Below are 144,179 nucleotides of genomic sequence, written 5' to 3'. Positions count from 1 at the left end.
TGTGTCTCTGACTGTTCGTTTGGTTGCAGGGGACATATTCAGTTTTTATGGCCAAAATGTGCTTTTCAGGGGCTGAAAAGCATGTTTTGGCCGCGTTTGATAATTTTCATTAAAACTTGATTTCTATCACTTCGATATAATGCCAAATGAATAATTTACTTGAATTGGACCATTTTACACTATGTCCATTGTAGATTTGTGTCTCTGACAGTTCGTTTGGTTGCAGGGGACACATTCAGTTATTATGGCCAAAATGTGCTTTTCAGTGGCTGAAAAGCATGTTTTGGCCGAGTATGATAATTTTCATTAAAACTTGATTTCTATCACTTCGATTGATGCCAAATGAATAACTTACTTGAATTGGACCATTTTACACGATGTCCATTGTAAATTTGTGTCTCCGACAGTTCGTTTGGTAGCAGGGGACATATTCAGTTTTTATGGCCAAAATGTGCTTTTCAGGGGCTGAAAAGCACGTTTTGGCAGAATATGATAATTTTCATTAAAACTTGATTTCTATCCATTCGAATGATGCCAAATGAATAACTTACTTGAATTGGACCATTTTACAATATGTCCATTGTAGATTTGTGTCTCTGACAGTTCGTTTGGTAGCAGGGGACATATTCAGTTTTTATGGTCAAAATGTGCTTTTCAGGGGCTGAAAAGCATGTTTTGGCCGAGTATGATAATTTTCATTTAAACTTGATTTCTATCACTTCGAATGATGCCAAATGAATAACTTACTTGAATTGGACCATTTTACACTATGTCCATTGTAGATTTGTGTCTCTGACAGCTCCTTTGATTGCAGGGGACATATTCAGTTTTTATGGCCAAAATGTGCTTTTCAGGGGCTGAAAAGCACGTTTTGGCAGAGTATGATAATTTTCATTAAAACTTGATTTCTATCCATTCAAATGATGCCAAATGAATAACTTACTTGAATTGGACCATTTTACACTATGTCCATTGTAGATTTGTGTCTCTGACAGTTCGTTTGGGTGCAGGGGATATATTCAGTTTTTATGGCCAAAATGTGCTTTTCAGGGGCTGAAAAGCACGTTTTGGCAGAGTATGATAATTTTCATTAAAACTTGATTTCTATCCATTCGAATGATGCCAAATGAATAACTTACTTGAAATGGACCATTTTACACTATGTCCATTGTAGATTTGTGTCTCTGACAGTTCGTTTGGTTGCAGGGGACATATTCAGTTTTTGTGGCCAAAATGTGCTTTTCAGGGGCTGAAAAGCATGTTTTGGCCGAGTTTGATAATTTTCATTAAAACTTGATTTCTATCAATTCGAATGATGCCAAATGAATAACTTACTTGAATTGGACCATTTTACACTATGTCCATTGTAGATTTGTGTCTCTGACTGTTCGTTTGGTTGCAGGGGACATATTCAGTTTTTAAGGCCAAAATGTGCTTTTCAGGGGCTGAAAAGCATGTTTTGGCCGAGTATGATAATTTTCATTAAAACTTGATTTCTATCACTTCGAATGATGCCAAATGAATAACTTACTTGAATTGGACCATTTTACACTATGTCCATTGTAGATTTGTGTCTCTGACAGTTCGTTTGGTTGCAGGGGACATATTCAGTTTTTATGGCCAAAATGTGCTTTTCAGGGGCTGAAAAGCATGTTTTGGCCGCGTTTGATAATTTTCATTAAAACTTGATTTCTATCACTTCGATTGATGCCAAATGAATAACTTACTTGAATTGGACCATTTTACACTATGTCCATTGTAGATTTGTTTCTCCGACAGTTCGTTTGGTTGCAGGGGACATTTTCAGTTTTTATGGCCAAAATGTGCTTTTCAGGGGCTGAAAAGCATGTTTTGGCCGAGTATGATAATTTTCATTAAAACTTGATTTCTATCCATTCGAATGATGCCAAATGAATAACTTACTTGAAATGGACCATTTTACACTATGTCCATTGTAGATTTGTGTCTCTGACAGTTCGTTTGGTTGCAGGGGACATATTCAGTTTTTGTGGCCAAAATGTGCTTTTCAGGGGCTGAAAAGCATGTTTTGGCCGAGTTTGATAATTTTCATTAAAACTTGATTTCTATCACTTCGATTGATGCCAAATGAATAACTTACTTGAATTGGACCATTTTACACTATGTCCATTGTAGATTTGTGTCTCCAACAGTTCGTTTGGTTGCAGGGGACATTTTCAGTTTTTATGGCCAAAATGTGCTTTTCAGGGGCTGAAAAGCATGTTTTGGCCGAGTATGATAATTTTCCTTAAAACTTGATTTCTATCCATTCGAATGATGCCAAATGAATAACTTACTTGAATTGGACCATTTTACACTATGTCCATTGTAGATTTGTGTCTCTGACAGTTCGTTTGGTTGCAGGGGACATATTCAGTTTTTATGGCCAAAATGTGCTTTTCAGGGGCTGAAAAGCATGTTTTGGCCGCGTTTGATAATTTTCATTAAAACTTGATTTCTATCACTTCGATTGATGCCAAATGAATAACTTACTTGAATTGGACCATTTTACACTATGTCCATTGTAGATTTGTTTCTCCGACAGTTCGTTTGGTTGCAGGGGACATTTTCAGTTTTTATGGCCAAAATGTGCTTTTCAGGGGCTGAAAAGCATGTTTTGGCCGAGTATGATAATTTTCATTGAAACTTGATTTCTATCAATTCGAATGATGCCAAATGAATAACTTACTTGAATTGGATCATTTTACACTATGTCCATTGTAGATTTGTGTCTCTGACTGTTCGTTTGGTTGCAGGGGACATAGTCAGTTTTTATGGCCAAAATGTGCTTTTCAGGGGCTGAAAAGCATGTTTTGGCCGCGTTTGATAATTTTCATTAAAACTTGATTTCTATCACTTCGATATAATGCCAAATGAATAATTTACTTGAATTGGACCATTTTACACTATGTCCATTGTAGATTTGTGTCTCTGACAGTTCGTTTGGTTGCAGGGGACACATTCAGTTATTATGGCCAAAATGTGCTTTTCAGTGGCTGAAAAGCATGTTTTGGCCGAGTATGATAATTTTCATTAAAACTTGATTTCTATCACTTCGATTGATGCCAAATGAATAACTTACTTGAATTGGACCATTTTACACGATGTCCATTGTAAATTTGTGTCTCCGACAGTTCGTTTGGTAGCAGGGGACATATTCAGTTTTTATGGCCAAAATGTGCTTTTCAGGGGCTGAAAAGCACGTTTTGGCAGAATATGATAATTTTCATTAAAACTTGATTTCTATCCATTCGAATGATGCCAAATGAATAACTTACTTGAATTGGACCATTTTACAATATGTCCATTGTAGATTTGTGTCTCTGACAGTTCGTTTGGTAGCAGGGGACATATTCAGTTTTTATGGCCAAAATGTGCTTTTCAGGGGCTGAAAAGCATGTTTTGGCCGAGTATGATAATTTTCATTTAAACTTGATTTCTATCACTTCGAATGATGCCAAATGAATAACTTACTTGAATTGGACCATTTTACACTATGTCCATTGTAGATTTGTGTCTCTGACAGCTCCTTTGATTGCAGGGGACATATTCAGTTTTTATGGCCAAAATGTGCTTTTCAGGGGCTGAAAAGCACGTTTTGGCAGAGTATGATAATTTTCATTAAAACTTGATTTCTATCCATTCGAATGATGCCAAATGAATAACTTACTTGAATTGGACCATTTTACACTATGTCCATTGTAGATTTGTGTCTCTGACAGTTCGTTTGGGTGCAGGGGATATATTCAGTTTTTATGGCCAAAATGTGCTTTTCAGGGGCTGAAAAGCACGTTTTGGCAGAGTATGATAATTTTCATTAAAACTTGATTTCTATCCATTCGAATGATGCCAAATGAATAACTTACTTGAAATGGACCATTTTACACTATGTCCATTGTAGATTTGTGTCTCTGACAGTTCGTTTGGTTGCAGGGGACATATTCAGTTTTTGTGGCCAAAATGTGCTTTTCAGGGGCTGAAAAGCATGTTTTGGCCGAGTTTGATAATTTTCATTAAAACTTGATTTCTATCACTTCGATTGATGCCAAATGATTAACTTACTTGAATTGGACCATTTTACACTATGTCCATTGTAGATTTGTGTCTCCAACAGTTCGTTTGGTTGCAGGGGACATTTTCAGTTTTTATGGCCAAAATGTGCTTTTCAGGGGCTGAAAAGCATGTTTTGGCCGAGTATGATAATTTTCCTTAAAACTTGATTTCTATCCATTCGAATGATGCCAAATGAATAACTTACTTGAATTGGACCATTTTACACCATGTCCATTGTAGATTTGTGTCTCTGACAGTTCGTTTGGTTGCAGGGGACATATTCAGTTTTTATGGCCAAAATGTGCTTTTCAGGGGCTGAAAAGCATGTTTTGGCCGCGTTTGATAATTTTCATTAAAACTTGATTTCTATCACTTCGATTGATGCCAAATGAATAACTTACTTGAATTGGACCATTTTACACTATGTCCATTGTAGATTTGTGTCTCTGACAGCTCCTTTGATTGCAGGGGACATATTCAGTTTTTATGGCCAAAATGTGCTTTTCAGGGGCTGAAAAGCACGTTTTGGCAGAGTATGATAATTTTCATTAAAACTTGATTTCTATCCATTCGAATGATGCCAAATGAATAACTTACTTGAAATGGACCATTTTACACTATGTCCATTGTAGATTTGTGTCTCTGACAGTTCGTTTGGTTGCAGGGGACATATTCAGTTTTTGTGGCCAAAATGTGCTTTTCAGGGGCTGAAAAGCATGTTTTGGCCGAGTTTGATAATTTTCATTAAAACTTGATTTCTATCACTTCGATTGATGCCAAATGATTAACTTACTTGAATTGGACCATTTTACACTATGTCCATTGTAGATTTGTGTCTCCAACAGTTCGTTTGGTTGCAGGGGACATTTTCAGTTTTTATGGCCAAAATGTGCTTTTCAGGGGCTGAAAAGCATGTTTTGGCCGAGTATGATAATTTTCCTTAAAACTTGATTTCTATCCAATCGAATGATGCCAAATGAATAACTTACTTGAATTGGACCATTTTACACTATGTCCATTGTAGATTTGTGTCTCTGACAGTTCGTTTGGTTGCAGGGGACATATTCAGTTTTTATGGCCAAAATGTGCTTTTCAGGGGCTGAAAAGCACGTTTTGGCAGAGTATGATAATTTTCATTAAAACTTGATTTCTATCCAATCGAATGATGCCAAATGAATAACTTACTTGAATTGGACCATTTTACACTATGTCCATTGTAGATTTGTGTCTCTGACAGTTCGTTTGGTTGCAGGGGACATATTCAGTTTTTATGGCCAAAATGTGCTTTTCAGGGGCTGAAAAGCATGTTTTGGCCGAGTTTGATAATTTTCATTAAAACTTGATTTCTATCACTTCGATTGATGCCAAATGAATAACTTACTTGAATTGGACCATTTTACACTGTGTCCATTGTAGATTTGTGTCTCTGACTGTTCGTTTGGTTGCAGGGGACATATTCAGTTTTTAAGGCCAAAATGTGCTTTTCAGGGGCTGAAAAGCATGTTTTGGCCGAGTATGATAATTTTCATTAAAACTTGATTTATATCCATTCGAATGATGCCAAATGAATAACTTACTTGAAATGGACCATTTTACACTATGTCCATTGTAGATTTGTGTCTCTGACAGTTCGTTTGGTTGCAGGGGACATTTTCAGTTTTTATGGCCAAAATGTGCTTTTCAGGGGCTGAAAAGCATGTTTTGGCCGAGTATGATGATTTTCATTAAAACTTGATTTCTATCAATTCGAATGATGCCAAATGAATAACTTACTTGAATTGGACCATTTTACACTATGTCCATTGTAGATTTGTGTCTCTGACTGTTCGTTTGGTTGCAGGGGACATATTCAGTTTTTAAGGCCAAAATGTGCTTTTCAGGGGCTGAAAAGCATGTTTTGGCCGAGTATGATAATTTTCATTAAAACTTGATTTCTATCACTTCGAATGATGCCAAATGAATAACTTACTTGAATTGGACCATTTTACACTATGTCCATTGTAGATTTGTGTCTCTGACAGTTCGTTTGGTTGCAGGGGACATATTCAGTTTTTATGGCCAAAATGTGCTTTTCAGGGGCTGAAAAGCATGTTTTGGCCGCGTTTGATAATTTTCATTAAAACTTGATTTCTATCACTTCGATTGATGCCAAATGAATAACTTACTTGAATTGGACCATTTTACACTATGTCCATTGTAGATTTGTTTCTCCGACAGTTCGTTTGGTTGCAGGGGACATTTTCAGTTTTTATGGCCAAAATGTGCTTTTCAGGGGCTGAAAAGCATGTTTTGGCCGAGTATGATAATTTTCATTAAAACTTGATTTCTATCCATTCGAATGATGCCAAATGAATAACTTACTTGAAATGGACCATTTTACACTATGTCCATTGTAGATTTGTGTCTCTGACAGTTCGTTTGGTTGCAGGGGACATATTCAGTTTTTGTGGCCAAAATTTGCTTTTCAGGGGCTGAAAAGCATGTTTTGGCCGAGTTTGATAATTTTCATTAAAACTTGATTTCTATCACTTCGATTGATGCCAAATGAATAACTTACTTGAATTGGACCATTTTACACTATGTCCATTGTAGATTTGTGTCTCCAACAGTTCGTTTGGTTGCAGGGGACATTTTCAGTTTTTATGGCCAAAATGTGCTTTTCAGGGGCTGAAAAGCATGTTTTGGCCGAGTATGATAATTTTCCTTAAAACTTGATTTCTATCCATTCGAATGATGCCAAATGAATAACTTACTTGAATTGGACCATTTTACACTATGTCCATTGTAGATTTGTGTCTCTGACAGTTCGTTTGGTTGCAGGGGACATATTCAGTTTTTATGGCCAAAATGTGCTTTTCAGGGGCTGAAAAGCATGTTTTGGCCGCGTTTGATAATTTTCATTAAAACTTGATTTCTATCACTTCGATTGATGCCAAATGAATAACTTACTTGAATTGGACCATTTTACACTATGTCCATTGTAGATTTGTTTCTCCGACAGTTCGTTTGGTTGCAGGGGACATTTTCAGTTTTTATGGCCAAAATGTGCTTTTCAGGGGCTGAAAAGCATGTTTTGGCCGAGTATGATAATTTTCATTGAAACTTGATTTCTATCAATTCGAATGATGCCAAATGAATAACTTACTTGAATTGGATCATTTTACACTATGTCCATTGTAGATTTGTGTCTCTGACTGTTCGTTTGGTTGCAGGGGACATATTCAGTTTTTATGGCCAAAATGTGCTTTTCAGGGGCTGAAAAGCATGTTTTGGCCGCGTTTGATAATTTTCATTAAAACTTGATTTCTATCACTTCGATATAATGCCAAATGAATAATTTACTTGAATTGGACCATTTTACACTATGTCCATTGTAGATTTGTGTCTCTGACAGTTCGTTTGGTTGCAGGGGACACATTCAGTTATTATGGCCAAAATGTGCTTTTCAGTGGCTGAAAAGCATGTTTTGGCCGAGTATGATAATTTTCATTAAAACTTGATTTCTATCACTTCGATTGATGCCAAATGAATAACTTACTTGAATTGGACCATTTTACACGATGTCCATTGTAAATTTGTGTCTCCGACAGTTCGTTTGGTAGCAGGGGACATATTCAGTTTTTATGGCCAAAATGTGCTTTTCAGGGGCTGAAAAGCACGTTTTGGCAGAATATGATAATTTTCATTAAAACTTGATTTCTATCCATTCGAATGATGCCAAATGAATAACTTACTTGAATTGGACCATTTTACAATATGTCCATTGTAGATTTGTGTCTCTGACAGTTCGTTTGGTAGCAGGGGACATATTCAGTTTTTATGGCCAAAATGTGCTTTTCAGGGGCTGAAAAGCATGTTTTGGCCGAGTATGATAATTTTAATTTAAACTTGATTTCTATCACTTCGAATGATGCCAAATGAATAACTTACTTGAATTGGACCATTTTACACTATGTCCATTGTAGATTTGTGTCTCTGACAGCTCCTTTGATTGCAGGGGACATATTCAGTTTTTATGGCCAAAATGTGCTTTTCAGGGGCTGAAAAGCACGTTTTGGCAGAGTATGATAATTTTCATTAAAACTTGATTTCTATCCATTCAAATGATGCCAAATGAATAACTTACTTGAATTGGACCATTTTACACTATGTCCATTGTAGATTTGTGTCTCTGACAGTTCGTTTGGGTGCAGGGGATATATTCAGTTTTTATGGCCAAAATGTGCTTTTCAGGGGCTGAAAAGCACGTTTTGGCAGAGTATGATAATTTTCATTAAAACTTGATTTCTATCCATTCGAATGATGCCAAATGAATAACTTACTTGAAATGGACCATTTTACACTATGTCCATTGTAGATTTGTGTCTCTGACAGTTCGTTTGGTTGCAGGGGACATATTCAGTTTTTGTGGCCAAAATGTGCTTTTCAGGGGCTGAAAAGCATGTTTTGGCCGAGTTTGATAATTTTCATTAAAACTTGATTTCTATCACTTCGATTGATGCCAAATGATTAACTTACTTGAATTGGACCATTTTACACTATGTCCATTGTAGATTTGTGTCTCCAACAGTTCGTTTGGTTGCAGGGGAAATTTTCAGTTTTTATGGCCAAAATGTGCTTTTCAGGGGCTGAAAAGCATGTTTTGGCCGAGTATGATAATTTTCCTTAAAACTTGATTTCTATCCATTCGAATGATGCCAAATGAATAACTTACTTGAAATGGACCATTTTACACTATGTCCATTGTAGATTTGTGTCTCTGACAGTTCGTTTGGTTGCAGGGGACATATTCAGTTTTTGTGGCCAAAATGTGCTTTTCAGGGGCTTAAAAGCATGTTTTGGCCGAGTTTGATAATTTTCATTAAAACTTGATTTCTATCACTTCGATTGATGCCAAATGATTAACTTACTTGAATTGGACCATTTTACACTATGTCCATTGTAGATTTGTGTCTCCAACAGTTCGTTTGGTTGCAGGGGACATTTTCAGTTTTTATGGCCAAAATGTGCTTTTCAGGGGCTGAAAAGCATGTTTTGGCCGAGTATGATAATTTTCCTTAAAACTTGATTTCTATCCATTCGAATGATGCCAAATGAATAACTTACTTGAATTGGACCATTTTACACCATGTCCATTGTAGATTTGTGTCTCTGACAGTTCGTTTGGTTGCAGGGGACATATTCAGTTTTTATGGCCAAAATGTGCTTTTCAGGGGCTGAAAAGCATGTTTTGGCCGCGTTTGATAATTTTCATTAAAACTTGATTTCTATCACTTCGATTGATGCCAAATGAATAACTTACTTGAATTGGACCATTTTACACTATGTCCATTGTAGATTTGTGTCTCTGACAGCTCCTTTGATTGCAGGGGACATATTCAGTTTTTATGGCCAAAATGTGCTTTTCAGGGGCTGAAAAGCACGTTTTGGCAGAGTATGATAATTTTCATTAAAACTTGATTTCTATCCATTCGAATGATGCCAAATGAATAACTTACTTGAAATGGACCATTTTACACTATGTCCATTGTAGATTTGTGTCTCTGACAGTTCGTTTGGTTGCAGGGGACATATTCAGTTTTTGTGGCCAAAATGTGCTTTTCAGGGGCTGAAAAGCATGTTTTGGCCGAGTTTGATAATTTTCATTAAAACTTGATTTCTATCACTTCGATTGATGCCAAATGATTAACTTACTTGAATTGGACCATTTTACACTATGTCCATTGTAGATTTGTGTCTCCAACAGTTCGTTTGGTTGCAGGGGACATTTTCAGTTTTTATGGCCAAAATGTGCTTTTCAGGGGCTGAAAAGCATGTTTTGGCCGAGTATGATAATTTTCCTTAAAACTTGATTTCTATCCAATCGAATGATGCCAAATGAATAACTTACTTGAATTGGACCATTTTACACTATGTCCATTGTAGATTTGTGTCTCTGACAGTTCGTTTGGTTGCAGGGGACATATTCAGTTTTTATGGCCAAAATGTGCTTTTCAGGGGCTGAAAAGCACGTTTTGGCAGAGTATGATAATTTTCATTAAAACTTGATTTCTATCCAATCGAATGATGCCAAATGAATAACTTACTTGAATTGGACCATTTTACACTATGTCCATTGTAGATTTGTGTCTCTGACAGTTCGTTTGGTTGCAGGGGACATATTCAGTTTTTATGGCCAAAATGTGCTTTTCAGGGGCTGAAAAGCATGTTTTGGCCGAGTTTGATAATTTTCATTAAAACTTGATTTCTATCACTTCGATTGATGCCAAATGAATAACTTACTTGAATTGGACCATTTTACACTGTGTCCATTGTAGATTTGTGTCTCTGACTGTTCGTTTGGTTGCAGGGGACATATTCAGTTTTTAAGGCCAAAATGTGCTTTTCAGGGGCTGAAAAGCATGTTTTGGCCGAGTATGATAATTTTCATTAAAACTTGATTTATATCCATTCGAATGATGCCAAATGAATAACTTACTTGAAATGGACCATTTTACACTATGTCCATTGTAGATTTGTGTCTCTGACAGTTCGTTTGGTTGCAGGGGACATTTTCAGTTTTTATGGCCAAAATGTGCTTTTCAGGGGCTGAAAAGCATGTTTTGGCCGAGTATGATGATTTTCATTAAAACTTGATTTCTATCAATTCGAATGATGCCAAATGAATAACTTACTTGAATTGGACCATTTTACACTATGTCCATTGTAGATTTGTGTCTCTGACTGTTCGTTTGGTTGCAGGGGACATATTCAGTTTTTAAGGCCAAAATGTGCTTTTCAGGGGCTGAAAAGCATGTTTTGGCCGAGTATGATAATTTTCATTAAAACTTGATTTCTATCACTTCGAATGATGCCAAATGAATAACTTACTTGAATTGGACCATTTTACACTATGTCCATTGTAGATTTGTGTCTCTGACAGTTCGTTTGGTTGCAGGGGACATATTCAGTTTTTATGGCCAAAATGTGCTTTTCAGGGGCTGAAAAGCATGTTTTGGCCGCGTTTGATAATTTTCATTAAAACTTGATTTCTATCACTTCGATTGATGCCAAATGAATAACTTACTTGAATTGGACCATTTTACACTATGTCCATTGTAGATTTGTTTCTCCGACAGTTCGTTTGGTTGCAGGGGACATTTTCAGTTTTTATGGCCAAAATGTGCTTTTCAGGGGCTGAAAAGCATGTTTTGGCCGAGTATGATAATTTTCATTAAAACTTGATTTCTATCCATTCGAATGATGCCAAATGAATAACTTACTTGAAATGGACCATTTTACACTATGTCCATTGTAGATTTGTGTCTCTGACAGTTCGTTTGGTTGCAGGGGACATATTCAGTTTTTGTGGCCAAAATGTGCTTTTCAGGGGCTGAAAAGCATGTTTTGGCCGAGTTTGATAATTTTCATTAAAACTTGATTTCTATCACTTCGATTGATGCCAAATGAATAACTTACTTGAATTGGACCATTTTACACTATGTCCATTGTAGATTTGTGTCTCCAACAGTTCGTTTGGTTGCAGGGGACATTTTCAGTTTTTATGGCCAAAATGTGCTTTTCAGGGGCTGAAAAGCATGTTTTGGCCGAGTATGATAATTTTCCTTAAAACTTGATTTCTATCCATTCGAATGATGCCAAATGAATAACTTACTTGAATTGGACCATTTTACACTATGTCCATTGTAGATTTGTGTCTCTGACAGTTCGTTTGGTTGCAGGGGACATATTCAGTTTTTATGGCCAAAATGTGCTTTTCAGGGGCTGAAAAGCATGTTTTGGCCGCGTTTGATAATTTTCATTAAAACTTGATTTCTATCACTTCGATTGATGCCAAATGAATAACTTACTTGAATTGGACCATTTTACACTATGTCCATTGTAGATTTGTTTCTCCGACAGTTCGTTTGGTTGCAGGGGACATTTTCAGTTTTTATGGCCAAAATGTGCTTTTCAGGGGCTGAAAAGCATGTTTTGGCCGAGTATGATAATTTTCATTGAAACTTGATTTCTATCAATTCGAATGATGCCAAATGAATAACTTACTTGAATTGGATCATTTTACACTATGTCCATTGTAGATTTGTGTCTCTGACTGTTCGTTTGGTTGCAGGGGACATATTCAGTTTTTATGGCCAAAATGTGCTTTTCAGAGGCTGAAAAGCATGTTTTGGCCGCGTTTGATAATTTTCATTAAAACTTGATTTCTATCACTTCGATATAATGCCAAATGAATAATTTACTTGAATTGGACCATTTTACACTATGTCCATTGTAGATTTGTGTCTCTGACAGTTTGTTTGGTTGCAGGGGACACATTCAGTTATTATGGCCAAAATGTGCTTTTCAGTGGCTGAAAAGCATGTTTTGGCCGAGTATGATAATTTTCATTAAAACTTGATTTCTATCACTTCGATTGATGCCAAATGAATAACTTACTTGAATTGGACCATTTTACACGATGTCCATTGTAAATTTGTGTCTCCGACAGTTCGTTTGGTAGCAGGGGACATATTCAGTTTTTATGGCCAAAATGTGCTTTTCAGGGGCTGAAAAGCACGTTTTGGCAGAATATGATAATTTTCATTAAAACTTGATTTCTATCCATTCGAATGATGCCAAATGAATAACTTACTTGAATTGGACCATTTTACAATATGTCCATTGTAGATTTGTGTCTCTGACAGTTCGTTTGGTAGCAGGGGACATATTCAGTTTTTATGGCCAAAATGTGCTTTTCAGGGGCTGAAAAGCATGTTTTGGCCGAGTATGATAATTTTCATTTAAACTTGATTTCTATCACTTCGAATGATGCCAAATGAATAACTTACTTGAATTGGACCATTTTACACTATGTCCATTGTAGATTTGTGTCTCTGACAGCTCCTTTGATTGCAGGGGACATATTCAGTTTTTATGGCCAAAATGTGCTTTTCAGGGGCTGAAAAGCACGTTTTGGCAGAGTATGATAATTTTCATTAAACCTTGATTTCTATCCATTCAAATGATGCCAAATGAATAACTTACTTGAATTGGACCATTTTACACTATGTCCATTGTAGATTTGTGTCTCTGACAGTTCGTTTGGGTGCAGGGGATATATTCAGTTTTTATGGCCAAAATGTGCTTTTCAGGGGCTGAAAAGCACGTTTTGGCAGAGTATGATAATTTTCATTAAAACTTGATTTCTATCCATTCGAATGATGCCAAATGAATAACTTACTTGAAATGGACCATTTTACACTATGTCCATTGTAGATTTGTGTCTCTGACAGTTCGTTTGGTTGCAGGGGACATATTCAGTTTTTGTGGCCAAAATGTGCTTTTCAGGGGCTGAAAAGCATGTTTTGGCCGAGTTTGATAATTTTCATTAAAACTTGATTTCTATCACTTCGATTGATGCCAAATGATTAACTTACTTGAATTGGACCATTTTACACTATGTCCATTGTAGATTTGTGTCTCCAACAGTTCGTTTGGTTGCAGGGGACATTTTCAGTTTTTATGGCCAAAATGTGCTTTTCAGGGGCTGAAAAGCATGTTTTGGCCGAGTATGATAATTTTCCTTAAAACTTGATTTCTATCCATTCGAATGATGCCAAATGAATAACTTACTTGAATTGGACCATTTTACACCATGTCCATTGTAGATTTGTGTCTCTGACAGTTTGTTTGGTTGCAGGGGACATATTCAGTTTTTATGGCCAAAATGTGCTTTTCAGGGGCTGAAAAGCATGTTTTGGCCGCGTTTGATAATTTTCATTAAAACTTGATTTCTATCACTTCGATTGATGCCAAATGAATAACTTACTTGAATTGGACCATTTTACACTATGTCCATTGTAGATTTGTGTCTCTGACAGCTCCTTTGATTGCAGGGGACATATTCAGTTTTTATGGCCAAAATGTGCTTTTCAGGGGCTGAAAAGCACGTTTTGGCAGAGTATGATAATTTTCATTAAAACTTGATTTCTATCCATTCGAATGATGCCAAATGAATAACTTACTTGAAATGGACCATTTTACACTATGTCCATTGTAGATTTGTGTCTCTGACAGTTCGTTTGGTTGCAGGGGACATATTCAGTTTTTGTGGCCAAAATGTGCTTTTCAGGGGCTGAAAAGCATGTTTTGGCCGAGTTTGATAATTTTCATTAAAACTTGATTTCTATCACTTCGATTGATGCCAAATGATTAACTTACTTGAATTGGACCATTTTACACTATGTCCATTGTAGATTTGTGTCTCCAACAGTTCGTTTGGTTGCAGGGGACATTTTCAGTTTTTATGGCCAAAATGTGCTTTTCAGGGGCTGAAAAGCATGTTTTGGCCGAGTATGATAATTTTCCTTAAAACTTGATTTCTATCCATTCGAATGATGCCAAATGAATAACTTACTTGAATTGGACCATTTTACACCATGTCCATTGTAGATTTGTGTCTCTGACAGTTCGTTTGGTTGCAGGGGACATATTCAGTTTTTATGGCCAAAATGTGCTTTTCAGGGGCTGAAAAGCATGTTTTGGCCGCGTTTGATAATTTTCATTAAAACTTGATTTCTATCACTTCGATTGATGCCAAATGAATAACTTACTTGAATTGGACCATTTTACACTATGTCCATTGTAGATTTGTTTCTCCGACAGTTCGTTTGATTGCAGGGGACATATTCAGTTTTTATGGCCAAAATGTGCTTTTCAGGGGCTGAAAAGCACGTTTTGGCAGAGTATGATAATTTTCATTAAAACTTGATTTCTATCCATTCGAATGATGCCAAATGAATAACTTACTTGAATTGGACCATTTTACACTATGTCCATTGTAGATTTGTGTCTCTGACAGTTTGTTTGGGTGCAGGGGATATATTCAGTTTTTATGGCCAAAATGTGCTTTTCAGGGGCTGAAAAGCACGTTTTGGCAGAGTATGATAATTTTCATTAAAACTTGATTTCTATCACTTCGATTGATGCCAAATGAATAACTTACTTGAAATGGACCATTTTACACTATGTCCATTGTAGATTTGTGTCTCTGACAGTTCGTTTGGTTGCAGGGGACATATTCAGTTTTTGTGGCCAAAATGTGCTTTTCAGGGGCTGAAAAGCATGTTTTGGCCGAGTTTGATAATTTTCATTAAAACTTGATTTCTATCACTTCGATTGATGCCAAATGATTAACTTACTTGAATTGGACCATTTTACACTATGTCCATTGTAGATTTGTGTCTCCAACAGTTCGTTTGGTTGCAGGGGACATTTTCAGTTTTTATGGCCAAAATGTGCTTTTCAGGGGCTGAAAAGCATGTTTTGGCCGAGTATGATAATTTTCCTTAAAACTTGATTTCTATCCATTCGAATGATGCCAAATGAATAACTTACTTGAATTGGACCATTTTACACCATGTCCATTGTAGATTTGTGTCTCTGACAGTTCGTTTGGTTGCAGGGGACATATTCAGTTTTTATGGCCAAAATGTGCTTTTCAGGGGCTGAAAAGCATGTTTTGGCCGCGTTTGATAATTTTCATTAAAACTTGATTTCTATCACTTCGATTGATGCCAAATGAATAACTTACTTGAATTGGACCATTTTACACTATGTCCATTGTAGATTTGTGTCTCTGACAGTTCGTTCGGTTGCAGGGGACATATTCAGTTTTTATGGCCAAAATGTGCTTTTCAGGGGCTGAAAAGCACGTTTTGGCAGAATATGATAATTTTCATTAAAACTTGATTTCTATCCATTCGAATGATGCCAAATGAATAACTTACTTGAATTGGACCATTTTACAATATGTCCATTGTAGATTTGTGTCTCTGACAGTTCGTTTGGTTGCAGGGGACATATTCAGTTTTTATGGCCAAAATGTGCTTTTCAGGGGCTGAAAAGCATGTTTTGGCCGAGTATGATAATTTTCATTGAAACTTGATTTCTATCACTTCGAATGATGCCAAATGAATAACTTACTTGAATTGGACCATTTTACACTATGTCCATTGTAGATTTGTGTCTCTGACAGTTCCTTTGATTGCAGGGGACATATTCAGTTTTTATGGCCAAAATGTGCTTTTCAGGGGCTGAAAAGCACGTTTTGGCAGAGTATGATAATTTTCATTAAAACTTGATTTCTATCCATTCGAATGATGCCAAATGAATAACTTACTTGAATTGGACCATTTTACACTATGTCCATTGTAGATTTGTGTCTCTGACAGTTCGTTGAGTTGCAGGGGACATATTCAGTTTTTATGGCCAAAATGTGCTTTTCAGGGGCTGAAAAGCATGTTTTGGCCGAATATGATAATTTTCATTAAAACTTGATTTCTATCACTTCGAATGATGCCAAATGAATAACTTACTTGAATTGGAACATTTTACACTATGTCCATTGTAGATTTCTGTCTCTGACAGTTCGTTTGGTTGCAGGGGACATATTAAGTTTTTATGGCCAAAATGTGCTTTTCAGGGGCTGAAAAGCATGTTTTGGCCGAGTATGATAATTTTCATTAAAACTTGATTTCTAACACTTCGAATGATGCCAAATGAATAACTTACTTGAATTGGACCATTTTACACTATGTCCATTGTAGATTTGTGTCTCCGACAGTTCGTTTGGTTGCAGGGGACATTTTCAGTTTTTATGGCCAAAATGTGCTTTTCAGGGGCTGAAAAGCATGTTTTGGCCGAATATGATAATTTTAATTAAAACTTGATTTCTATCACTTCGAATGATGCCAAATGAATAACTTACTTGAATTGGACCATTTTACACTATGTCCATTGTAGATTTGTGTCTCTGACAGTTCGTTTGGTTGCAGGGGACATATTAAGTTTTTATGGCCAAAATGTGCTTTTCAGGGGCCGAAAAGCATGTTTTGGCCGAGTATGATAATTTTCATTAAAACTTGATTTCTATCACTTCGAATGATGCCAAATGAATAACTTACTTGAATTGGACCATTTTACACTATGTCCATTGTAGATTTGTGTCTCTGACAGTTCGTTTGGTTGCAGGGGACATTTTCAGTTTTTATGGCCAAAATGTGCTTTTCAGGGGCTGAAAAGCATGTTTTGGCCGAATATGATAATTTTCATTAAAACTTGATTTCTATCACTTCGAATGATGCCAAATGAATAACTTACTTGAATTGGACCATTTTTCACTATGTCTATTGTAGATTTGTGTCTCCGACAGATTGTTTGGTTGCAGGGGACATTTTCAGTTTTTATGGCCAAAATGTGCTTTTCAGGGGCTGAAAAGCATGTTTTGGCCGAGTATGATAATTTTCATTAAAACTTGATTTCTATCCATTTGAATGATGCCAAATGAATAACTTACTTGAATTGGACCATTTTACACTATGTCCATTGTAGATTTGTGTCTCTGACAGTTCGTTGAGTTGCAGGGGACATATTCAGTTTTTATGGCCAAAATGTGCTTTTCAGGGGCTGAAAAGCATGTTTTGGCCGAATATGATAATTTTCATTAAAACTTGATTTCTATCACTTCGAATGATGCCAAATGAATAACTTACTTGAATTGGAACATTTTACACTATGTCCATTGTAGATTTGTGTCTCTGACAGTTCGTTTGGTTGCAGGGGACATATTAAGTTTTTATGGCCAAAATGTGCTTTTCAGGGGCTGAAAAGCATGTTTTGGCCGAGTATGATAATTTTCATTAAAACTTGATTTCTATCACTTCGAATGATGCCAAATGAATAACTTACTTGAATTGGACCATTTTACACTATGTCCATTGTAGATTTGTGTCTCCGACAGTTCGTTTGGTTGCAGGGGACATTTTCAGTTTTTATGGCCAAAATGTGCTTTTCAGGGGCTGAAAAGCATGTTTTGGCCGAATATGATAATTTTAATTAAAACTTGATTTCTATCACTTCGAATGATGCCAAATGAATAACTTACTTGAATTGGACCATTTTACACTATGTCCATTAGATTTGTGTCTCCGACAGTTTGTTTGGTTGCAGGGGACATTTTCAGTTTTTATGGCCAAAATGTCCTTTCTAGGGGCTGAAAAGCATATTTTGGCCAAGTATGATAATTTTCATTAAAACTTGATTTCTATCACTTCGAATGATGCCAAATGAATAACTTACTTGAATTGGACCATTTTACACTATGTCCATTGTAGATTTGTGTCTCTGACAGTTCGTTTGGTTGCAGGGGACATATTCAGTTTTTATGGCCAAAATTTGCTTTTCAGGGGCTGAAAAGCATGTTTTGGCCGAATATGATAATTTTCATTAAAACTTGATTTCTATCACTTCGAATGATGCCAAATGAATAACTTACTTGAATTGGACCATTTTACACTATGTCCATTGTAGATTTGTGTCTCCGACAGTTCGTTTGGTTGCAGGGGACATTTTCAGTTTTTATGGCCAAAATGTGCTTTTCAGAGGCTGAAAAGCATGTTTTGGCAGAGTATGATAATTGTCATTAAAACTTAATTTCTATCACTTCGAATGATGCCAAATGAATAACTTACTTGAATTGGACCATTTTACACTATGTCCATTGTAGATTTGTGTCTCTGACAGTTCGTTTGGTTGCAGGGGACATATTCAGTTTTTATGGCCAAAATGTGCTTTTCAGGGGCTGAAAAGCATGTTTTGGCCGAGTTTGATAATTTTCATTAAAACTTGATTTCTATCACTTCGATTGATGCCAAATGAATAACTACTTGAATTGGACCATTTTACACTATGTCCATTGTAGATTTGTGTCTCTGACAGTTCGTTTGGTTGCAGGGGACATATTCAGTTTTTATGGCCAAAATGTGCTTTTCAGGGGCTGAAAAGCATGTTTTGGCCGAATATGATAATTTTCATTAAAACTTGATTTCTATCACTTCGAATGATGCCAAATGAATAACTTACTTGAATTGGAACATTTTACACTATGTCCATTGTAGATTTGTGTCTCTGACAGTTCGTTTGGTTGCAGGGGACATATTAAGTTTTTATGGCCAAAATGTGCTTTTCAGGGGCTGAAAAGCATGTTTTGGCCGAGTATGATAATTTTCATTAAAACTTGATTTCTATCACTTCGAATGATGCCAAATGAATAACTTACTTGAATTGGACCATTTTACACTATGTCCATTGTAGATTTGTGTCTCCGACAGTTCGTTTGGTTGCAGGGGACATTTTCAGTTTTTATGGCCAAAATGTGCTTTTCAGGGGCTGAAAAGCATGTTTTGGCCGAATATGATAATTTTAATTAAAACTTGATTTCTATCACTTCGAATGATGCCAAATGAATAACTTACTTGAATTGGACCATTTTACACTATGTCCATTAGATTTGTGTCTCCGACAGTTTGTTTGGTTGCAGGGGACATTTTCAGTTTTTATGGCCAAAATGTGCTTTTCAGGGGCTGAAAAGCATGTTTTGGCCGAGTATGATAATTTTCATTAAAACTTGATTTCTGTCACTTCGAATGATGCCAAATGAATAACTTACTTGAATTGGACCATTTTACACTATGTCCATTGTAGATTTGTGTCTCTGACAGTTCGTTTGGTTGCAGGGGACATATTCAGTTTTTATGGTCAAAATGTGCTTTTCAGGGGCTGAAAAGCATGTTTTGGCCGAGTTTGATAATTTTCATTAAAACTTGATTTCTATCACTTCGATTGATGCCAAATGAATAACTTACTTGAATTGGACCATTTTACACTATGTCCATTGTAGATTTGTGTCTCTGACAGTTCGTTTGGTTGCAGGGGACATATTAAGTTTTTATGGCCAAAATGTGCTTTTCATGGGAGGAAAAGCATGTTTTGGCCGAGTTTGATAATTTTCATTAAAACTTGATTTCTATCCCTTCGAATGATGCCAAATGAATAATTTACTTGAATTGGACCATTTTACACTATGTCCATTGTAGATTTCTGTCTCTGACAGTTCGTTTGGTTGCAGGGGACATATTCAGTTTTTATGGCCAAAATGTGCTTTTCAGAGGCTGAAAAGCATGTTTTGGAGGAGTATGATAATTTTCATTAAAACTTGATTTCTATCCATTTGAATGATGCCAAATAAATAACTTACTTGAATTGGACCATTTTACACTATGTCCATTGTAGATTTGTGTCTCTGACAGTTCGTTGAGTTGCAGGGGACATATTCAGTTTTTATGGCCAAAATGTGCTTTTCAGGGGCTGAAAAGCATGTTTTGGCCGAATATGATAATTTTCATTAAAACTTGATTTCTATCACTTCGAATGATGCCAAATGAATAACTTACTTGAATTGGAACATTTTACACTATGTCCATTGTAGATTTGTGTCTCTGACAGTTCGTTTGGTTGCAGGGGACATATTAAGTTTTTATGGCCAAAATGTGCTTTTCATGGGAGGAAAAGCATGTTTTGGCCGAGTTTGATAATTTTCATTAAAACTTGATTTCTATCCCTTCGAATGATGCCAAATGAATAATTTACTTGAATTGGACCATTTTACACTATGTCCATTGTAGATTTCTGTCTCTGACAGTTCGTTTGGTTGCAGGGGACATATTCAGTTTTTATGGCCAAAATGTGCTTTTCAGAGGCTGAAAAGCATGTTTTGGAGGAGTATGATAATTTTCATTAAAACTTGATTTCTATCCATTTGAATGATGCCAAATGAATAACTTACTTGAATTGGACCATTTTACACTATGTCCATTGTAGATTTGTGTCTCTGACAGTTCGTTGAGTTGCAGGGGACATATTCAGTTTTTATGGCCAAAATGTGCTTTTCAGGGGCTGAAAAGCATGTTTTGGCCGAATATGATAATTTTCATTAAAACTTGATTTCTATCACTTCGAATGATGCCAAATGAATAACTTACTTGAATTGGAACATTTTACACTATGTCCATTGTAGATTTGTGTCTCTGACAGTTCGTTTGGTTGCAGGGGACATATTAAGTTTTTATGGCCAAAATGTGCTTTTCAGGGGCTGAAAAGCATGTTTTGGCCGAGTATGATAATTTTCATTAAAACTTGATTTCTAACACTTCGAATGATGCCAAATGAATAACTTACTTGAATTGGACCATTTTACACTATGTCCATTGTAGATTTGTGTCTCCGACAGTTCGTTTGGTTGCAGGGGACATTTTCAGTTTTTATGGCCAAAATGTGCTTTTCAGGGGCTGAAAAGCATGTTTTGGCCGAATATGATAATTTTAATTAAAACTTGATTTCTATCACTTCGAATGATGCCAAATGAATAACTTACTTGAATTGGACCATTTTACACTATGTCCATTAGATTTGTGTCTCCGACAGTTTGTTTGGTTGCAGGGGACATTTTCAGTTTTTATGGCTAAAATGTGCTTTTCAGGGGCTGAAAAGCATGTTTTGGCCGAGTATGATAATTTTCATTAAAACTTGATTTCTATCACTTCGAATGATGCCAAATGAATAACTTACTTGAATTGGACCATTTTACACTATGTCCATTGTAGATTTGTGTCTCTGACAGTTCGTTTGGTTGCAGGGGACATATTCAGTTTTTATGGCTAAAATGTGCTTTTCAGGGGCTGAAAAGCATGTTTTGGCCGAATATGATAATTTTCATTAAAACTTGATTTCTATCACTTCGAATGATGCCAAATGAATAACTTACTTGAATTGGACCATTTTACACTATGTCCATTGTAGATTTGTGTCTCCGACAGTTCGTTTGGTTGCAGGGGACATTTTCAGTTTTTATGGCCAAAATGTGCTTTTCAGAGGCTGAAAAGCATGTTTTGGCAGAGTATGATAATTTTCATTAAAACTTAATTTCTATCACTTCGAATGATGCCAAATGAATAACTTACTTGAATTGGACCATTTTACACTATGTCCATTGTAGATTTGTGTCTCTGACAGTTCGTTTGGTTGCAGGGGACATTTTCAGTTTTTATGGCCAAAATGTGCTTTTCAGGGGCTGAAAAGCATATTTTGGCCGAGTTTGATAATTTTCATTAAAACTTGATTTCTATCACTTCGATTGATGCCAAATGATTAACTTACTTGAATTGGACCATTTTACACTATGTCCATTGTAGATTTGTGTCTCTGACAGTTCGTTTGGTTGCAGGGGACATTTTCAGTTTTTATGGCCAAAATGTGCTTTTCAGGGGCTGAAAAGCATGTTTTGGCCGAGAATGATGATTTTCATTAAAACTTAATTTCTATCACTTCGAATGATGCCAAATGAATAACTTACTTGAATTGGACCATTTTACACTATGTCCATTGTAGATTTGTGTCTCCGACAGTTCGTTTGGTTGCAGGGGACATTTTCAGTTTTTATGGCCAAAATGTGCTTTTCAGAGGCTGAAAAGCATGTTTTGGCCGAGTGATAATTTTCATTAAAACTTGATTTCTATCCATTTGAATGATGCCAAATGAATAACTTACTTGAATTGGACCATTTTACACTATGTCCATTGTAGATTTGTGTCTCTGACAGTTCGTTTGGTTGCAGGGGACATATTCAGTTTTTATGGCCAAAATGTGCTTTTCAGGGGCTGAAAAGCATGTTTTGGCCGAATATGATAATTTTCATTAAAACTTGATTTCTATCACTTCGAATGATGCCAAATGAATAACTTACTTGAATTGGAACATTTTACACTATGTCCATTGTAGATTTGTGTCTCTGACAGTTCGTTTGGTTGCAGGGGACATATTAAGTTTTTATGGCCAAAATGTGCTTTTCAGGGGCTGAAAAGCATGTTTTGGCCGAGTATGATAATTTTCATTAAAACTTGATTTCTATCTTTTCGAATGATGCCAAATGAATAACTTACTTGAATTGGACCATTTTACACTATGTCCATTGTAGATTTGTGTCTCCGACAGTTCGTTTGGTTGCAGGGGACATTTTCAGTTTTTATGGCCAAAATGTGCTTTTCAGGGGCTGAAAAGCATGTTTTGGCCGAGTATGATAATTTTCATTAAAACTTAATTTCTATCACTTCGAATGATGCCAAATGAATAACTTACTTGAATTGGACCATTTTACACTATGTCCATTGTAGATTTGTGTCTCCGACAGTTCGTTTGGTTGCAGGGGACATTTTCAGTTTTTATGGCCAAAATGTGCTTTTCAGAGGCTGAAAAGCATGTTTTGGCCGAGTATGATAATTTACATTAAAACTTAATTTCTATCACTTCGAATGATGCCAAATGAATAACTTACTTGAATTGGACCATTTTACACTATGTCCATTGTAGATTTGTGTCTCTGACAGTTCGTTTGGTTGCAGGGGACATATTAAGTTTTTATGGCCAAAATGTGCTTTTCAGGGGCTGAAAAGCATGTTTTGGCCGAGTATGATAATTTTCATTAAAACTTGATTCCTATCACTTCGAATGATGCCAAATGAATAACTTACTTGAATTGGACCATTTTACACTGTGTCCATTGTAGATTTGTGTCTCCGACAGTTCGTTTGGTTGCAGGGGACATATTAAGTTTTTATGGCCAAAATGTGCTTTTCAGGGGCTGAAAAGCATGTTTTGGCCGAGTATGATAATTTTCATTAAAACTTGATTTCTATCCATTTGAATGATGCCAAATGAATAACTTACTTGAATTGGACCATTTTACACTATGTCCATTGTAGATTTGTGTCTCTGACAGTTCGTTTGGTTTCAGGGGACATATTCAGTTTTTATGGCCAAAATGTGCTTTTCAGGGGCTGAAAAGCATGTTTTGGCCGAATATGATAATTTTCATTAAAACTTGATTTCTATCACTTCGAATGATGCCAAATGAATAACTTACTTGAATTGGAACATTTTACACTATGTCCATTGTAGATTTGTGTCTCTGACAGTTCGTTTGGTTGCAGGGGACATATTAAGTTTTTATGGCCAAAATGTGCTTTTCAGGGGCTGAAAAGCATGTTTTGGCCGAGTATGATAATTTTCATTAAAACTTGATTTCTGTCACTTCGAATGATGCCAAATGAATAACTTACTTGAATTGGACCATTTTACACTATGTCCATTGTAGATTTGTGTCTCTGACAGTTCGTTTGGTTGCAGGGGACATATTCAGTTTTTATGGTCAAAATGTGCTTTTCAGGGGCTGAAAAGCATGTTTTGGCCGAGTTTGATAATTTTCATTAAAACTTGATTTCTATCACTTCGATTGATGCCAAATGAATAACTTACTTGAATTGGACCATTTTACACTATGTCCATTGTAGATTTGTGTCTCTGACAGTTCGTTTGGTTGCAGGGGACATATTAAGTTTTTATGGCCAAAATGTGCTTTTCATGGGAGGAAAAGCATGTTTTGGCCGAGTTTGATAATTTTCATTAAAACTTGATTTCTATCCCTTCGAATGATGCCAAATGAATAATTTACTTGAATTGGACCATTTTACACTATGTCCATTGTAGATTTCTGTCTCTGACAGTTCGTTTGGTTGCAGGGGACATATTCAGTTTTTATGGCCAAAATGTGCTTTTCAGAGGCTGAAAAGCATGTTTTGGAGGAGTATGATAATTTTCATTAAAACTTGATTTCTATCCATTTGAATGATGCCAAATGAATAACTTACTTGAATTGGACCATTTTACACTATGTCCATTGTAGATTTGTGTCTCTGACAGTTCGTTGAGTTGCAGGGGACATATTCAGTTTTTATGGCCAAAATGTGCTTTTCAGGGGCTGAAAAGCATGTTTTGGCCGAATATGATAATTTTCATTAAAACTTGATTTCTATCACTTCGAATGATGCCAAATGAATAACTTACTTGAATTGGAACATTTTACACTATGTCCATTGTAGATTTGTGTCTCTGACAGTTCGTTTGGTTGCAGGGGACATATTAAGTTTTTATGGCCAAAATGTGCTTTTCATGGGAGGAAAAGCATGTTTTGGCCGAGTTTGATAATTTTCATTAAAACTTGATTTCTATCCCTTCGAATGATGCCAAATGAATAGTTTACTTGAATTGGACCATTTTACACTATGTCCATTGTAGATTTCTGTCTCTGACAGTTCGTTTGGTTGCAGGGGACATATTCAGTTTTTATGGCCAAAATGTGCTTTTCAGAGGCTGAAAAGCATGTTTTGGAGGAGTATGATAATTTTCATTAAAACTTGATTTCTATCCATTTGAATGATGCCAAATGAATAACTTACTTGAATTGGACCATTTTACACTATGTCCATTGTAGATTTGTGTCTCTGACAGTTCGTTGAGTTGCAGGGGACATATTCAGTTTTTATGGCCAAAATGTGCTTTTCAGGGGCTGAAAAGCATGTTTTGGCCGAATATGATAATTTTCATTAAAACTTGATTTCTATCACTTCGAATGATGCCAAATGAATAACTTACTTGAATTGGAACATTTTACACTATGTCCATTGTAGATTTGTGTCTCTGACAGTTCGTTTGGTTGCAGGGGACATATTAAGTTTTTATGGCCAAAATGTGCTTTTCAGGGGCTGAAAAGCATGTTTTGGCCGAGTATGATAATTTTCATTAAAACTTGATTTCTAACACTTCGAATGATGCCAAATGAATAACTTACTTGAATTGGACCATTTTACACTATGTCCATTGTAGATTTGTGTCTCCGACAGTTCGTTTGGTTGCAGGGGACATTTTCAGTTTTTATGGCCAAAATGTGCTTTTCAGGGGCTGAAAAGCATGTTTTGGCCGAATATGATAATTTTAATTAAAACTTGATTTCTATCACTTCGAATGATGCCAAATGAATAACTTACTTGAATTGGACCATTTTACACTATGTCCATTAGATTTGTGTCTCCGACAGTTTGTTTGGTTGCAGGGGACATTTTCAGTTTTTATGGCTAAAATGTGCTTTTCAGGGGCTGAAAAGCATGTTTTGGCCGAGTATGATAATTTTCATTAAAACTTGATTTCTATCACTTCGAATGATGCCAAATGAATAACTTACTTGAATTGGACCATTTTACACTATGTCCATTGTAGATTTGTGTCTCTGACAGTTCGTTTGGTTGCAGGGGACATATTCAGTTTTTATGGCTAAAATGTGCTTTTCAGGGGCTGAAAAGCATGTTTTGGCCGAATATGATAATTTTCATTAAAACTTGATTTCTATCACTTCGAATGATGCCAAATGAATAACTTACTTGAATTGGACCATTTTACACTATGTCCATTGTAGATTTGTGTCTCCGACAGTTCGTTTGGTTGCAGGGGACATTTTCAGTTTTTATGGCCAAAATGTGCTTTTCAGAGGCTGAAAAGCATGTTTTGGCAGAGTATGATAATTTTCATTAAAACTTAATTTCTATCACTTCGAATGATGCCAAATGAATAACTTACTTGAATTGGACCATTTTACACTATGTCCATTGTAGATTTGTGTCTCTGACAGTTCGTTTGGTTGCAGGGGACATTTTCAGTTTTTATGGCCAAAATGTGCTTTTCAGGGGCTGAAAAGCATATTTTGGCCGAGTTTGATAATTTTCATTAAAACTTGATTTCTATCACTTCGATTGATGCCAAATGATTAACTTACTTGAATTGGACCATTTTACACTATGTCCATTGTAGATTTGTGTCTCTGACAGTTCGTTTGGTTGCAGGGGACATTTTCAGTTTTTATGGCCAAAATGTGCTTTTCAGGGGCTGAAAAGCATGTTTTGGCCGAGAATGATGATTTTCATTAAAACTTAATTTCTATCACTTCGAATGATGCCAAATGAATAACTTACTTGAATTGGACCATTTTACACTATGTCCATTGTAGATTTGTGTCTCCGACAGTTCGTTTGGTTGCAGGGGACATTTTCAGTTTTTATGGCCAAAATGTGCTTTTCAGAGGCTGAAAAGCATGTTTTGGCCGAGTGATAATTTTCATTAAAACTTGATTTCTATCCATTTGAATGATGCCAAATGAATAACTTACTTGAATTGGACCATTTTACACTATGTCCATTGTAGATTTGTGTCTCTGACAGTTCGTTTGGTTGCAGGGGACATATTCAGTTTTTATGGCCAAAATGTGCTTTTCAGGGGCTGAAAAGCATGTTTTGGCCGAATATGATAATTTTCATTAAAACTTGATTTCTATCACTTCGAATGATGCCAAATGAATAACTTACTTGAATTGGAACATTTTACACTATGTCCATTGTAGATTTGTGTCTCTGACAGTTCGTTTGGTTGCAGGGGACATATTAAGTTTTTATGGCCAAAATGTGCTTTTCAGGGGCTGAAAAGCATGTTTTGGCCGAGTATGATAATTTTCATTAAAACTTGATTTCTATCTTTTCGAATGATGCCAAATGAATAACTTACTTGAATTGGACCATTTTACACTATGTCCATTGTAGATTTGTGTCTCCGACAGTTCGTTTGGTTGCAGGGGACATTTTCAGTTTTTATGGCCAAAATGTGCTTTTCAGGGGCTGAAAAGCATGTTTTGGCCGAGTATGATGATTTTCATTAAAACTTAATTTCTATCACTTCGAATGATGCCAAATGAATAACTTACTTGAATTGGACCATTTTACACTATGTCCATTGTAGATTTGTGTCTCCGACAGTTCGTTTGGTTGCAGGGGACATTTTCAGTTTTTATGGCCAAAATGTGCTTTTCAGAGGCTGAAAAGCATGTTTTGGCAGAGTATGATAATTTTCATTAAAACTTAATTTCTATCACTTCGAATGATGCCAAATGAATAACTTACTTGAATTGGACCATTTTACACTATGTCCATTGTAGATTTGTGTCTCCGACAGTTCGTTTGGTTGCAGGGGACATTTTCAGTTTTTATGGCCAAAATGTGCTTTTCAGAGGCTGAAAAGCATGTTTTGGCCGAGTATGATAATTTACATTAAAACTTAATTTCTATCACTTCGAATGATGCCAAATGAATAACTTACTTGAATTGGACCATTTTACACTATGTCCATTGTAGATTTGTGTCTCTGACAGTTCGTTTGGTTGCAGGGGACATATTAAGTTTTTATGGCCAAAATGTGCTTTTCAGGGGCTGAAAAGCATGTTTTGGCCGAGTATGATAATTTTCATTAAAACTTGATTTCTATCACTTCGAATGATGCCAAATGAATAACTTACTTGAATTGGACCATTTTACACTGTGTCCATTGTAGATTTGTGTCTCCGACAGTTCGTTTGGTTGCAGGGGACATATTAAGTTTTTATGGCCAAAATGTGCTTTTCAGGGGCTGAAAAGCATGTTTTGGCCGAGTATGATAATTTTCAATAAAACTTGATTTCTATCCATTTGAATGATGCCAAATGAATAACTTACTTGAATTGGACCATTTTACACTATGTCCATTGTAGATTTGTGTCTCTGACAGTTCGTTTGGTTTCAGGGGACATATTCAGTTTTTATGGCCAAAATGTGCTTTTCAGGGGCTGAAAAGCATGTTTTGGCCGAATATGATAATTTTCATTAAAACTTGATTTCTATCACTTCGAATGATGCCAAATGAATAACTTACTTGAATTGGAACATTTTACACTATGTCCATTGTAGATTTGTGTCTCTGACAGTTCGTTTGGTTGCAGGGGACATATTAAGTTTTTATGGCCAAAATGTGCTTTTCAGGGGCTGAAAAGCATGTTTTGGCCGAGTATGATAATTTTCATTAAAACTTGATTTCTATCACTTCGAATGATGCCAAATGAATAACTTACTTGAATTGGACCATTTTACACTATGTCCAATGTAGATTTGTGTCTCCGACAGTTCGTTTGGTTGCAGGGGACATTTTCAGTTTTTATGGCCAAAATGTGCTTTTCAGGGGCTGAAAAGCATGTTTTGGCCGAATATGATAATTTTAATTAAAACTTGATTTCTATCACTTCGAATGATGCCAAATGAATAACTTACTTGAATTGGACCATTTTACACTATGTCCATTGTAGATTTGTGTCTCCGACAGTTTGTTTGGTTGCAGGGGACATTTTCCGTTTTTATGGCCAAAATGTGCTTTTCAGGGGCTGAAAAGCATGTTTTGGCCGAGTATGATAATTTTCATTAAAACTTGATTTCTATCACTTCGAATGATGCCAAATGAATAACTTACTTGAATTGGACCATTTTACACTATGTCCATTGTAGATTTGTGTCTCCGACAGTTTGTTTGGTTGCAGGGGACATATTCAGTTTTTATGGCCAAAATGTGCTTTTCAGGGGCTGAAAAGCATGTTTTGGCCGAGTATGATAATTTTCATTAAAAATTGATTTCTATCCATTTGAATGATGCCAAATGAATAACTTACTTGAATTGGACCATTTTACACTATGTCCATTGTAGATTTGTGTCTCTGACAGTTCGTTTGGTTGCAGGGGACATATTCAGTTTTTATGGCCAAAATGTGCTTTTCAGGGGCTGAAAAGCATGTTTTGGCCGAGTTTGATAATTTTCATTAAAACTTAATTTCTATCACTTCGAATGATGCCAAATGAATAACTTACTTGAATTGGACCATTTTACACTATGTCCATTGTAGATTTGTGTCTCCGACAGTTCGTTTGGTTGCAGGGGACATATTAAGTTTTTATGGCCAAAATGTGCTTTTCAGGGGCTGAAAAGCATGTTTTGGCCGAGTATGATAATTTTAATTAAAACTTGATTTCTTTCACTTCGAATGATGCCAAATGAATAACTTACTTGAATTGGACCATTTTACACTATGTCCATTGTAGATTTGTGTCTCCGACAGTTCGTTTGGTTGTAGGGGACATTTTCAGTTTTTATGGCCAAAATGTGCTTTTCAGGGGCTGAAAAGCATGTTTTGGCCGAGTTTGATAATTTTCATTAAAACTTGATTTCTATCCATTTGAATGATGCCAAATGAATAACTTACTTGAATTGGACCATTTTACACTATGTCCATTGTAGATTTGTGTCTCTGACAGTTCGTTGAGTTGCAGGGGACATATTCAGTTTTTATGGCCAAAATGTGCTTTTCAGGGGCTGAAAAGCATGTTTTGGCCGAATATGATAATTTTCATTAAAACTTGATTTCTATCACTTCGAATGATGCCAAATGAATAACTTACTTGAATTGGAACATTTTACACTATGTCCATTGTAGATTTGTGTCTCTGACAGTTCGTTTGGTTGCAGGGGACATATTAAGTTTTTATGGCCAAAATGTGCTTTTCAGGGGCTGAAAAGCATGTTTTGGCCGAGTATGATAATTTTCATTAAAACTTGATTTCTAACACTTCGAATGATGCCAAATGAATAACTTACTTGAATTGGACCATTTTACACTATGTTCATTGTAGATTTGTGTCTCCGACAGTTCGTTTGGTTGCAGGGGACATTTTCAGTTTTTATGGCCAAAATGTGCTTTTCAGGGGCTGAAAAGCATGTTTTGGCCGAATATGATAATTTTAATTAAAACTTGATTTCTATCACTTCGAATGATGCCAAATGAATAACTTACTTGAATTGGACCATTTTACACTATGTCCATTAGATTTGTGTCTCCGACAGTTCGTTTGGTTGCAGGGGACATATTAAGTTTTTATGGCCAAAATGTGCTTTTCAGGGGCTGAAAAGCATGTTTTGGCCGAGTATGATAATTTTCATTAAAACTTGATTTCTAACACTTCGAATGATGCCAAATGAATAACTTACTTGAATTGGACCATTTTACACTATATCCATTGTAGATTTGTGTCTCTGACAGTTCGTTTGGTTGCAGGGGACATATTCAGTTTTTATGGCCAAAATGTGCTTTTCAGAGGCTGAAAAGCATGTTTTGGCCGAGTATGATAATTTTCATTAAAACTTGATTTCTATCCCTTCGAATGATGCCAAATGAATAATTTACTTGAATTGGACCATTTTACACTATGTCCATTGTAGATTTGTGTCTCCGACAGTTCGTTTGGTTGCAGGGGACATTTTCAGTTTTTATGGCCAAAATGTGCTTTTCAGAGGCTGAAAAGCATGTTTTGGCAGAGTATGATAATTTTCATTAAAACTTAATTTCTATCCCTTCGAATGATGCCAAATGAATAATTTACTTGAATTGGACCATTTTACACTATGTCCATTGTAGATTTCTGTCTCCGACAGTTCGTTTGGTTGCAGGGGACATATTCAGTTTTTATGGCCAAAATGTGCTTTTCAGGGGCTGAAAAGCATGTTTTGGCCGAGTTTGATAATTTTCATTAAAACTTAATTTCTATCACTTCGAATGATGCCAAATGAATAACTTACTTGAATTGGACCATTTTACACTATGTCCATTGTAGATTTGTGTCTCCGACAGTTCGTTTGGTTGCAGGGGACATATTAAGTTTTTATGGCCAAAATGTGCTTTTCAGGGGCTGAAAAGCATGTTTTGGCCGAGTATGATAATTTTAATTAAAACTTGATTTCTATCACTTCGAATGATGCCAAATGAATAACTTACTTGAATTGGACCATTTTACACTATGTCCATTGTAGATTTGTGTCTCCGACAGTTCGTTTGGTTGTAGGGGACATTTTCAGTTTTTATGGCCAAAATGTGCTTTTCAGGGGCTGAAAAGCATGTTTTGGCCGAGTTTGATAATTTTCATTAAAACTTGATTTCTATCCATTTGAATGATGCCAAATGAATAACTTACTTGAATTGGACCATTTTACACTATGTCCATTGTAGATTTGTGTCTCTGACAGTTCGTTGAGTTGCAGGGGACATATTCAGTTTTTATGGCCAAAATGTGCTTTTCAGGGGCTGAAAAGCATGTTTTGGCCGAATATGATAATTTTCATTAAAACTTGATTTCTATCACTTCGAATGATGCCAAATGAATAACTTACTTGAATTGGAACATTTTACACTATGTCCATTGTAGATTTGTGTCTCTGACAGTTCGTTTGGTTGCAGGGGACATATTAAGTTTTTATGGCCAAAATGTGCTTTTCAGGGGCTGAAAAGCATGTTTTGGCCGAGTATGATAATTTTCATTAAAACTTGATTTCTAACACTTCGAATGATGCCAAATGAATAACTTACTTGAATTGGACCATTTTACACTATGTTCATTGTAGATTTGTGTCTCCGACAGTTCGTTTGGTTGCAGGGGACATTTTCAGTTTTTATGGCCAAAATGTGCTTTTCAGGGGCTGAAAAGCATGTTTTGGCCGAATATGATAATTTTAATTAAAACTTGATTTCTATCACTTCGAATGATGCCAAATGAATAACTTACTTGAATTGGACCATTTTACACTATGTCCATTAGATTTGTGTCTCCGACAGTTCGTTTGGTTGCAGGGGACATATTAAGTTTTTATGGCCAAAATGTGCTTTTCAGGGGCTGAAAAGCATGTTTTGGCCGAGTATGATAATTTTCATTAAAACTTGATTTCTAACACTTCGAATGATGCCAAATGAATAACTTACTTGAATTGGACCATTTTACACTATATCCATTGTAGATTTGTGTCTCTGACAGTTCGTTTGGTTGCAGGGGACATATTCAGTTTTTATGGCCAAAATGTGCTTTTCAGAGGCTGAAAAGCATGTTTTGGCCGAGTATGATAATTTTCATTAAAACTTGATTTCTATCCCTTCGAATGATGCCAAATGAATAATTTACTTGAATTGGACCATTTTACACTATGTCCATTGTAGATTTGTGTCTCCGACAGTTCGTTTGGTTGCAGGGGACATTTTCAGTTTTTATGGCCAAAATGTGCTTTTCAGAGGCTGAAAAGCATGTTTTGGCAGAGTATGATAATTTTCATTAAAACTTAATTTCTATCCCTTCGAATGATGCCAAATGAATAATTTACTTGAATTGGACCATTTTACACTATGTCCATTGTAGATTTCTGTCTCTGACAGTTCGTTTGGTTGCAGGGGACATATTCAGTTTTTATGGCCAAAATGTGCTTTTCAGGGGCTGAAAAGCATGTTTTGGCCGAATATGATAATTTTCATTAAAACTTGATTTCTATCACTTCGAATGATGCCAAATGAATAACTTACTTGAATTGGAACATTTTACACTATGTCCATTGTAGATTTGTGTCTCTGACAGTTCGTTTGGTTGCAGGGGACATATTAAGTTTTTATGGCCAAAATGTGCTTTTCAGGGGCTGAAAAGCATGTTTTGGCCGAGTATGATAATTTTCATTAAAACTTGATTTCTATCACTTCGAATGATGCCAAATGAATAACTTACTTGAATTGGACCATTTTACACTATGTCCATTGTAGATTTGTGTCTCCGACAGTTTGTTTGGTTGCAGGGGACATTTTCAGTTTTTATGGCCAAAATGTGCTTTTCAGGGGCTGAAAAGCATGTTTTGGCCGAGTATGATAATTTACATTAAAACTTAATTTCTATCACTTCGAATGATGCCAAATGAATAACTTACTTGAATTGGACCATTTTACACTATGTCCATTGTAGATTTGTGTCTCCGACAGTTCGTTTGGTTGCAGGGGACATTTTCAGTTTTTATGGCCAAAATGTGCTTTTCAGAGGCTGAAAAGCATGTTTTGGCAGAGTATGATAATTTTCATTAAAACTTAATTTCTATCACTTCGAATGATGCCAAATGAATAACTTACTTGAATTGGACCATTTTACACTATGTCCATTGTAGATTTGTGTCTCCGACAGTTCGTTTGGTTGCAGGGGACATTTTCAGTTTTTATGGCCAAAATGTGCTTTTCAGAGGCTGAAAAGCATGTTTTGGCCGAGTATGATAATTTACATTAAAACTTAATTTCTATCACTTCGAATGATGCCAAATGAATAACTTACTTGAATTGGACCATTTTACACTATGTCCATTGTAGATTTGTGTCTCTGACAGTTCGTTTGGTTGCAGGGGACATATTAAGTTTTTATGGCCAAAATGTGCTTTTCAGGGGCTGAAAAGCATGTTTTGGCCGAGTATGATAATTTTCATTAAAACTTGATTTCTATCACTTCGAATGATGCCAAATGAATAACTTACTTGAATTGGACCATTTTACACTATGTCCATTGTAGATTTGTGTCTCCGACAGTTCGTTTGGTTGCAGGGGACATTTTCAGTTTTTATGGCCAAAATGTGCTTTTCAGGGGCTGAAAAGCATGTTTTAGCCGAATATGATAATTTTCATTAAAACTTGATTTCTATCACTTCGAATGATGCCAAATGAATAACTTACTTGAATTGGACCATTTTACACTATGTCCATTGTAGATTTGTGTCTCCGACAGTTTGTTTGGTTGCAGGGGACATTTTCAGTTTTTATGGCCAAAATGTGCTTTTCAGGGGCTGAAAAGCATGTTTTGGCCGAATATGATAATTTTCATTAAAACTTGATTTCTATCACTTCTAATGATGCCAAATGAATAACTTACTTGAATTGGAACATTTTACACTATGTCCATTGTAGATTTGTGTCTCTGACAGTTCGTTTGGTTGCAGGGGACATATTAAGTTTTTATGGCCAAAATGTGCTTTTCAGGGGCTGAAAAGCATGTTTTGGCCGAGTATGATAATTTTCATTAAAACTTGATTTCTATCACTTCGAATGATGCCAAATGAATAACTTACTTGAATTGGACCATTTTACACTATGTCCATTGTAGATTTGTGTCTCCGACAGTTCGTTTGGTTGCAGGGGACATTTTCAGTTTTTATGGCCAAAATGTGCTTTTCAGGGGCTGAAAAGCATGTTTTGGCCGAATATGATAATTTTAATTAAAACTTGATTTCTATCACTTCGAATGATGCCAAATGAATAACTTACTTGAATTGGACCATTTTACACTATGTCCATTGTAGATTTGTGTCTCTGACAGTTCGTTTGGTTGCAGGGGACATATTCAGTTTTTATGGCCAAAATGTGCTTTTCAGGGGCTGAAAAGCATGTTTTGGCCGAATATGATAATTTTCATTAAAACTTGATTTCTATCACTTCGAATGATGCCAAATGAATAACTTACTTGAATTGGACCATTTTACACTATGTCCATTGTAGATTTGTGTCTCCGACAGTTTGTTTGGTTGCAGGGGACATTTTCAGTTTTTATGGCCAAAATGTGCTTTTCAGGGGCTGAAAAGCATGTTTTGGCCGAGTATGATAATTTTCATTAAAACTTGATTTCTATCCATTTGAATGATGCCAAATGAATAACTTACTTGAATTGGACCATTTTACACTATGTCCATTGTAGATTTGTGTCTCTGACAGTTCGTTTGGTTGCAGGGGACATATTCAGTTTTTATGGCCAAAATGTGCTTTTCAGGGGCTGAAAAGCATGTTTTGGCCGAGTTTGATAATTTTCATTAAAACTTAATTTCTATCACTTCGAATGATGCCAAATGAATAACTTACTTGAATTGGACCATTTTACACTATGTCCATTGTAGATTTGTGTCTCCGACAGTTCGTTTGGTTGCAGGGGACATATTAAGTTTTTATGGCCAAAATGTGCTTTTCAGGGGCTGAAAAGCATGTTTTGGCCGAGTATGATAATTTTAATTAAAACTTGATTTCTATCACTTCGAATGATGCCAAATGAATAACTTACTTGAATTGGACCATTTTACACTATGTCCATTGTAGATTTGTGTCTCTGACAGTTCGTTTGGTTGTAGGGGACATTTTCAGTTTTTATGGCCAAAATGTGCTTTTCAGGGGCTGAAAAGCATGTTTTGGCTGAGTTTGATAATTTTCATTAAAACTTGATTTCTATCACTTCGATTGATGCCACATGAATAACTTACTTGAATTAGACCATTTTACACTATGTCCATTGTAGATTTGTGTCTCCGACAGTTCGTTTGGTTGCAGGGGACATTTTCAGTTTTTATGGCCAAAATGTGCTTTTCAGAGGCTGAAAAGCATGTTTTGGCCGAATATGATAATTTTCATTAAAACTTGATTTCTATCACTTCGAATGATGCCAAATGAATAACTTACTTGAATTGGACCATTTTTCACTATGTCCATTGTAGATTTGTGTCTCCGACAGATTGTTTGGTTGCAGGGGACATTTTCAGTTTTTATGGCCAAAATGTGCTTTTCAGGGGCTGAAAAGCATGTTTTGGCCGAGTATGATAATTTTCATTAAAACTTGATTTCTATCCATTTGAATGATGCCAAATGAATAACTTACTTGAATTGGACCATTTTACACTATGTCCATTGTAGATTTGTGTCTCTGACAGTTCGTTGAGTTGCAGGGGACATATTCAGTTTTTATGGCCAAAATTTGCTTTTCAGGGGCTGAAAAGCATGTTTTGGCCGAATATGATAATTTTCATTAAAACTTTATTTTTATCACTTCGAATGATGCCAAATGAATAACTTACTTGAATTGGACCATTTTACACTATGTCCATTGTAGATTTGTGTCTCCGACAGTTCGTTTGGTTGCAGGGGACATTTTCAGTTGTTATGGCCAAAATGTGCTTTTCAGAGGCTGAAAAGCATGTTTTGGCCGAGTATGATAATTTACATTAAAACTTAATTTCTATCACTTCGAATGATGCCAAATGAATAACTTACTTGAATTGGACCATTTTACACTATGTCCATTGTAGATTTGTGTCTCTGACAGTTCGTTTGGTTGCAGGGGACATATTAAGTTTTTATGGCCAAAATGTGCTTTTCAGGGGCTGAAAAGCATGTTTTGGCCGAGTATGATAATTTTCATTAAAACTTGATTTCTATCACTTCGAATGATGCCAAATGAATAACTTACTTGAATTGGACCATTTTACACTATGTCCATTGTAGATTTGTGTCTCCGACAGTTCGTTTGGTTGCAGGGGACATTTTCAGTTTTTATGGCCAAAATGTGCTTTTCAGGGGCTGAAAAGCATGTTTTAGCCGAATATGATAATTTTCATTAAAACTTGATTTCTATCACTTCGAATGATGCCAAATGAATAACTTACTTGAATTGGACCATTTTACACTATGTCCATTGTAGATTTGTGTCTCCGACAGTTTGTTTGGTTGCAGGGGACATTTTCAGTTTTTATGGCCAAAATGTGCTTTTCAGGGGCTGAAAAGCATGTTTTGGCCGAATATGATAATTTTCATTAAAACTTGATTTCTATCACTTCTAATGATGCCAAATGAATAACTTACTTGAATTGGAACATTTTACACTATGTCCATTGTAGATTTGTGTCTCTGACAGTTCGTTTGGTTGCAGGGGACATATTAAGTTTTTATGGCCAAAATGTGCTTTTCAGGGGCTGAAAAGCATGTTTTGGCCGAGTATGATAATTTTCATTAAAACTTGATTTCAATCACTTCGAATGATGCAAAATGAATAACTTACTTGAATTGGACCATTTTACACTATGTCCATTGTAGATTTGTGTCTCCGACAGTTCGTTTGGTTGCAGGGGACATTTTCAGTTTTTATGGCCAAAATGTGCTTTTCAGGGGCTGAAAAGCATGTTTTGGCCGAATATGATAATTTTAATTAAAACTTGATTTCTATCACTTCGAATGATGCCAAATGAATAACTTACTTGAATTGGACCATTTTACACTATGTCCATTGTAGATTTGTGTCTCCGACAGTTTGTTTGGTTGCAGGGGACATTTTCAGTTTTTATGGCCAAAATGTGCTTTTCAGGGGCTGAAAAGCATGTTTTGGCCGAGTATGATAATTTTCATTAAAACTTGATTTCTATCACTTCGAATGATGCCAAATGAATAACTTACTTGAATTGGACCATTTTACACTATGTCCATTGTAGATTTGTGTCTCTGACAGTTCGTTTGGTTGCAGGGGACATATTCAGTTTTTATGGCCAAAATGTGCTTTTCAGGGGCTGAAAAGCATGTTTTGGCCGAATATGATAATTTTCATTAAAACTTGATTTCTATCACTTCGAATGATGCCAAATGAATAACTTACTTGAATTGGACCATTTTACACTATGTCCATTGTAGATTTGTGTCTCCGACAGTTTGTTTGGTTGCAGGGGACATTTTCAGTTTTTATGGCCAAAATGTGCTTTTCAGGGGCTGAAAAGCATGTTTTGGCCGAGTATGATAATTTTCATTAAAACTTGATTTCTATCCATTTGAATGATGCCAAATGAATAACTTACTTGAATTGGACCATTTTACACTATGTCCATTGTAGATTTGTGTCTCTGACAGTTCGTTTGGTTGCAGGGGACATATTCAGTTTTTATGGCCAAAATGTGCTTTTCAGGGGCTGAAAAGCATGTTTTGGCCGAGTTTGATAATTTTCATTAAAACTTAATTTCTATCACTTCGAATGATGCCAAATGAATAACTTACTTGAATTGGACCATTTTACACTATGTCCATTGTAGATTTGTGTCTCCGACAGTTCGTTTGGTTGCAGGGGACATATTAAGTTTTTATGGCCAAAATGTGCTTTTCAGGGGCTGAAAAGCATGTTTTGGCCGAGTATGATAATTTTAATTAAAACTTGATTTCTATCACTTCGAATGATGCCAAATGAATAACTTACTTGAATTGGACCATTTTACACTATGTCCATTGTAGATTTGTGTCTCCGACAGTTCGTTTGGTTGTAGGGGACATTTTCAGTTTTTATGGCCAAAATGTGCTTTTCAGGGGCTGAAAAGCATGTTTTGGCTGAGTTTGATAATTTTCATTAAAACTTGATTTCTATCACTTCGATTGATGCCACATGAATAACTTACTTGAATTAGACCATTTTACACTATGTCCATTGTAGATTTGTGTCTCCGACAGTTCGTTTGGTTGCAGGGGACATTTTCAGTTTTTATGGCCAAAATGTGCTTTTCAGAGGCTGAAAAGCATGTTTTGGCCGAATATGATAATTTTCATTAAAACTTGATTTCTATCACTTCGAATGATGCCAAATGAATAACTTACTTGAATTGGACCATTTTTCACTATGTCCATTGTAGATTTGTGTCTCCGACAGATTGTTTGGTTGCAGGGGACATTTTCAGTTTTTATGGCCAAAATGTGCTTTTCAGGGGCTGAAAAGCATGTTTTGGCCGAGTATGATAATTTTCATTAAAACTTGATTTCTATCCATTTGAATGATGCCAAATGAATAACTTACTTGAATTGGACCATTTTACACTATGTCCATTGTAGATTTGTGTCTCTGACAGTTCGTTGAGTTGCAGGGGACATATTCAGTTTTTATGGCCAAAATTTGCTTTTCAGGGGCTGAAAAGCATGTTTTGGCCGAATATGATAATTTTCATTAAAACTTTATTTTTATCACTTCGAATGATGCCAAATGAATAACTTACTTGAATTGGAACATTTTACACTATGTCCATTGTAGATTTGTGTCTCTGACAGTTCGTTTGGTTGCAGGGGACATATTAAGTTTTTATGGCCAAAATGTGCTTTTCAGGGGCTGAAAAGCATGTTTTGGCCGAGTTTGATAATTTTCATTAAAACTTGATTTCTATCACTTCGAATGATGCCAAATGAATAACTTACTTGAATTGGACCATTTTACACTATGTCCATTGTAGATTTGTGTCTCCGACAGTTCATTTGGTTGCAGGGGACATTTTCAGTTTTTATGGCCAAAATGTGCTTTTCAGGGGCTGAAAAGCATGTTTTGGCCGAATATGATAATTTTAATTAAAACTTGATTTCTATCACTTCGAATGATGCCAAATGAATAACTTACTTGAATTGGACCATTTTACACTATGTCCATTAGATTTGTGTCTCCGACAGTTTGTTTGGTTGCAGGGGACATTTTCAGTTTTTATGGCCAAAATGTGCTTTTCAGGGGCTGAAAAGCATGTTTTGGCCGAATATGATAATTTTCATTAAAACTTGATTTCTATCACTTCGAATGATGCCAAATGAATAACTTACTTGAATTGGACCATTTTACACTATGTCCATTGTAGATTTGTGTCTCCGACAGTTCGTTTGGTTGCAGGGGACATTTTCAGTTTTTATGGCCAAAATGTGCTTTTCAGAGGCTGAAAAGCATGTTTTGGCAGAGTATGATAATTTTCATTAAAACTTAATTTCTATCACTTCGAATGATGCCAAATGAATAACTTACTTGAATTGGACCATTTTACACTATGTCCATTGTAGATTTGTGTCTCTGACAGTTCGTTTGGTTGCAGGGGACATATTCAGTTTTTATGGCCAAAATGTGCTTTTCAGGGGCTGAAAAGCATGTTTTGGCCGAGTTTGATAATTTTCATTCAAACTTGATTTCTATCACTTCGATTGATGCCAAATGAATAACTTACTTGAATTGGACCATTTTACACTATGTCCATTAGATTTGTGTCTCCGACAGTTTGTTTGGTTGCAGGGGACATTTTCAGTTTTTATGGCCAAAATGTGCTTTTCAGGGGCTGAAAAGCATGTTTTGGCCGAGTATGATAATTTTCATTAAAACTTGATTTCTATCCCTTCGAATGATGCCAAATGAATAATTTACTTGAATTGGACCATTTTACACTTTGTCCATTGTAGATTTCTGTCTCTGACAGTTCGTTTGGTTGCAGGGGACATATTCAGTTTTTATGGCCAAAATGTGCTTTTCAGGGGCTGAAAAGCATGTTTTGGCCGAATATGATAATTTTAATTAAAACTTGATTTCTATCACTTCGAATGATGCCAAATGAATAACTTACTTGAATTGGACCATTTTACACTATGTCCATTAGATTTGTGTCTCCGACAGTTTGTTTGGTTGCAGGGGACATTTTCAGTTTTTATGGCCAAAATGTGCTTTTCAGGGGCTGAAAAGCATGTTTTGGCCGAGTATGATAATTTTCATTAAAACTTGATTTCTATCACTTCGAATGATGCCAAATGAATAACTTACTTGAATTGGACTATTTTACACTATGTCCATTGTAGATTTGTGTCTCTGACAGTTCGTTTGGTTGCAGGGGACATATTCAGTTTTTATGGCCAAAATGTGCTTTTCAGGGGCTGAAAAGCATGTTTTGGCCGAGTATGATAATTTTCATTAAAACTTGATTTCTATCCATTTGAATGATGCCAAATGAATAACTTACTTGAATTGGACCATTTTACACTATGTCCATTGTAGATTTGTGTCTCTGACAGTTCGTTTGGTTGCAGGGGACATATTCAGTTTTTATGGCCAAAATGTGCTTTTCAGGGGCTGAAAAGCACGTTTTGGCAGAGTATGATAATTTTCATTAAAACTTAATTTCTATCACTTCGAATGATGCCAAATGAATAACTTACTTGAATTGGACCATTTTACACTATGTCCATTGTAGATTTGTGTCTCCGACAGTTCGTTTGGTTGCAGGGGACATATTAAGTTTTTATGGCCAAAATGTGCTTTTCAGGGGCTGAAAAGCATGTTTTGGCCGAGTATGATAATTTTAATTAAAACTTGATTTCTATCACTTCGAATGATGCCAAATGAATAACTTACTTGAATTGGACCATTTTACACTATGTCCATTGTAGATTTGTGTCTCCGACAGTTCGTTTGGTTGTAGGGGACATTTTCAGTTTTTATGGCCAAAATGTGCTTTTCAGGGGCTGAAAAGCATGTTTTGGCTGAGTTTGATAATTTTCATTAAAACTTGATTTCTATCACTTCGATTGATGCCACATGAATAACTTACTTGAATTAGACCATTTTACACTATGTCCATTGTAGATTTGTGTCTCCGACAGTTCGTTTGGTTGCAGGGGACATTTTCAGTTTTTATGGCCAAAATGTGCTTTTCAGAGGCTGAAAAGCATGTTTTGGCCGAATATGATAATTTTCATTAAAACTTGATTTCTATCACTTCGAATGATGCCAAATGAATAACTTACTTGAATTGGACCATTTTTCACTATGTCCATTGTAGATTTGTGTCTCCGACAGATTGTTTGGTTGCAGGGGACATTTTCAGTTTTTATGGCCAAAATGTGCTTTTCAGGGGCTGAAAAGCATGTTTTGGCCGAGTATGATAATTTTCATTAAAACTTGATTTCTATCCATTTGAATGATGCCAAATGAATAACTTACTTGAATTGGACCATTTTACACTATGTCCATTGTAGATTTGTGTCTCTGACAGTTCGTTGAGTTGCAGGGGACATATTCAGTTTTTATGGCCAAAATTTGCTTTTCAGGGGCTGAAAAGCATGTTTTGGCCGAATATGATAATTTTCATTAAAACTTTATTTTTATCACTTCGAATGATGCCAAATGAATAACTTACTTGAATTGGAACATTTTACACTATGTCCATTGTAGATTTGTGTCTCTGACAGTTCGTTTGGTTGCAGGGGACATATTAAGTTTTTATGGCCAAAATGTGCTTTTCAGGGGCTGAAAAGCATGTTTTGGCCGAGTATGATAATTTTCATTAAAACTTGATTTCTATCACTTCGAATGATGCCAAATGAATAACTTACTTGAATTGGACCATTTTACACTATGTCCATTGTAGATTTGTGTCTCCGACAGTTCGTTTGGTTGCAGGGGACATTTTCAGTTTTTATGGCCAAAATGTGCTTTTCAGGGGCTGAAAAGCATGTTTTGGCCGAATATGATAATTTTAATTAAAACTTGATTTCTATCACTTCGAATGATGCCAAATGAATAACTTACTTGAATTGGACCATTTTACACTATGTCCATTAGATTTGTGTCTCCGACAGTTTGTTTGGTTGCAGGGGACATTTTCAGTTTTTATGGCCAAAATGTGCTTTTCAGGGGCTGAAAAGCATGTTTTGGCCGAGTATGATAATTTTCATTAAAACTTGATTTCTATCACTTCGAATGATGCCAAATGAATAACTTACTTGAATTGGACCATTTTACACTATGTCCATTGTAGATTTGTGTCTCTGACAGTTCGTTTGGTTGCAGGGGACATATTCAGTTTTTATGGCCAAAATGTGCTTTTCAGGGGCTGAAAAGCATGTTTTGGCCGAATATGATAATTTTCATTAAAACTTGATTTCTATCACTTCGAATGAGTCCAAATGAATAACTTACTTGAATTGGACCATTTTACAATATGTCCATTGTAGATTTGTGTCTCCGACAGTTCGTTTGGTTGCAGGGGACATTTTCAGTTTTTATGGCCAAAATGTGCTTTTCAGAGGCTGAAAAGCATGTTTTGGCAGAGTATGATAATTTTCATTAAAACTTAATTTCTATCACTTCGAATGATGCCAAATGAATAACTTACTTGAATTGGACCATTTTACACTATGTCCATTGTAGATTTGTGTCTCTGACAGTTCGTTTGGTTGCAGGGGACATATTCAGATTTTATGGCCAAAATGTGCTTTTCAGGGGCTGAAAAGCATGTTTTGGCCGAATATGATAATTTTCATTAAAACTTGATTTCTATCACTTCGAATGATGCCAAATGAATAACTTACTTGAATTGGACCATTTTACACTATGTCCATTGTAGATTTGTGTCTCCGACAGTTTTTTTGGTTGCAGGGGACATTTTCAGTTTTTATGGCCAAAATGTGCTTTTCAGGGGCTGAAAAGCATGTTTTGGCCGAGTATGATAATTTTCATTAAAACTTGATTTCTATCCATTTGAATGATGCCGAATGAATAACTTACTTGAATTGGACCATTTTACACTATGTCCATTGTAGATTTGTGTCTCTGACAGTTCGTTTGGTTGCAGGGGACATATTCAGTTTTTATGGCCAAAATGTGCTTTTCAGGGGCTGAAAAGCATGTTTTGGCCGAGTTTGATAATTTTCATTAAAACTTGATTTCTATCACTTCGATTGATGCCAAATGAATAACTTACTTGAATTGGACCATTTTACACTATGTCCATTGTAGATTTGTGTCTCTGACAGTTCGTTTGGTTGCAGGGGACATATTAAGTTTTTATGGCCAAAATGTGCTTTTCATGGGAGGAAAAGCATGTTTTGGCCGAGTTTGATAATTTTCATTAAAACTTGATTTCTATCCCTTCGAATGATGCCAAATGAATAATTTACTTGAATTGGACCATTTTACACTATGTCCATTGTAGATTTCTGTCTCTGACAGTTCGTTTGGTTGCAGGGGACATATTCAGTTTTTATGGCCAAAATGTGCTTTTCAGAGGCTGAAAAGCATGTTTTGGAGGAGTATGATAATTTTCATTAAAACTTGATTTCTATCCATTTGAATGATGCCAAATGAATAACTTACTTGAATTGGACCATTTTACACTATGTCCATTGTAGATTTGTGTCTCTGACAGTTCGTTGAGTTGCAGGGGACATATTCAGTTTTTATGGCCAAAATGTGCTTTTCAGGGGCTGAAAAGCATGTTTTGGCCGAATATGATAATTTTCATTAAAACTTGATTTCTATCACTTCGAATGATGCCAAATGAATAACTTACTTGAATTGGAACATTTTACACTATGTCCATTGTAGATTTGTGTCTCTGACAGTTCGTTTGGTTGCAGGGGACATATTAAGTTTTTATGGCCAAAATGTGCTTTTCATGGGAGGAAAAGCATGTTTTGGCCGAGTTTGATAATTTTCATTAAAACTTGATTTCTATCCCTTCGAATGATGCCAAATGAATAGTTTACTTGAATTGGACCATTTTACACTATGTCCATTGTAGATTTCTGTCTCTGACAGTTCGTTTGGTTGCAGGGGACATATTCAGTTTTTATGGCCAAAATGTGCTTTTCAGAGGCTGAAAAGCATGTTTTGGAGGAGTATGATAATTTTCATTAAAACTTGATTTCTATCCATTTGAATGATGCCAAATGAATAACTTACTTGAATTGGACCATTTTACACTATGTCCATTGTAGATTTGTGTCTCCGACAGTTCGTTTGGTTGCAGGGGACATTTTCAGTTTTTATGGCCAAAATGTGCTTTTCAGAGGCTGAAAAGCATGTTTTGGCAGAGTATGATAATTTTCATTAAAACTTAATTTCTATCACTTCGAATGATGCCAAATGAATAACTTACTTGAATTGGACCATTTTACACTATGTCCATTGTAGATTTGTGTCTCTGACAGTTCGTTTGGTTGCAGGGGACATATTCAGTTTTTATGGCCAAAATGTGCTTTTCAGGGGCTGAAAAGCATGTTTTGGCCGAGTTTGATAATTTTCATTCAAACTTGATTTCTATCACTTCGATTGATGCCAAATGAATAACTTACTTGAATTGGACCATTTTACACTATGTCCATTAGATTTGTGTCTCCGACAGTTTGTTTGGTTGCAGGGGACATTTTCAGTTTTTATGGCCAAAATGTGCTTTTCAGGGGCTGAAAAGCATGTTTTGGCCGAGTATGATAATTTTCATTAAAACTTGATTTCTATCCCTTCGAATGATGCCAAATGAATAATTTACTTGAATTGGACCATTTTACACTTTGTCCATTGTAGATTTCTGTCTCTGACAGTTCGTTTGGTTGCAGGGGACATATTCAGTTTTTATGGCCAAAATGTGCTTTTCAGGGGCTGAAAAGCATGTTTTGGCCGAATATGATAATTTTAATTAAAACTTGATTTCTATCACTTCGAATGATGCCAAATGAATAACTTACTTGAATTGGACCATTTTACACTATGTCCATTAGATTTGTGTCTCCGACAGTTTGTTTGGTTGCAGGGGACATTTTCAGTTTTTATGGCCAAAATGTGCTTTTCAGGGGCTGAAAAGCATGTTTTGGCCGAGTATGATAATTTTCATTAAAACTTGATTTCTATCACTTCGAATGATGCCAAATGAATAACTTACTTGAATTGGACTATTTTACACTATGTCCATTGTAGATTTGTGTCTCTGACAGTTCGTTTGGTTGCAGGGGACATATTCAGTTTTTATGGCCAAAATGTGCTTTTCAGGGGCTGAAAAGCATGTTTTGGCCGAGTATGATAATTTTCATTAAAACTTGATTTCTATCCATTTGAATGATGCCAAATGAATAACTTACTTGAATTGGACCATTTTACACTATGTCCATTGTAGATTTGTGTCTCTGACAGTTCGTTTGGTTGCAGGGGACATATTCAGTTTTTATGGCCAAAATGTGCTTTTCAGGGGCTGAAAAGCACGTTTTGGCAGAGTATGATAATTTTCATTAAAACTTAATTTCTATCACTTCGAATGATGCCAAATGAATAACTTACTTGAATTGGACCATTTTACACTATGTCCATTGTAGATTTGTGTCTCCGACAGTTCGTTTGGTTGCAGGGGACATATTAAGTTTTTATGGCCAAAATGTGCTTTTCAGGGGCTGAAAAGCATGTTTTGGCCGAGTATGATAATTTTAATTAAAACTTGATTTCTATCACTTCGAATGATGCCAAATGAATAACTTACTTGAATTGGACCATTTTACACTATGTCCATTGTAGATTTGTGTCTCCGACAGTTCGTTTGGTTGTAGGGGACATTTTCAGTTTTTATGGCCAAAATGTGCTTTTCAGGGGCTGAAAAGCATGTTTTGGCTGAGTTTGATAATTTTCATTAAAACTTGATTTCTATCACTTCGATTGATGCCACATGAATAACTTACTTGAATTAGACCATTTTACACTATGTCCATTGTAGATTTGTGTCTCCGACAGTTCGTTTGGTTGCAGGGGACATTTTCAGTTTTTATGGCCAAAATGTGCTTTTCAGAGGCTGAAAAGCATGTTTTGGCCGAATATGATAATTTTCATTAAAACTTGATTTCTATCACTTCGAATGATGCCAAATGAATAACTTACTTGAATTGGACCATTTTTCACTATGTCCATTGTAGATTTGTGTCTCCGACAGATTGTTTGGTTGCAGGGGACATTTTCAGTTTTTATGGCCAAAATGTGCTTTTCAGGGGCTGAAAAGCATGTTTTGGCCGAGTATGATAATTTTCATTAAAACTTGATTTCTATCCATTTGAATGATGCCAAATGAATAACTTACTTGAATTGGACCATTTTACACTATGTCCATTGTAGATTTGTGTCTCTGACAGTTCGTTGAGTTGCAGGGGACATATTCAGTTTTTATGGCCAAAATTTGCTTTTCAGGGGCTGAAAAGCATGTTTTGGCCGAATATGATAATTTTCATTAAAACTTTATTTTTATCACTTCGAATGATGCCAAATGAATAACTTACTTGAATTGGAACATTTTACACTATGTCCATTGTAGATTTGTGTCTCTGACAGTTCGTTTGGTTGCAGGGGACATATTAAGTTTTTATGGCCAAAATGTGCTTTTCAGGGGCTGAAAAGCATGTTTTGGCCGAGTATGATAATTTTCATTAAAACTTGATTTCTATCACTTCGAATGATGCCAAATGAATAACTTACTTGAATTGGACCATTTTACACTATGTCCATTGTAGATTTGTGTCTCCGACAGTTCGTTTGGTTGCAGGGGACATTTTCAGTTTTTATGGCCAAAATGTGCTTTTCAGGGGCTGAAAAGCATGTTTTGGCCGAATATGATAATTTTAATTAAAACTTGATTTCTATCACTTCGAATGATGCCAAATGAATAACTTACTTGAATTGGACCATTTTACACTATGTCCATTAGATTTGTGTCTCCGACAGTTTGTTTGGTTGCAGGGGACATTTTCAGTTTTTATGGCCAAAATGTGCTTTTCAGGGGCTGAAAAGCATGTTTTGGCCGAGTATGATAATTTTCATTAAAACTTGATTTCTATCACTTCGAATGATGCCAAATGAATAACTTACTTGAATTGGACCATTTTACACTATGTCCATTGTAGATTTGTGTCTCTGACAGTTCGTTTGGTTGCAGGGGACATATTCAGTTTTTATGGCCAAAATGTGCTTTTCAGGGGCTGAAAAGCATGTTTTGGCCGAATATGATAATTTTCATTAAAACTTGATTTCTATCACTTCGAATGAGTCCAAATGAATAACTTACTTGAATTGGACCATTTTACAATATGTCCATTGTAGATTTGTGTCTCCGACAGTTCGTTTGGTTGCAGGGGACATTTTCAGTTTTTATGGCCAAAATGTGCTTTTCAGAGGCTGAAAAGCATGTTTTGGCAGAGTATGATAATTTTCATTAAAACTTAATTTCTATCACTTCGAATGATGCCAAATGAATAACTTACTTGAATTGGACCATTTTACACTATGTCCATTGTAGATTTGTGTCTCTGACAGTTCGTTTGGTTGCAGGGGACATATTCAGATTTTATGGCCAAAATGTGCTTTTCAGGGGCTGAAAAGCATGTTTTGGCCGAATATGATAATTTTCATTAAAACTTGATTTCTATCACTTCGAATGATGCCAAATGAATAACTTACTTGAATTGGACCATTTTACACTATGTCCATTGTAGATTTGTGTCTCCGACAGTTTTTTTGGTTGCAGGGGACATTTTCAGTTTTTATGGCCAAAATGTGCTTTTCAGGGGCTGAAAAGCATGTTTTGGCCGAGTATGATAATTTTCATTAAAACTTGATTTCTATCCATTTGAATGATGCCGAATGAATAACTTACTTGAATTGGACCATTTTACACTATGTCCATTGTAGATTTGTGTCTCTGACAGTTCGTTTGGTTGCAGGGGACATATTCAGTTTTTATGGCCAAAATGTGCTTTTCAGGGGCTGAAAAGCATGTTTTGGCCGAGTTTGATAATTTTCATTAAAACTTGATTTCTATCACTTCGATTGATGCCAAATGAATAACTTACTTGAATTGGACCATTTTACACTATGTCCATTGTAGATTTGTGTCTCTGACAGTTCGTTTGGTTGCAGGGGACATATTAAGTTTTTATGGCCAAAATGTGCTTTTCATGGGAGGAAAAGCATGTTTTGGCCGAGTTTGATAATTTTCATTAAAACTTGATTTCTATCCCTTCGAATGATGCCAAATGAATAATTTACTTGAATTGGACCATTTTACACTATGTCCATTGTAGATTTCTGTCTCTGACAGTTCGTTTGGTTGCAGGGGACATATTCAGTTTTTATGGCCAAAATGTGCTTTTCAGAGGCTGAAAAGCATGTTTTGGAGGAGTATGATAATTTTCATTAAAACTTGATTTCTATCCATTTGAATGATGCCAAATGAATAACTTACTTGAATTGGACCATTTTACACTATGTCCATTGTAGATTTGTGTCTCTGACAGTTCGTTGAGTTGCAGGGGACATATTCAGTTTTTATGGCCAAAATGTGCTTTTCAGGGGCTGAAAAGCATGTTTTGGCCGAATATGATAATTTTCATTAAAACTTGATTTCTATCACTTCGAATGATGCCAAATGAATAACTTACTTGAATTGGAACATTTTACACTATGTCCATTGTAGATTTGTGTCTCTGACAGTTCGTTTGGTTGCAGGGGACATATTAAGTTTTTATGGCCAAAATGTGCTTTTCATGGGAGGAAAAGCATGTTTTGGCCGAGTTTGATAATTTTCATTAAAACTTGATTTCTATCCCTTCGAATGATGCCAAATGAATAGTTTACTTGAATTGGACCATTTTACACTATGTCCATTGTAGATTTCTGTCTCTGACAGTTCGTTTGGTTGCAGGGGACATATTCAGTTTTTATGGCCAAAATGTGCTTTTCAGAGGCTGAAAAGCATGTTTTGGAGGAGTATGATAATTTTCATTAAAACTTGATTTCTATCCATTTGAATGATGCCAAATGAATAACTTACTTGAATTGGACCATTTTACACTATGTCCATTGTAGATTTGTGTCTCTGACAGTTCGTTGAGTTGCAGGGGACATATTCAGTTTTTATGGCCAAAATGTGCTTTTCAGGGGCTGAAAAGCATGTTTTGGCCGAATATGATAATTTTCATTAAAACTTGATTTCTATCACTTCGAATGATGCCAAATGAATAACTTACTTGAATTGGAACATTTTACACTATGTCCATTGTAGATTTGTGTCTCTGACAGTTCGTTTGGTTGCAGGGGACATATTAAGTTTTTATGGCCAAAATGTGCTTTTCAGGGGCTGAAAAGCATGTTTTGGCCGAGTATGATAATTTTCATTAAAACTTGATTTCTAACACTTCGAATGATGCCAAATGAATAACTTACTTGAATTGGACCATTTTACACTATGTCCATTGTAGATTTGTGTCTCCGACAGTTCGTTTGGTTGCAGGGGACATTTTCAGTTTTTATGGCCAAAATGTGCTTTTCAGGGGCTGAAAAGCATGTTTTGGCCGAATATGATAATTTTAATTAAAACTTGATTTCTATCACTTCGAATGATGCCAAATGAATAACTTACTTGAATTGGACCATTTTACACTATGTCCATTAGATTTGTGTCTCCGACAGTTTGTTTGGTTGCAGGGGACATTTTCAGTTTTTATGGCTAAAATGTGCTTTTCAGGGGCTGAAAAGCATGTTTTGGCCGAGTATGATAATTTTCATTAAAACTTGATTTCTATCACTTCGAATGATGCCAAATGAATAACTTACTTGAATTGGACCATTTTACACTATGTCCATTGTAGATTTGTGTCTCTGACAGTTCGTTTGGTTGCAGGGGACATATTCAGTTTTTATGGCTAAAATGTGCTTTTCAGGGGCTGAAAAGCATGTTTTGGCCGAATATGATAATTTTCATTAAAACTTGATTTCTATCACTTCGAATGATGCCAAATGAATAACTTACTTGAATTGGACCATTTTACACTATGTCCATTGTAGATTTGTGTCTCCGACAGTTCGTTTGGTTGCAGGGGACATTTTCAGTTTTTATGGCCAAAATGTGCTTTTCAGAGGCTGAAAAGCATGTTTTGGCAGAGTATGATAATTTTCATTAAAACTTAATTTCTATCACTTCGAATGATGCCAAATGAATAACTTACTTGAATTGGACCATTTTACACTATGTCCATTGTAGATTTGTGTCTCTGACAGTTCGTTTGGTTGCAGGGGACATTTTCAGTTTTTATGGCCAAAATGTGCTTTTCAGGGGCTGAAAAGCATATTTTGGCCGAGTTTGATAATTTTCATTAAAACTTGATTTCTATCACTTCGATTGATGCCAAATGATTAACTTACTTGAATTGGACCATTTTACACTATGTCCATTGTAGATTTGTGTCTCTGACAGTTCGTTTGGTTGCAGGGGACATTTTCAGTTTTTATGGCCAAAATGTGCTTTTCAGGGGCTGAAAAGCATGTTTTGGCCGAGAATGATGATTTTCATTAAAACTTAATTTCTATCACTTCGAATGATGCCAAATGAATAACTTACTTGAATTGGACCATTTTACACTATGTCCATTGTAGATTTGTGTCTCCGACAGTTCGTTTGGTTGCAGGGGACATTTTCAGTTTTTATGGCCAAAATGTGCTTTTCAGAGGCTGAAAAGCATGTTTTGGCCGAGTGATAATTTTCATTAAAACTTGATTTCTATCCATTTGAATGATGCCAAATGAATAACTTACTTGAATTGGACCATTTTACACTATGTCCATTGTAGATTTGTGTCTCTGACAGTTCGTTTGGTTGCAGGGGACATATTCAGTTTTTATGGCCAAAATGTGCTTTTCAGGGGCTGAAAAGCATGTTTTGGCCGAATATGATAATTTTCATTAAAACTTGATTTCTATCACTTCGAATGATGCCAAATGAATAACTTACTTGAATTGGAACATTTTACACTATGTCCATTGTAGATTTGTGTCTCTGACAGTTCGTTTGGTTGCAGGGGACATATTAAGTTTTTATGGCCAAAATGTGCTTTTCAGGGGCTGAAAAGCATGTTTTGGCCGAGTATGATAATTTTCATTAAAACTTGATTTCTATCTTTTCGAATGATGCCAAATGAATAACTTACTTGAATTGGACCATTTTACACTATGTCCATTGTAGATTTGTGTCTCCGACAGTTCGTTTGGTTGCAGGGGACATTTTCAGTTTTTATGGCCAAAATGTGCTTTTCAGGGGCTGAAAAGCATGTTTTGGCCGAGTATGATGATTTTCATTAAAACTTAATTTCTATCACTTCGAATGATGCCAAATGAATAACTTACTTGAATTGGACCATTTTACACTATGTCCATTGTAGATTTGTGTCTCCGACAGTTCGTTTGGTTGCAGGGGACATTTTCAGTTTTTATGGCCAAAATGTGCTTTTCAGAGGCTGAAAAGCATGTTTTGGCAGAGTATGATAATTTTCATTAAAACTTAATTTCTATCACTTCGAATGATGCCAAATGAATAACTTACTTGAATTGGACCATTTTACACTATGTCCATTGTAGATTTGTGTCTCCGACAGTTCGTTTGGTTGCAGGGGACATTTTCAGTTTTTATGGCCAAAATGTGCTTTTCAGAGGCTGAAAAGCATGTTTTGGCCGAGTATGATAATTTACATTAAAACTTAATTTCTATCACTTCGAATGATGCCAAATGAATAACTTACTTGAATTGGACCATTTTACACTATGTCCATTGTAGATTTGTGTCTCTGACAGTTCGTTTGGTTGCAGGGGACATATTAAGTTTTTATGGCCAAAATGTGCTTTTCAGGGGCTGAAAAGCATGTTTTGGCCGAGTATGATAATTTTCATTAAAACTTGATTTCTATCACTTCGAATGATGCCAAATGAATAACTTACTTGAATTGGACCATTTTACACTGTGTCCATTGTAGATTTGTGTCTCCGACAGTTCGTTTGGTTGCAGGGGACATATTAAGTTTTTATGGCCAAAATGTGCTTTTCAGGGGCTGAAAAGCATGTTTTGGCCGAGTATGATAATTTTCAATAAAACTTGATTTCTATCCATTTGAATGATGCCAAATGAATAACTTACTTGAATTGGACCATTTTACACTATGTCCATTGTAGATTTGTGTCTCTGACAGTTCGTTTGGTTTCAGGGGACATATTCAGTTTTTATGGCCAAAATGTGCTTTTCAGGGGCTGAAAAGCATGTTTTGGCCGAATATGATAATTTTCATTAAAACTTGATTTCTATCACTTCGAATGATGCCAAATGAATAACTTACTTGAATTGGAACATTTTACACTATGTCCATTGTAGATTTGTGTCTCTGACAGTTCGTTTGGTTGCAGGGGACATATTAAGTTTTTATGGCCAAAATGTGCTTTTCAGGGGCTGAAAAGCATGTTTTGGCCGAGTATGATAATTTTCATTAAAACTTGATTTCTATCACTTCGAATGATGCCAAATGAATAACTTACTTGAATTGGACCATTTTACACTATGTCCAATGTAGATTTGTGTCTCCGACAGTTCGTTTGGTTGCAGGGGACATTTTCAGTTTTTATGGCCAAAATGTGCTTTTCAGGGGCTGAAAAGCATGTTTTGGCCGAATATGATAATTTTAATTAAAACTTGATTTCTATCACTTCGAATGATGCCAAATGAATAACTTACTTGAATTGGACCATTTTACACTATGTCCATTGTAGATTTGTGTCTCCGACAGTTTGTTTGGTTGCAGGGGACATTTTCCGTTTTTATGGCCAAAATGTGCTTTTCAGGGGCTGAAAAGCATGTTTTGGCCGAGTATGATAATTTTCATTAAAACTTGATTTCTATCACTTCGAATGATGCCAAATGAATAACTTACTTGAATTGGACCATTTTACACTATGTCCATTGTAGATTTGTGTCTCCGACAGTTTGTTTGGTTGCAGGGGACATATTCAGTTTTTATGGCCAAAATGTGCTTTTCAGGGGCTGAAAAGCATGTTTTGGCCGAGTATGATAATTTTCATTAAAAATTGATTTCTATCCATTTGAATGATGCCAAATGAATAACTTACTTGAATTGGACCATTTTACACTATGTCCATTGTAGATTTGTGTCTCTGACAGTTCGTTTGGTTGCAGGGGACATATTCAGTTTTTATGGCCAAAATGTGCTTTTCAGGGGCTGAAAAGCATGTTTTGGCCGAGTTTGATAATTTTCATTAAAACTTAATTTCTATCACTTCGAATGATGCCAAATGAATAACTTACTTGAATTGGACCATTTTACACTATGTCCATTGTAGATTTGTGTCTCCGACAGTTCGTTTGGTTGCAGGGGACATATTAAGTTTTTATGGCCAAAATGTGCTTTTCAGGGGCTGAAAAGCATGTTTTGGCCGAGTATGATAATTTTAATTAAAACTTGATTTCTTTCACTTCGAATGATGCCAAATGAATAACTTACTTGAATTGGACCATTTTACACTATGTCCATTGTAGATTTGTGTCTCCGACAGTTCGTTTGGTTGTAGGGGACATTTTCAGTTTTTATGGCCAAAATGTGCTTTTCAGGGGCTGAAAAGCATGTTTTGGCCGAGTTTGATAATTTTCATTAAAACTTGATTTCTATCCATTTGAATGATGCCAAATGAATAACTTACTTGAATTGGACCATTTTACACTATGTCCATTGTAGATTTGTGTCTCTGACAGTTCGTTGAGTTGCAGGGGACATATTCAGTTTTTATGGCCAAAATGTGCTTTTCAGGGGCTGAAAAGCATGTTTTGGCCGAATATGATAATTTTCATTAAAACTTGATTTCTATCACTTCGAATGATGCCAAATGAATAACTTACTTGAATTGGAACATTTTACACTATGTCCATTGTAGATTTGTGTCTCTGACAGTTCGTTTGGTTGCAGGGGACATATTAAGTTTTTATGGCCAAAATGTGCTTTTCAGGGGCTGAAAAGCATGTTTTGGCCGAGTATGATAATTTTCATTAAAACTTGATTTCTAACACTTCGAATGATGCCAAATGAATAACTTACTTGAATTGGACCATTTTACACTATGTTCATTGTAGATTTGTGTCTCCGACAGTTCGTTTGGTTGCAGGGGACATTTTCAGTTTTTATGGCCAAAATGTGCTTTTCAGGGGCTGAAAAGCATGTTTTGGCCGAATATGATAATTTTAATTAAAACTTGATTTCTATCACTTCGAATGATGCCAAATGAATAACTTACTTGAATTGGACCATTTTACACTATGTCCATTAGATTTGTGTCTCCGACAGTTCGTTTGGTTGCAGGGGACATATTAAGTTTTTATGGCCAAAATGTGCTTTTCAGGGGCTGAAAAGCATGTTTTGGCCGAGTATGATAATTTTCATTAAAACTTGATTTCTAACACTTCGAATGATGCCAAATGAATAACTTACTTGAATTGGACCATTTTACACTATATCCATTGTAGATTTGTGTCTCTGACAGTTCGTTTGGTTGCAGGGGACATATTCAGTTTTTATGGCCAAAATGTGCTTTTCAGAGGCTGAAAAGCATGTTTTGGCCGAGTATGATAATTTTCATTAAAACTTGATTTCTATCCCTTCGAATGATGCCAAATGAATAATTTACTTGAATTGGACCATTTTACACTATGTCCATTGTAGATTTGTGTCTCCGACAGTTCGTTTGGTTGCAGGGGACATTTTCAGTTTTTATGGCCAAAATGTGCTTTTCAGAGGCTGAAAAGCATGTTTTGGCAGAGTATGATAATTTTCATTAAAACTTAATTTCTATCCCTTCGAATGATGCCAAATGAATAATTTACTTGAATTGGACCATTTTACACTATGTCCATTGTAGATTTCTGTCTCCGACAGTTCGTTTGGTTGCAGGGGACATATTCAGTTTTTATGGCCAAAATGTGCTTTTCAGGGGCTGAAAAGCATGTTTTGGCCGAGTTTGATAATTTTCATTAAAACTTAATTTCTATCACTTCGAATGATGCCAAATGAATAACTTACTTGAATTGGACCATTTTACACTATGTCCATTGTAGATTTGTGTCTCCGACAGTTCGTTTGGTTGCAGGGGACATATTAAGTTTTTATGGCCAAAATGTGCTTTTCAGGGGCTGAAAAGCATGTTTTGGCCGAGTATGATAATTTTAATTAAAACTTGATTTCTATCACTTCGAATGATGCCAAATGAATAACTTACTTGAATTGGACCATTTTACACTATGTCCATTGTAGATTTGTGTCTCCGACAGTTCGTTTGGTTGTAGGGGACATTTTCAGTTTTTATGGCCAAAATGTGCTTTTCAGGGGCTGAAAAGCATGTTTTGGCCGAGTTTGATAATTTTCATTAAAACTTGATTTCTATCCATTTGAATGATGCCAAATGAATAACTTACTTGAATTGGACCATTTTACACTATGTCCATTGTAGATTTGTGTCTCTGACAGTTCGTTGAGTTGCAGGGGACATATTCAGTTTTTATGGCCAAAATGTGCTTTTCAGGGGCTGAAAAGCATGTTTTGGCCGAATATGATAATTTTCATTAAAACTTGATTTCTATCACTTCGAATGATGCCAAATGAATAACTTACTTGAATTGGAACATTTTACACTATGTCCATTGTAGATTTGTGTCTCTGACAGTTCGTTTGGTTGCAGGGGACATATTAAGTTTTTATGGCCAAAATGTGCTTTTCAGGGGCTGAAAAGCATGTTTTGGCCGAGTATGATAATTTTCATTAAAACTTGATTTCTAACACTTCGAATGATGCCAAATGAATAACTTACTTGAATTGGACCATTTTACACTATGTTCATTGTAGATTTGTGTCTCCGACAGTTCGTTTGGTTGCAGGGGACATTTTCAGTTTTTATGGCCAAAATGTGCTTTTCAGGGGCTGAAAAGCATGTTTTGGCCGAATATGATAATTTTAATTAAAACTTGATTTCTATCACTTCGAATGATGCCAAATGAATAACTTACTTGAATTGGACCATTTTACACTATGTCCATTAGATTTGTGTCTCCGACAGTTCGTTTGGTTGCAGGGGACATATTAAGTTTTTATGGCCAAAATGTGCTTTTCAGGGGCTGAAAAGCATGTTTTGGCCGAGTATGATAATTTTCATTAAAACTTGATTTCTAACACTTCGAATGATGCCAAATGAATAACTTACTTGAATTGGACCATTTTACACTATATCCATTGTAGATTTGTGTCTCTGACAGTTCGTTTGGTTGCAGGGGACATATTCAGTTTTTATGGCCAAAATGTGCTTTTCAGAGGCTGAAAAGCATGTTTTGGCCGAGTATGATAATTTTCATTAAAACTTGATTTCTATCCCTTCGAATGATGCCAAATGAATAATTTACTTGAATTGGACCATTTTACACTATGTCCATTGTAGATTTGTGTCTCCGACAGTTCGTTTGGTTGCAGGGGACATTTTCAGTTTTTATGGCCAAAATGTGCTTTTCAGAGGCTGAAAAGCATGTTTTGGCAGAGTATGATAATTTTCATTAAAACTTAATTTCTATCCCTTCGAATGATGCCAAATGAATAATTTACTTGAATTGGACCATTTTACACTATGTCCATTGTAGATTTCTGTCTCTGACAGTTCGTTTGGTTGCAGGGGACATATTCAGTTTTTATGGCCAAAATGTGCTTTTCAGGGGCTGAAAAGCATGTTTTGGCCGAATATGATAATTTTCATTAAAACTTGATTTCTATCACTTCGAATGATGCCAAATGAATAACTTACTTGAATTGGAACATTTTACACTATGTCCATTGTAGATTTGTGTCTCTGACAGTTCGTTTGGTTGCAGGGGACATATTAAGTTTTTATGGCCAAAATGTGCTTTTCAGGGGCTGAAAAGCATGTTTTGGCCGAGTATGATAATTTTCATTAAAACTTGATTTCTATCACTTCGAATGATGCCAAATGAATAACTTACTTGAATTGGACCATTTTACACTATGTCCATTGTAGATTTGTGTCTCCGACAGTTTGTTTGGTTGCAGGGGACATTTTCAGTTTTTATGGCCAAAATGTGCTTTTCAGGGGCTGAAAAGCATGTTTTGGCCGAGTATGATAATTTACATTAAAACTTAATTTCTATCACTTCGAATGATGCCAAATGAATAACTTACTTGAATTGGACCATTTTACACTATGTCCATTGTAGATTTGTGTCTCCGACAGTTCGTTTGGTTGCAGGGGACATTTTCAGTTTTTATGGCCAAAATGTGCTTTTCAGAGGCTGAAAAGCATGTTTTGGCAGAGTATGATAATTTTCATTAAAACTTAATTTCTATCACTTCGAATGATGCCAAATGAATAACTTACTTGAATTGGACCATTTTACACTATGTCCATTGTAGATTTGTGTCTCCGACAGTTCGTTTGGTTGCAGGGGACATTTTCAGTTTTTATGGCCAAAATGTGCTTTTCAGAGGCTGAAAAGCATGTTTTGGCCGAGTATGATAATTTACATTAAAACTTAATTTCTATCACTTCGAATGATGCCAAATGAATAACTTACTTGAATTGGACCATTTTACACTATGTCCATTGTAGATTTGTGTCTCTGACAGTTCGTTTGGTTGCAGGGGACATATTAAGTTTTTATGGCCAAAATGTGCTTTTCAGGGGCTGAAAAGCATGTTTTGGCCGAGTATGATAATTTTCATTAAAACTTGATTTCTATCACTTCGAATGATGCCAAATGAATAACTTACTTGAATTGGACCATTTTACACTATGTCCATTGTAGATTTGTGTCTCCGACAGTTCGTTTGGTTGCAGGGGACATTTTCAGTTTTTATGGCCAAAATGTGCTTTTCAGGGGCTGAAAAGCATGTTTTAGCCGAATATGATAATTTTCATTAAAACTTGATTTCTATCACTTCGAATGATGCCAAATGAATAACTTACTTGAATTGGACCATTTTACACTATGTCCATTGTAGATTTGTGTCTCCGACAGTTTGTTTGGTTGCAGGGGACATTTTCAGTTTTTATGGCCAAAATGTGCTTTTCAGGGGCTGAAAAGCATGTTTTGGCCGAATATGATAATTTTCATTAAAACTTGATTTCTATCACTTCTAATGATGCCAAATGAATAACTTACTTGAATTGGAACATTTTACACTATGTCCATTGTAGATTTGTGTCTCTGACAGTTCGTTTGGTTGCAGGGGACATATTAAGTTTTTATGGCCAAAATGTGCTTTTCAGGGGCTGAAAAGCATGTTTTGGCCGAGTATGATAATTTTCATTAAAACTTGATTTCTATCACTTCGAATGATGCCAAATGAATAACTTACTTGAATTGGACCATTTTACACTATGTCCATTGTAGATTTGTGTCTCCGACAGTTCGTTTGGTTGCAGGGGACATTTTCAGTTTTTATGGCCAAAATGTGCTTTTCAGGGGCTGAAAAGCATGTTTTGGCCGAATATGATAATTTTAATTAAAACTTGATTTCTATCACTTCGAATGATGCCAAATGAATAACTTACTTGAATTGGACCATTTTACACTATGTCCATTGTAGATTTGTGTCTCTGACAGTTCGTTTGGTTGCAGGGGACATATTCAGTTTTTATGGCCAAAATGTGCTTTTCAGGGGCTGAAAAGCATGTTTTGGCCGAATATGATAATTTTCATTAAAACTTGATTTCTATCACTTCGAATGATGCCAAATGAATAACTTACTTGAATTGGACCATTTTACACTATGTCCATTGTAGATTTGTGTCTCCGACAGTTTGTTTGGTTGCAGGGGACATTTTCAGTTTTTATGGCCAAAATGTGCTTTTCAGGGGCTGAAAAGCATGTTTTGGCCGAGTATGATAATTTTCATTAAAACTTGATTTCTATCCATTTGAATGATGCCAAATGAATAACTTACTTGAATTGGACCATTTTACACTATGTCCATTGTAGATTTGTGTCTCTGACAGTTCGTTTGGTTGCAGGGGACATATTCAGTTTTTATGGCCAAAATGTGCTTTTCAGGGGCTGAAAAGCATGTTTTGGCCGAGTTTGATAATTTTCATTAAAACTTAATTTCTATCACTTCGAATGATGCCAAATGAATAACTTACTTGAATTGGACCATTTTACACTATGTCCATTGTAGATTTGTGTCTCCGACAGTTCGTTTGGTTGCAGGGGACATATTAAGTTTTTATGGCCAAAATGTGCTTTTCAGGGGCTGAAAAGCATGTTTTGGCCGAGTATGATAATTTTAATTAAAACTTGATTTCTATCACTTCGAATGATGCCAAATGAATAACTTACTTGAATTGGACCATTTTACACTATGTCCATTGTAGATTTGTGTCTCTGACAGTTCGTTTGGTTGTAGGGGACATTTTCAGTTTTTATGGCCAAAATGTGCTTTTCAGGGGCTGAAAAGCATGTTTTGGCTGAGTTTGATAATTTTCATTAAAACTTGATTTCTATCACTTCGATTGATGCCACATGAATAACTTACTTGAATTAGACCATTTTACACTATGTCCATTGTAGATTTGTGTCTCCGACAGTTCGTTTGGTTGCAGGGGACATTTTCAGTTTTTATGGCCAAAATGTGCTTTTCAGAGGCTGAAAAGCATGTTTTGGCCGAATATGATAATTTTCATTAAAACTTGATTTCTATCACTTCGAATGATGCCAAATGAATAACTTACTTGAATTGGACCATTTTTCACTATGTCCATTGTAGATTTGTGTCTCCGACAGATTGTTTGGTTGCAGGGGACATTTTCAGTTTTTATGGCCAAAATGTGCTTTTCAGGGGCTGAAAAGCATGTTTTGGCCGAGTATGATAATTTTCATTAAAACTTGATTTCTATCCATTTGAATGATGCCAAATGAATAACTTACTTGAATTGGACCATTTTACACTATGTCCATTGTAGATTTGTGTCTCTGACAGTTCGTTGAGTTGCAGGGGACATATTCAGTTTTTATGGCCAAAATTTGCTTTTCAGGGGCTGAAAAGCATGTTTTGGCCGAATATGATAATTTTCATTAAAACTTTATTTTTATCACTTCGAATGATGCCAAATGAATAACTTACTTGAATTGGACCATTTTACACTATGTCCATTGTAGATTTGTGTCTCCGACAGTTCGTTTGGTTGCAGGGGACATTTTCAGTTTTTATGGCCAAAATGTGCTTTTCAGAGGCTGAAAAGCATGTTTTGGCCGAGTATGATAATTTACATTAAAACTTAATTTCTATCACTTCGAATGATGCCAAATGAATAACTTACTTGAATTGGACCATTTTACACTATGTCCATTGTAGATTTGTGTCTCTGACAGTTCGTTTGGTTGCAGGGGACATATTAAGTTTTTATGGCCAAAATGTGCTTTTCAGGGGCTGAAAAGCATGTTTTGGCCGAGTATGATAATTTTCATTAAAACTTGATTTCTATCACTTCGAATGATGCCAAATGAATAACTTACTTGAATTGGACCATTTTACACTATGTCCATTGTAGATTTGTGTCTCCGACAGTTCGTTTGGTTGCAGGGGACATTTTCAGTTTTTATGGCCAAAATGTGCTTTTCAGGGGCTGAAAAGCATGTTTTAGCCGAATATGATAATTTTCATTAAAACTTGATTTCTATCACTTCGAATGATGCCAAATGAATAACTTACTTGAATTGGACCATTTTACACTATGTCCATTGTAGATTTGTGTCTCCGACAGTTTGTTTGGTTGCAGGGGACATTTTCAGTTTTTATGGCCAAAATGTGCTTTTCAGGGGCTGAAAAGCATGTTTTGGCCGAATATGATAATTTTCATTAAAACTTGATTTCTATCACTTCTAATGATGCCAAATGAATAACTTACTTGAATTGGAACATTTTACACTATGTCCATTGTAGATTTGTGTCTCTGACAGTTCGTTTGGTTGCAGGGGACATATTAAGTTTTTATGGCCAAAATGTGCTTTTCAGGGGCTGAAAAGCATGTTTTGGCCGAGTATGATAATTTTCATTAAAACTTGATTTCAATCACTTCGAATGATGCAAAATGAATAACTTACTTGAATTGGACCATTTTACACTATGTCCATTGTAGATTTGTGTCTCCGACAGTTCGTTTGGTTGCAGGGGACATTTTCAGTTTTTATGGCCAAAATGTGCTTTTCAGGGGCTGAAAAGCATGTTTTGGCCGAATATGATAATTTTAATTAAAACTTGATTTCTATCACTTCGAATGATGCCAAATGAATAACTTACTTGAATTGGACCATTTTACACTATGTCCATTGTAGATTTGTGTCTCCGACAGTTTGTTTGGTTGCAGGGGACATTTTCAGTTTTTATGGCCAAAATGTGCTTTTCAGGGGCTGAAAAGCATGTTTTGGCCGAGTATGATAATTTTCATTAAAACTTGATTTCTATCACTTCGAATGATGCCAAATGAATAACTTACTTGAATTGGACCATTTTACACTATGTCCATTGTAGATTTGTGTCTCTGACAGTTCGTTTGGTTGCAGGGGACATATTCAGTTTTTATGGCCAAAATGTGCTTTTCAGGGGCTGAAAAGCATGTTTTGGCCGAATATGATAATTTTCATTAAAACTTGATTTCTATCACTTCGAATGATGCCAAATGAATAACTTACTTGAATTGGACCATTTTACACTATGTCCATTGTAGATTTGTGTCTCCGACAGTTTGTTTGGTTGCAGGGGACATTTTCAGTTTTTATGGCCAAAATGTGCTTTTCAGGGGCTGAAAAGCATGTTTTGGCCGAGTATGATAATTTTCATTAAAACTTGATTTCTATCCATTTGAATGATGCCAAATGAATAACTTACTTGAATTGGACCATTTTACACTATGTCCATTGTAGATTTGTGTCTCTGACAGTTCGTTTGGTTGCAGGGGACATATTCAGTTTTTATGGCCAAAATGTGCTTTTCAGGGGCTGAAAAGCATGTTTTGGCCGAGTTTGATAATTTTCATTAAAACTTAATTTCTATCACTTCGAATGATGCCAAATGAATAACTTACTTGAATTGGACCATTTTACACTATGTCCATTGTAGATTTGTGTCTCCGACAGTTCGTTTGGTTGCAGGGGACATATTAAGTTTTTATGGCCAAAATGTGCTTTTCAGGGGCTGAAAAGCATGTTTTGGCCGAGTATGATAATTTTAATTAAAACTTGATTTCTATCACTTCGAATGATGCCAAATGAATAACTTACTTGAATTGGACCATTTTACACTATGTCCATTGTAGATTTGTGTCTCCGACAGTTCGTTTGGTTGTAGGGGACATTTTCAGTTTTTATGGCCAAAATGTGCTTTTCAGGGGCTGAAAAGCATGTTTTGGCTGAGTTTGATAATTTTCATTAAAACTTGATTTCTATCACTTCGATTGATGCCACATGAATAACTTACTTGAATTAGACCATTTTACACTATGTCCATTGTAGATTTGTGTCTCCGACAGTTCGTTTGGTTGCAGGGGACATTTTCAGTTTTTATGGCCAAAATGTGCTTTTCAGAGGCTGAAAAGCATGTTTTGGCCGAATATGATAATTTTCATTAAAACTTGATTTCTATCACTTCGAATGATGCCAAATGAATAACTTACTTGAATTGGACCATTTTTCACTATGTCCATTGTAGATTTGTGTCTCCGACAGATTGTTTGGTTGCAGGGGACATTTTCAGTTTTTATGGCCAAAATGTGCTTTTCAGGGGCTGAAAAGCATGTTTTGGCCGAGTATGATAATTTTCATTAAAACTTGATTTCTATCCATTTGAATGATGCCAAATGAATAACTTACTTGAATTGGACCATTTTACACTATGTCCATTGTAGATTTGTGTCTCTGACAGTTCGTTGAGTTGCAGGGGACATATTCAGTTTTTATGGCCAAAATTTGCTTTTCAGGGGCTGAAAAGCATGTTTTGGCCGAATATGATAATTTTCATTAAAACTTTATTTTTATCACTTCGAATGATGCCAAATGAATAACTTACTTGAATTGGAACATTTTACACTATGTCCATTGTAGATTTGTGTCTCTGACAGTTCGTTTGGTTGCAGGGGACATATTAAGTTTTTATGGCCAAAATGTGCTTTTCAGGGGCTGAAAAGCATGTTTTGGCCGAGTTTGATAATTTTCATTAAAACTTGATTTCTATCACTTCGAATGATGCCAAATGAATAACTTACTTGAATTGGACCATTTTACACTATGTCCATTGTAGATTTGTGTCTCCGACAGTTCATTTGGTTGCAGGGGACATTTTCAGTTTTTATGGCCAAAATGTGCTTTTCAGGGGCTGAAAAGCATGTTTTGGCCGAATATGATAATTTTAATTAAAACTTGATTTCTATCACTTCGAATGATGCCAAATGAATAACTTACTTGAATTGGACCATTTTACACTATGTCCATTGTAGATTTGTGTCTCTGACAGTTCGTTTGGTTGCAGGGGACATATTCAGTTTTTATGGCCAAAATGTGCTTTTCAGGGGCTGAAAAGCATGTTTTGGCCGAATATGATAATTTTCATTAAAACTTGATTTCTATCACTTCGAATGAGTCCAAATGAATAACTTACTTGAATTGGACCATTTTACAATATGTCCATTGTAGATTTGTGTCTCCGACAGTTCGTTTGGTTGCAGGGGACATTTTCAGTTTTTATGGCCAAAATGTGCTTTTCAGAGGCTGAAAAGCATGTTTTGGCAGAGTATGATAATTTTCATTAAAACTTAATTTCTATCACTTCGAATGATGCCAAATGAATAACTTACTTGAATTGGACCATTTTACACTATGTCCATTGTAGATTTGTGTCTCTGACAGTTCGTTTGGTTGCAGGGGACATATTCAGTTTTTATGGCCAAAATGTGCTTTTCAGGGGCTGAAAAGCATGTTTTGGCCGAGTTTGATAATTTTCATTAAAACTTGATTTCTATCACTTCGATTGATGCCAAATGAATAACTTACTTGAAATGGACCATTTTACACTATGTCCATTAGATTTGTGTCTCCGACAGTTTGTTTGGTTGCAGGGGACATTTTCAGTTTTTATGGCCAAAATGTGCTTTTCAGGGGCTGAAAAGCATGTTTTGGCCGAGTATGATAATTTTCATTAAAACTTGATTTCTATCACTTCGAATGATGCCAAATGAATAACTTACTTGAATTGGACCATTTTACACTATGTCCATTGTAGATTTGTGTCTCTGACAGTTCGTTTGGTTGCAGGGGACATATTCAGTTTTTATGGCCAAAATGTGCTTTTCAGGGGCTGAAAAGCATGTTTTGGCCGAATATGATAATTTTCATTAAAACTTGATTTCTATCACTTCGAATGATGCCAAATGAATAACTTACTTGAATTGGACCATTTTACACTATGTCCATTGTAGATTTGTGTCTCCGACAGTTCGTTTGGTTGCAGGGGACATTTTCAGTTTTTATGGCCAAAATGTGCTTTTCAGAGGCTGAAAAGCATGTTTTGGCAGAGTATGATAATTTTCATTAAAACTTAATTTCTATCACTTCGAATGATGCCAAATGAATAACTTACTTGAATTGGACCATTTTACACTATGTCCATTGTAGATTTGTGTCTCTGACAGTTCGTTTGGTTGCAGGGGACATATTCAGTTTTTATGGCCAAAATGTGCTTTTCAGGGGCTGAAAAGCATGTTTTGGCCGAGTTTGATAATTTTCATTAAAACTTGATTTCTATCACTTCGATTGATGCCAAATGAATAACTTACTTGAATTGGACCATTTTACACTATGTCCATTGTAGATTTGTGTCTCTGACAGTTCGTTTGGTTGCAGGGGACATATTCAGTTTTTATGGCCAAAATGTGCTTTTCAGGGGCTGAAAAGCATGTTTTGGCCGAGTTTGATAATTTTCATTCAAACTTGATTTCTATCACTTCGATTGATGCCAAATGAATAACTTACTTGAATTGGACCATTTTACACTATGTCCATTAGATTTGTGTCTCCGACAGTTTGTTTGGTTGCAGGGGACATTTTCAGTTTTTATGGCCAAAATGTGCTTTTCAGGGGCTGAAAAGCATGTTTTGGCCGAGTATGATAATTTTCATTAAAACTTGATTTCTATCCCTTCGAATGATGCCAAATGAATAATTTACTTGAATTGGACCATTTTACACTTTGTCCATTGTAGATTTCTGTCTCTGACAGTTCGTTTGGTTGCAGGGGACATATTCAGTTTTTATGGCCAAAATGTGCTTTTCAGGGGCTGAAAAGCATGTTTTGGCCGAATATGATAATTTTAATTAAAACTTGATTTCTATCACTTCGAATGATGCCAAATGAATAACTTACTTGAATTGGACCATTTTACACTATGTCCATTAGATTTGTGTCTCCGACAGTTTGTTTGGTTGCAGGGGACATTTTCAGTTTTTATGGCCAAAATGTGCTTTTCAGGGGCTGAAAAGCATGTTTTGGCCGAGTATGATAATTTTCATTAAAACTTGATTTCTATCACTTCGAATGATGCCAAATGAATAACTTACTTGAATTGGACTATTTTACACTATGTCCATTGTAGATTTGTGTCTCTGACAGTTCGTTTGGTTGCAGGGGACATATTCAGTTTTTATGGCCAAAATGTGCTTTTCAGGGGCTGAAAAGCATGTTTTGGCCGAGTATGATAATTTTCATTAAAACTTGATTTCTATCCATTTGAATGATGCCAAATGAATAACTTACTTGAATTGGACCATTTTACACTATGTCCATTGTAGATTTGTGTCTCTGACAGTTCGTTTGGTTGCAGGGGACATATTCAGTTTTTATGGCCAAAATGTGCTTTTCAGGGGCTGAAAAGCACGTTTTGGCAGAGTATGATAATTTTCATTAAAACTTAATTTCTATCACTTCGAATGATGCCAAATGAATAACTTACTTGAATTGGACCATTTTACACTATGTCCATTGTAGATTTGTGTCTCCGACAGTTCGTTTGGTTGCAGGGGACATATTAAGTTTTTATGGCCAAAATGTGCTTTTCAGGGGCTGAAAAGCATGTTTTGGCCGAGTATGATAATTTTAATTAAAACTTGATTTCTATCACTTCGAATGATGCCAAATGAATAACTTACTTGAATTGGACCATTTTACACTATGTCCATTGTAGATTTGTGTCTCCGACAGTTCGTTTGGTTGTAGGGGACATTTTCAGTTTTTATGGCCAAAATGTGCTTTTCAGGGGCTGAAAAGCATGTTTTGGCTGAGTTTGATAATTTTCATTAAAACTTGATTTCTATCACTTCGATTGATGCCACATGAATAACTTACTTGAATTAGACCATTTTACACTATGTCCATTGTAGATTTGTGTCTCCGACAGTTCGTTTGGTTGCAGGGGACATTTTCAGTTTTTATGGCCAAAATGTGCTTTTCAGAGGCTGAAAAGCATGTTTTGGCCGAATATGATAATTTTCATTAAAACTTGATTTCTATCACTTCGAATGATGCCAAATGAATAACTTACTTGAATTGGACCATTTTTCACTATGTCCATTGTAGATTTGTGTCTCCGACAGATTGTTTGGTTGCAGGGGACATTTTCAGTTTTTATGGCCAAAATGTGCTTTTCAGGGGCTGAAAAGCATGTTTTGGCCGAGTATGATAATTTTCATTAAAACTTGATTTCTATCCATTTGAATGATGCCAAATGAATAACTTACTTGAATTGGACCATTTTACACTATGTCCATTGTAGATTTGTGTCTCTGACAGTTCGTTGAGTTGCAGGGGACATATTCAGTTTTTATGGCCAAAATTTGCTTTTCAGGGGCTGAAAAGCATGTTTTGGCCGAATATGATAATTTTCATTAAAACTTTATTTTTATCACTTCGAATGATGCCAAATGAATAACTTACTTGAATTGGAACATTTTACACTATGTCCATTGTAGATTTGTGTCTCTGACAGTTCGTTTGGTTGCAGGGGACATATTAAGTTTTTATGGCCAAAATGTGCTTTTCAGGGGCTGAAAAGCATGTTTTGGCCGAGTATGATAATTTTCATTAAAACTTGATTTCTATCACTTCGAATGATGCCAAATGAATAACTTACTTGAATTGGACCATTTTACACTATGTCCATTGTAGATTTGTGTCTCCGACAGTTCGTTTGGTTGCAGGGGACATTTTCAGTTTTTATGGCCAAAATGTGCTTTTCAGGGGCTGAAAAGCATGTTTTGGCCGAATATGATAATTTTAATTAAAACTTGATTTCTATCACTTCGAATGATGCCAAATGAATAACTTACTTGAATTGGACCATTTTACACTATGTCCATTAGATTTGTGTCTCCGACAGTTTGTTTGGTTGCAGGGGACATTTTCAGTTTTTATGGCCAAAATGTGCTTTTCAGGGGCTGAAAAGCATGTTTTGGCCGAGTATGATAATTTTCATTAAAACTTGATTTCTATCACTTCGAATGATGCCAAATGAATAACTTACTTGAATTGGACCATTTTACACTATGTCCATTGTAGATTTGTGTCTCTGACAGTTCGTTTGGTTGCAGGGGACATATTCAGTTTTTATGGCCAAAATGTGCTTTTCAGGGGCTGAAAAGCATGTTTTGGCCGAATATGATAATTTTCATTAAAACTTGATTTCTATCACTTCGAATGAGTCCAAATGAATAACTTACTTGAATTGGACCATTTTACAATATGTCCATTGTAGATTTGTGTCTCCGACAGTTCGTTTGGTTGCAGGGGACATTTTCAGTTTTTATGGCCAAAATGTGCTTTTCAGAGGCTGAAAAGCATGTTTTGGCAGAGTATGATAATTTTCATTAAAACTTAATTTCTATCACTTCGAATGATGCCAAATGAATAACTTACTTGAATTGGACCATTTTACACTATGTCCATTGTAGATTTGTGTCTCTGACAGTTCGTTTGGTTGCAGGGGACATATTCAGTTTTTATGGCCAAAATGTGCTTTTCAGGGGCTGAAAAGCATGTTTTGGCCGAGTTTGATAATTTTCATTAAAACTTGATTTCTATCACTTCGATTGATGCCAAATGAATAACTTACTTGAAATGGACCATTTTACACTATGTCCATTAGATTTGTGTCTCCGACAGTTTGTTTGGTTGCAGGGGACATTTTCAGTTTTTATGGCCAAAATGTGCTTTTCAGGGGCTGAAAAGCATGTTTTGGCCGAGTATGATAATTTTCATTAAAACTTGATTTCTATCACTTCGAATGATGCCAAATGAATAACTTACTTGAATTGGACCATTTTACACTATGTCCATTGTAGATTTGTGTCTCTGACAGTTCGTTTGGTTGCAGGGGACATATTCAGTTTTTATGGCCAAAATGTGCTTTTCAGGGGCTGAAAAGCATGTTTTGGCCGAATATGATAATTTTCATTAAAACTTGATTTCTATCACTTCGAATGATGCCAAATGAATAACTTACTTGAATTGGACCATTTTACACTATGTCCATTGTAGATTTGTGTCTCCGACAGTTCGTTTGGTTGCAGGGGACATTTTCAGTTTTTATGGCCAAAATGTGCTTTTCAGAGGCTGAAAAGCATGTTTTGGCAGAGTATGATAATTTTCATTAAAACTTAATTTCTATCACTTCGAATGATGCCAAATGAATAACTTACTTGAATTGGACCATTTTACACTATGTCCATTGTAGATTTGTGTCTCTGACAGTTCGTTTGGTTGCAGGGGACATATTCAGTTTTTATGGCCAAAATGTGCTTTTCAGGGGCTGAAAAGCATGTTTTGGCCGAGTTTGATAATTTTCATTAAAACTTGATTTCTATCACTTCGATTGATGCCAAATGAATAACTTACTTGAATTGGACCATTTTACACTATGTCCATTGTAGATTTGTGTCTCTGACAGTTCGTTTGGTTGCAGGGGACATATTAAGTTTTTATGGCCAAAATGTGCTTTTCAGGGGCTGAAAAGCATGTTTTGGCCGAGTATGATAATTTTCATTAAAACTTGATTTCTATCCCTTCGAATGATGCCAAATGAATAATTTACTTGAATTGGACCATTTTACACTATGTCCATTGTAGATTTCTGTCTCTGACAGTTCGTTTGGTTGCAGGGGACATATTCAGTTTTTATGGCCAAAATGTGCTTTTCAGAGGCTGAAAAGCATGTTTTGGCCGAGTATGATAATTTTCATTAAAACTTGATTTCTATCCCTTCGAATGATGCCAAATGAATAATTTACTTGAATTGGACCATTTTACACTTTGTCCATTGTAGATTTCTGTCTCTGACAGTTCGTTTGGTTGCAGGGGACATATTCAGTTTTTATGGCCAAAATGTGCTTTTCAGGGGCTGAAAAGCATGTTTTGGCCGAATATGATAATTTTAATTAAAACTTGATTTCTATCACTTCGAATGATGCCAAATGAATAACTTACTTGAATTGGACCATTTTACACTATGTCCATTAGATTTGTGTCTCCGACAGTTTGTTTGGTTGCAGGGGACATTTTCAGTTTTTATGGCCAAAATGTGCTTTTCAGGGGCTGAAAAGCATGTTTTGGCCGAGTATGATAATTTTCATTAAAACTTGATTTCTATCACTTCGAATGATGCCAAATGAATAACTTACTTGAATTGGACTATTTTACACTATGTCCATTGTAGATTTGTGTCTCTGACAGTTCGTTTGGTTGCAGGGGACATATTCAGTTTTTATGGCCAAAATGTGCTTTTCAGGGGCTGAAAAGCATGTTTTGGCCGAATATGATAATTTTCATTAAAACTTGATTTCTATCACTTCGAATGATGCCAAATGAATAACTTACTTGAATTGGACCATTTTACACTATGTCAATTGTAGATTTGTGTCTCCGACAGTTCGTTTGGTTGCAGGGGACATTTTCAGTTTTTATGGCCAAAATGTGCTTTTCAGAGGCTGAAAAGCATGTTTTGGCAGAGTATGATAATTTTCATTAAAACTTAATTTCTATCACTTCGAATGATGCCAAATGAATAACTTACTTGAATTGGACCATTTTACACTATGTCCATTGTAGATTTTTGTCTCTGACAGTTCGTTTGGTTGCAGGGGACATATTCCGTTTTTATGGCCAAAATGTGCTTTTCAGGGGCTGAAAAGCATGTTTTGGCCGAGTTTGATAATTTTCATTAAAACTTGATTTCTATCACTTCGATTGATGCCAAATGAATAACTTACTTGAATTGGACCATTTTACACAATGTCCATTGTAGATTTGTGTCTCCGACAGTTCGTTTGGTTGCAGGGGACATTTTCAGTTTTTATGGCCAAAATGTGCTTTTCAGGGGCTGAAAAGCATGTTTTGGCCGAATATGATAATTTTCATTAAAACTTGATTTCTATCACTTCGAATGATGCCAAATGAATAACTTACTTGAATTGGACCATTTTACACTATGTCCATTGTAGATTTGTGTCTCCGACAGTTTGTTTGGTTGCAGGGGACATTTTCAGTTTTTATGGCCAAAATGTGCTTTTCAGGGGCTGAAAAGCATGTTTTGGCCGAGTATGATAATTTTCATTAAAACTTGATTTCTATCACTTCGAATGATGCCAAATGAATAACTTACTTGAATTGGACCATTTTACACTATGTCCATTGTAGATTTGTGTCTCCGACAGTTTGTTTGGTTGCAGGGGACATTTTCAGTTTTTATGGCCAAAATGTGCTTTTCAGGGGCTGAATAGCATGTTTTGGCCGAGTATGATAATTTTCATTAAAACTTGATTTCTATCCATTTGAATGATGCCAAATGAATAACTTACTTGAATTGGACCATTTTACACTATGTCCATTGTAGATTTGTGTCTCTGACAGTTCGTTTGGTTGCAGGGGACATATTCAGTTTTTATGGCCAAAATGTGCTTTTCAGGGGCTGAAAAGCATGTTTTGGCCGAATATGATAATTTTCATTAAAACTTGATTTCTATCCCTTTCTATCCCACATTTTGGCCATAAAAACTGAAAATGTCCCCTGCAACCAAACGAACTGTCGGAGACACAAATCTACAATGGACATAGTGTAAAATGGTCCAATTCAAGTAAGTTATTCATTTGGCATCATTCGAAGTGATAGAAATCAAGTTTTAATGAAAATTATCATATTCGGCCAAAACATGCTTTTCAGCCCCTGAAAAGCACATTTTGGCCATAAAAACTGAATATGTCCCCTGCAACCAAACGAACTGTCAGAGACACAAATCTACAATGGACATAGTGTAAAATGGTCCAATTCAAGTAAGTTATTCATTTGGCATCATTCGAAGTGATAGAAATCAAGTTTTAATGAAAATTATCATACTCGGCCAAAACATGCTTTTCAGCCCCTGAAAAGCACATTTTGGCCATAAAAACTGAAAATGTCCCCTGCAACCAAACAAACTGTCGGAGACACAAATCTAATGGACATAGTGTAAAATGGTCCATTTCAAGTAAGTTATTCATTTGGCATCAATCGAAGTGATAGAAATCAAGTTTTAATGAAAATTATCAAACTCGGCCAAAACATGCTTTTCAGCCCCTGAAAAGCACATTTTGGCCATAAAAACTGAATATGTCCCCTGCAACCAAACGAACTGTCAGAGACACAAATCTACAATGGACATAGTGTAAAATGGTCCAATTCAAGTAAGTTATTCATTTGGCATCATTCGAAGTGATAGAAATTAAGTTTTAATGAAAATTATCATACTCTGCCAAAACATGCTTTTCAGCCTCTGAAAAGCACATTTTGGCCATAAAAACTGAAAATGTCCCCTGCAACCAAACGAACTGTCGGAGACACAAATCTACAATGGACATATTGTAAAATGGTCCAATTCAAGTAAGTTATTCATTTGGACTCATTCGAAGTGATAGAAATCAAGTTTTAATGAAAATTTTACACTATGTCCATTGTAGATTTGTGTCTCCGACAGTTTGTTTGGTTGCAGGGGACATTTTCAGTTTTTATGGCCAAAATGTGCTTTTCAGGGGCTGAAAAGCATGTTTTGGCCGAGTTTGATAATTTTCATTAAAACTTGATTTCTATCACTTCGATTGATGCCAAATGAATAACTTACTTGAATTGGACCATTTTACACTATGTCCATTGTAGATTTGTGTCTCCGACAGTTCGTTTGGTTGCAGGGGACATTTTCAGTTTTTATGGCCAAAATGTGCTTTTCAGAGGCTGAAAAGCATGTTTTGTCTGAGTATGATAATTTACATTCAAACTTAATTTCTATCACTTCGAATGATGCCAAATGAATAACTTACTTGAATTGGACCATTTTACACTATGTCCATTGTAGATTTGTGTCTCTGACAGTTCGTTTGGTTGCAGGGGACATATTAAGTTTTTATGGCCAAAATGTGCTTTTCAGGGGCTGAAAAGCATGTTTTGGCCGAGTATGATAATCTTCATTAAAACTTGATTTCTATCACTTCGAATGATGCCAAATGAATAACTTACTTGAATTGGACCATTTTACACTATGTCCATTGTAGATTTGTGTCTCCGACAGTTTGTTTGGTTGCAGGGGACATTTTCAGTTTTTATGGCCAAAATGTGCTTTTCAGGGGCTGAAAAGCATGTTTTGGCCGAGTATGATAATTTTCATTAAAACTTGATTTCTATCCATTTGAATGATGCCAAATGAATAACTTACTTGAATTGGACCATTTTACACTATGTCCATTGTAGATTTGTGTCTCTGACAGTTCGTTGAGTAGCAGGGGACATATTCAGTTTTTATGGCCAAAATGTGCTTTTCAGGGGCTGAAAAGCATGTTTTGGCCGAATATGATAATTTTCATTAAAACTTGATTTCTATCACTTCGAATGATGCCAAATGAATAACTTACTTGAATTGGAACATTTTACACTATGTCCATTGTAGATTTGTGTCTCTGACAGTTCGTTTGGTTGCAGGGGACATATTAAGTTTTTATGGCCAAAATGTGCTTTTCAGGGGCTGAAAAGCATGTTTTGGCGGAGTATGATAATTTTCATTAAAACTTGATTTCTATCACTTCGAATGATGCCAAATGAATAACTTACTTGAATTGGACCATTTTACACTATGTCCATTGTAGATTTGTGTCTCCGACAGTTCGTTTGGTTGCAGGGGACATTTTCAGTTTTTATGGCCAAAATGTGCTTTTCAGGGGCTGAAAAGCATGTTTTGGCCGAATATGATAATTTTAATTAAAACTTGATTTCTATCACTTCGAATGATGCCAAATGAATAACTTACTTGAATTGGACCATTTTACACTATGTCCATTGTAGATTTGTGTCTCCGACAGTTTGTTTGGTTGCAGGGGACATTTTCAGTTTTTATGGCCAAAATGTGCTTTTCAGGGGCTGAAAAGCATGTTTTGGCCGAGTATGATAATTTTCATTAAAACTTGATTTCTATCACTTCGAATGATGCCAAATGAATAACTTACTTGAATTGGACCATTTTACACTATGTCCATTGTAGATTTGTGTCTCTGACAGTTCGTTTGGTTGCAGGGGACATATTCAGTTTTTATGGCCAAAATGTGCTTTTCAGGGGCTGAAAAGCATGTTTTGGCCGAATATGATAATTTTCATTAAAACTTGATTTCTATCACTTCGAATGATGCCAAATGAATAACTTACTTGAATTGGACCATTTTACACTATGTCCATTGTAGATTTGTGTCTCCGACAGTTTGTTTGGTTGCAGGGGACATTTTCAGTTTTTATGGCCAAAATGTGCTTTTCAGAGGCTGAAAAGCATGTTTTGGCCGAGTATGATAATTTTCATTAAAACTTGATTTCTATCCATTTGAATGATGCCAAATGAATAACTTACTTGAATTGGACCATTTTACACTATGTCCATTGTAGATTTGTGTCTCTGACAGTTCGTTTGGTTGCAGGGGACATATTCAGTTTTTATGGCCAAAATGTGCTTTTCAGGGGCTGAAAAGCATGTTTTGGCCGAGTTTGATAATTTTCATTAAAACTTGATTTCTATCACTTCGATTGATACCAAATGAATAACTTAATTGAATTGGACCATTTTACACTATGTCCATTGTAGATTTGTGTCTCCGACAGTTCGTTTGGTTGCAGGGGACATTTTCAGTTTTTATGGCCAAAATGTGCTTTTCAGAGGCTGAAAAGCATGTTTTGGCAGAGTATGATAATTTTCATTAAAACTTAATTTCTATCACTTCGATTGATGCCAAATGAATAACTTACTTGAATTGGACCATTTTACACTATGTCCATTGTAGATTTGTGTCTCCGACAGTTCGTTTGGTTGCAGGGGACATTTTCAGTTTTTATGGCCAAAATGTGCTTTTCAGAGGCTGAAAAGCATGTTTTGGCCGAGTATGATAATTTACATTAAAACTTAATTTCTATCACTTCGAATGATGCCAAATGAATAACTTACTTGAATTGGACCATTTTACACTATGTCCATTGTAGATTTGTGTCTCTGACAGTTCGTTTGGTTGCAGGGGACATATTAAGTTTTTATGGCCAAAATGTGCTTTTCAGGGGCTGAAAAGCATGTTTTGGCCGAGTATGATAATTTTCATTAAAACTTGATTTCTATCACTTCAAATGATGCCAAATGAATAACTTACTTGAATTGGACCATTTTACACTATGTCCATTGTAGATTTGTGTCTCCGACAGTTCGTTTGGTTGCAGGGGACATTTTCAGTTTTTATGGCCAAAATGTGCTTTTCAGGGGCTGAAAAGCATGTTTTGGCCGAATATGATAATTTTCATTAAAACTTGATTTCTATCACTTCGAATGATGCCAAATGAATAACTTACTTGAATTGGACCATTTTTCACTATGTCCATTGTAGATTTGTGTCTCCGACAGATTGTTTGGTTGCAGGGGACATTTTCAGTTTTTATGGCCAAAATGTGCTTTTGAAGGGGCTGAAAAGCATGTTTTGGCCGAGTATGATAATTTTCATTAAAACTTGATTTCTATCCATTTGAATGATGCCAAATGAATAACTTACTTGAATTGGACCATTTTACACTATGTCCATTGTAGATTTGTGTCTCTGACAGTTCGTTGAGTTGCAGGGGACATATTCCGTTTTTATGGCCAAAATGTGCTTTTCAGGGGCTGAAAAGCATGTTTTGGCCGAGTTTGATAATTTTCATTAAAACTTGATTTCTATCACTTCGATTGATACCAAATGAATAACTTAATTGAATTGGACCATTTTACACTATGTCCATTGTAGATTTGTGTCTCCGACAGTTCGTTTGGTTGCAGGGGACATTTTCAGTTTTTATGGCCAAAATGTGCTTTTCAGAGGCTGAAAAGCATGTTTTGGCAGAGTATGATAATTTTCATTAAAACTTAATTTCTATCACTTCGATTGATGCCAAATGAATAACTTACTTGAATTGGACCATTTTACACTATGTCCATTGTAGATTTGTGTCTCCGACAGTTCGTTTGGTTGCAGGGGACATTTTCAGTTTTTATGGCCAAAATGTGCTTTTCAGAGGCTGAAAAGCATGTTTTGGCCGAGTATGATAATTTACATTAAAACTTAATTTCTATCACTTCGAATGATGCCAAATGAATAACTTACTTGAATTGGACCATTTTACACTATGTCCATTGTAGATTTGTGTCTCTGACAGTTCGTTTGGTTGCAGGGCACATATTAAGTTTTTATGGCCAAAATGTGCTTTTCAGGGGCTGAAAAGCATGTTTTGGCCGAGTATGATAATTTTCATTAAAACTTGATTTCTATCACTTCGAATGATGCCAAATGAATAACTTACTTGAATTGGACCATTTTACACTATGTCCATTGTAGATTTGTGTCTCCGACAGTTCGTTTGGTTGCAGGGGACATTTTCAGTTTTTATGGCCAAAATGTGCTTTTCAGGGGCTGAAAAGCATGTTTTGGCCGAGTATGATAATTTTCATTAAAACTTGATTTCTATCCATTTGAATGATGCCAAATGAATAACTTACTTGAATTGGACCATTTTACACTATGTCCATTGTAGATTTGTGTCTCTGACAGTTCGTTGAGTTGCAGGGGACATATTCCGTTTTTATGGCCAAAATGTGCTTTTCAGGGGCTGAAAAGCATGTTTTGGCCGAATATGATAATTTTCATTAAAACTTGATTTCTATCACTTCGAATGATGCCAAATGAATAACTTACTTGAATTGGAACATTTTACACTATGTCCATTGTAGATTTGTGTCTCTGACAGTTCGTTTGGTTGCAGGGGACATATTAAGTTTTTATGGCCAAAATGTGCTTTTCAGGGGCTGAAAAGCATGTTTTGGCCGAGTATGATAATTTTCATTAAAACTTGATTTCTATCACTTCGAATGATGCCAAATGAATAACTTACTTGAATTGGACCATTTTACACTATGTCCATTGTAGATTTGTGTCTCCGACAGTTCGTTTGGTTGCAGGGGACATTTTCAGTTTTTATGGCCAAAATGTGCTTTTCAGGGGCTGAAAAGCATGTTTTGGCCGAATATGATAATTTTAATTAAAACTTGATTTCTATCACTTCGAATGATGCCAAATGAATAACTTACTTGAATTGGACCATTTTAAACTATATCCATTAGATTTGTGTCTCCGACAGTTTGTTTGGTTGCAGGGGACATTTTCAGTTTTTATGGCCAAAATGTGCTTTTAAGGGGCTGAAAAGCATGTTTTGGCCGAGTATGATAATTTTCATTAAAACTTGATTTCTATCACTTCGAATGATGCCAAATGAATAACTTACTTGAATTGGACCATTTTACACTATGTCCATTGTAGATTTGTGTCTCTGACAGTTCGTTTGGTTGCAGGGGACATATTCAGTTTTTATGGCCAAAATGTGCTTTTCAGGGGCTGAAAAGCATGTTTTGGCCGAATATGATAATTTTCATTAAAACTTGATTTCTATCACTTCGAATGATGCCAAATGAATAACTTACTTGAATTGGACCATTTTACACTATGTCCATTGTAGATTTGTGTCTCCGACAGTTTGTTTGGTTGCAGGGGACATTTTCAGTTTTTATGGCCAAAATGTGCTTTTCAGGGGCTGAAAAGCATGTTTTGGCCGAGTATGATAATTTTCATTAAAACTTGATTTCTATCCATTTGAATGATAACAAATGAATAACTTACTTGAATTGGACCATTTTACACTATGTCCATTGTAGATTTGTGTCTCTGACAGTTCGTTTGGTTGCAGGGGACATATTCAGTTTTTATGGCCAAAATGTGCTTTTCAGGGGCTGAAAAGCATGTTTTGGCCGAGTTTGATAATTTTCATTAAAACTTAATTTCTATCACTTCGAATGATGCCAAATGAATAACTTACTTGAATTGGACCATTTTACACTATGTCCATTGTAGATTTGTGTCTCTGACAGTTCGTTTGGTTGCAGGGGACATATTCAGTTTTTATGGCCAAAATGTGCTTTTCAGGGGCTGAAAAGCATGTTTTGGCCGAATATGATAATTTTCATTAAAACTTGATTTCTATCACTTCGAATGATGCCAAATGAATAACTTACTTGAATTGGACCATTTTACACTATGTCCATTGTAGATTTGTGTCTCCGACAGTTTGTTTGGTTGCAGGGGACATTTTCAGTTTTTATGGCCAAAATGTGCTTTTCAGGGGCTGAAAAGCATGTTTTGGCCGAGTATGATAATTTTCATTAAAACTTGATTTCTATCCATTTGAATGATGCCAAATGAATAACTTACTTGAATTGGACCATTTTACACTATGTCCATTGTAGATTTGTGTCTCTGACAGTTCGTTTGGTTTCAGGGGACATATTCAGTTTTTATGGCCAAAATGTGCTTTTCAGGGGCTGAAAAGCATGTTTATGCCGAGTTTGATAATTTTCATTAAAACTTAATTTCTATCACTTCGAATGATGCCAAATGAATAACTTACTTGAATTGGACCATTTTACACTATGTCCATTGTAGATTTGTGTCTCCGACAGTTCGTTTGGTTGCAGGGGACATATTAAGTTTTTATGGCCAAAATGTGCTTTTCAGGGGCTGAAAAGCATGTTTTGGCCGAGTATGATAATTTTCATTAAAACTTGATTTCTATCACTTCGAATGATGCCAAATGAATAACTTACTTGAATTGGACCATTTTACACTATGTCCATTGTAGATTTGTGTCTCCGACAGTTCGTTTGGTTGCAGGGGACATTTTCAGTTTTTATGGCCAAAATGTGCTTTTCAGGGGCTGAAAAGCATGTTTTGGCCGAGTTTGATAATTTTCATTAAAACTTGATTTCTATCACTTCGATTGATGCCAAATGAATAACTTACTTGAATTGGACCATTTTACACTATGTCCATTGTAGATTTGTGTCTCCGACAGTTCGTTTGGTTGCAGGGGACATTTTCAGTTTTTATGGCCAAAATGTGCTTTTCAGAGGCTGAAAAGCATGTTTTGTCTGAGTATGATAATTTACATTCAAACTTAATTTCTATCACTTCGAATGATGCCAAATGAATAACTTACTTGAATTGGACCATTTTACACTATGTCCATTGTAGATTTGTGTCTCCGACAGTTTGTTTGGTTGCAGGGGACATTTTCGGTTTTTATGGCCAAAATGTGCTTTTCAGGGGCTGAAAAGCATGTTTTGGCCGAGTATGATAATTTTCATTAAAACTTGATTTCTATCACTTCGAATGATGCCAAATGAATAACTTACTTGAATTGGACCATTTTACACTATGTCCATTGTAGATTTGTGTCTCCGACAGTTTGTTTGGTTGCAGGGGACATTTTCAGTTTTTATGGCCAAAATGTGCTTTTCAGGGGCTGAAAAGCATGTTTTGGCCGAGTATGATAATTTTCATTAAAACTTGATTTCTATCCATTTGAATGATGCCAAATGAATAACTTACTTGAATTGGACCATTTTACACTATGTCCATTGTAGATTTGTGTCTCCGACAGTTTGTTTGGTTGCAGGGGACATTTTCAGTTTTTATGGCCAAAATGTGCTTTTCAGGGGCTGAAAAGCATGTTTTGGCCGAGTATGATAATTTTCATTAAAACTTGATTTCTATCCATTTGAATGATGCCAAATGAATAACTTACTTGAATTGGACCATTTTACACTATGTCCATTGTAGATTTGTGTCTATGACAGTTCGTTTGGTTGCAGGGGACATATTCAGTTTTTATGGCCAAAATGTGCTTTTCAGGGGCTGAAAAGCATGTTTTGGCCGAGTTTGATAATTTTCATTAAAACTTAATTTCTATCACTTCGAATGATGCCAAATGAATAATTTACTTGAATTGGACCATTTTACACTATGTCCATTGTAGATTTGTATCTCTGACAGTTCGTTTGGTTGCAGGGGACATTTTCAGTTTTTATGGCCAAAATGTGCTTTTCAGGGGCTGAAAAGCATGTTTTGGCCGAGTATGATAATTTTCATTAAAACTTGATTTCTATCCATTTGAATGATGCCAAATGAATAACTTACTTGAATTGGACCATTTTACACTATGTCCATTGTAGATTTGTGTCTCCGACAGTTTGTTTGGTTGCAGGGGACATTTTCAGTTTTTATGGCCAAAATGTGCTTTTCAGGGGCTGAAAAGCATGTTTTGGCCGAGTATGATAATTTTCATTAAAACTTGATTTCTATCCATTTGAATGATGCCAAATGAATAACTTACTTGAATGGGACCATTTTACACTATGTCCATTGTAGATTTGTGTCTCTGACAGTTCGTTTGGTTGCAGGGGACATATTCAGTTTTTATGGCCAAAATGTGCTTTTCAGGGGCTGAAAAGCATGTTTTGGCCGAGTTTGATAATTTTCATTAAAACTTAATTTCTATCACTTCGAATGATGCCAAATGAATAATTTACTTGAATTGGACCATTTTACACTATGTCCATTGTAGATTTGTATCTCTGACAGTTCGTTTGGTTGCAGGGGACATTTTCAGTTTTTATGGCCAAAATGCGCTTTTCAGGGGCTGAAAAGCATGTTTTGGCCGAGTATGATAATTTTCATTAAAACTTGATTTCTATCCATTTGAATGATGCCAAATGAATAACTTACTTGAATTGGACCATTTTACACTATGTCCATTGTAGATTTGTGTCTCCGACAGTTTGTTTGGTTGCAGGGGACATTTTCAGTTTTTATGGCCAAAATGTGCTTTTCAGGGGCTGAAAAGCATGTTTTGGCCGAGTATGATAATTTTCATTAAAACTTGATTTCTATCCATTTGAATGATGCCAAATGAATAACTTACTTGAATTGGACCATTTTACACTATGTCCATTGTAGATTTGTGTCTCCGACAGTTCGTTTGGTTGCAGGGGACATTTTCAGTTTTTATGGCCAAAATGTGCTTTTCAGAGGCTGAAAAGCATGTTTTGGCAGAGTATGATAATTTTCATTAAAACTTAATCTCTATCACTTCGAATGATGCCAAATGAATAACTTACTTGAATTGGACCATTTTACACTATGTCCATTGTAGATTTGTGTCTCCGACAGTTTGTTTGGTTGCAGGGGACATTTTCAGTTTTTATGGCCAAAATGTGCTTTTCAGGGGCTGAAAAGCATGTTTTGGCCGAGTATGATAATTTTCATTAAAACTTGATTTCTATCACTTCGAATGATGCCAAATGAATAACTTACTTGAATTGGACCATTTTACACTATGTCCATTGTAGATTTGTGTCTCCGACAGTTTGTTTGGTTGCAGGGGACATTTTCAGTTTTTATGGCCAAAATGTGCTTTTCAGGGGCTGAAAAGCATGTTTTGGCCGAGTATGATAATTTTCATTAAAACTTGATTTCTATCACTTCGAATGATGCCAAATGAATAACTTACTTGAATTGGACCATTTTACACTATGTCCATTGTAGATTTGTGTCTCTGATAGTTCGTTTGGTTGCAGGGGACATATTCAGTTTTTATGGCCAAAATGTGCTTTTCAGGGGCTGAAAAGCATGTTTTGGCCGAATATGATAATTTTCATTAAAACTTGATTTCTATCACTTCGAATGATGCCAAATGAATAACTTACTTGAATTGGACCATTTTACACTATGTCCATTGTAGATTTGTGTCTCCGACAGTTTGTTTGGTTGCAGGGGACATTTTCGGTTTTTATGGCCAAAATGTGCTTTTCAGGGGCTGAAAAGCATGTTTTGGCCGAGTATGATAATTTTCATTAAAACTTGATTTCTATCCATTTGAATGATGCCAAATGAATAACTTACTTGAATGGGACCATTTTACACTATGTCCATTGTAGATTTGTGTCTCTGACAGTTCGTTTGGTTGCAGGGGACATATTCAGTTTTTATGGCCAAAATGTGCTTTTCAGGGGCTGAAAAGCATGTTTTGGCCGAGTATGATAATTTTCATTAAAACTTGATTTCTATCACTTCGAATGATGCCAAATGAATAACTTACTTGAATTGGACCATTTTACACTATGTCCATTGTAGATTTGTGTCTCTGACAGTTCGTTTGGTTGCAGGGGACATATTCAGTTTTTATGGCCAAAATGTGATTTTCAGGGGCTGAAAAGCATGTTTTGGCCGAATATGATAATATTCATTAAAACTTAATTTCTATCGCTTCGAATGATGCCAAATGAATAACTTACTTGAATTGGACCATTTTACACTATGTCCATTGTAGATTTGTGTCTCCGACAGTTTGTTTGGTTGCAGGGGACATTTTCAGTTTTTATGGCCAAAATGTGCTTTTCAGAGGCTGAAAAGCATGTTTTGGCAGAGTATGATAATTTTCATTAAAACTTAATTTCTATCACTTCGAATGATGCCAAATGAATAACTTACTTGAATTGGACCATTTTACACTATGTCCATTGTAGATTTGTGTCTCCGACAGTTTGTTTGGTTGCAGTGGACATTTTCAGTTTTTATGGCCAAAATGTGCTTTTCAGGGGCTGAAAAGCATGTTTTGGCCGAGTATGATAATTTTCATTAAAACTTGATTTCTATCACTTCGAATGATGCCAAATGAATAACTTACTTGAATTGGACCATTTTACACTATGTCCATTGTAGATTTGTGTCTCTGATAGTTCGTTTGGTTGCAGGGGACATATTCAGTTTTTATGGCCAAAATGTGCTTTTCAGGGGCTGAAAAGCATGTTTTCGCCGAGTATGATAATTTTCATTAAAACTTGATTTCTATCCATTTGAATGATGCCAAATGAATAACTTACTTGAATTGGACCATTTTACACTATGTCCATTGTAGATTTGTGTCTCCGACAGTTTGTTTGGTTGCAGGGGACATTTTCAGTTTTTATGGCCAAAATGTGCTTTTCAGGGGCTGAAAAGCATGTTTTGGCCGAGTATGATAATTTTCATTAAAACTTGATTTCTATCACTTCGAATGATGCCAAATGAATAACTTACTTGAATTGGACCATTTTACACTATGTCCATTGTAGATTTGTGTCTCCGACAGTTTGTTTGGTTGCAGGGGACATTTTCGGTTTTTATGGCCAAAATGTGCTTTTCAGGGGCTGAAAAGCATGTTTTGGCCGAGTATGATAATTTTCATTAAAACTTGATTTCTATCCATTTGAATGATGCCAAATGAATAACTTACTTGAATGGGACCATTTTACACTATGTCCATTGTAGATTTGTGTCTCTGACAGTTCGTTTGGTTGCAGGGGACATATTCAGTTTTTATGGCCAAAATGTGCTTTTCAGGGGCTGAAAAGCATGTTTTGGCCGAGTTTGATAATTTTCATTAAAACTTAATTTCTATCACTTCGAATGATGCCAAATGAATAATTTACTTGAATTGGACCATTTTACACTATGTCCATTGTAGATTTGTGTCTCTGACAGTTCGTTTGGTTGCAGGGGACATATTCAGTTTTTATGGCCAAAATGTGCTTTTCAGGGGCTGAAAAGCATGTTTTGGCCGAGTTTGATAATTTTCATTAAAACTTAATTTCTATCACTTCGAATGATGCCAAATGAATAATTTACTTGAATTGGACCATTTTACACTATGTCCATTGTAGATTTGTATCTCTGACAGTTCGTTTGGTTGCAGGGGACATTTTCAGTTTTTATGGCCAAAATGTGCTTTTCAGGGGCTGAAAAGCATGTTTTGGCCGAGTATGATAATTTTCATTAAAACTTGATTTCTATCACTTCGAATGATGCCAAATGAATAACTTACTTGAATTGGACCATTTTACACTATGTCCATTGTAGATTTGTGTCTCTGACAGTTCGTTTGGTTGCAGGGGACATATTCAGTTTTTATGGCCAAAATGTGCTTTTCAGGGGCTGAAAAGCATGTTTTGGCCGAATATGATAATTTTCATTAAAACTTGATTTCTATCACTTCGAATGATGCCAAATGAATAACTTACTTGAATTGGACCATTTTACACTATGTCCATTGTAGATTTGTGTCTCCGACAGTTCGTTTGGTTGCAGGGGACATTTTCAGTTTTTATGGCCAAAATGTGCTTTTCAGGGGCTGAAAAGCATGTTTTGGCCGAGTTTGATAATTTTCATTAAAACTTAATTTCTATCACTTCGAATGATGCCAAATGAATAATTTACTTGAATTGGACCATTTTACACTATGTCCATTGTAGATTTGTATCTCTGACAGTTCGTTTGGTTGCAGGGGACATTTTCAGTTTTTATGGCCAAAATGTGCTTTTCAGGGGCTGAAAAGCATGTTTTGGCCGAGTATGATAATTTTCATTAAAACTTGATTTCTATCCATTTGAATGATGCCAAATGAATAACTTACTTGAATTGGACCATTTTACACTATGTCCATTGTAGATTTGTGTCTCTGACAGTTCGTTTGGTTGCAGGGGACATATTCAGTTTTTATGGCCAAAATGTGCTTTTCAGGGGCTGAAAAGCATGTTTTGGCCGAGTATGATAATTTTCATTAAAACTTGATTTCTATCACTTCGAATGATGCCAAATGAATAACTTACTTGAATTGGACCATTTTACACTATGTCCATTGTAGATTTGTGTCTCCGACAGTTTGTTTGGTTGCAGGGGACATTTTCGGTTTTTATGGCCAAAATGTGCTTTTCAGGGGCTGAAAAGCATGTTTTGGCCGAGTATGATAATTTTCATTAAAACTTGATTTCTATCACTTCGAATGATGCCAAATGAATAACTTACTTGAATTGGACCATTTTACACTATGTCCATTGTAGATTTGTGTCTCCGACAGTTTGTTTGGTTGCAGGGGACATTTTCAGTTTTTATGGCCAAAATGTGCTTTTCAGGGGCTGAAAAGCATGTTTTGGCCGAGTATGATAATTTTCATTAAAACTTGATTTCTATCCATTTGAATGATGCCAAATGAATAACTTACTTGAATTGGACCATTTTACACTATGTCCATTGTAGATTTGTGTCTCCGACAGTTTGTTTGGTTGCAGGGGACATTTTCAGTTTTTATGGCCAAAATGTGCTTTTCAGGGGCTGAAAAGCATGTTTTGGCCGAGTATGATAATTTTCATTAAAACTTGATTTCTATCCATTTGAATGATGCCAAATGAATAACTTACTTGAATTGGACCATTTTACACTATGTCCATTGTAGATTTGTGTCTATGACAGTTCGTTTGGTTGCAGGGGACATATTCAGTTTTTATGGCCAAAATGTGCTTTTCAGGGGCTGAAAAGCATGTTTTGGCCGAGTTTGATAATTTTCATTAAAACTTAATTTCTATCACTTCGAATGATGCCAAATGAATAATTTACTTGAATTGGACCATTTTACACTATGTCCATTGTAGATTTGTATCTCTGACAGTTCGTTTGGTTGCAGGGGACATTTTCAGTTTTTATGGCCAAAATGTGCTTTTCAGGGGCTGAAAAGCATGTTTTGGCCGAGTATGATAATTTTCATTAAAACTTGATTTCTATCCATTTGAATGATGCCAAATGAATAACTTACTTGAATTGGACCATTTTACACTATGTCCATTGTAGATTTGTGTCTCTGACAGTTCGTTTGGTTGCAGGGGACATATTCAGTTTTTATGGCCAAAATGTGCTTTTCAGGGGCTGAAAAGCATGTTTTGGCCGAATATGATAATTTTCATTAAAACTTGATTTCTATCACTTCGAATGATGCCAAATGAATAACTTACTTGAATTGGACCATTTTACACTATGTCCATTGTAGATTTGTGTCTCCGACAGTTTGTTTGGTTGCAGGGGACATTTTCAGTTTTTATGGCCAAAATGTGCTTTTCAGGGGCTGAAAAGCATGTTTTGGCCGAGTATGATAATTTTCATTAAAACTTGATTTCTATCCATTTGAATGATGCCAAATGAATAACTTACTTGAATTGGACCATTTTACACTATGTCCATTGTAGATTTGTGTCTCTGACAGTTCGTTTGGTTGCAGGGGACATATTCAGTTTTTATGGCCAAAATGTGCTTTTCAGGGGCTGAAAAGCATGTTTTGGCCGAGTTTGATAATTTTCATTAAAACTTGATTTCTATCCATATGAATGATGCCAAATGAATAACTTACTTGAATTGGACCATTTTACACTATGTCCATTGTAGATTTGTGTCTCTGACAGTTCGTTTGGTTGCAGGGGACATATTACGTTTTTATGGCCAAAATGTGCTTTTCAGGGGCTGAAAAGCATGTTTTGGCCGAGTTTGATAATTTTCATTAAAACTTGATTTCTATCCATTTGAATGATGCCAAATGAATAACTTACTTGAATTGGACCATTTTACACTATGTCCATTGTAGATTTGTGTCTCCGACAGTTCGTTTGGTTGCAGGGGCCATTTTCAGTTTTTATGGCCAAAATGTGCTTTACAGAGGCTGAAAAGCATGTTTTGGCCGAGTATGATAATTTTCATTAAAACTTGATTTCTATCACTTCGAATGATGCCAAATGAATAACTTACTTGAATTGGACCATTTTACCTATGTCCATTGTAGATTTGTGTCTCTGATAGTTCGTTTGGTTGCAGGGGACATATTCAGTTTTTGTGGCCAAAATGTGCTTTTCAGGGGCTGAAAAGCATGTTTTGGCCGAATATGATAATTTTCATTAAAACTTGATTTCTATCACTTCGAATGATGCCAAATGAATAACTTACTTGAATTGGACCATTTTACACTATGTCCATTGTAGATTTGTGTCTCCGACAGTTTGTTTGGTTGCAGGGGACATTTTCAGTTTTTATGGCCAAAATGTGCTTTTCAGGGGCTGAAAAGCATGTTTTGGCCGAGTATGATAATTTTCATTAAAACTTGATTTCTATCCATTTGAATGATGCCAAATGAATAACTTACTTGAATTGGACCATTTTACACTATGTCCATTGTAGATTTGTGTCTCCGACAGTTTGTTTGGTTGCAGGGGACATTTTCAGTTTTTATGGCCAAAATGTGCTTTTCAGGGGCTGAAAAGCATGTTTTGGCCGAGTATGATAATTTTCATTAAAACTTGATTTCTATCCATTTGAATGATGCCAAATGAATAACTTACTTGAATGGGACCATTTTACACTATGTCCATTGTAGATTTGTGTCTCTGACAGTTCGTTTGGTTGCAGGGGACATATTCAGTTTTTATGGCCAAAATGTGCTTTTCAGGGGCTGAAAAGCATGTTTTGGCCGAGTTTGATAATTTTCATTAAAACTTAATTTCTATCACTTCGAATGATGCCAAATGAATAATTTACTTGAATTGGACCATTTTACACTATGTCCATTGTAGATTTGTATCTCTGACAGTTCGTTTGGTTGCAGGGGACATTTTCAGTTTTTATGGCCAAAATGCGCTTTTCAGGGGCTGAAAAGCATGTTTTGGCCGAGTATGATAATTTTCATTAAAACTTGATTTCTATCCATTTGAATGATGCCAAATGAATAACTTACTTGAATTGGACCATTTTACACTATGTCCATTGTAGATTTGTGTCTCCGACAGTTCGTTTGGTTGCAGGGGACATATTCAGTTTTTATGGCCAAAATGTGCTTATCAGGGGCTGAAAAGCATGTTTTGGCCGAATATGATAATTTTCATTAAAACTTGATTTCTATCACTTCGAATGATGCCAAATGAATAACTTACTTGAATTGGACCATTTTACACTATGTCCATTGTAGATTTGTGTCTCCGACAGTTTGTTTGGTTGCAGGGGACATTTTCAGTTTTTATGGCCAAAATGTGCTTTTCAGGGGCTGAAAAGCATGTTTTGGCCGAGTATGATAATTTTCATTAAAACTTGATTTCTATCCATTTGAATGATGCCAAATGAATAACTTACTTGAATTGGACCATTTTACACTATGTCCATTGTAGATTTGTGTCTCCGACAGTTCGTTTGGTTGCAGGGGACATTTTCAGTTTTTATGGCCAAAATGTGCTTTTCAGAGGCTGAAAAGCATGTTTTGGCAGAGTATGATAATTTTCATTAAAACTTAATCTCTATCACTTCGAATGATGCCAAATGAATAACTTACTTGAATTGGACCATTTTACACTATGTCCATTGTAGATTTGTGTCTCCGACAGTTTGTTTGGTTGCAGGGGACATTTTCAGTTTTTATGGCCAAAATGTGCTTTTCAGGGGCTGAAAAGCATGTTTTGGCCGAGTATGATAATTTTCATTAAAACTTGATTTCTATCACTTCGAATGATGCCAAATGAATAACTTACTTGAATTGGACCATTTTACACTATGTCCATTGTAGATTTGTGTCTCTGATAGTTCGTTTGGTTGCAGGGGACATATTCAGTTTTTATGGCCAAAATGTGCTTTTCAGGGGCTGAAAAGCATGTTTTCGCCGAGTATGATAATTTTCATTAAAACTTGATTTCTATCCATTTGAATGATGCCAAATGAATAACTTACTTGAATTGGACCATTTTACACTATGTCCATTGTAGATTTGTGTCTCCGACAGTTTGTTTGGTTGCAGGGGACATTTTCAGTTTTTATGGCCAAAATGTGCTTTTCAGGGGCTGAAAAGCATGTTTTGGCCGAGTATGATAATTTTCATTAAAACTTGATTTCTATCACTTCGAATGATGCCAAATGAATAACTTACTTGAATTGGACCATTTTACACTATGTCCATTGTAGATTTGTGTCTCTGATAGTTCGTTTGGTTGCAGGGGACATATTCAGTTTTTATGGCCAAAATGTGCTTTTCAGGGGCTGAAAAGCATGTTTTGGCCGAATATGATAATTTTCATTAAAACTTGATTTCTATCACTTCGAATGATGCCAAATGAATAACTTACTTGAATTGGACCATTTTACACTATGTCCATTGTAGATTTGTGTCTCCGACAGTTTGTTTGGTTGCAGGGGACATTTTCGGTTTTTATGGCCAAAATGTGCTTTTCAGGGGCTGAAAAGCATGTTTTGGCCGAGTATGATAATTTTCATTAAAACTTGATTTCTATCCATTTGAATGATGCCAAATGAATAACTTACTTGAATGGGACCATTTTACACTATGTCCATTGTAGATTTGTGTCTCTGACAGTTCGTTTGGTTGCAGGGGACATATTCAGTTTTTATGGCCAAAATGTGCTTTTCAGGGGCTGAAAAGCATGTTTTGGCCGAGTATGATAATTTTCATTAAAACTTGATTTCTATCACTTCGAATGATGCCAAATGAATAACTTACTTGAATTGGACCATTTTACACTATGTCCATTGTAGATTTGTGTCTCTGACAGTTCGTTTGGTTGCAGGGGACATATTCAGTTTTTATGGCCAAAATGTGATTTTCAGGGGCTGAAAAGCATGTTTTGGCCGAATATGATAATATTCATTAAAACTTAATTTCTATCGCTTCGAATGATGCCAAATGAATAACTTACTTGAATTGGACCATTTTACACTATGTCCATTGTAGATTTGTGTCTCCGACAGTTTGTTTGGTTGCAGGGGACATTTTCAGTTTTTATGGCCAAAATGTGCTTTTCAGAGGCTGAAAAGCATGTTTTGGCAGAGTATGATAATTTTCATTAAAACTTAATTTCTATCACTTCGAATGATGCCAAATGAATAACTTACTTGAATTGGACCATTTTACACTATGTCCATTGTAGATTTGTGTCTCCGACAGTTTGTTTGGTTGCAGTGGACATTTTCAGTTTTTATGGCCAAAATGTGCTTTTCAGGGGCTGAAAAGCATGTTTTGGCCGAGTATGATAATTTTCATTAAAACTTGATTTCTATCACTTCGAATGATGCCAAATGAATAACTTACTTGAATTGGACCATTTTACACTATGTCCATTGTAGATTTGTGTCTCTGATAGTTCGTTTGGTTGCAGGGGACATATTCAGTTTTTATGGCCAAAATGTGCTTTTCAGGGGCTGAAAAGCATGTTTTCGCCGAGTATGATAATTTTCATTAAAACTTGATTTCTATCCATTTGAATGATGCCAAATGAATAACTTACTTGAATTGGACCATTTTACACTATGTCCATTGTAGATTTGTGTCTCCGACAGTTTGTTTGGTTGCAGGGGACATTTTCAGTTTTTATGGCCAAAATGTGCTTTTCAGGGGCTGAAAAGCATGTTTTGGCCGAGTATGATAATTTTCATTAAAACTTGATTTCTATCACTTCGAATGATGCCAAATGAATAACTTACTTGAATTGGACCATTTTACACTATGTCCATTGTAGATTTGTGTCTCCGACAGTTTGTTTGGTTGCAGGGGACATTTTCGGTTTTTATGGCCAAAATGTGCTTTTCAGGGGCTGAAAAGCATGTTTTGGCCGAGTATGATAATTTTCATTAAAACTTGATTTCTATCCATTTGAATGATGCCAAATGAATAACTTACTTGAATGGGACCATTTTACACTATGTCCATTGTAGATTTGTGTCTCTGACAGTTCGTTTGGTTGCAGGGGACATATTCAGTTTTTATGGCCAAAATGTGCTTTTCAGGGGCTGAAAAGCATGTTTTGGCCGAGTTTGATAATTTTCATTAAAACTTAATTTCTATCACTTCGAATGATGCCAAATGAATAATTTACTTGAATTGGACCATTTTACACTATGTCCATTGTAGATTTGTGTCTCTGACAGTTCGTTTGGTTGCAGGGGACATATTCAGTTTTTATGGCCAAAATGTGCTTTTCAGGGGCTGAAAAGCATGTTTTGGCCGAGTTTGATAATTTTCATTAAAACTTAATTTCTATCACTTCGAATGATGCCAAATGAATAATTTACTTGAATTGGACCATTTTACACTATGTCCATTGTAGATTTGTATCTCTGACAGTTCGTTTGGTTGCAGGGGACATTTTCAGTTTTTATGGCCAAAATGTGCTTTTCAGGGGCTGAAAAGCATGTTTTGGCCGAGTATGATAATTTTCATTAAAACTTGATTTCTATCACTTCGAATGATGCCAAATGAATAACTTACTTGAATTGGACCATTTTACACTATGTCCATTGTAGATTTGTGTCTCTGACAGTTCGTTTGGTTGCAGGGGACATATTCAGTTTTTATGGCCAAAATGTGCTTTTCAGGGGCTGAAAAGCATGTTTTGGCCGAATATGATAATTTTCATTAAAACTTGATTTCTATCACTTCGAATGATGCCAAATGAATAACTTACTTGAATTGGACCATTTTACACTATGTCCATTGTAGATTTGTGTCTCCGACAGTTCGTTTGGTTGCAGGGGACATTTTCAGTTTTTATGGCCAAAATGTGCTTTTCAGAGGCTGAAAAGCATGTTTTGGCAGAGTATGATAATTTTCATTAAAACTTAATTTCTATCACTTCGAATGATGCCAAATGAATAACTTACTTGAATTGGACCATTTTACACTATGTCCATTGTAGATTTGTGTCTCCGACAGTTTGTTTGGTTGCAGGGGACATTTTCAGTTTTTATGGCCAAAATGTGCTTTTCAGGGGCTGAAAAGCATGTTTTGGCCGAGTATGAAAATTTTCATTAAAACTTGATTTCTATCACTTCGAATGATGCCAAATGAATAACTTACTTGAATTGGACCATTTTACACTATGTCCATTGTAGATTTGTGTCTCTGATAGTTCGTTTGGTTGCAGGGGACATATTCAGTTTTTATGGCCAAAATGTGCTTTTCAGGGGCTGAAAAGCATGTTTTGGCCGAATATGATAATTTTCATTAAAACTTGATTTCTATCACTTCGAATGATGCCAAATGAATAACTTACTTGAATTGGACCATTTTACACTATGTCCATTGTAGATTTGTGTCTCCGACAGTTTGTTTGGTTGCAGGGGACATTTTCAGTTTTTATGGCCAAAATGTGCTTTTCAGGGGCTGAAAAGCATGTTTTGGCCGAGTATGATAATTTTCATTAAAACTTGATTTCTATCCATTTGAATGATGCCAAATGAATAACTTACTTGAATTGGACCATTTTACACTATGTCCATTGTAGATTTGTGTCTATGACAGTTCGTTTGGTTGCAGGGGACATATTCAGTTTTTATGGCCAAAATGTGCTTTTCAGGGGCTGAAAAGCATGTTTTGGCCGAGTTTGATAATTTTCATTAAAACTTAATTTCTATCACTTCGAATGATGCCAAATGAATAATTTACTTGAATTGGACCATTTTACACTATGTCCATTGTAGATTTGTATCTCTGACAGTTCGTTTGGTTGCAGGGGACATTTTCAGTTTTTATGGCCAAAATGTGCTTTTCAGGGGCTGAAAAGCATGTTTTGGCCGAGTATGATAATTTTCATTAAAACTTGATTTCTATCCATTTGAATGATGCCAAATGAATAACTTACTTGAATTGGACCATTTTACACTATGTCCATTGTAGATTTGTGTCTCTGACAGTTCGTTTGGTTGCAGGGGACATATTCAGTTTTTATGGCCAAAATGTGCTTTTCAGGGGCTGAAAAGCATGTTTTGGCCGAATATGATAATTTTCATTAAAACTTGATTTCTATCACTTCGAATGATGCCAAATGAATAACTTACTTGAATTGGACCATTTTACACTATGTCCATTGTAGATTTGTGTCTCCGACAGTTTGTTTGGTTGCAGGGGACATTTTCAGTTTTTATGGCCAAAATGTGCTTTTCAGGGGCTGAAAAGCATGTTTTGGCCGAGTATGATAATTTTCATTAAAACTTGATTTCTATCCATTTGAATGATGCCAAATGAATAACTTACTTGAATTGGACCATTTTACACTATGTCCATTGTAGATTTGTGTCTCCGACAGTTTGTTTGGTTGCAGGGGACATTTTCAGTTTTTATGGCCAAAATGTGCTTTTCAGGGGCTGAAAAGCATGTTTTGGCCGAGTATGATAATTTTCATTAAAACTTGATTTCTATCCATTTGAATGATGCCAAATGAATAACTTACTTGAATTGGACCATTTTACACTATGTCCATTGTAGATTTGTGTCTATGACAGTTCGTTTGGTTGCAGGGGACATATTCAGTTTTTATGGCCAAAATGTGCTTTTCAGGGGCTGAAAAGCATGTTTTGGCCGAGTTTGATAATTTTCATTAAAACTTAATTTCTATCACTTCGAATGATGCCAAATGAATAATTTACTTGAATTGGACCATTTTACACTATGTCCATTGTAGATTTGTATCTCTGACAGTTCGTTTGGTTGCAGGGGACATTTTCAGTTTTTATGGCCAAAATGTGCTTTTCAGGGGCTGAAAAGCATGTTTTGGCCGAGTATGATAATTTTCATTAAAACTTGATTTCTATCCATTTGAATGATGCCAAATGAATAACTTACTTGAATTGGACCATTTTACACTATGTCCATTGTAGATTTGTGTCTCTGACAGTTCGTTTGGTTGCAGGGGACATATTCAGTTTTTATGGCCAAAATGTGCTTTTCAGGGGCTGAAAAGCATGTTTTGGCCGAGTATGATAATTTTCATTAAAACTTGATTTCTATCACTTCGAATGATGCCAAATGAATAACTTACTTGAATTGGACCATTTTACACTATGTCCATTGTAGATTTGTGTCTCCGACAGTTTGTTTGGTTGCAGGGGACATTTTCGGTTTTTATGGCCAAAATGTGCTTTTCAGGGGCTGAAAAGCATGTTTTGGCCGAGTATGATAATTTTCATTAAAACTTGATTTCTATCACTTCGAATGATGCCAAATGAATAACTTACTTGAATTGGACCATTTTACACTATGTCCATTGTAGATTTGTGTCTCCGACAGTTTGTTTGGTTGCAGGGGACATTTTCAGTTTTTATGGCCAAAATGTGCTTTTCAGGGGCTGAAAAGCATGTTTTGGCCGAGTATGATAATTTTCATTAAAACTTGATTTCTATCCATTTGAATGATGCCAAATGAATAACTTACTAGAATTGGACCATTTTACACTATGTCCATTGTAGATTTGTGTCTCCGACAGTTTGTTTGGTTGCAGGGGACATTTTCAGTTTTTATGGCCAAAATGTGCTTTTCAGGGGCTGAAAAGCATGTTTTGGCCGAGTATGATAATTTTCATTAAAACTTGATTTCTATCCATTTGAATGATGCCAAATGAATAACTTACTTGAATTGGACCATTTTACACTATGTCCATTGTAGATTTGTGTCTATGACAGTTCGTTTGGTTGCAGGGGACATATTCAGTTTTTATGGCCAAAATGTGCTTTTCAGGGGCTGAAAAGCATGTTTTGGCCGAGTTTGATAATTTTCATTAAAACTTAATTTCTATCACTTCGAATGATGCCAAATGAATAATTTACTTGAATTGGACCATTTTACACTATGTCCATTGTAGATTTGTATCTCTGACAGTTCGTTTGGTTGCAGGGGACATTTTCAGTTTTTATGGCCAAAATGTGCTTTTCAGGGGCTGAAAAGCATGTTTTGGCCGAGTATGATAATTTTCATTAAAACTTGATTTCTATCCATTTGAATGATGCCAAATGAATAACTTACTTGAATTGGACCATTTTACACTATGTCCATTGTAGATTTGTGTCTCTGACAGTTCGTTTGGTTGCAGGGGACATATTCAGTTTTTATGGCCAAAATGTGCTTTTCAGGGGCTGAAAAGCATGTTTTGGCCGAATATGATAATTTTCATTAAAACTTGATTTCTATCACTTCGAATGATGCCAAATGAATAACTTACTTGAATTGGACCATTTTACACTATGTCCATTGTAGATTTGTGTCTCCGACAGTTTGTTTGGTTGCAGGGGACATTTTCAGTTTTTATGGCCAAAATGTGCTTTTCAGGGGCTGAAAAGCATGTTTTGGCCGAGTATGATAATTTTCATTAAAACTTGATTTCTATCCATTTGAATGATGCCAAATGAATAACTTACTTGAATTGGACCATTTTACACTATGTCCATTGTAGATTTGTGTCTCTGACAGTTCGTTTGGTTGCAGGGGACATATTCAGTTTTTATGGCCAAAATGTGCTTTTCAGGGGCTAAAAAGCATGTTTTGGCCGAGTTTGATAATTTTCATTAAAACTTGATTTCTATCCATATGAATGATGCCAAATGAATAACTTACTTGAATTGGACCATTTTACACTATGTCCATTGTAGATTTGTGTCTCTGACAGTTCGTTTGGTTGCAGGGGACATATTACGTTTTTATGGCCAAAATGTGCTTTTCAGGGGCTGAAAAGCATGTTTTGGCCGAGTTTGATAATTTTCATTAAAACTTGATTTCTATCCATTTGAATGATGCCAAATGAATAACTTACTTGAATTGGACCATTTTACACTATGTCCATTTTAGATTTGTGTCTCTGACAGTTCGTTTGGTTGCAGGGGACATATTCAGTTTTTATGGCCAAAATGTGCTTTTCAGGGGCTGAAAAGCATGTTTTGGCCGAGTTTGATAATTTTCATTAAAACTTGATTTCTATCACTTCGATTGATGCCAAATGAATAACTTACTTGAATTGGACCATTTTACACTATGTCCATTGTAGATTTGTGTCTCCGACAGTTCGTTTGGTTGCAGGGGCCATTTTCAGTTTTTATGGCCAAAATGTGCTTTACAGAGGCTGAAAAGCATGTTTTGGCCGAGTATGATAATTTTCATTAAAACTTGATTTCTATCACTTCGAATGATGCCAAATGAATAACTTACTTGAATTGGACCATTTTACCTATGTCCATTGTAGATTTGTGTCTCTGATAGTTCGTTTGGTTGCAGGGGACATATTCAGTTTTTGTGGCCAAAATGTGCTTTTCAGGGGCTGAAAAGCATGTTTTGGCCGAATATGATAATTTTCATTAAAACTTGATTTCTATCACTTCGAATGATGCCAAATGAATAACTTACTTGAATTGGACCATTTTACACTATGTCCATTGTAGATTTGTGTCTCCGACAGTTTGTTTGGTTGCAGGGGACATTTTCAGTTTTTATGGCCAAAATGTGCTTTTCAGGGGCTGAAAAGCATGTTTTGGCCGAGTATGATAATTTTCATTAAAACTTGATTTCTATCCATTTGAATGATGCCAAATGAATAACTTACTTGAATGGGACCATTTTACACTATGTCCATTGTAGATTTGTGTCTCTGACAGTTCGTTTGGTTGCAGGGGACATATTCAGTTTTTATGGCCAAAATGTGCTTTTCAGGGGCTGAAAAGCATGTTTTGGCCGAGTTTGATAATTTTCATTAAAACTTAATTTCTATCACTTCGAATGATGCCAAATGAATAATTTACTTGAATTGGACCATTTTACACTATGTCCATTGTAGATTTGTGTCTCTAACAGTTCGTTTGGTTGCAGGGGACATATTCAGTTTTTATGGCCAAAATGTGCTTTTCAGGGGCTGAAAAGCATGTTTTGGCCGAGTTTGATAATTTTCATTAAAACTTAACTTCTATCACTTCGAATGATGCCAAATGAATAATTTACTTGAATTGGACCATTTTACACTATGTCCATTGTAGATTTGTATCTCTGACAGTTCGTTTGGTTGCAGGGGACATTTTCAGTTTTTATGGCCAAAATGTGCTTTTCAGGGGCTGAAAAGCATGTTTTGGCCGAGTATGATAATTTTCATTAAAACTTGATTTCTATCCATTTGAATGATGCCAAATGAATAACTTACTTGAATTGGACCATTTTACACTATGTCCATTGTAGATTTGTGTCTCCGACAGTTTGTTTGGTTGCAGGGGACATTTTCAGTTTTTATGGCCAAAATGTGCTTTTCAGGGGCTGAAAAGCATGTTTTGGCCGAGTATGATAATTTTCATTAAAACTTGATTTCTATCCATTTGAATGATGCCAAATGAATAACTTACTTGAATGGGACCATTTTACACTATGTCCATTGTAGATTTGTGTCTCTGACAGTTCGTTTGGTTGCAGGGGACATATTCAGTTTTTATGGCCAAAATGTGCTTTTCAGGGGCTGAAAAGCATGTTTTGGCCGAGTTTGATAATTTTCATTAAAACTTAATTTCTATCACTTCGAATGATGCCAAATGAATAATTTACTTGAATTGGACCATTTTACACTATGTCCATTGTAGATTTGTATCTCTGACAGTTCGTTTGGTTGCAGGGGACATTTTCAGTTTTTATGGCCAAAATGCGCTTTTCAGGGGCTGAAAAGCATGTTTTGGCCGAGTATGATAATTTTCATTAAAACTTGATTTCTATCCATTTGAATGATGCCAAATGAATAACTTACTTGAATTGGACCATTTTACACTATGTCCATTGTAGATTTGTGTCTCCGACAGTTCGTTTGGTTGCAGGGGACATATTCAGTTTTTATGGCCAAAATGTGCTTATCAGGGGCTGAAAAGCATGTTTTGGCCGAATATGATAATTTTCATTAAAACTTGATTTCTATCACTTCGAATGATGCCAAATGAATAACTTACTTGAATTGGACCATTTTACACTATGTCCATTGTAGATTTGTGTCTCCGACAGTTTGTTTGGTTGCAGGGGACATTTTCAGTTTTTATGGCCAAAATGTGCTTTTCAGGGGCTGAAAAGCATGTTTTGGCCGAGTATGATAATTTTCATTAAAACTTGATTTCTATCCATTTGAATGATGCCAAATGAATAACTTACTTGAATTGGACCATTTTACACTATGTCCATTGTAGATTTGTGTCTCTGACAGTTCGTTTTGTTGCAGGGGACATATTCAGTTTTTATGGCCAAAATGTGCTTTTCAGGGGCTGAAAAGCATGTTTTGGCCGAGTATGATAATTTTCATTAAAACTTGATTTCTATCACTTCGAATGATGCCAAATGAATAACTTACTTGAATTGGACCATTTTACACTATGTCCATTGTAGATTTGTGTCTCCGACAGTTCGTTTGGTTGCAGGGGACATTTTCAGTTTTTATGGCCAAAATGTGCTTTTCAGGGGCTGAAAAGCATGTTTTGGCCGAATATGATAATTTTCATTAAAACTTGATTTCTATCACTTCGAATGATGCCAAATGAATAACTTACTTGAATTGGACCATTTTACACTATGACCATTGTAGATTTGTGTCTCCGACAGTTTGTTTGGTTGCAGGGGACATTTTCAGTTTTTATGGCCAAAATGTGCTTTTCAGGGGCTGAAAAGCATGTTTTGGCCGAGTATGATAATTTTCATTAAAACTTGATTTCTATCCATTTGAATGATGCCAAATGAATAACTTACTTGAATTGGACCATTTTACACTATGTCCATTGTAGATTTGTGTCTCTGACAGTTCGTTTGGTTGCAGGGGACATATTCAGTTTTTATGGCCAAAATGTGCTTTTCAGGGGCTGAAAAGCATGTTTTGGCCGAGTTTGATAATTTTCATTAAAACTTGATTTCTATCACTTCGATTGATGCCAAATGAATAACTTACTTGAATTGGACCATTTTACACTATGTCCATTGTAGATTTGTGTCTCCGACAGTTCGTTTGGTTGCAGGGGCCATTTTCAGTTTTTATGGCCAAAATGTGCTTTACAGAGGCTGAAAAGCATGTTTTGGCCGAGTATGATAATTTTCATTAAAACTTGATTTCTATCACTTCGAATGATGCCAAATGAATAACTTACTTGAATTGGACCATTTTACCTATGTCCATTGTAGATTTGTGTCTCTGATAGTTCGTTTGGTTGCAGGGGACATATTCAGTTTTTGTGGCCAAAATGTGCTTTTCAGGGGCTGAAAAGCATGTTTTGGCCGAATATGATAATTTTCATTAAAACTTGATTTCTATCACTTCGAATGATGCCAAATGAATAACTTACTTGAATTGGACCATTTTACACTATGTCCATTGTAGATTTGTGTCTCCGACAGTTTGTTTGGTTGCAGGGGACATTTTCGGTTTTTATGGCCAAAATGTGCTTTTCAGGGGCTGAAAAGCATGTTTTGGCCGAGTATGATAATTTTCATTAAAACTTGATTTCTATCCATTTGAATGATGCCAAATGAATAACTTACTTGAATGGGACCATTTTACACTATGTCCATTGTAGATTTGTGTCTCTGACAGTTCGTTTGGTTGCAGGGGACATATTCAGTTTTTATGGCCAAAATGTGCTTTTCAGGGGCTGAAAAGCATGTTTTGGCCGAGTTTGATAATTTTCATTAAAACTTAATTTCTATCACTTCGAATGATGCCAAATGAATAATTTACTTGAATTGGACCATTTTACACTATGTCCATTGTAGATTTGTGTCTCTGACAGTTCGTTTGGTTGCAGGGGACATATTCAGTTTTTATGGCCAAAATGTGCTTTTCAGGGGCTGAAAAGCATGTTTTGGCCGAGTTTGATAATTTTCATTAAAACTTAATTTCTATCACTTCGAATGATGCCAAATGAATAATTTACTTGAATTGGACCATTTTACACTATGTCCATTGTAGATTTGTATCTCTGACAGTTCGTTTGGTTGCAGGGGACATTTTCAGTTTTTATGGCCAAAATGTGCTTTTCAGGGGCTGAAAAGCATGTTTTGGCCGAGTATGATAATTTTCATTAAAACTTGATTTCTATCACTTCGAATGATGCCAAATGAATAACTTACTTGAATTGGACCATTTTACACTATGTCCATTGTAGATTTGTGTCTCTGACAGTTCGTTTGGTTGCAGGGGACATATTCAGTTTTTATGGCCAAAATGTGCTTTTCAGGGGCTGAAAAGCATGTTTTGGCCGAATATGATAATTTTCATTAAAACTTGATTTCTATCACTTCGAATGATGCCAAATGAATAACTTACTTGAATTGGACCATTTTACACTATGTCCATTGTAGATTTGTGTCTCCGACAGTTCGTTTGGTTGCAGGGGACATTTTCAGTTTTTATGGCCAAAATGTGCTTTTCAGAGGCTGAAAAGCATGTTTTGGCAGAGTATGATAATTTTCATTAAAACTTAATTTCTATCACTTCGAATGATGCCAAATGAATAACTTACTTGAATTGGACCATTTTACACTATGTCCATTGTAGATTTGTGTCTCCGACAGTTTGTTTGGTTGCAGGGGACATTTTCAGTTTTTATGGCCAAAATGTGCTTTTCAGGGGCTGAAAAGCATGTTTTGGCCGAGTATGAAAATTTTCATTAAAACTTGATTTCTATCACTTCGAATGATGCCAAATGAATAACTTACTTGAATTGGACCATTTTACACTATGTCCATTGTAGATTTGTGTCTCTGATAGTTCGTTTGGTTGCAGGGGACATATTCAGTTTTTATGGCCAAAATGTGCTTTTCAGGGGCTGAAAAGCATGTTTTGGCCGAATATGATAATTTTCATTAAAACTTGATTTCTATCACTTCGAATGATGCCAAATGAATAACTTACTTGAATTGGACCATTTTACACTATGTCCATTGTAGATTTGTGTCTCCGACAGTTTGTTTGGTTGCAGGGGACATTTTCAGTTTTTATGGCCAAAATGTGCTTTTCAGGGGCTGAAAAGCATGTTTTGGCCGAGTATGATAATTTTCATTAAAACTTGATTTCTATCCATTTGAATGATGCCAAATGAATAACTTAGTTGAATTGGACCATTTTACACTATGTCCATTGTAGATTTGTGTCTCCGACAGTTTGTTTGGTTGCAGGGGACATTTTCAGTTTTTATGGCCAAAATGTGCTTTTCAGGGGCTGAAAAGCATGTTTTGGCCGAGTATGATAATTTTCATTAAAACTTGATTTCTATCCATTTGAATGATGCCAAATGAATAACTTACTTGAATTGGACCATTTTACACTATGTCCATTGTAGATTTGTGTCTATGACAGTTCGTTTGGTTGCAGGGGACATATTCAGTTTTTATGGCCAAAATGTGCTTTTCAGGGGCTGAAAAGCATGTTTTGGCCGAGTTTGATAATTTTCATTAAAACTTAATTTCTATCACTTCGAATGATGCCAAATGAATAATTTACTTGAATTGGACCATTTTACACTATGTCCATTGTAGATTTGTATCTCTGACAGTTCGTTTGGTTGCAGGGGACATTTTCAGTTTTTATGGCCAAAATGTGCTTTTCAGGGGCTGAAAAGCATGTTTTGGCCGAGTATGATAATTTTCATTAAAACTTGATTTCTATCCATTTGAATGATGCCAAATGAATAACTTACTTGAATTGGACCATTTTACACTATGTCCATTGTAGATTTGTGTCTCTGACAGTTCGTTTGGTTGCAGGGGACATATTCAGTTTTTATGGCCAAAATGTGCTTTTCAGGGGCTGAAAAGCATGTTTTGGCCGAATATGATAATTTTCATTAAAACTTGATTTCTATCACTTCGAATGATGCCAAATGAATAACTTACTTGAATTGGACCATTTTACACTATGTCCATTGTAGATTTGTGTCTCCGACAGTTTGTTTGGTTGCAGGGGACATTTTCAGTTTTTATGGCCAAAATGTGCTTTTCAGGGGCTGAAAAGCATGTTTTGGCCGAGTATGATAATTTTCATTAAAACTTGATTTCTATCCATTTGAATGATGCCAAATGAATAACTTACTTGAATTGGACCATTTTACACTATGTCCATTGTAGATTTGTGTCTCCGACAGTTTGTTTGGTTGCAGGGGACATTTTCAGTTTTTATGGCCAAAATGTGCTTTTCAGGGGCTGAAAAGCATGTTTTGGCCGAGTATGATAATTTTCATTAAAACTTAATTTCTATCACTTCGAATGATGCCAAATGAATAATTTACTTGAATTGGACCATTTTACACTATGTCCATTGTAGATTTGTATCTCTGACAGTTCGTTTGGTTGCAGGGGACATTTTCAGTTTTTATGGCCAAAATGTGCTTTTCAGGGGCTGAAAAGCATGTTTTGGCCGAGTATGATAATTTTCATTAAAACTTGATTTCTATCCATTTGAATGATGCCAAATGAATAACTTACTTGAATTGGACCATTTTACACTATGTCCATTGTAGATTTGTGTCTCTGACAGTTCGTTTGGTTGCAGGGGACATATTCAGTTTTTATGGCCAAAATGTGCTTTTCAGGGGCTGAAAAGCATGTTTTGGCCGAGTATGATAATTTTCATTAAAACTTGATTTCTATCACTTCGAATGATGCCAAATGAATAACTTACTTGAATTGGACCATTTTACACTATGTCCATTGTAGATTTGTGTCTCCGACAGTTTGTTTGGTTGCAGGGGACATTTTCGGTTTTTATGGCCAAAATGTGCTTTTCAGGGGCTGAAAAGCATGTTTTGGCCGAGTATGATAATTTTCATTAAAACTTGATTTCTATCACTTCGAATGATGCCAAATGAATAACTTACTTGAATTGGACCATTTTACACTATGTCCATTGTAGATTTGTGTCTCCGACAGTTTGTTTGGTTGCAGGGGACATTTTCAGTTTTTATGGCCAAAATGTGCTTTTCAGGGGCTGAAAAGCATGTTTTGGCCGAGTATGATAATTTTCATTAAAACTTGATTTCTATCCATTTGAATGATGCCAAATGAATAACTTACTTGAATTGGACCATTTTACACTATGTCCATTGTAGATTTGTGTCTCCGACAGTTTGTTTGGTTGCAGGGGACATTTTCAGTTTTTATGGCCAAAATGTGCTTTTCAGGGGCTGAAAAGCATGTTTTGGCCGAGTATGATAATTTTCATTAAAACTTGATTTCTATCCATTTGAATGATGCCAAATGAATAACTTACTTGAATTGGACCATTTTACACTATGTCCATTGTAGATTTGTGTCTATGACAGTTCGTTTGGTTGCAGGGGACATATTCAGTTTTTATGGCCAAAATGTGCTTTTCAGGGGCTGAAAAGCATGTTTTGGCCGAGTTTGATAATTTTCATTAAAACTTAATTTCTATCACTTCGAATGATGCCAAATGAATAATTTACTTGAATTGGACCATTTTACACTATGTCCATTGTAGATTTGTATCTCTGACAGTTCGTTTGGTTGCAGGGGACATTTTCAGTTTTTATGGCCAAAATGTGCTTTTCAGGGGCTGAAAAGCATGTTTTGGCCGAGTATGATAATTTTCATTAAAACTTGATTTCTATCCATTTGAATGATGCCAAATGAATAACTTACTTGAATTGGACCATTTTACACTATGTCCATTGTAGATTTGTGTCTCTGACAGTTCGTTTGGTTGCAGGGGACATATTCAGTTTTTATGGCCAAAATGTGCTTTTCAGGGGCTGAAAAGCATGTTTTGGCCGAATATGATAATTTTCATTAAAACTTGATTTCTATCACTTCGAATGATGCCAAATGAATAACTTACTTGAATTGGACCATTTTACACTATGTCCATTGTAGATTTGTGTCTCCGACAGTTTGTTTGGTTGCAGGGGACATTTTCAGTTTTTATGGCCAAAATGTGCTTTTCAGGGGCTGAAAAGCATGTTTTGGCCGAGTATGATAATTTTCATTAAAACTTGATTTCTATCCATTTGAATGATGCCAAATGAATAACTTACTTGAATTGGACCATTTTACACTATGTCCATTGTAGATTTGTGTCTCTGACAGTTCGTTTGGTTGCAGGGGAAATATTCAGTTTTTATGGCCAAAATGTGCTTTTCAGGGGCTGAAAAGCATGTTTTGGCCGAGTATGATAATTTTCATTAAAACTTGATTTCTATCCATTTGAATGATGCCAAATGAATAACTTACTTGAATTGGACCATTTTACACTATGTCCATTGTAGATTTGTGTCTCCGACAGTTTGTTTGGTTGCAGGGGACATTTTCAGTTTTTATGGCCAAAATGTGCTTTTCAGGGGCTGAAAAGCATGTTTTGGCCGAGTATGATAATTTTCATTAAAACTTGATTTCTATCCATTTGAATGATGCCAAATGAATAACTTACTTGAATGGGACCATTTTACACTATGTCCATTGTAGATTTGTGTCTCTGACAGTTCGTTTGGTTGCAGGGGACATATTCAGTTTTTATGGCCAAAATGTGCTTTTCAGGGGCTGAAAAGCATGTTTTGGCCGAGTTTGATAATTTTCATTAAAACTTAATTTCTATCACTTCGAATGATGCCAAATGAATAATTTACTTGAATTGGACCATTTTACACTATGTCCATTGTAGATTTGTATCTCTGACAGTTCGTTTGGTTGCAGGGGACATTTTCAGTTTTTATGGCCAAAATGCGCTTTTCAGGGGCTGAAAAGCATGTTTTGGCCGAGTATGATAATTTTCATTAAAACTTGATTTCTATCCATTTGAATGATGCCAAATGAATAACTTACTTGAATTGGACCATTTTACACTATGTCCATTGTAGATTTGTGTCTCCGACAGTTCGTTTGGTTGCAGGGGACATATTCAGTTTTTATGGCCAAAATGTGCTTATCAGGGGCTGAAAAGCATGTTTTGGCCGAATATGATAATTTTCATTAAAACTTGATTTCTATCACTTCGAATGATGCCAAATGAATAACTTACTTGAATTGGACCATTTTACACTATGTCCATTGTAGATTTGTGTCTCCGACAGTTTGTTTGGTTGCAGGGGACATTTTCAGTTTTTATGGCCAAAATGTGCTTTTCAGGGGCTGAAAAGCATGTTTTGGCCGAGTATGATAATTTTCATTAAAACTTGATTTCTATCCATTTGAATGATGCCAAATGAATAACTTACTTGAATGGGACCATTTTACACTATGTCCATTGTAGATTTGTGTCTCTGACAGTTCGTTTGGTTGCAGGGGACATATTCAGTTTTTATGGCCAAAATGTGCTTTTCAGGGGCTGAAAAGCATGTTTTGGCCGAGTTTGATAATTTTCATTAAAACTTGATTTCTATCACTTCGAATGATGCCAAATGAATAACTTACTTGAATTGGACCATTTTACACTATGTCCATTGTAGATTTGTGTCTCCGACAGTTCGTTTGGTTGCAGGGGACATATTCAGTTTTTATGGCCAAAATGTGCTTATCAGGGGCTGAAAAGCATGTTTTGGCCGAATATGATAATTTTCATTAAAACTTGATTTCTATCACTTCGAATGATGCCAAATGAATAACTTACTTGAATTGGACCATTTTACACTATGTCCATTGTAGATTTGTGTCTCCGACAGTTTGTTTGGTTGCAGGGGACATTTTCAGTTTTTATGGCCAAAATGTGCTTTTCAGGGGCTGAAAAGCATGTTTTGGCCGAGTATGATAATTTTCATTAAAACTTGATTTCTATCCATTTGAATGATGCCAAATGAATAACTTACTTGAATGGGACCATTTTACACTATGTCCATTGTAGATTTGTGTCTCTGACAGTTCGTTTGGTTGCAGGGGACATATTCAGTTTTTATGGCCAAAATGTGCTTTTCAGGGGCTGAAAAGCATGTTTTGGCCGAGTTTGATAATTTTCATTAAAACTTGATTTCTATCACTTCGATTGATGCCAAATGAATAACTTACTTGAATTGGACCATTTTACACTATGTCCATTGTAGATTTGTGTCTCCGACAGTTCGTTTGGTTGCAGGGGCCATTTTCAGTTTTTATGGCCAAAATGTGCTTTACAGAGGCTGAAAAGCATGTTTTGGCCGAGTATGATAATTTTCATTAAAACTTGATTTCTATCACTTCGAATGATGCCAAATGAATAACTTACTTGAATTGGACCATTTTACCTATGTCCATTGTAGATTTGTGTCTCTGATAGTTCGTTTGGTTGCAGGGGACATATTCAGTTTTTGTGGCCAAAATGTGCTTTTCAGGGGCTGAAAAGCATGTTTTGGCCGAATATGATAATTTTCATTAAAACTTGATTTCTATCACTTCGAATGATGCCAAATGAATAACTTACTTGAATTGGACCATTTTACACTATGTCCATTGTAGATTTGTGTCTCCGACAGTTTGTTTGGTTGCAGGGGACATTTTCAGTTTTTATGGCCAAAATGTGCTTTTCAGGGGCTGAAAAGCATGTTTTGGCCGAGTATGATAATTTTCATTAAAACTTGATTTCTATCCATTTGAATGATGCCAAATGAATAACTTACTTGAATGGGACCAATTTACACTATGTCCATTGTAGATTTGTGTCTCTGACAGTTCGTTTGGTTGCAGGGGACATATTCAGTTTTTATGGCCAAAATGTGCTTTTCAGGGGCTGAAAAGCATGTTTTGGCCGAGTTTGATAATTTTCATTAAAACTTAATTTCTATCACTTCGAATGATGCCAAATGAATAATTTACTTGAATTGGACCATTTTACACTATGTCCATTGTAGATTTGTGTCTCTGACAGTTCGTTTGGTTGCAGGGGACATATTCAGTTTTTATGGCCAAAATGTGCTTTTCAGGGGCTGAAAAGCATGTTTTGGCCGAGTTTGATAATTTTCATTAAAACTTAATTTCTATCACTTCGAATGATGCCAAATGAATAATTTACTTGAATTGGACCATTTTACACTATGTCCATTGTAGATTTGTATCTCTGACAGTTCGTTTGGTTGCAGGGGACATTTTCAGTTTTTATGGCCAAAATGCGCTTTTCAGGGGCTGAAAAGCATGTTTTGGCCGAGTATGATAATTTTCATTAAAACTTGATTTCTATCCATTTGAATGATGCCAAATGAATAACTTACTTGAATTGGACCATTTTACACTATGTCCATTGTAGATTTGTGTCTCCGACAGTTCGTTTGGTTGCAGGGGACATATTCAGTTTTTATGGCCAAAATGTGCTTATCAGGGGCTGAAAAGCATGTTTTGGCCGAATATGATAATTTTCATTAAAACTTGATTTCTATCACTTCGAATGATGCCAAATGAATAACTTACTTGAATTAGACCATTTTACACTATGTCCATTGTAGATTTGTGTCTCCGACAGTTTGTTTGGTTGCAGGGGACATTTTCAGTTTTTATGGCCAAAATGTGCTTTTCAGGGGCTGAAAAGCATGTTTTGGCCGAGTATGATAATTTTCATTAAAACTTGATTTCTATCCATTTGAATGATGCCAAATGAATAACTTACTTGAATTGGACCATTTTACACTATGTCCATTGTAGATTTGTGTCTCTGACAGTTCGTTTTGTTGCAGGGGACATATTCAGTTTTTATGGCCAAAATGTGCTTTTCAGGGGCTGAAAAGCATGTTTTGGCCGAGTATGATAATTTTCATTAAAACTTGATTTCTATCACTTCGAATGATGCCAAATGAATAACTTACTTGAATTGGACCATTTTACACTATGTCCATTGTAGATTTGTGTCTCCGACAGTTCGTTTGGTTGCAGGGGACATTTTCAGTTTTTATGGCCAAAATGTGCTTTTCAGGGGCTGAAAAGCATGTTTTGGCCGAATATGATAATTTTCATTAAAACTTGATTTCTATCACTTCGAATGATGCCAAATGAATAACTTACTTGAATTGGACCATTTTACACTATGACCATTGTAGATTTGTGTCTCCGACAGTTTGTTTGGTTGCAGGGGACATTTTCAGTTTTTATGGCCAAAATGTGCTTTTCAGGGGCTGAAAAGCATGTTTTGGCCGAGTATGATAATTTTCATTAAAACTTGATTTCTATCCATTTGAATGATGCCAAATGAATAACTTACTTGAATTGGACCATTTTACACTATGTCCATTGTAGATTTGTGTCTCTGACAGTTCGTTTGGTTGCAGGGGACATATTCAGTTTTTATGGCCAAAATGTGCTTTTCAGGGGCTGAAAAGCATGTTTTGGCCGAGTATGATAATTTTCATTAAAACTTGATTTCTATCCATTTGAATGATGCCAAATGAATAACTTACTTGAATTGGACCATTTTACACTATGTCCATTGTAGATTTGTGTCTCCGACAGTTTGTTTGGTTGCAGGGGACATTTTCAGTTTTTATGGCCAAAATGTGCTTTTCAGGGGCTGAAAAGCATGTTTTGGCCGAGTATGATAATTTTCATTAAAACTTGATTTCTATCCATTTGAATGATGCCAAATGAATAACTTACTTGAATGGGACCATTTTACACTATGTCCATTGTAGATTTGTGTCTCTGACAGTTCGTTTGGTTGCAGGGGACATATTCAGTTTTTATGGCCAAAATGTGCTTTTCAGGGGCTGAAAAGCATGTTTTGGCCGAGTTTGATAATTTTCATTAAAACTTAATTTCTATCACTTCGAATGATGCCAAATGAATAATTTACTTGAATTGGACCATTTTACACTATGTCCATTGTAGATTTGTATCTCTGACAGTTCGTTTGGTTGCAGGGGACATTTTCAGTTTTTATGGCCAAAATGCGCTTTTCAGGGGCTGAAAAGCATGTTTTGGCCGAGTATGATAATTTTCATTAAAACTTGATTTCTATCCATTTGAATGATGCCAAATGAATAACTTACTTGAATTGGACCATTTTACACTATGTCCATTGTAGATTTGTGTCTCCGACAGTTCGTTTGGTTGCAGGGGACATATTCAGTTTTTATGGCCAAAATGTGCTTATCAGGGGCTGAAAAGCATGTTTTGGCCGAATATGATAATTTTCATTAAAACTTGATTTCTATCACTTCGAATGATGCCAAATGAATAACTTACTTGAATTGGACCATTTTACACTATGTCCATTGTAGATTTGTGTCTCCGACAGTTTGTTTGGTTGCAGGGGACATTTTCAGTTTTTATGGCCAAAATGTGCTTTTCAGGGGCTGAAAAGCATGTTTTGGCCGAGTATGATAATTTTCATTAAAACTTGATTTCTATCCATTTGAATGATGCCAAATGAATAACTTACTTGAATTGGACCATTTTACACTATGTCCATTGTAGATTTGTGTCTCTGACAGTTCGTTTTGTTGCAGGGGACATATTCAGTTTTTATGGCCAAAATGTGCTTTTCAGGGGCTGAAAAGCATGTTTTGGCCGAGTATGATAATTTTCATTAAAACTTGATTTCTATCACTTCGAATGATGCCAAATGAATAACTTACTTGAATTGGACCATTTTACACTATGTCCATTGTAGATTTGTGTCTCCGACAGTTCGTTTGGTTGCAGGGGACATTTTCAGTTTTTATGGCCAAAATGTGCTTTTCAGGGGCTGAAAAGCATGTTTTGGCCGAATATGATAATTTTCATTAAAACTTGATTTCTATCACTTCGAATGATGCCAAATGAATAACTTACTTGAATTGGACCATTTTACACTATGACCATTGTAGATTTGTGTCTCCGACAGTTTGTTTGGTTGCAGGGGACATTTTCAGTTTTTATGGCCAAAATGTGCTTTTCAGGGGCTGAAAAGCATGTTTTGGCCGAGTATGATAATTTTCATTAAAACTTGATTTCTATCCATTTGAATGATGCCAAATGAATAACTTACTTGAATTGGACCATTTTACACTATGTCCATTGTAGATTTGTGTCTCTGACAGTTCGTTTGGTTGCAGGGGACATATTCAGTTTTTATGGCCAAAATGTGCTTTTCAGGGGCTGAAAAGCATGTTTTGGCCGAGTTTGATAATTTTCATTAAAACTTGATTTCTATCACTTCGATTGATGCCAAATGAATAACTTACTTGAATTGGACCATTTTACACTATGTCCATTGTAGATTTGTGTCTCCGACAGTTCGTTTGGTTGCAGGGGCCATTTTCAGTTTTTATGGCCAAAATGTGCTTTACAGAGGCTGAAAAGCATGTTTTGGCCGAGTATGATAATTTTCATTAAAACTTGATTTCTATCACTTCGAATGATGCCAAATGAATAACTTACTTGAATTGGACCATTTTACCTATGTCCATTGTAGATTTGTGTCTCTGATAGTTCGTTTGGTTGCAGGGGACATATTCAGTTTTTGTGGCCAAAATGTGCTTTTCAGGGGCTGAAAAGCATGTTTTGGCCGAATATGATAATTTTCATTAAAACTTGATTTCTATCACTTCGAATGATGCCAAATGAATAACTTACTTGAATTGGACCATTTTACACTATGTCCATTGTAGATTTGTGTCTCCGACAGTTTGTTTGGTTGCAGGGGACATTTTCAGTTTTTATGGCCAAAATGTGCTTTTCAGGGGCTGAAAAGCATGTTTTGGCCGAGTATGATAATTTTCATTAAAACTTGATTTCTATCCATTTGAATGATGCCAAATGAATAACTTACTTGAATGGGACCAATTTACACTATGTCCATTGTAGATTTGTGTCTCTGACAGTTCGTTTGGTTGCAGGGGACATATTCAGTTTTTATGGCCAAAATGTGCTTTTCAGGGGCTGAAAAGCATGTTTTGGCCGAGTTTGATAATTTTCATTAAAACTTAATTTCTATCACTTCGAATGATGCCAAATGAATAATTTACTTGAATTGGACCATTTTACACTATGTCCATTGTAGATTTGTGTCTCTGACAGTTCGTTTGGTTGCAGGGGACATATTCAGTTTTTATGGCCAAAATGTGCTTTTCAGGGGCTGAAAAGCATGTTTTGGCCGAGTTTGATAATTTTCATTAAAACTTAATTTCTATCACTTCGAATGATGCCAAATGAATAATTTACTTGAATTGGACCATTTTACACTATGTCCATTGTAGATTTGTATCTCTGACAGTTCGTTTGGTTGCAGGGGACATTTTCAGTTTTTATGGCCAAAATGTGCTTTTCAGGGGCTGAAAAGCATGTTTTGGCCGAGTATGATAATTTTCATTAAAACTTGATTTCTATCCATTTGAATGATGCCAAATGAATAACTTACTTGAATTGGACCATTTTACACTATGTCCATTGTAGATTTGTGTCTCCGACAGTTTGTTTGGTTGCAGGGGACATTTTCAGTTTTTATGGCCAAAATGTGCTTTTCAGGGGCTGAAAAGCATGTTTTGGCCGAGTATGATAATTTTCATTAAAACTTGATTTCTATCCATTTGAATGATGCCAAATGAATAACTTACTTGAATGGGACCATTTTACACTATGTCCATTGTAGATTTGTGTCTCTGACAGTTCGTTTGGTTGCAGGGGACATATTCAGTTTTTATGGCCAAAATGTGCTTTTCAGGGGCTGAAAAGCATGTTTTGGCCGAGTTTGATAATTTTCATTAAAACTTAATTTCTATCACTTCGAATGATGCCAAATGAATAATTTACTTGAATTGGACCATTTTACACTATGTCCATTGTAGATTTGTATCTCTGACAGTTCGTTTGGTTGCAGGGGACATTTTCAGTTTTTATGGCCAAAATGCGCTTTTCAGGGGCTGAAAAGCATGTTTTGGCCGAGTATGATAATTTTCATTAAAACTTGATTTCTATCCATTTGAATGATGCCAAATGAATAACTTACTTGAATTGGACCATTTTACACTATGTCCATTGTAGATTTGTGTCTCCGACAGTTCGTTTGGTTGCAGGGGACATATTCAGTTTTTATGGCCAAAATGTGCTTATCAGGGGCTGAAAAGCATGTTTTGGCCGAATATGATAATTTTCATTAAAACTTGATTTCTATCACTTCGAATGATGCCAAATGAATAACTTACTTGAATTAGACCATTTTACACTATGTCCATTGTAGATTTGTGTCTCCGACAGTTTGTTTGGTTGCAGGGGACATTTTCAGTTTTTATGGCCAAAATGTGCTTTTCAGGGGCTGAAAAGCATGTTTTGGCCGAGTATGATAATTTTCATTAAAACTTGATTTCTATCCATTTGAATGATGCCAAATGAATAACTTACTTGAATTGGACCATTTTACACTATGTCCATTGTAGATTTGTGTCTCTGACAGTTCGTTTTGTTGCAGGGGACATATTCAGTTTTTATGGCCAAAATGTGCTTTTCAGGGGCTGAAAAGCATGTTTTGGCCGAGTATGATAATTTTCATTAAAACTTGATTTCTATCACTTCGAATGATGCCAAATGAATAACTTACTTGAATTGGACCATTTTACACTATGTCCATTGTAGATTTGTGTCTCCGACAGTTCGTTTGGTTGCAGGGGACATTTTCAGTTTTTATGGCCAAAATGTGCTTTTCAGGGGCTGAAAAGCATGTTTTGGCCGAATATGATAATTTTCATTAAAACTTGATTTCTATCACTTCGAATGATGCCAAATGAATAACTTACTTGAATTGGACCATTTTACACTATGACCATTGTAGATTTGTGTCTCCGACAGTTTGTTTGGTTGCAGGGGACATTTTCAGTTTTTATGGCCAAAATGTGCTTTTCAGGGGCTGAAAAGCATGTTTTGGCCGAGTATGATAATTTTCATTAAAACTTGATTTCTATCCATTTGAATGATGCCAAATGAATAACTTACTTGAATTGGACCATTTTACACTATGTCCATTGTAGATTTGTGTCTCTGACAGTTCGTTTTGTTGCAGGGGACATATTCAGTTTTTATGGCCAAAATGTGCTTTTCAGGGGCTGAAAAGCATGTTTTGGCCGAGTATGATAATTTTCATTAAAACTTGATTTCTATCACTTCGAATGATGCCAAATGAATAACTTACTTGAATTGGACCATTTTACACTATGTCCATTGTAGATTTGTGTCTCCGACAGTTCGTTTGGTTGCAGGGGACATTTTCAGTTTTTATGGCCAAAATGTGCTTTTCAGGGGCTGAAAAGCATGTTTTGGCCGAATATGATAATTTTCATTAAAACTTGATTTCTATCACTTCGAATGATGCCAAATGAATAACTTACTTGAATTGGACCATTTTACACTATGACCATTGTAGATTTGTGTCTCCGACAGTTTGTTTGGTTGCAGGGGACATTTTCAGTTTTTATGGCCAAAATGTGCTTTTCAGGGGCTGAAAAGCATGTTTTGGCCGAGTATGATAATTTTCATTAAAACTTGATTTCTATCCATTTGAATGATGCCAAATGAATAACTTACTTGAATTGGACCATTTTACACTATGTCCATTGTAGATTTGTGTCTCTGACAGTTCGTTTGGTTGCAGGGGACATATTCAGTTTTTATGGCCAAAATGTGCTTTTCAGGGGCTGAAAAGCATGTTTTGGCCGAATATGATAATTTTCATTAAAACTTGATTTCTATCACTTCGAATGATGCCAAATGAATAACTTACTTGAATTGGACCATTTTACACTATGTCCATTGTAGATTTGTGTCTCTGACAGTTCGTTTGGTTGCAGGGGACATTTTCAGTTTTTATGGCCAAAATGTGCTTTTCAGGGGCTGAAAAGCATGTTTTGGCCGAATATGATAATTTTCATTAAAACTTGATTTCTATCACTTCGAATGATGCCAAATGAATAACTTACTTGAATTGGACCATTTTACACTATGACCATTGTAGATTTGTGTCTCCGACAGTTTGTTTGGTTGCAGGGGACATTTTCAGTTTTTATGGCCAAAATGTGCTTTTCAGGGGCTGAAAAGCATGTTTTGGCCGAGTATGATAATTTTCATTAAAACTTGATTTCTATCCATTTGAATGATGCCAAATGAATAACTTACTTGAATTGGACCATTTTACACTATGTCCATTGTAGATTTGTGTCTCTGACAGTTCGTTTGGTTGCAGGGGACATATTCAGTTTTTATGGCCAAAATGCGCTTTTCAGGGGCTGAAAAGCATGTTTTGGCCGAATATGATAATTTTCATTAAAACTTGATTTCTATCACTTCGAATGATGCCAAATGAATAACTTACTTGAATTGGACCATTTTACACTATGTCCATTGTAGATTTGTGTCTCTGACAGTTCGTTTGGTTGCAGGGGACATATTCAGTTTTTATGGCCAAAATGTGCTTTTCATGGGCTGAAAAGCATGTTTTGGCCGAATATGATAATTTTCATTAAAACTTGATTTCTATCACTTCGAATGATGCCAAATGAATAACTTACTTGAATTGGACCATTTTACACTATGTCCATTGTAGATTTGTGTCTCCGACAGTTTGTTTGGTTGCAGGGGACATTTTCAGTTTTTATGGCCAAAATGTGCTTTTCAGGGGCTGAAAAGCATGTTTTGGCCGAGTATGATAATTTTCATTAAAACTTGATTTCTATCCATTTGAATGATGCCAAATGAATAACTTACTTGAATTGGACCATTTTACACTATGTCCATTGTAGATTTGTGTCTCTGACAGTTCGTTTGGTTGCAGGGGACATATTCAGTTTTTGGCCAAAATGTGCTTTTCAGGGGCTGAAAAGCATGTTTTGGCCGAATATGATAATTTTCATTAAAACTTGATTTCTATCACTTCGAATGATGCCAAATGAATAACTTACTTGAATTGGACCATTTTACACTATGTCCATTGTAGATTTGTGTCTCTGACAGTTCGTTTGGTTGCAGGGGACATATTAAGTTTTTATGGCCAAAATGTGCTTTTCAGGGGCTGAAAAGCATGTTTTGGCCGAGTATGATAATTTTCATTAAAACTTGATTTCTATCACTTCGAATGATGCCAAATGAATAACTTACTTGAATTGGACCATTTTACACTATGTCCATTGTAGATTTGTGTCTCCGACAGTTCGTTTGGTTGCAGGGGACATTTTCAGTTTTTATGGCCAAAATGTGCTTTTCAGGGGCTGAAAAGCATGTTTTGGCCGAATATGATAATTTTCATTAAAACTTGATTTCTATCACTTCGAATGATGCCAAATGAATAACTTACTTGAATTGGACCATTTTACACTATGTCCATTGTAGATTTGTGTCTCTGATAGTTCGTTTGGTTGCAGGGGACATATTCAGTTTTTATGGCCAAAATGTGCTTTTCAGGGGCTGAAAAGCATGTTTTGGCCGAATATGATAATTTTCATTAAAACTTGATTTCTATCACTTCGAATGATGCCAAATGAATAACTTACTTGAATTGGACCATTTTACACTATGTCCATTGTAGATTTGTGTCTCCGACAGTTTGTTTGGTTGCAGGGGACATTTTCAGTTTTTATGGCCAAAATGTGCTTTTCAGGGGCTGAAAAGCATGTTTTGGCCGAGTATGATAATTTTCATTAAAACTTGATTTCTATCCATTTGAATGATGCCAAATGAATAACTTACTTGAATTGGACCATTTTACACTATGTCCATTGTAGATTTGTGTCTCCGACAGTTTGTTTGGTTGCAGGGGACATTTTCAGTTTTTATGGCCAAAATGTGCTTTTCAGGGGCTGAAAAGCATGTTTTGGCCGAGTATGATAATTTTCATTAAAACTTGATTTCTATCCATTTGAATGATGCCAAATGAATAACTTACTTGAATTGGACCATTTTACACTATGTCCATTGTAGATTTGTGTCTATGACAGTTCGTTTGGTTGCAGGGGACATATTCAGTTTTTATGGCCAAAATGTGCTTTTCAGGGGCTGAAAAGCATGTTTTGGCCGAGTTTGATAATTTTCATTAAAACTTAATTTCTATCACTTCGAATGATGCCAAATGAATAATTTACTTGAATTGGACCATTTTACACTATGTCCATTGTAGATTTATATCTCTGACAGTTCGTTTGGTTGCAGGGGACATTTTCAGTTTTTATGGCCAAAATGTGCTTTTCAGGGGCTGAAAAGCATGTTTTGGCCGAGTATGATAATTTTCATTAAAACTTGATTTCTATCCATTTGAATGATGCCAAATGAATAACTTACTTGAATTGGACCATTTTACACTATGTCCATTGTAGATTTGTGTCTCTGACAGTTCGTTTGGTTGCAGGGGACATATTCAGTTTTTATGGCCAAAATGTGCTTTTCAGGGGCTGAAAAGCATGTTTTGGCCGAATATGATAATTTTCATTAAAACTTGATTTCTATCACTTCGAATGATGCCAAATGAATAACTTACTTGAATTGGACCATTTTACACTATGTCCATTGTAGATTTGTGTCTCCGACAGTTTGTTTGGTTGCAGGGGACATTTTCAGTTTTTATGGCCAAAATGTGCTTTTCAGGGGCTGAAAAGCATGTTTTGGCCGAGTATGATAATTTTCATTAAAACTTGATTTCTATCCATTTGAATGATGCCAAATGAATAACTTACTTGAATTGGACCATTTTACACTATGTCCATTGTAGATTTGTGTCTCCGACAGTTTGTTTGGTTGCAGGGGACATTTTCAGTTTTTATGGCCAAAATGTGCTTTTCAGGGGCTGAAAAGCATGTTTTGGCCGAGTATGATAATTTTCATTAAAACTTGATTTCTATCCATTTGAATGATGCCAAATGAATAACTTACTTGAATTGGACCATTTTACACTATGTCCATTGTAGATTTGTGTCTATGACAGTTCGTTTGGTTGCAGGGGACATATTCAGTTTTTATGGCCAAAATGTGCTTTTCAGGGGCTGAAAAGCATGTTTTGGCCGAGTTTGATAATTTTCATTAAAACTTAATTTCTATCACTTCGAATGATGCCAAATGAATAATTTACTTGAATTGGACCATTTTACACTATGTCCATTGTAGATTTGTATCTCTGACAGTTCGTTTGGTTGCAGGGGACATTTTCAGTTTTTATGGCCAAAATGTGCTTTTCAGGGGCTGAAAAGCATGTTTTGGCCGAGTATGATAATTTTCATTAAAACTTGATTTCTATCCATTTGAATGATGCCAAATGAATAACTTACTTGAATTGGACCATTTTACACTATGTCCATTGTAGATTTGTGTCTCTGACAGTTCGTTTGGTTGCAGGGGACATATTCTGTTTTTATGGCCAAAATGTGCTTTTCAGGGGCTGAAAAGCATGTTTTGGCCGAATATGATAATTTTCATTAAAACTTGATTTCTATCACTTCGAATGATGCCAAATGAATAACTTACTTGAATTGGACCATTTTACACTATGTCCATTGTAGATTTGTGTCTCCGACAGTTTGTTTGGTTGCAGGGGACATTTTCAGTTTTTATGGCCAAAATGTGCTTTTCAGGGGCTGAAAAGCATGTTTTGGCCGAGTATGATAATTTTCATTAAAACTTGATTTCTATCCATTTGAATGATGCCAAATGAATAACTTACTTGAATTGGACCATTTTACACTATGTCCATTGTAGATTTGTGTCTCTGACAGTTCGTTTGGTTGCAGGGGACATATTCAGTTTTTATGGCCAAAATGTGCTTTTCAGGGGCTGAAAAGCATGTTTTGGCCGAGTTTGATAATTTTCATTAAAACTTGATTTCTATCCATATGAATGATGCCAAATGAATAACTTACTTGAATTGGACCATTTTACACTATGTCCATTGTAGATTTGTGTCTCTGACAGTTCGTTTGGTTGCAGGGGACATATTACGTTTTTATGGCCAAAATGTGCTTTTCAGGGGCTGAAAAGCATGTTTTGGCCGAGTTTGATAATTTTCATTAAAACTTGATTTCTATCCATTTGAATGATGCCAAATGAATAACTTACTTGAATTGGACCATTTTACACTATGTCCATTTTAGATTTGTGTCTCTGACAGTTCGTTTGGTTGCAGGGGACATATTCAGTTTTTATGGCCAAAATGTGCTTTTCAGGGGCTGAAAAGCATGTTTTGGCCGAGTTTGATAATTTTCATTAAAACTTGATTTCTATCACTTCGATTGATGCCAAATGAATAACTTACTTGAATTGGACCATTTTACACTATGTCCATTGTAGATTTGTGTCTCCGACAGTTCGTTTGGTTGCAGGGGCCATTTTCAGTTTTTATGGCCAAAATGTGCTTTACAGAGGCTGAAAAGCATGTTTTGGCCGAGTATGATAATTTTCATTAAAACTTGATTTCTATCACTTCGAATGATGCCAAATGAATAACTTACTTGAATTGGACCATTTTACCTATGTCCATTGTAGATTTGTGTCTCTGATAGTTCGTTTGGTTGCAGGGGACATATTCAGTTTTTATGGCCAAAATGTGCTTTTCAGGGGCTGAAAAGCATGTTTTGGCCGAATATGATAATTTTCATTAAAACTTGATTTCTATCACTTCGAATGATGCCAAATGAATAACTTACTTGAATTGGACCATTTTACACTATGTCCATTGTAGATTTGTGTCTCCGACAGTTTGTTTGGTTGCAGGGGACATTTTCAGTTTTTATGGCCAAAATGTGCTTTTCAGGGGCTGAAAAGCATGTTTTGGCCGAGTATGATAATTTTCATTAAAACTTGATTTCTATCCATTTGAATGATGCCAAATGAATAACTTACTTGAATGGGACCATTTTACACTATGTCCATTGTAGATTTGTGTCTCTGACAGTTCGTTTGGTTGCAGGGGACATATTCAGTTTTTATGGCCAAAATGTGCTTTTCAGGGGCTGAAAAGCATGTTTTGGCCGAGTTTGATAATTTTCATTAAAACTTAATTTCTATCACTTCGAATGATGCCAAATGAATAATTTACTTGAATTGGACCATTTTACACTATGTCCATTGTAGATTTGTGTCTCTGACAGTTCGTTTGGTTGCAGGGGACATATTCAGTTTTTATGGCCAAAATGTGCTTTTCAGGGGCTGAAAAGCATGTTTTGGCCGAGTTTGATAATTTTCATTAAAACTTAATTTCTATCACTTCGAATGATGCCAAATGAATAATTTACTTGAATTGGACCATTTTACACTATGTCCATTGTAGATTTGTATCTCTGACAGTTCGTTTGGTTGCAGGGGACATTTTCAGTTTTTATGGCCAAAATGTGCTTTTCAGGGGCTGAAAAGCATGTTTTGGCCGAGTATGATAATTTTCATTAAAACTTGATTTCTATCCATTTGAATGATGCCAAATGAATAACTTACTTGAATTGGACCATTTTACACTATGTCCATTGTAGATTTGTGTCTCCGACAGTTTGTTTGGTTGCAGGGGACATTTTCAGTTTTTATGGCCAAAATGTGCTTTTCAGGGGCTGAAAAGCATGTTTTGGCCGAGTATGATAATTTTCATTAAAACTTGATTTCTATCCATTTGAATGATGCCAAATGAATAACTTACTTGAATGGGACCATTTTACACTATGTCCATTGTAGATTTGTGTCTCTGACAGTTCGTTTGGTTGCAGGGGACATATTCAGTTTTTATGGCCAAAATGTGCTTTTCAGGGGCTGAAAAGCATGTTTTGGCCGAGTTTGATAATTTTCATTAAAACTTAATTTCTATCACTTCGAATGATGCCAAATGAATAATTTACTTGAATTGGACCATTTTACACTATGTCCATTGTAGATTTGTATCTCTGACAGTTCGTTTGGTTGCAGGGGACATTTTCAGTTTTTATGGCCAAAATGCGCTTTTCAGGGGCTGAAAAGCATGTTTTGGCCGAGTATGATAATTTTCATTAAAACTTGATTTCTATCCATTTGAATGATGCCAAATGAATAACTTACTTGAATTGGACCATTTTACACTATGTCCATTGTAGATTTGTGTCTCCGACAGTTCGTTTGGTTGCAGGGGACATATTCAGTTTTTATGGCCAAAATGTGCTTATCAGGGGCTGAAAAGCATGTTTTGGCCGAATATGATAATTTTCATTAAAACTTGATTTCTATCACTTCGAATGATGCCAAATGAATAACTTACTTGAATTGGACCATTTTACACTATGTCCATTGTAGATTTGTGTCTCCGACAGTTTGTTTGGTTGCAGGGGACATTTTCAGTTTTTATGGCCAAAATGTGCTTTTCAGGGGCTGAAAAGCATGTTTTGGCCGAGTATGATAATTTTCATTAAAACTTGATTTCTATCCATTTGAATGATGCCAAATGAATAACTTACTTGAATTGGACCATTTTACACTATGTCCATTGTAGATTTGTGTCTCTGACAGTTCGTTTGGTTGCAGGGGACATATTCAGTTTTTATGGCCAAAATGTGCTTTTCAGGGGCTGAAAAGCATGTTTTGGCCGAATATGATAATTTTCATTAAAACTTGATTTCTATCACTTCGAATGATGCCAAATGAATAATTTACTTGAATTGGACCATTTTACACTATGTCCATTGTAGATTTGTGTCTCTGACAGTTCGTTTGGTTGCAGGGGACATATTCAGTTTTTATGGCCAAAATGTGCTTTTCAGGGGCTGAAAAGCATGTTTTGGCCGAGTTTGATAATTTTCATTAAAACTTAATTTCTATCACTTCGAATGATGCCAAATGAATAATTTACTTGAATTGGACCATTTTACACTATGTCCATTGTAGATTTGTATCTCTGACAGTTCGTTTGGTTGCAGGGGACATTTTCAGTTTTTATGGCCAAAATGTGCTTTTCAGGGGCTGAAAAGCATGTTTTGGCCGAGTATGATAATTTTCATTAAAACTTGATTTCTATCCATTTGAATGATGCCAAATGAATAACTTACTTGAATTGGACCATTTTACACTATGTACATTGTAGATTTGTGTCTCCGACAGTTTGTTTGGTTGCAGGGGACATTTTCAGTTTTTATGGCCAAAATGTGCTTTTCAGGGGCTGAAAAGCATGTTTTGGCCGAGTATGATAATTTTCATTAAAACTTGATTTCTATCCATTTGAATGATGCCAAATGAATAACTTACTTGAATGGGACCATTTTACACTATGTCCATTGTAGATTTGTGTCTCTGACAGTTCGTTTGGTTGCAGGGGACATATTCAGTTTTTATGGCCAAAATGTGCTTTTCAGGGGCTGAAAAGCATGTTTTGGCCGAGTTTGATAATTTTCATTAAAACTTAATTTCTATCACTTCGAATGATGCCAAATGAATAATTTACTTGAATTGGACCATTTTACACTATGTCCATTGTAGATTTGTATCTCTGACAGTTCGTTTGGTTGCAGGGGACATTTTCAGTTTTTATGGCCAAAATGCGCTTTTCAGGGGCTGAAAAGCATGTTTTGGCCGAGTATGATAATTTTCATTAAAACTTGATTTCTATCCATTTGAATGATGCCAAATGAATAACTTACTTGAATTGGACCATTTTACACTATGTCCATTGTAGATTTGTGTCTCCGACAGTTCGTTTGGTTGCAGGGGACATATTCAGTTTTTATGGCCAAAATGTGCTTATCAGGGGCTGAAAAGCATGTTTTGGCCGAATATGATAATTTTCATTAAAACTTGATTTCTATCACTTCGAATGATGCCAAATGAATAACTTACTTGAATTGGACCATTTTACACTATGTCCATTGTAGATTTGTGTCTCCGACAGTTTGTTTGGTTGCAGGGGACATTTTCAGTTTTTATGGCCAAAATGTGCTTTTCAGGGGCTGAAAAGCATGTTTTGGCCGAGTATGATAATTTTCATTAAAACTTGATTTCTATCCATTTGAATGATGCCAAATGAATAACTTACTTGAATTGGACCATTTTACACTATGTCCATTGTAGATTTGTGTCTCTGACAGTTCGTTTGGTTGCAGGGGACATATTCAGTTTTTATGGCCAAAATGTGCTTTTCAGGGGCTGAAAAGCATGTTTTGGCCGAATATGATAATTTTCATTAAAACTTGATTTCTATCACTTCGAATGATGCCAAATGAATAACTTACTTGAATTGGACAATTTTACACTATGTCCATTGTAGATTTGTGTCTCTGACAGTTCGTTTTGTTGCAGGGGACATATTCAGTTTTTATGGCCAAAATGTGCTTTTCAGGGGCTGAAAAGCATGTTTTGGCCGAGTATGATAATTTTCATTAAAACTTGATTTCTATCACTTCGAATGATGCCAAATGAATAACTTACTTGAATTGGACCATTTTACACTATGTCCATTGTAGATTTGTGTCTCCGACAGTTCGTTTGGTTGCAGGGGACATTTTCAGTTTTTATGGCCAAAATGTGCTTTTCAGGGGCTGAAAAGCATGTTTTGGCCGAATATGATAATTTTCATTAAAACTTGATTTCTATCACTTCGAATGATGCCAAATGAATAACTTACTTGAATTGGACCATTTTACACTATGACCATTGTAGATTTGTGTCTCCGACAGTTTGTTTGGTTGCAGGGGACATTTTCAGTTTTTATGGCCAAAATGTGCTTTTCAGGGGCTGAAAAGCATGTTTTGGCCGAGTATGATAATTTTCATTAAAACTTGATTTCTATCCATTTGAATGATGCCAAATGAATAACTTACTTGAATTGGACCATTTTACACTATGTCCATTGTAGATTTGTGTCTCTGACAGTTCGTTTGGTTGCAGGGGACATATTCAGTTTTTATGGCCAAAATGTGCTTTTCAGGGGCTGAAAAGCATGTTTTGGCCGAATATGATAATTTTCATTAAAACTTGATTTCTATCACTTCGAATGATGCCAAATGAATAACTTACTTGAATTGGACCATTTTACACTATGTCCATTGTAGATTTGTGTCTCTGACAGTTCGTTTGGTTGCAGGGGACATTTTCAGTTTTTATGGCCAAAATGTGCTTTTCAGGGGCTGAAAAGCATGTTTTGGCCGAATATGATAATTTTCATTAAAACTTGATTTCTATCACTTCGAATGATGCCAAATGAATAACTTACTTGAATTGGACCATTTTACACTATGACCATTGTAGATTTGTGTCTCCGACAGTTTGTTTGGTTGCAGGGGACATTTTCAGTTTTTATGGCCAAAATGTGCTTTTCAGGGGCTGAAAAGCATGTTTTGGCCGAGTATGATAATTTTCATTAAAACTTGATTTCTATCCATTTGAATGATGCCAAATGAATAACTTACTTGAATTGGACCATTTTACACTATGTCCATTGTAGATTTGTGTCTCTGACAGTTCGTTTGGTTGCAGGGGACATATTCAGTTTTTATGGCCAAAATGTGCTTTTCAGGGGCTGAAAAGCATGTTTTGGCCGAATATGATAATTTTCATTAAAACTTGATTTCTATCACTTCGAATGATGCCAAATGAATAACTTACTTGAATTGGACCATTTTACACTATGTCCATTGTAGATTTGTGTCTCTGACAGTTCGTTTGGTTGCAGGGGACATATTCAGTTTTTATGGCCAAAATGTGCTTTTCATGGGCTGAAAAGCATGTTTTGGCCGAATATGATAATTTTCATTAAAACTTGATTTCTATCACTTCGAATGATGCCAAATGAATAACTTACTTGAATTGGACCATTTTACACTATGTCCATTGTAGATTTGTGTCTCCGACAGTTTGTTTGGTTGCAGGGGACATTTTCAGTTTTTATGGCCAAAATGTGCTTTTCAGGGGCTGAAAAGCATGTTTTGGCCGAGTATGATAATTTTCATTAAAACTTGATTTCTATCCATTTGAATGATGCCAAATGAATAACTTACTTGAATTGGACCATTTTACACTATGTCCATTGTAGATTTGTGTCTCTGACAGTTCGTTTGGTTGCAGGGGACATATTCAGTTTTTGGCCAAAATGTGCTTTTCAGGGGCTGAAAAGCATGTTTTGGCCGAATATGATAATTTTCATTAAAACTTGATTTCTATCACTTCGAATGATGCCAAATGAATAACTTACTTGAATTGGACAATTTTACACTATGTCCATTGTAGATTTGTGTCTCTGACAGTTCGTTTTGTTGCAGGGGACATATTCAGTTTTTATGGCCAAAATGTGCTTTTCAGGGGCTGAAAAGCATGTTTTGGCCGAGTATGATAATTTTCATTAAAACTTGATTTCTATCACTTCGAATGATGCCAAATGAATAACTTACTTGAATTGGACCATTTTACACTATGTCCATTGTAGATTTGTGTCTCCGACAGTTCGTTTGGTTGCAGGGGACATTTTCAGTTTTTATGGCCAAAATGTGCTTTTCAGGGGCTGAAAAGCATGTTTTGGCCGAATATGATAATTTTCATTAAAACTTGATTTCTATCACTTCGAATGATGCCAAATGAATAACTTACTTGAATTGGACCATTTTACACTATGACCATTGTAGATTTGTGTCTCCGACAGTTTGTTTGGTTGCAGGGGACATTTTCAGTTTTTATGGCCAAAATGTGCTTTTCAGGGGCTGAAAAGCATGTTTTGGCCGAGTATGATAATTTTCATTAAAACTTGATTTCTATCCATTTGAATGATGCCAAATGAATAACTTACTTGAATTGGACCATTTTACACTATGTCCATTGTAGATTTGTGTCTCTGACAGTTCGTTTGGTTGCAGGGGACATATTCAGTTTTTATGGCCAAAATGTGCTTTTCAGGGGCTGAAAAGCATGTTTTGGCCGAATATGATAATTTTCATTAAAACTTGATTTCTATCACTTCGAATGATGCCAAATGAATAACTTACTTGAATTGGACCATTTTACACTATGTCCATTGTAGATTTGTGTCTCTGACAGTTCGTTTGGTTGCAGGGGACATTTTCAGTTTTTATGGCCAAAATGTGCTTTTCAGGGGCTGAAAAGCATGTTTTGGCCGAATATGATAATTTTCATTAAAACTTGATTTCTATCACTTCGAATGATGCCAAATGAATAACTTACTTGAATTGGACCATTTTACACTATGTCCATTGTAGATTTGTGTCTCCGACAGTTTGTTTGGTTGCAGGGGACATTTTCAGTTTTTATGGCCAAAATGTGCTTTTCAGGGGCTGAAAAGCATGTTTTGGCCGAGTATGATAATTTTCATTAAAACTTGATTTCTATCCATTTGAATGATGCCAAATGAATAACTTACTTGAATTGGACCATTTTACACTATGTCCATTGTAGATTTGTGTCTCTGACAGTTCGTTTGGTTGCAGGGGACATATTCAGTTTTTGGCCAAAATGTGCTTTTCAGGGGCTGAAAAGCATGTTTTGGCCGAATATGATAATTTTCATTAAAACTTGATTTCTATCACTTCGAATGATGCCAAATGAATAACTTACTTGAATTGGACCATTTTACACTATGTCCATTGTAGATTTGTGTCTCTGACAGTTCGTTTGGTTGCAGGGGACATAAGTTTTTATGGCCAAAATGTGCTTTTCAGGGGCTGAAAAGCATGTTTTGGCCGAGTATGATAATTTTCATTAAAACTTGATTTCTATCACTTCGAATGATGCCAAATGAATAACTTACTTGAATTGGACCATTTTACACTATGTCCATTGTAGATTTGTGTCTCCGACAGTTCGTTTGGTTGCAGGGGACATTTTCAGTTTTTATGGCCAAAATGTGCTTTTCAGGGGCTGAAAAGCATGTTTTGGCCGAATATGATAATTTTCATTAAAACTTGATTTCTATCACTTCGAATGATGCCAAATGAATAACTTACTTGAATTGGACCATTTTACACTATGTCCATTGTAGATTTTTGTCTCCGACAGTTTGTTTGGTTGCAGGGGACATTTTCAGTTTTTATGGCCAAAATGTGCTTTTCAGGGGCTGAAAAGCATGTTTTGGCCGAGTATGATAATTTTCATTAAAACTTGATTTCTATCCATTTGAATGATGCCAAATGAATAACTTACTTGAATTGGACCATTTTACACTATGTCAAATGTAGATTTGTGTCTCTGACAGTTCGTTTGGTTGCAGGGGACATATTCAGTTTTTATGGCCAAAATGTGCTTTTCAGGGGCTGAAAAGCATGTTTTGGCCGAATATGATAATTTTCATTAAAACTTGATTTCTATCACTTCGAATGATGCCAAATGAATAACTTACTTGAATTGGACCATTTTACACTATGTCCATTGTAGATTTGTGTCTCTGACAGTTCGTTTGGTTGCAGGGGACATATTCAGTTTTTATGGCCAAAATGTGCTTTTCAGGGGCTGAAAAGCATGTTTTGGCCGAATATGATAATTTTCATTAAAACTTGATTTCTATCACTTCGAATGATGCCAAATGAATAACTTACTTGAATTGGACCATTTTACACTATGTCCATTGTAGATTTGTGTCTCCGACAGTTTGTTTGGTTGCAGGGGACATTTTCAGTTTTTATGGCCAAAATGTGCTTTTCAGGGGCTGAAAAGCATGTTTTGGCCGAGTATGATAATTTTCATTAAAACTTGATTTCTATCCATTTGAATGATGCCAAATGAATAACTTACTTGAATTGGACCATTTTACACTATGTCCATTGTAGATTTGTGTCTCTGACAGTTGGTTTGGTTGCAGGGGACATATTCAGTTTTTATGGCCAAAATGTGCTTTTCAGGGGCTGAAAAGCATGTTTTGGCCGAGTATGATAATTTTCATTAAAACTTGATTTCTATCACTTCGAATGATGCCAAATGAATTACTTACTTGAATTGGACCATTTTACACTATGTCCATTGTAGATTTGTGTCTCCGACAGTTCGTTTGGTTGCAGGGGACATTTTCAGTTTTTATGGCCAAAATGTGCTTTTCAGGGGCTGAAAAGCATGTTTTGGCCGAATATGATAATTTTCATTAAAACTTGATTTCTATCACTTCGAATGATGCCAAATGAATAACTTACTTGAATTGGACCATTTTACACTATGTCCATTGTAGATTTGTGTCTCTGACAGTTCGTTTGGTTGCAGGGGACATATTCAGTTTTTATGGCCAAAATGTGCTTTTCAGGGGCTGAAAAGCATGTTTTGGCCGAATATGATAATTTTCATTAAAACTTGATTTCTATCACTTCGAATGATGCCAAATGAATAACTTACTTGAATTGGACCATTTTACACTATGTCCATTGTAGATTTGTGTCTCCGACAGTTTGTTTGGTTGCAGGGGACATTTTCAGTTTTTATGGCCAAAATGTGCTTTTCAGGGGCTGAAAAGCATGTTTTGGCCGAATATGATAATTTTCATTAAAACTTGATTTCTATCACTTCGAATGATGCCAAATGAATAACTTACTTGAATTGGACCATTTTACACTATGTCCATTGTAGATTTGTGTCTCCGACAGTTTGTTTGGTTGCAGGGGACATTTTCAGTTTTTATGGCCAAAATGTGCTTTTCAGGGGCTGAAAAGCATGTTTTGGCCGAGTATGATAATTTTCATTAAAACTTGATTTCTATCCATTTGAATGATGCCAAATGAATAACTTACTTGAATTGGACCATTTTACACTATGTCCATTGTAGATTTGTGTCTCTGACAGTTCGTTTGGTTGCAGGGGACATATTCAGTTTTTATGGCCAAAATGTGCTTTTCAGGGGCTGAAAAGCATGTTTTGGCCGAATATGATAATTTTCATTAAAACTTGATTTCTATCACTTCGAATGATGCCAAATGAAGAACTTACTTGAATTGGACCATTTTACACTATGTCCATTGTAGATTTGTGTCTCCGACAGTTTGTTTGGTTGCAGGGGACATTTTCAGTTTTTATGGCCAAAATGTGCTTTTCAGGGGCTGAAAAGCATGTTTTGGCCGAGTATGATAATTTTCATTAAAACTTGATTTCTATCCATTTGAATGATGCCAAATGAATTACTTACTTGAATTGGACCATTTTACACTATGTCCATTGTAGATTTGTGTCTCTGACAGTTCGTTTGGTTGCAGGGGACATATTACGTTTTTATGGCCAAAATGTGCTTTTCAGGGGCTGAAAAGCATGTTTTGGCCGAGTATGATAATTTTCATTAAAACTTGATTTCTATCACTTCGAATGATGCCAAATGAATAACTTACTTGAATTGGACCATTTTACACTATGTCCATTGTAGATTTGTTTCTCTGACAGTTCGTTTGGTTGCAGGGGACATATTCAGTTTTTATGGCCAAAATGTGCTTTTCAGGGGCTGAAAAGCATGTTTTGGCCGAATATGATAATTTTCATTAAAACTTTATTTCTATCACTTCGAATGATGCCAAATGAATAACTTACTTGAATTGGACCATTTTACACATATGTCCATTGTAGATTTGTGTCTCCGACAGTGTTTGGTTGAGGGGACATTTTCAGTTTTTATGGCCAAAATGTGCTTTTCAGGGGCTGAAAAGCATGTTTTGGCCGAGTATGATAGTTTTCATTAAAACTTGATTTCTATCCATTTGAATGATGCCAAATGAATAACTTACTTGAATTGGACCATTTTACACTATGTCCATTGTAGATTTGTGTCTCTGACAGTTCGTTTGGTTGCAGGGGACATATTCAGTTTTTATGGCCAAAATGTGCTTTTCAGGGGCTGAAAAGCATGTTTTGGCCGAATATGATAATTTTCATTAAAACTTGATTTCTATCACTTCGAATGATGCCAAATGAATAACTTACTTGAATTGGACCATTTTACACTATGTCCATTGTAGATTTGTGTCTCTGACAGTTCGTTTGGTTGCAGGGGACATATTAAGTTTTTATGGCCAAAATGTGCTTTTCAGGGGCTGAAAAGCATGTTTTGGCCGAGTATGATAATTTTCATTAAAACTTGATTTCTATCACTTCGAATGATGCCAAATGAATAACTTACTTGAATTGGACCATTTTACACTATGTCCATTGTAGATTTGTGTCTCCGACAGTTCGTTTGGTTGCAGGGGACATTTTCAGTTTTTATGGCCAAAATGTGCTTTTCAGGGGCTGAAAAGCATGTTTTGGCCGAATATGATAATTTTCATTAAAACTTGATTTCTATCACTTCGAATGATGCCAAATGAAGAACTTACTTGAATTGGACCATTTTACACTATGTCCATTGTAGATTTGTGTCTCCGACAGTTTGTTTGGTTGCAGGGGACATTTTCAGTTTTTATGGCCAAAATGTGCTTTTCAGGGGCTGAAAAGCATGTTTTGGCCGAGTATGATAATTTTCATTAAAACTTGATTTCTATCCATTTGAATGATGCCAAATGAATTACTTACTTGAATTGGACCATTTTACACTATGTCCATTGTAGATTTGTGTCTCTGACAGTTCGTTTGGTTGCAGGGGACATATTACGTTTTTATGGCCAAAATGTGCTTTTCAGGGGCTGAAAAGCATGTTTTGGCCGAGTATGATAATTTTCATTAAAACTTGATTTCTATCACTTCGAATGATGCCAAATGAATAACTTACTTGAATTGGACCATTTTACACTATGTACATTGTAGATTTGTGTCTCCGACAGTTTGTTTGGTTGCAGGGGACATTTTCAGTTTTTATGGCCAAAATGTGCTTTTCAGGGGCTGAAAAGCATGTTTTGGCCGAGTATGATAATTTTCATTAAAACTTGATTTCTATCCATTTGAATGATGCCAAATGAATAACTTACTTGAATGGGACCATTTTACACTATGTCCATTGTAGATTTGTGTCTCTGACAGTTCGTTTGGTTGCAGGGGACATATTCAGTTTTTATGGCCAAAATGTGCTTTTCAGGGGCTGAAAAGCATGTTTTGGCCGAGTTTGATAATTTTCATTAAAACTTAATTTCTATCACTTCGAATGATGCCAAATGAATAATTTACTTGAATTGGACCATTTTACACTATGTCCATTGTAGATTTGTATCTCTGACAGTTCGTTTGGTTGCAGGGGACATTTTCAGTTTTTATGGCCAAAATGCGCTTTTCAGGGGCTGAAAAGCATGTTTTGGCCGAGTATGATAATTTTCATTAAAACTTGATTTCTATCCATTTGAATGATGCCAAATGAATAACTTACTTGAATTGGACCATTTTACACTATGTCCATTGTAGATTTGTGTCTCCGACAGTTCGTTTGGTTGCAGGGGACATATTCAGTTTTTATGGCCAAAATGTGCTTATCAGGGGCTGAAAAGCATGTTTTGGCCGAATATGATAATTTTCATTAAAACTTGATTTCTATCACTTCGAATGATGCCAAATGAATAACTTACTTGAATTGGACCATTTTACACTATGTCCATTGTAGATTTGTGTCTCCGACAGTTTGTTTGGTTGCAGGGGACATTTTCAGTTTTTATGGCCAAAATGTGCTTTTCAGGGGCTGAAAAGCATGTTTTGGCCGAGTATGATAATTTTCATTAAAACTTGATTTCTATCCATTTGAATGATGCCAAATGAATAACTTACTTGAATTGGACCATTTTACACTATGTCCATTGTAGATTTGTGTCTCTGACAGTTCGTTTGGTTGCAGGGGACATATTCAGTTTTTATGGCCAAAATGTGCTTTTCAGGGGCTGAAAAGCATGTTTTGGCCGAATATGATAATTTTCATTAAAACTTGATTTCTATCACTTCGAATGATGCCAAATGAATAACTTACTTGAATTGGACAATTTTACACTATGTCCATTGTAGATTTGTGTCTCTGACAGTTCGTTTTGTTGCAGGGGACATATTCAGTTTTTATGGCCAAAATGTGCTTTTCAGGGGCTGAAAAGCATGTTTTGGCCGAGTATGATAATTTTCATTAAAACTTGATTTCTATCACTTCGAATGATGCCAAATGAATAACTTACTTGAATTGGACCATTTTACACTATGTCCATTGTAGATTTGTGTCTCCGACAGTTCGTTTGGTTGCAGGGGACATTTTCAGTTTTTATGGCCAAAATGTGCTTTTCAGGGGCTGAAAAGCATGTTTTGGCCGAATATGATAATTTTCATTAAAACTTGATTTCTATCACTTCGAATGATGCCAAATGAATAACTTACTTGAATTGGACCATTTTACACTATGACCATTGTAGATTTGTGTCTCCGACAGTTTGTTTGGTTGCAGGGGACATTTTCAGTTTTTATGGCCAAAATGTGCTTTTCAGGGGCTGAAAAGCATGTTTTGGCCGAGTATGATAATTTTCATTAAAACTTGATTTCTATCCATTTGAATGATGCCAAATGAATAACTTACTTGAATTGGACCATTTTACACTATGTCCATTGTAGATTTGTGTCTCTGACAGTTCGTTTGGTTGCAGGGGACATATTCAGTTTTTATGGCCAAAATGTGCTTTTCAGGGGCTGAAAAGCATGTTTTGGCCGAATATGATAATTTTCATTAAAACTTGATTTCTATCACTTCGAATGATGCCAAATGAATAACTTACTTGAATTGGACCATTTTACACTATGTCCATTGTAGATTTGTGTCTCTGACAGTTCGTTTGGTTGCAGGGGACATTTTCAGTTTTTATGGCCAAAATGTGCTTTTCAGGGGCTGAAAAGCATGTTTTGGCCGAATATGATAATTTTCATTAAAACTTGATTTCTATCACTTCGAATGATGCCAAATGAATAACTTACTTGAATTGGACCATTTTACACTATGACCATTGTAGATTTGTGTCTCCGACAGTTTGTTTGGTTGCAGGGGACATTTTCAGTTTTTATGGCCAAAATGTGCTTTTCAGGGGCTGAAAAGCATGTTTTGGCCGAGTATGATAATTTTCATTAAAACTTGATTTCTATCCATTTGAATGATGCCAAATGAATAACTTACTTGAATTGGACCATTTTACACTATGTCCATTGTAGATTTGTGTCTCTGACAGTTCGTTTGGTTGCAGGGGACATATTCAGTTTTTATGGCCAAAATGTGCTTTTCAGGGGCTGAAAAGCATGTTTTGGCCGAATATGATAATTTTCATTAAAACTTGATTTCTATCACTTCGAATGATGCCAAATGAATAACTTACTTGAATTGGACCATTTTACACTATGTCCATTGTAGATTTGTGTCTCTGACAGTTCGTTTGGTTGCAGGGGACATATTCAGTTTTTATGGCCAAAATGTGCTTTTCATGGGCTGAAAAGCATGTTTTGGCCGAATATGATAATTTTCATTAAAACTTGATTTCTATCACTTCGAATGATGCCAAATGAATAACTTACTTGAATTGGACCATTTTACACTATGTCCATTGTAGATTTGTGTCTCCGACAGTTTGTTTGGTTGCAGGGGACATTTTCAGTTTTTATGGCCAAAATGTGCTTTTCAGGGGCTGAAAAGCATGTTTTGGCCGAGTATGATAATTTTCATTAAAACTTGATTTCTATCCATTTGAATGATGCCAAATGAATAACTTACTTGAATTGGACCATTTTACACTATGTCCATTGTAGATTTGTGTCTCTGACAGTTCGTTTGGTTGCAGGGGACATATTCAGTTTTTGGCCAAAATGTGCTTTTCAGGGGCTGAAAAGCATGTTTTGGCCGAATATGATAATTTTCATTAAAACTTGATTTCTATCACTTCGAATGATGCCAAATGAATAACTTACTTGAATTGGACAATTTTACACTATGTCCATTGTAGATTTGTGTCTCTGACAGTTCGTTTTGTTGCAGGGGACATATTCAGTTTTTATGGCCAAAATGTGCTTTTCAGGGGCTGAAAAGCATGTTTTGGCCGAGTATGATAATTTTCATTAAAACTTGATTTCTATCACTTCGAATGATGCCAAATGAATAACTTACTTGAATTGGACCATTTTACACTATGTCCATTGTAGATTTGTGTCTCCGACAGTTCGTTTGGTTGCAGGGGACATTTTCAGTTTTTATGGCCAAAATGTGCTTTTCAGGGGCTGAAAAGCATGTTTTGGCCGAATATGATAATTTTCATTAAAACTTGATTTCTATCACTTCGAATGATGCCAAATGAATAACTTACTTGAATTGGACCATTTTACACTATGACCATTGTAGATTTGTGTCTCCGACAGTTTGTTTGGTTGCAGGGGACATTTTCAGTTTTTATGGCCAAAATGTGCTTTTCAGGGGCTGAAAAGCATGTTTTGGCCGAGTATGATAATTTTCATTAAAACTTGATTTCTATCCATTTGAATGATGCCAAATGAATAACTTACTTGAATTGGACCATTTTACACTATGTCCATTGTAGATTTGTGTCTCTGACAGTTCGTTTGGTTGCAGGGGACATATTCAGTTTTTATGGCCAAAATGTGCTTTTCAGGGGCTGAAAAGCATGTTTTGGCCGAATATGATAATTTTCATTAAAACTTGATTTCTATCACTTCGAATGATGCCAAATGAATAACTTACTTGAATTGGACCATTTTACACTATGTCCATTGTAGATTTGTGTCTCTGACAGTTCGTTTGGTTGCAGGGGACATTTTCAGTTTTTATGGCCAAAATGTGCTTTTCAGGGGCTGAAAAGCATGTTTTGGCCGAATATGATAATTTTCATTAAAACTTGATTTCTATCACTTCGAATGATGCCAAATGAATAACTTACTTGAATTGGACCATTTTACACTATGTCCATTGTAGATTTGTGTCTCCGACAGTTTGTTTGGTTGCAGGGGACATTTTCAGTTTTTATGGCCAAAATGTGCTTTTCAGGGGCTGAAAAGCATGTTTTGGCCGAGTATGATAATTTTCATTAAAACTTGATTTCTATCCATTTGAATGATGCCAAATGAATAACTTACTTGAATTGGACCATTTTACACTATGTCCATTGTAGATTTGTGTCTCTGACAGTTCGTTTGGTTGCAGGGGACATATTCAGTTTTTGGCCAAAATGTGCTTTTCAGGGGCTGAAAAGCATGTTTTGGCCGAATATGATAATTTTCATTAAAACTTGATTTCTATCACTTCGAATGATGCCAAATGAATAACTTACTTGAATTGGACCATTTTACACTATGTCCATTGTAGATTTGTGTCTCTGACAGTTCGTTTGGTTGCAGGGGACATAAGTTTTTATGGCCAAAATGTGCTTTTCAGGGGCTGAAAAGCATGTTTTGGCCGAGTATGATAATTTTCATTAAAACTTGATTTCTATCACTTCGAATGATGCCAAATGAATAACTTACTTGAATTGGACCATTTTACACTATGTCCATTGTAGATTTGTGTCTCCGACAGTTCGTTTGGTTGCAGGGGACATTTTCAGTTTTTATGGCCAAAATGTGCTTTTCAGGGGCTGAAAAGCATGTTTTGGCCGAATATGATAATTTTCATTAAAACTTGATTTCTATCACTTCGAATGATGCCAAATGAATAACTTACTTGAATTGGACCATTTTACACTATGTCCATTGTAGATTTTTGTCTCCGACAGTTTGTTTGGTTGCAGGGGACATTTTCAGTTTTTATGGCCAAAATGTGCTTTTCAGGGGCTGAAAAGCATGTTTTGGCCGAGTATGATAATTTTCATTAAAACTTGATTTCTATCCATTTGAATGATGCCAAATGAATAACTTACTTGAATTGGACCATTTTACACTATGTCAAATGTAGATTTGTGTCTCTGACAGTTCGTTTGGTTGCAGGGGACATATTCAGTTTTTATGGCCAAAATGTGCTTTTCAGGGGCTGAAAAGCATGTTTTGGCCGAATATGATAATTTTCATTAAAACTTGATTTCTATCACTTCGAATGATGCCAAATGAATAACTTACTTGAATTGGACCATTTTACACTATGTCCATTGTAGATTTGTGTCTCTGACAGTTCGTTTGGTTGCAGGGGACATATTCAGTTTTTATGGCCAAAATGTGCTTTTCAGGGGCTGAAAAGCATGTTTTGGCCGAATATGATAATTTTCATTAAAACTTGATTTCTATCACTTCGAATGATGCCAAATGAATAACTTACTTGAATTGGACCATTTTACACTATGTCCATTGTAGATTTGTGTCTCCGACAGTTTGTTTGGTTGCAGGGGACATTTTCAGTTTTTATGGCCAAAATGTGCTTTTCAGGGGCTGAAAAGCATGTTTTGGCCGAGTATGATAATTTTCATTAAAACTTGATTTCTATCCATTTGAATGATGCCAAATGAATAACTTACTTGAATTGGACCATTTTACACTATGTCCATTGTAGATTTGTGTCTCTGACAGTTGGTTTGGTTGCAGGGGACATATTCAGTTTTTATGGCCAAAATGTGCTTTTCAGGGGCTGAAAAGCATGTTTTGGCCGAGTATGATAATTTTCATTAAAACTTGATTTCTATCACTTCGAATGATGCCAAATGAATTACTTACTTGAATTGGACCATTTTACACTATGTCCATTGTAGATTTGTGTCTCCGACAGTTCGTTTGGTTGCAGGGGACATTTTCAGTTTTTATGGCCAAAATGTGCTTTTCAGGGGCTGAAAAGCATGTTTTGGCCGAATATGATAATTTTCATTAAAACTTGATTTCTATCACTTCGAATGATGCCAAATGAATAACTTACTTGAATTGGACCATTTTACACTATGTCCATTGTAGATTTGTGTCTCTGACAGTTCGTTTGGTTGCAGGGGACATATTCAGTTTTTATGGCCAAAATGTGCTTTTCAGGGGCTGAAAAGCATGTTTTGGCCGAATATGATAATTTTCATTAAAACTTGATTTCTATCACTTCGAATGATGCCAAATGAATAACTTACTTGAATTGGACCATTTTACACTATGTCCATTGTAGATTTGTGTCTCCGACAGTTTGTTTGGTTGCAGGGGACATTTTCAGTTTTTATGGCCAAAATGTGCTTTTCAGGGGCTGAAAAGCATGTTTTGGCCGAATATGATAATTTTCATTAAAACTTGATTTCTATCACTTCGAATGATGCCAAATGAATAACTTACTTGAATTGGACCATTTTACACTATGTCCATTGTAGATTTGTGTCTCCGACAGTTTGTTTGGTTGCAGGGGACATTTTCAGTTTTTATGGCCAAAATGTGCTTTTCAGGGGCTGAAAAGCATGTTTTGGCCGAGTATGATAATTTTCATTAAAACTTGATTTCTATCCATTTGAATGATGCCAAATGAATAACTTACTTGAATTGGACCATTTTACACTATGTCCATTGTAGATTTGTGTCTCTGACAGTTCGTTTGGTTGCAGGGGACATATTCAGTTTTTATGGCCAAAATGTGCTTTTCAGGGGCTGAAAAGCATGTTTTGGCCGAATATGATAATTTTCATTAAAACTTGATTTCTATCACTTCGAATGATGCCAAATGAAGAACTTACTTGAATTGGACCATTTTACACTATGTCCATTGTAGATTTGTGTCTCCGACAGTTTGTTTGGTTGCAGGGGACATTTTCAGTTTTTATGGCCAAAATGTGCTTTTCAGGGGCTGAAAAGCATGTTTTGGCCGAGTATGATAATTTTCATTAAAACTTGATTTCTATCCATTTGAATGATGCCAAATGAATTACTTACTTGAATTGGACCATTTTACACTATGTCCATTGTAGATTTGTGTCTCTGACAGTTCGTTTGGTTGCAGGGGACATATTACGTTTTTATGGCCAAAATGTGCTTTTCAGGGGCTGAAAAGCATGTTTTGGCCGAGTATGATAATTTTCATTAAAACTTGATTTCTATCACTTCGAATGATGCCAAATGAATAACTTACTTGAATTGGACCATTTTACACTATGTCCATTGTAGATTTGTTTCTCTGACAGTTCGTTTGGTTGCAGGGGACATATTCAGTTTTTATGGCCAAAATGTGCTTTTCAGGGGCTGAAAAGCATGTTTTGGCCGAATATGATAATTTTCATTAAAACTTTATTTCTATCACTTCGAATGATGCCAAATGAATAACTTACTTGAATTGGACCATTTTACACATATGTCCATTGTAGATTTGTGTCTCCGACAGTGTTTGGTTGAGGGGACATTTTCAGTTTTTATGGCCAAAATGTGCTTTTCAGGGGCTGAAAAGCATGTTTTGGCCGAGTATGATAGTTTTCATTAAAACTTGATTTCTATCCATTTGAATGATGCCAAATGAATAACTTACTTGAATTGGACCATTTTACACTATGTCCATTGTAGATTTGTGTCTCTGACAGTTCGTTTGGTTGCAGGGGACATATTCAGTTTTTATGGCCAAAATGTGCTTTTCAGGGGCTGAAAAGCATGTTTTGGCCGAATATGATAATTTTCATTAAAACTTGATTTCTATCACTTCGAATGATGCCAAATGAATAACTTACTTGAATTGGACCATTTTACACTATGTCCATTGTAGATTTGTGTCTCTGACAGTTCGTTTGGTTGCAGGGGACATATTAAGTTTTTATGGCCAAAATGTGCTTTTCAGGGGCTGAAAAGCATGTTTTGGCCGAGTATGATAATTTTCATTAAAACTTGATTTCTATCACTTCGAATGATGCCAAATGAATAACTTACTTGAATTGGACCATTTTACACTATGTCCATTGTAGATTTGTGTCTCCGACAGTTCGTTTGGTTGCAGGGGACATTTTCAGTTTTTATGGCCAAAATGTGCTTTTCAGGGGCTGAAAAGCATGTTTTGGCCGAATATGATAATTTTCATTAAAACTTGATTTCTATCACTTCGAATGATGCCAAATGAAGAACTTACTTGAATTGGACCATTTTACACTATGTCCATTGTAGATTTGTGTCTCCGACAGTTTGTTTGGTTGCAGGGGACATTTTCAGTTTTTATGGCCAAAATGTGCTTTTCAGGGGCTGAAAAGCATGTTTTGGCCGAGTATGATAATTTTCATTAAAACTTGATTTCTATCCATTTGAATGATGCCAAATGAATTACTTACTTGAATTGGACCATTTTACACTATGTCCATTGTAGATTTGTGTCTCTGACAGTTCGTTTGGTTGCAGGGGACATATTACGTTTTTATGGCCAAAATGTGCTTTTCAGGGGCTGAAAAGCATGTTTTGGCCGAGTATGATAATTTTCATTAAAACTTGATTTCTATCACTTCGAATGATGCCAAATGAATAACTTACTTGAATTGGACCATTTTACACTATGTCCATTGTAGATTTGTTTCTCTGACAGTTCGTTTGGTTGCAGGGGACATATTCAGTTTTTATGGCCAAAATGTGCTTTTCAGGGGCTGAAAAGCATGTTTTGGCCGAATATGATAATTTTCATTAAAACTTGATTTCTATCACTTCGAATGATGCCAAATGAATAACTTACTTGAATTGGACCATTTTACACATATGTCCATTGTAGATTTGTGTCTCCGACAGTGTTTGGTTGAGGGGACATTTTCAGTTTTTATGGCCAAAATGTGCTTTTCAGGGGCTGAAAAGCATGTTTTGGCCGAGTATGATAGTTTTCATTAAAACTTGATTTCTATCACTTCGAATGATGCCAAATGAATAACTTACTTGAATTGGACCATTTTACACTATGTCCATTGTAGATTTGTGTCTCCGACAGTTTGTTTGGTTGCAGGGGACATTTTCAGTTTTTATGGCCAAAATGTGCTTTTCAGGGGCTGAAAAGCATGTTTTGGCCGAGTATGATAATTTTCATTAAAATTTGATTTCTATCCATTTGAATGATGCCAAATGAATAACTTACTTGAATTGGACCATTTTACACTATGTCCATTGTAGAATTGTGTCTCTGACAGTTCGTTTGGTTGCAGGGGACATATTCAGTTTTTATGGCCAAAATGTGCTTTTCAGGGGCTGAAAAGCATGTTTTGGCCGAATATGATAATTTTCATTAAAACTTGATTTCTATCACTTCGAATGATGCCAAATGAAGAACTTACTTGAATTGGACCATTTTACACTATGTCCATTGTAGATTTGTGTCTCCGACAGTTTGTTTGGTTGCAGGGGACATTTTCAGTTTTTATGGCCAAAATGTGCTTTTCAGGGGCTGAAAAGCATGTTTTGGCCGAGTATGATAATTTTCATTAAAACTTGATTTCTATCCATTTGAATGATGCCAAATGAATAACTTACTTGAATTGGACCATTTTACACTATGTCCATTGTAGATTTGTGTCTCTGACAGTTCGTTTGGTTGCAGGGGACATATTCAGTTTTTATGGCCAAAATGTGCTTTTCAGGGGCTGAAAAGCATGTTTTGGCCGAATATGATAATTTTCATTAAAACTTGATTTCTATCACTTCGAATGATGCCAAATGAATAACTTACTTGAATTGGACCATTTTACACTATGTCCATTGTAGATTTGTGTCTCTGACAGTTCGTTTGGTTGCAGGGGACATATTCAGTTTTTATGGCCAAAATGTGCTTTTCAGGGGCTGAAAAGCATGTTTTGGCCGAATATGATAATATTCATTAAAACTTAATTTCTATCGCTTCGAATGATGCCAAATGAATAACTTACTTGAATTGGACCATTTTACACTATGTCCATTGTAGATTTGTGTCTCCGACAGTTCGTTTGGTTGCAGGGGACATTTTCAGTTTTTATGGCCAAAATGTGCTTTTCAGAGGCTGAAAAGCATGTTTTGGCAGAGTATGATAATTTTCATTAAAACTTAATTTCTATCACTTCGAATGATGCCAAATGAATAACTTACTTGAATTGGACCATTTTACACTATGTCCATTGTAGATTTGTGTCTCCGACAGTTTGTTTGGTTGCAGGGGACATTTTCAGTTTTTATGGCCAAAATGTGCTTTTCAGGGGCTGAAAAGCATGTTTTGGCCGAGTATGATAATTTTCATTAAAACTTGATTTCTATCACTTCGAATGATGCCAAATGAATAACTTACTTGAATTGGACCATTTTACACTATGTCCATTGTAGATTTGTGTCTCTGATAGTTCGTTTGGTTGCAGGGGACATATTCAGTTTTTATGGCCAAAATGTGCTTTTCAGGGGCTGAAAAGCATGTTTTCGCCGAGTATGATAATTTTCATTAAAACTTGATTTCTATCCATTTGAATGATGCCAAATGAATAACTTACTTGAATTGGACCATTTTACACTATGTCCATTGTAGATTTGTGTCTCCGACAGTTTGTTTGGTTGCAGGGGACATTTTCAGTTTTTATGGCCAAAATGTGCTTTTCAGGGGCTGAAAAGCATGTTTTGGCCGAGTATGATAATTTTCATTAAAACTTGATTTCTATCACTTCGAATGATGCCAAATGAATAACTTACTTGAATTGGACCATTTTACACTATGTCCATTGTAGATTTGTGTCTCTGATAGTTCGTTTGGTTGCAGGGGACATATTCAGTTTTTATGGCCAAAATGTGCTTTTCAGGGGCTGAAAAGCATGTTTTGGCCGAATATGATAATTTTCATTAAAACTTGATTTCTATCACTTCGAATGATGCCAAATGAATAACTTACTTGAATTGGACCATTTTACACTATGTCCATTGTAGATTTGTGTCTCCGACAGTTTGTTTGGTTGCAGGGGACATTTTCGGTTTTTATGGCCAAAATGTGCTTTTCAGGGGCTGAAAAGCATGTTTTGGCCGAGTATGATAATTTTCATTAAAACTTGATTTCTATCCATTTGAATGATGCCAAATGAATAACTTACTTGAATTGGACCATTTTACACTATGTCCATTGTAGATTTGTGTCTCCGACAGTTCGTTTGGTTGCAGGGGACATTTTCAGTTTTTATGGCCAAAATGTGCTTTTCAGAGGCTGAAAAGCATGTTTTGGCAGAGTATGATAATTTTCATTAAAACTTAATTTCTATCACTTCGAATGATGCCAAATGAATAACTTACTTGAATTGGACCATTTTACACTATGTCCATTGTAGATTTGTGTCTCCGACAGTTTGTTTGGTTGCAGGGGACATTTTCAGTTTTTATGGCCAAAATGTGCTTTTCAGGGGCTGAAAAGCATGTTTTGGCCGAGTATGATAATTTTCATTAAAACTTGATTTCTATCACTTCGAATGATGCCAAATGAATAACTTACTTGAATTGGACCATTTTACACTATGTCCATTGTAGATTTGTGTCTCTGATAGTTCGTTTGGTTGCAGGGGACATATTCAGTTTTTATGGCCAAAATGTGCTTTTCAGGGGCTGAAAAGCATGTTTTGGCCGAATATGATAATTTTCATTAAAACTTGATTTCTATCACTTCGAATGATGCCAAATGAATAACTTACTTGAATTGGACCATTTTACACTATGTCCATTGTAGATTTGTGTCTCCGACAGTTTGTTTGGTTGCAGGGGACATTTTCGGTTTTTATGGCCAAAATGTGCTTTTCAGGGGCTGAAAAGCATGTTTTGGCCGAGTATGATAATTTTCATTAAAACTTGATTTCTATCCATTTGAATGATGCCAAATGAATAACTTACTTGAATGGGACCATTTTACACTATGTCCATTGTAGATTTGTGTCTCTGACAGTTCGTTTGGTTGCAGGGGACATATTCAGTTTTTATGGCCAAAATGTGCTTTTCAGGGGCTGAAAAGCATGTTTTGGCCGAGTTTGATAATTTTCATTAAAACTTAATTTCTATCACTTCGAATGATGCCAAATGAATAATTTACTTGAATTGGACCATTTTACACTATGTCCATTGTAGATTTGTGTCTCTGACAGTTCGTTTGGTTGCAGGGGACATATTCAGTTTTTATGGCCAAAATGTGCTTTTCAGGTGCTGAAAAGCATGTTTTGGCCGAGTTTGATAATTTTCATTAAAACTTAATTTCTATCACTTCGAATGATGCCAAATGAATAATTTACTTGAATTGGACCATTTTACACTATGTCCATTGTAGATTTGTATCTCTGACAGTTCGTTTGGTTGCAGGGGACATTTTCAGTTTTTATGGCCAAAATGTGCTTTTCAGGGGCTGAAAAGCATGTTTTGGCCGAGTATGATAATTTTCATTAAAACTTGATTTCTATCACTTCGAATGATGCCAAATGAATAACTTACTTGAATTGGACCATTTTACACTATGTCCATTGTAGATTTGTGTCTCTGACAGTTCGTTTGGTTGCAGGGGACATATTCAGTTTTTATGGCCAAAATGTGCTTTTCAGGGGCTGAAAAGCATGTTTTGGCCGAATATGATAATTTTCATTGAAACTTGATTTCTATCACTTCGAATGATGCCAAATGAATAACTTACTTGAATTGGACCATTTTACACTATGTCCATTGTAGATTTGTGTCTCCGACAGTTCGTTTGGTTGCAGGGGACATTTTCAGTTTTTATGGCCAAAATGTGCTTTTCAGAGGCTGAAAAGCATGTTTTGGCAGAGTATGATAATTTTCATTAAAACTTAATTTCTATCACTTCGAATGATGCCAAATGAATAACTTACTTGAATTGGACCATTTTACACTATGTCCATTGTAGATTTGTGTCTCCGACAGTTTGTTTGGTTGCAGGGGACATTTTCAGTTTTTATGGCCAAAATGTGCTTTTCAGGGGCTGAAAAGCATGTTTTGGCCGAGTATGAAAAATTTCATTAAAACTTGATTTCTATCACTTCGAATGATGCCAAATGAATAACTTACTTGAATTGGACCATTTTACACTATGTCCATTGTAGATTTGTGTCTCTGATAGTTCGTTTGGTTGCAGGGGACATATTCAGTTTTTATGGCCAAAATGTGCTTTTCAGGGGCTGAAAAGCATGTTTTGGCCGAATATGATAATTTTCATTAAAACTTGATTTCTATCACTTCGAATGATGCCAAATGAATAACTTACTTGAATTGGACCATTTTACACTATGTCCATTGTAGATTTGTGTCTCCGACAGTTTGTTTGGTTGCAGGGGACATTTTCAGTTTTTATGGCCAAAATGTGCTTTTCAGGGGCTGAAAAGCATGTTTTGGCCGAGTATGATAATTTTCATTAAAACTTGATTTCTATCCATTTGAATGATGCCAAATGAATAACTTACTTGAATTGGACCATTTTACACTATGTCCATTGTAGATTTGTGTCTCCGACAGTTTGTTTGGTTGCAGGGGACATTTTCAGTTTTTATGGCCAAAATGTGCTTTTCAGGGGCTGAAAAGCATGTTTTGGCCGAGTTTGATAATTTTCATTAAAACTTGATTTCTATCCATTTGAATGATGCCAAATGAATAACTTACTTGAATTGGACCATTTTACACTATGTCCATTGTAGATTTGTATCTCTGACAGTTCGTTTGGTTGCAGGGGACATTTTCAGTTTTTATGGCCAAAATGTGCTTTTCAGGGGCTGAAAAGCATGTTTTGGCCGAGTATGATAATTTTCATTAAAACTTGATTTCTATCCATTTGAATGATGCCAAATGAATAACTTACTTGAATTGGACCATTTTACACTATATCCATTGTAGATTTGTGTCTCTGACAGTTCGTTTGGTTGCAGGGGACATATTCAGTTTTTATGGCCAAAATGTGCTTTTCAGGGGCTGAAAAGCATGTTTTGGCCGAATATGATAATTTTCATTAAAACTTGATTTCTATCACTTCGAATGATGCCAAATGAATAACTTACTTGAATTGGACCATTTTACACTATGTCCATTGTAGATTTGTGTCTCCGACAGTTTGTTTGGTTGCAGGGGACATTTTCAGTTTTTATGGCCAAAATGTGCTTTTCAGGGTCTGAAAAGCATGTTTTGGCCGAGTATGATAATTTTCATTAAAACTTGATTTCTATCCATTTGAATGATGCCAAATGAATAACTTACTTGAATTGGACCATTTTACACTATGTCCATTGTAGATTTGTGTCTCTGACAGTTCGTTTGGTTGCAGGGGACATATTCAGTTTTTATGGCCAAAATGTGCTTTTCAGGGGCTGAAAAGCATGTTTTGGCCGAGTTTGATAATTTTCATTAAAACTTGATTTCTATCCATATGAATGATGCCAAATGAATAACTTACTTGAATTGGACCATTTTACACTATGACCATTGTAGATTTGTGTCTCTGACAGTTCGTTTGGTTGCAGGGGACATATTACGTTTTTATGGCCAAAATGTGCTTTTCAGAGGCTGAAAAGCATGTTTTGGCCGAGTATGATAATTTTCATTAAAACTTGATTTCTATCACTTCGAATGATGCCAAATGAATAACTTACTTGAATTGGACCATTTTACACTATGTCCATTGTAGATTTGTGTCTCTGATAGTTCGTTTGGTTGCAGGGGACATATTCAGTTTTTATGGCCAAAATGTGCTTTTCAGGGGCTG

This window comes from Stigmatopora argus, unplaced genomic scaffold (assembly GCF_051989625.1).
Source record: "Stigmatopora argus isolate UIUO_Sarg unplaced genomic scaffold, RoL_Sarg_1.0 HiC_scaffold_27, whole genome shotgun sequence".
Classification (NCBI taxonomy): domain Eukaryota; kingdom Metazoa; phylum Chordata; class Actinopteri; order Syngnathiformes; family Syngnathidae; genus Stigmatopora; species Stigmatopora argus.
This window is presented reverse-complemented; position numbering follows the sequence as displayed.